The 144,179-nt window shown below is 40.1% G+C and overlaps 2 protein-coding genes and 1 long non-coding RNA gene across 4 annotated transcripts; 2 read left to right on the top strand and 1 right to left on the bottom strand.

Moving 5' to 3' along the window:
- Nucleotides 1–17,892: 17,892 nt before the first annotated feature.
- On the top strand, nt 17,893–23,200 carry CSTB (cystatin B). Its single transcript, XM_001364959.4, has 5 exons — nt 17,893–18,129; nt 18,854–19,100; nt 19,205–19,433; nt 22,093–22,194; nt 22,963–23,200. Exons 3-5 carry the CDS (start codon nt 19,368–19,370, stop codon nt 23,089–23,091), a joined length of 297 nt encoding a protein of 98 aa, XP_001364996.3. The 5' UTR covers nt 17,893–18,129; nt 18,854–19,100; nt 19,205–19,367; the 3' UTR covers nt 23,092–23,200.
- Nucleotides 23,201–32,756: 9,556 nt separating this feature from the next.
- PDXK (pyridoxal kinase) lies at nt 32,757–139,773 on the bottom strand. 2 transcript variants are annotated; one of them, XM_056797101.1, is made up of 11 exons: nt 138,757–139,773; nt 104,300–104,354; nt 75,444–75,548; nt 68,398–68,481; nt 66,393–66,439; nt 62,009–62,094; nt 61,045–61,090; nt 55,496–55,607; nt 53,448–53,584; nt 39,416–39,482; nt 32,757–36,410 (listed from the first exon to the last, which is right to left on the bottom strand). In XM_056797101.1, exons 1-11 carry the CDS (start codon nt 138,841–138,843, stop codon nt 36,298–36,300), a joined length of 939 nt encoding a protein of 312 aa, XP_056653079.1. In that variant the 5' UTR covers nt 138,844–139,773; the 3' UTR covers nt 32,757–36,297. The 2 variants fall into 2 exon arrangements, with proteins under 2 accessions (XP_056653079.1, XP_056653080.1); XM_056797102.1 differs by lacking the exon at nt 39,416–39,482 and having other exon boundaries at nt 138,757–139,608.
- LOC130454079 (uncharacterized) lies at nt 139,706–143,589 on the top strand. Its single transcript, XR_008911748.1, has 2 exons — nt 139,706–139,984; nt 142,853–143,589. It is a non-coding gene; the product is annotated as an uncharacterized LOC130454079 (long non-coding RNA).
- Nucleotides 143,590–144,179: the final 590 nt, after the last annotated feature.

The following is a 144,179-nucleotide window of genomic DNA, read 5'->3' as shown; positions in this document are numbered from 1 at the left end:
TAAGGGTTAGAAAGAGAAATGAACAAACGACTTCTCTTGACTGACATTAACTTTTGCTCATGCAACAGAACTAGTAAGGGAAAAGAAAACTTCTTTTCGACAGCTGACTTCTTTATTATTAAGAAGGTTTGCCAGAGACTCCTGAAGAGCAGATGAATGTTATGGGAAAGGTATGGTACCGGGAGCAAAATATATCTGCAATAGACATAATTTAATTTTGCCTTTGTTTTTAAATTCATTTGAGGGCATTCGAAACCCTTTTCTGAGAAATTCTTGGTGGAATTCTTAGGGGGAATGTTGTATTTTCTCTATTCTTCTCACCAAAATCCTTTTAAAAACCCATCAGACAATTCTGAAAGACTCACGATGAAAATGCTATCTATCTACCCCCAGAAGGAGAATTGGTGAACACTAAGTGCAAATTCAAGTGTAATATTTTTCACTTGATTTTTCTTTTCTTTTTGCAACATGGCTAGTATGGAAATATGTTTTGCATGGCTTCCCATGTATCATTGACATCATATTGCTTATCTTCTCCATGGATAAGGAAGGGTTTGGAGGGAGAGAGTGAATTTGGAAAAATTTTCAAAACTGAATTTTAAAAGAGCAGGTAGGTGACTCAGTGGATAGAGAGTCAGGCCTAGAAACAGGAGGTCCTGGGTTCAAATATGCCCTCAGATACTTCCTATGTGTGTAACCCTGGGCAAGTCATTTAACCCCAATTGCATAGCTTTTACCACTCATCTGCCTTGGAACTGATGCTTAGTATCAATTCTAAGACAAAAGGCAAGGCTTTACAAATAAAATGAATGCATCAAATAAATAATAAAAAGTTTAAAAAGTCAAATCTAAAAGTTTTTAGGAAGAGGGTCCTAATGACTGGTCTTTAGAAATGGGGGTGGGGTAGGAAATGCATTACTAATACATGCTTTTCAGTTACAGATATAGGGCAAACAGCGAGATACGAAGGGAGGAGATCTGGTTTGAGTTTTGAAATACTCAATTAAGACTGATATAGGCTTTATTGGATGGTGAGCCGCTAAAGAAAGAAATGTTTTCTGTTTCCTCCCAACTAAAATATGGGAGGATGAAACCATGAGCGGGACAAAACAATTTTGTTCTGTTTCCCTGGTGACTAGAACAATTGTCTGTATCTAGCCAGGTACCCTCTTCCTAGTATACTAAATCAAACTCCGACCTGTTTTTTTGCAGGATTTACCATTGCACCAGCAGCCTGCAGTATGACTACCTCTCTAAACATATATGGACCCAAGCTAGTAAAATTATGTGCTTATATTATACTCTCAATTCCATTTCAATTCAGGTTTTTCTATTCTCTCAATTATTTCTGCTCTGCACGTTATAAATCTCTTTGAAAGAATTCAAGAAGAATCTTATATGGTTCCATAGCCACAGAGTCCTTTGCATAAGAGGTGCTGCTTTATTTTCCTTTGTCTTGCAATATTTATTCATAGATGTACAGATTCTTATTTGGAGATGATTCCCTCTGAATGCTCTGCTTCTTTTCAAGGTCTTAATTTTTTTTTTAAACCCTTACTTTCCACCTTGGAGCCAAAGGCAGAAGAGTGGTAAGGGCTAGGCCATGGGGGTTAAGGGACTTGCCCAGGGTCACACAGCTGGGAAGTGTCTGAGGTCAAATTTGAACCTAGGACCTCCCATCTCTAGGCCTGGCTCTCAATCTCTTTTCAAGGTCTTAATAACTGAATTTTCTTCTTCCTGATAGCTTAGGTAATTAAAATTTTCCCTTTTGTATTCTCTCCCCTAGATCACTTTCTGAGTTTTTTCCCTTTAAGGATGACTTCCTTGGGCGATAGACCTCAAAGCTATTTTCTCTTCCCCTGTTGGACAACTCACTTTTATTGACTTCAGTCTCTGCCCCAAATGACGTCTGGGAGGACAAAACTGGCCGTAGCTGTATTCTAAGTTCTTTTCCTCAAACTTAACAAAGTACCACACAGCCACATTTGTTTGTGTCCTGCCCCTATTTTCTCTGTTCCTTAGTTCTCTGGTTGAGCTTTTCTGCAGTCCTACACGCGGCCATGATGCTCTCCTAGCCAGGGCAAGCTCTTGCCTTTTAGTTTTCCTAGGCAATGGGATGAGAGTAAAGGGAAGAAATAAGTTTTGTTGCAAGTCCATGTATCAATTTGCGTGTCACTGCCCGAGCTTGGTGCACAGCAGAGGATAGAGAACTGAGTGAGAATGCTAGATGTTACAAATTAGGGTTTTCTGTTGTCTTGGAGTTGATTTCCAGTTTTCTTGGAGTTGTTCTGTTGTTTTGGAGTTTTTTACTGATTATGGATTCTTGGCAGCTCAAATTGCTTTTACCTCTTGTGCATAGTTTCTTTTTTGCAGAGATCCGAGAGGTTGTGGGAATTGAAGAAAATGTTTAGTCATCCATCTTGTTAGTCACCTGAAACTAAAATTTCCCTATCTCCATTTTTCAAATAAAACAAAACAAAAACAGGCTGAAAACTTAAAAATCAGATAGTCTAACCTCCCTATTTTACAGATGAAAAAGTTGAGGCCCAGAGCTCTTTTAAACCTATAGCTAATATCTCGAAATTGGAAGATGAGGTGCTATTACCCGGATCCCCATGAAACTGTCCACTGAGGCTTAGAATTGTATTGTTCTAGTGAAAAATAGAAAGAATCACCTTTAGACTCCCTTTTAAAAACCAGAAATCCATAGAAAGACCCCAAAGTTCTTTGAAGGCCTTGGGATAGACAAGTCAGAGCAGGCCAAGAACAAACCACCTTTGTAATAGTCCTAGGACTCCCTGCCTGAGCCAAATGGCATAGGAGTAGGAAGAGAGCAATAGAGGAGGAGATAGGAAAGGAACTACAGCAGGGAGTTCAAGAGTCTTATGGCAAGAAAGAACGTCCAAGCAGAGCCAAATACTTGAATATCTTAGTAGTAGGTGACACAGTGGATAAAGTACTAGTCTTGTAGTCAGGAAGACCTGGGTTCAAATTCAGCCTTAGACACTTACTAGTTGTGTGACTATGGGCAAGTCACTGAAACCCATTTACCTCAATTTCCTCATATGTAAAATGAGCTGGAGAAGGAGATGGCAAACTATTCCAATATCTTTGCCTAGAAAACCTCAGATAGGGTCATAAAGAGTCAGATACAACTGAAAAAAACAACAAATCAAAGTTCTGGCCCCTTATTTTCAGGCAGACATATTTACCTCCTCACAACCAGTCCAGGTAAAAGTTTAGGGGAAAAATATCCTTGCCACAGAAACAGAGGCATATCTCCGAGGAAGAGAATGTTTTCAGTAGGGGCAAGCTACCTGTAAATAAATGGGCCAGTGGTCTGCTTCCATTATACCAAAAGCCCACAAGCAGACAGTCAGCGTTTTTACAGGGTTCTGGTGAGTAGAAAAATAAAAACAGTGCATGGTAGAGGACATCATACAAAACGATCAGTTACAGAGTTAAAGTGCAGGGAACAAGCTTGATTGGTAATTGCCGTTAACAATAGCCCTCCTTTTCCCATGAAACTAAGAAGAGCTCTAGTGTTGGGGTCCACTCGCAAGATAATGGCCCAGACTTATTGACAGCGAAGCGGACATGATTGAAGGATAGCTTGGTAACTAGTTATTGGGACCAAACCTCTCTTTTTTACCTCCTCCTCAAGGTGAACAAAATTTCTTGTGGACAGAGAGCTGGATTTAACCCATTAGAGCATAGCTGAATTCTGAACTAAGTCCAAAGATAAAGAAGCATAATAGAAGGAAGCAGTGATAGGAAAATAAAGCAGGACAGGACAAAATCAATCACCTTTAATAGGATCAATTTATAAAATGATATGAGAACAATCTTAATCTTCTCATAGTCTAGAGATACACAGAAAGCTCTGAAAGTAGGGGGAAAAAACTCTGAAGAAGAACCGTGGGATAGGTGGAAAGATCTAAAGCAGACTTGTAGCAAGTTGAGAGGGGTGACAAAAAGATTCCAGAACAGCTTGTGAGCCCAGACTCCCCCAACTGGAGCATACTTGTGGCCAGGCTAGGCATGATCCTAGAGTCTTATGGAAGGAGCCCAGGGAGGGGGTAGTCAGGGCAGCACTGGCCAGGTGGGGTGAGATAGAAAACTAAAAAACACAACACAGTCTAAGGCTAACACAATGGGAAGAGACCTTCAGCAGAGTCCAGGAATATCTCTAGAGCCTGCTGAAGGAGGGGTTTAGTCTTGGGCCAGGCAGCCAGTCAAGACCAGATCATATAATTCTGGAGTCCAGAAGTGGAAATTATCCCCAAGCATAGTGCTCCCTTGTCTCCTCACCCTAGATACTGAGGTTGCTGAAATGAGCAAACCAAGGAAAATATCAACTGCTTTAAGGAAATATTTTAGACTAAGAGATACTTAGGAAGTAAATCAAGGAAAAAAGTGAGCCTCTTCTGGACTGGGCTTAACTCAAGTCCTCCATAGTTTAGTTTACTAGAATAATCAGAGATTGTAGTTAACAAAAGAAGATTTATGTATCCAGAGTAAGAGAACCATATTCAACAAAAATAGACATTGAGTATATCTTATATTGATTGCTTAATTTGCCCTTTCTTTTGTAGCAATCAGATTTTAAAACCAATGAAATTATTTTTTATACCTGGAAAATTGGTGAAGGAGAGAACATGTAAAAATTATCAAACCATCTGAGAATCATGACAGAAAAAAAAGCCCTGATAGTATTTGCCACAAATTTTATAAGGAAACTGCCTAGAACTTTAAGAACTAAAGGCCAAAGTGAAAATAGAATTCAAGTTACTTCTGAAGTAACCCCAGAAAGACCAAAGATGGAAACATTACCCCTGTCCACATCTTTAGGGGATAGATCTGGTTTTTCCTTCCCTCCAGAAGGACAAGATGTTTGGGGCAGATAACAAAATGCTTTCTGCTCAGTTTGAGTAGCAAGAGACAAAAGAGGAATTTCAGGAACATCAAAGGGTCAGTGAACTAATATTTGACTTAGTACAGATAAACACTCCTTAGATCACAACCCCAGGATGGATTCCTTGTCTCCTACCTAAAATTCCTGCATTAAGGTCTGTTTATTGTCAGATAAGAACCTGTATGTATAACTTGTATCTGAGAAACCTACATGACCTGTTCCCTAATGCCGAACCTGGGCAGTTTTCCATTAGGGAATTCTGTCCCAGCTAGTAGTTTCTTTATTTCTCTTATTAATAAATTATGGTTCCAATAATCAATATTCTAGGTGTTTGAATTCATTTGTGAAGTGTCCCGTATCAACTTCTAGAAAGGAATGCCCAAATGGAAACTCATAAAAACCATCATAACAAAAATTCACAGAAAAGTTTAATAAATTATGATATATGATTGTGATGGCATGCTATTGTGCTATAAGAAATGACAAGTAGAATGATTTTGGAAAAACCCGGAAAGACTTACATGAACTGATGCAAAGGGAAATGAGAAGAATCAGAAGAACACTGAATTTTTTTTAACAACTATTAATGACCTAATTATTCTCAGCAATAGAGTAATCCAAATGAGAGACTCATGATAAAAAAAAATGTCATTTGTCTTCAGAGAAAGGATAGGAGTCTGAATACAAAAATATATTATATTTCACTTTTTTGTTATTGTTTGTGATCCCTTCCACAAAATGATTAATATGGGGAAATGTTTCACATGATTGCACATGTAAAATCTATATCAGATTGCTTATAGCCTCAGGGAGAGGAAGGAGGAAAGAGAGGAAGGGAAGAAGGAAGACCATTTGGAATTCAATTTTTTTTAAATGAATGCTATAAATTGTTTTTTATTGAATATTATTGAAAATTTTTTAAATAATGAAAAAAGGTATAAATATTTGGAAGTATCTCAAGAACTATGTGAACCTAAGTATAAAAATCTAAGTATAAAATGCTATTAGCAGAAATAATACAAATCTAAATAACTGGGAAAATATCTGAATTTTAAAATGTCAAAAAATAATTGTCAAAAATTGTTTATATGTATAACTGAAAAAATAAAAACTAAAAACATTTTTTAAAATATATAGAGCTAAAAATAATGAAATATATATGAAAGAACAACAGGAAGTCAAGAATACGAATGACAATAATGAAAAAATGTGATGCAAGAGAATCTATCTATACCAATTTCTCAAATTATATTACAAAGTAGTAAATATAACAGTGATTTCATTCTGCTTTAAAAATATCAATGAAACAGATTAAGTAAACAACATACAAAAGCAAATGAACAAAGTAGCATCATGTTAAAAAATCCAAAGATCCATTTTCAAGGGTAAGGACTCATTGTTTGAAAAAAGCTGCTGGGAATACTGAAAAGCAATTTGGTAGAAATTAGGGATAGAATATATCCTATACTCAGAAAAACTGAAAAGAGATACATAATTTAAGCAAAAAACTAACATCATAAGCAAACTGGAGGAGTAAGAGTTATGAAGAGGGAAGAGTTCATGACCAAACAAGTGATAGAGAAGATCATAGAATATAAAATAAAGTTTTTTATTTTATAAAAATTTAAATTTTTGAACAAGCAAATCTAATGTAGTTAAAATTAGAAGGGAAACAGGAAACTGAGAAAAAATATTTAGTGTTTCTCTGATGAGAGTTTCCAGTTTAAAGCTTAGAAATTCAAATTTATAAGCAATAGCAGTTTCCAAAGGAACAAATCTACCCTATCAACCAAAATGCTCCAAATCATTAATAATTACGGAATTGAAAATTAAAGCAACTCTGAGGTTCCATCTCATACTAGTCAGATTAGTAACAATAACAAAAAAAGGAAAATAATAAGTGTGGGAGAAGCTGTGGGAAAACTGGGACACTAATACAGGAGAGTCAAATACACATAGGAATTCCACAACACTACTGAGCGTAGCCTGAATCAGATTAAAATGTAATTAAGAAATTCCACAAAATACTTTAAATGGAAACTGTAAAAGGAGAGGGTTTGGGGGATGGATTGAATTGGGCCAGTGTCAGTAGGTGGACTGTGGGTTGAAAGGCTAACAGACACTCTGACCAGGAGAGAGCCTGGTCTGAGCACTCAGACCACTCAGTAAAATGGGAAAGTAGGTTTAATTGAAGAGAATAGGTTAGAAGATAATTTTCTAACTAATACCCCAAGGAACTAATGTCTCTTCACAGAGATTCTTCAGAGTGATTGTTCTACACTAATCCTCTCCTCACTTCCTGAAAATCTCCAGTCCCTGTTCTTGATAAGCTAAAACTAAAACCCCCCTTAGATGGTATTAAGGTACTAGTCTGTGTAAGTCTGATAGGGCCCAGGGAAGGTCCTGGATGCAAAAAAGGACCTAGACCTGGTCTCACAATCACTGCAGACAGTTGGTCAGGATCACCATGTTCTGCTCCAATGAAATGCAGCACACAAGACAGCAAGCAGGACAGGAATAAGGATAGGATCAGCCACTAAGGAAATGCAGGCACCACCTCTAGATATCTCCAGAGAGAGACCACAAGATGCAACTGTCTCTTAACAGTTTAATCCTTCCTGCAGAATTCCAGAATCTTTATTCTGCTGTCCCATGCCTCTGCCCTCTGCAAAACCTACCAAGCTTATCTCTTCCTTATAACAAAACATGACTTTAATATTAGAGATTATACTATAAAATATTATATTCCTCTTCCAGTCATATGTATATGTGTATATATATATATATATATATAATTTTTTTTAAACTTTCTGTCTTAATAACAACTAAGACAGAAGGGCAAGGGCTAGGCAGGTCCTCAGGACTATGAGCCTTGCTCTCTATCTACTGAGTCATCTAGTTGCCCTAATAGTGTATTCTTTTTTTTTTTTACACCCTTACCTTCTATTTTAGAACCATATTAAGTGTCCATTCTAAGGCAGAAAAGTGCTAAGAGTTAGGTAATGAGGGTTAAGTGATTTGTCCAGGATCACACAGCTAGGAAGTGTCTGAGGTCAGATTTGAACCCAGAAATGTAAGGGCCAGAATGTAAGGGGTAAAAATAAAAGGGTTGGACTAAATTTATAAGACTGTGGTTGCCAGGAATTATTACTCAATTCCAAATTGTAATAAAAGTATAAATTCCAAATTGAGTAATAAAAGTAATAAAATGCAAAAGGAGAAAGAGTGAAAGAAAGCAAATCAGAGAGAGTAGATATTTACTCCAGCCTAGTCTGCACCAGGCAGGGTTTCAGAGGTCCAGCAAAGGGGGCTCAGAGGTAAATCAAACAAGGGTTTGAACCAGGAGGCCTCCTCCAAGAGGTGGGGCCTCTCTGGAGGCTAGTACCTCCAGGAAAGTCAGGGAAAGGAGTCTTTTTTACTCAATTCTATGGGAAAACAGGAGAGTAGTCCAAGGTTCTCAGCCAGAGCTCCTCCAGGGTCAAGTTGAAGGCATGAGCCCCTGGTCACAGGAAGTTCTTGCCACTTTTAAAGACCATTCCTTTCCTCACTTCCTGTGCCTTCCTTCCAATTTTTTCGAGGACCAATTATAGCTATGGTTTTGCTTAGGACTGCCCAGGGGGCAGCCAGTGGGTTCTGATTTCTCACCCACTTTCACACAAGTGGGTCACAGATCTCCCCCACTTGGTGTATACACTTCTGGTGATTAAATCTAAAAATGGGCAGGGGAGAGTTAATCCCATCTTCACATAAACTACCGTCTCCAGGTCTGACTTTTTATCTACTGTGCTACCTAGCTGCCCTCCTATAATCTGTTCTTCACCAAACAAGAAATAGAGTCAAGTGCAAAAAATTTATAACTTTTGATTACTTGAAACTGAAAAAACTTCTACACAGCCAACATTAATGCATCTAGGACAAGAAGGGAAGTGGTTGAGTAGGGAAAAATATTTGTATAAATGTTTTTCTGATAAAAGTTTGTTGTATAAGATATATGAACAATTAAAAGACTAACAGCCATTTCCTGATAGATAAATGGATAGAGCACCAGGCCTGGACTTAGGAGGACCTGGGTCAGACACTTTCTAGCTGTTGTGATCCTAGTCAAGTCATTTATTCCCTAGCCCTTGTCACTCTTCTGCTTTAGAATTGATACTAATTGAAAAGGTAAGAGTTTAAAAAGAAAAGAAAAAATAACATAGGCGTGGGGAAATTTAATTACTTTTTTTGAAATGTTAAAAATTTTTATTTTCAGTTCTGAAATCGCTCCCTCTCTCTATCCCTCTGCAACCCATTAAGGCAAGAAATACCCATTATGTATATGAATTCATGCAAAGCGTGTATCTACATTAGCCATATTGTAAAAAAACAAGAACATTAAAAATAGAGAAAGTAAAAGAAAATATTCTTCAATCTGCACTGAGTTTATAATTTCTCTCTCTGGGGATAAATAACATGTTTTCTTGTAAGTCCTTTAGAATATCTTGGATCATTGAATTGATCAGAGTAGAGAAGTCTTTTGCAGCTGATAATCATTATAATATTGCTGTTACTGCAATATTGTACAAATGACCAATTGTGAAAGACTTAGCTACTCCCAGCAATACAATGATCCAGGACAATTCTGAAGGACTTAAGACAAAGAATACTCTCCACCTTCAGAGAAAGAACTGTTGGAGTTGGATGCAGATCAAAGTGTAATATTTTTCACGGTTTAGTTATGGTTTTATTTGGAGGTTTTCATTTTATCTGAGTATCCTTTTATAACAATGACCAACATGGAAGTATGTTTTGCACGATAATATATGCATAACCCAGATCAAATGAGTTACCATCTCCACGAGGGGAAAGGGAGGGTAGGGAAGGTGACAATTTATATCTTATAATTTTGTAAAACACATGTTGAAAATTATTACATGTAATTAGAAAAATACAACATCTTTGAATAAAAAAAATTGTTGTTACTAAATACAGTGTTCTCTTGGTTCTGCTCATTTCACTTTTTTCAACAGTTTATATATCTTCCCAGATTTTTCTGAAACCATCTTGCTTGTCATTTCTTATAGCACAATAGTATCCATCACAACCATACACAACTTGTCCCACAATTCCTCCATTGATGAGAAAACTCTCAACTTGCATTCTTCACAACCACAATAAGAGCTGCTATAAATTTTTTTATGCATGTGGGGTCTTTTTCTTTGATCTCCTTGGAATTGAGACCTAGTAGTGGTATTGCTGATTCAAAAATCATGTCCAGTTTCAAAGCTCTTTAACAAAGTTCCAAATTGTTCTCCAGAACACTGCATTAATATTCCATTTTTTTACATCCTCTCAGCATTTGTCATTTTCCCTTTCTGATGTGTTAATCTGATAGTTGTAAGGGGCTATCTTACAGTACTGTTTAATCTATAGCTTTGTTTAAATTTGTGTTTCTCTATTACTGATTTAGAGAATTTTTTCATGTGACCATTAATGGATTTGATTTCATCTTCTGGAAAATGTGTATTCATATCCTTTGACCACTTTATTTTTTATAAATTTGATGATGTGCAATGTATTTGAGAAATTAGATCTGTGTCAGAGAATTTTGCCATAATAATTCTCAGTTTCCTGTTTTGCTTTTAATTTTGACTGCATTGGTTTTGTTTGTGGAAAAACTTTTAAATTTTACATAAGCAAAATTATCTAATTTACCTTATGTGATCCTCTTTATCTTTTGTTCCGTAATTAATTCTTCTCATATTTATAGATCTGACAGGTATTTTTTTTCATTCTCCTCTAATTTGGTTATAGCACCTTTTATGTCTAAAAAAAAGATGTATTTGGGCCTTATCTTGGAAAATAATGTAAAGTATTGTCCTATGCCCAGTCTCTTCCTGATTTCCAGTTTTCCCAGCAATTTTTGTTGAATAGTAAGTTCTTGCCCCATTAGTTTGGACTTTTGGATTTATCAAACACTTACTGTGATCATTTACTTCTGTATATTATATGGCCAACCATTCTGTTTCTTAGCAAGTTAGGTGGCACACAGTGGATAGAGTTCTGGGCCTACAGTGAGAAAGACTGTAGTTCAAATCCATTCTAGCTGTGTGTCTCTGTACAAGTTACTTAATCCCCTTTGCCTCTATTTCCTCATTTGTAAAATGAGCTGGAGAAGGAAATGGCAAATCATTCTAGTCTTTCCCAAGAAAACCCGAAATGGGGTCACAAAAAGTTGGAAATGACTGACCAACAATGAAACCAGAGGGTTTTGATGGCTACCACGTTAGTACATTTTGAAATCTGGTTCAGCCATAAACAAGTAAGTAAGCGGGCTTACTTCACTTTTTTGCTCATTGATTCCCTTGATATTCTTTTTTTTAAACCCTTACCTTCCGTCTTGGAGTCAATACTGTGTATTGGCTCCAAGGCAGAAGAGTGGTAAGGGCTAGGCAATGGGGGTCAAGTGACTTGCCCAGGGTCACACAACTGGGAAGTGTCTGAGGCCAGATTTGAACCTAGGACCTCCCGTCTCTAGGCCTAGCTCTCAACACACTGAGCTACCCAGCTGCCCCCTTCCCTTGATATTCTTGATCGTTTGTTCTTCCAGATGGATTTGTTATGGTTTTTTTGTAGCTGTTGTTCTCTATTTTCTAATAAAATCAAAGGTTTACTCTGCTCAGGAACACCAGATGTTGGTGCTGAGAGGCTCTTTTAAGTTCAGCAAGGACAGTGAAGTGCTGTGGCCCAAGCTGTAAGCGACCAGAAACTGATTTTTGGTCAAGGCAATTAGCAGCTTAGTGATCTCCTCTTAGAGAATACGTGATGGTTTACATTGTAGACCATCTACTCAAGTGGAACTCGAGAATAACCAGAAGTATCCATCAGGTATTTCAAAGGGAGTAAAGTTTTATTCTGTCGAAGGATAAGAATGAGTCCTGATGGGATGGGGAAAGACTCTCACCCAACTCTAACCCCAAATGCCAAAAGAGAGCCTCGATACATGTAGCTGTGACAAGGCAATGGGGGTGTAACTGTAACGGTGGTAAAGTTTACTTAGTGACAAGACAGTCTGTTCAGCTACAAAGAGTTTATTCTCAAGGTCTGTCCAGCTTCGAAGAGGGAGACAGCCAGTTTTAGTTGGTGATTCATCCCACAACCATGTTGGCTGGGATGTGTTTCCTGCAGGTGCTTTTCATTACTCCAAGCTGACATGGTTGGCTGGTCTGAGTTAAGCTTAAAGACTTTGCTACTAAGTTAAGATGAAACAAATGACATCGAGCTAAATACATTTAGATGAGGCTTACTGTGAAAGTTGGAAAGATTGTAGTCCCAGGACTCTTTTTCAGGTTGAAGCATTTTCGAATCTTATGTTGCATCCCAAGCAAGGTTGATAAGACACCATCGCTGTGCTGAAATAGCAAGTCCCTAAAAACTAACAGATAACCTAAGAGATGCTTGTAATTATTCTTATAGTTCCTCTGACATTTTTAACAGCTTTCAAACAACCAAATTTGTAACCCAGCAGGCTGTAAATCATCAGAGAAGTTATTTTTCTAATAGTCTGGATGCTTTCAAGTTTCACCGTAAAAGCAGGCATTTAAAACATGAAATCAACTTGTTACCAGGGACATCCATGTTGTGGAATACATTTCCAAATGATCTTACAAAGAAAATCCCTCATTTCCTCGCTGTTGATGTTTTTTTTACTGTGAAAGACCCTGATAAATTTAGGCCTCCCTGAATTAGAATCAGATCCAGCAGTCCTCAAAGAAGTAGTTCACTCCCAGACACCTTTGCTTGATGACCTCTGTCAAAGTCTTGCAGCTGCAACCCAGGAGCACAAACTTGTTGGAACCTGTTCTGGGGTTTGGCAATTCTACTTCTGCTTACCTCCTTTTACAGGAAGACTGTCTCCAAAAATACCTTGTCTGAATTTTTGGTTTAAAAGACTCTACTTTGTTGAGATGGCAGCCCTCCCAGCTCCTTGTCATTTTCCTTTGAACCCCAACCCTATCTCTTAGAATAGATACTAAACATTGGTTCAAAGGCAGAAGAATGATGATGGCTGGAGGAGGCTGCATTGGTGGAACCCTTGCTGATGACACACCAACTGGGATTCCTGGCTTAAGAGACCACCATGACTCCATTTGGGGATGGGAACTTCAGAGCCCTTGCCAGGTGGTGAGCTGGACTTCTTCAGACAGAAATTCTAGGGTATCTAGCTAGGCAATCTTTCTACTTCCTTCCTACATTTCTCTCCTTTTCTCGATCTCTATTAAATGTGAATCTTAAAATTTCTCAGACTCTACCTTGGAACATTTGGTTAAGGCTATTCCCCATTTTAAACAATGGAGGTACTTAGTCAGGAATGTATGTGAGAACTTTACATTACTCCACCCATACTTAGGCATACTTTAGGGGAAGATAAAGTTGTAAAACTCCTTAGTGAACAATGAAGGTACTGAACTCCTACTTATAGTGAGGCAAAAGCACTTAAGCCAAGTCAGTTTTTAGATCTAATACAAAAGGGTGCTAAGTACCTATGAAGGTCAAATTAATCACTAAAAGGTCAGGCAACTTGCAAGGGACAACCTTAGCAAAGAGATATGAAGTACTCAGAAGATATAATCTACCCAGAGAAGGTGATAACAAGATGTGAATTAAGAATGGTCAGTCCTTTGGAAAACGTCGACTGTGATTGAGATATGAAAATTTAGGGGAGGTAACATAGGAGAAAATTCTCTTTAAAAGGAGGTCAGAGGCCTCTGGACTTAATTTAGCCTTGGAAGCTGAAGTGGAGGTCAGGAGTCAGAGGAGGCTGCTGGGTCTCTGAACACTAGAGTTTTGATTGGAAAGATCTTGTAGTGAGTGATTAAAGACTGACTTAGTTTTCTCTCTTAAAAGAAAGGCCTAGGGGAGGAGTCAAGATGGTGGCTTAGCAAGCAGCAAAAGTTCAGACCTCATGGAAGACCCTTCCTTACCAATACAGACTGAATGCTCCTAGGGCACCGAAATCCAAGCTGAACAACAGGACAGAAGCGGGGAACCCTCCTTCTGGACTCAAATCAAAAGGTACACCCCCCAAAAGCCGGAATCTGAGAATACTCAGGGCTAAGGGGAAGGCAGAGTGAAGGTCCCAGGACCCCTCCCCCACAACCCAGAGCCCTGAGCCCGCGGCAGCAGTGGGAACCTCTGAGCGGGCAAAGGTGCTGGTTTGGAGGGTCTACCTTGTGAGCAGCGGGGCGCCAGGCTCCGAGCATCCAGCTTGGACAGCAGGGAGGAAACCAGGGAGAAACGGGGCTGTGGCTGGGTCCCTCCATTGGGCTCCAGCCTCACCTTTGCCTCGGGGCACATCCAGACCAATCCAGTTAAACATAATCCAATCAGAACTCCTCAGAGTTTAGGGAGGTGGGCAAAAGCACTTGCAGACAGTGGAGAAGCAGCTGGAGAGAACTGGAGAGAGCCTGGGCGGCCCAGCCTTCCAGGAGTCTTCAGAGCCTCAGAGCTTCATACCACATACAGCCCAACCCACTTGAACTCAATCCAATCAAAAGCCTCCAGAGGACAGGGAAGCTAACATTCCTCCCCTAGAGTCTGTACCAAGAGATCTGACAAAGCTCCAAGAGGGGAGACTGACAGCCCCAAAACCAAAACAAAATGAGAGGAGCACAAGCACAGCCAAATACGGGGAGCAAAGAAGGGGTAAACGCGAGCAAACAACAGAAAAAGAAGAAAGAAATTACAATAGACAGCTTCTGCACAGGTAATGAGCAAAGAGCGAATGAAACAGAGGGGGAGGGATCAGCAAAGGAAAAATCAGAAATCCCAGCGAATTGGATACAGGCTTTGGAAGAACTCAAAATGAAAATCAAAACACAATTAAGAGAGGCTGAAGACAATTGGGAAAAGAACTTAAAAACTAAGATAAGTCATCTGGAAACAGAAAATAGTGTCTTGAAAGCCAAAATCAACCAGCTGGACAGGTTCTCCACCGCAACAAAAGTGTTTGGCCTGACCATTTGCCTCAGCAAAACAGAAGTGCTGTTCCAACCTGCACCAGGGAGGCCAAGGAACCAGCCGTGCATTACAATAGATGGCACGCAATTTCTAACGTCAACACCTTCAAGTGCCTGGGCAGCACCATCGCCAACAAAGGGTCCCTAGACCACGAGATCAATGCCAGGATCCAAAAGGCCAGCCAGGCACTCGGGCGGCTGCGCTGCAAAGTCCTCCAACACAGCGGTGTAAGCACTGCGACGAAGCTCAAAGTGTACAACGCAGGGTCCTCAGCTCGCTCCTGTACGGTGTGAGACATGGACACTGTACCGGAAGCACATGAAGCAGCTGGAGCAATTCCACCAATGCTCGCTCCGGTCAGTCATGAGGATCCGATGGCAGGACCGAATCACCAACCAGGAAGTCCTCGACAGAGCCAACTCCACCAGCATCGAAGTCCTGGTCCTTAAGACCCAGCTACGATGGTCTGGACACGTCATCCGCATGGACCCACATCGAATACCAAGACAGGTATTCTAGGGTGAGCTGTCAGCTGGACTCAGGAAACAAGGCCGACCAAAGAAAAGATTCAAGGATCAGCTAAAGTCCAACTTGAAGTGGGCTGGCATGACACCAAAGCAACTAGAACTCGCTGCCTCTGACAGAAGCAGCTGGTGAACCCACATTCACCATGCCGCCACCACCTTTGAAGATGAGCGACGTCGACGTCTTGCTGCTGCGCGTGAACGCCGACACCAGCCACCACCGCACCTCCCATAACTGGCGTCCCAGGCCCCGTGTGCCACAAACTGTGTGCCTCAGCCTTTGGACTCCAAAGCCACATGAGGGTACATCAATAGATGACAATGCACAAAGACAATCGTCATTCTCGGTCACTGAGAGACTACCACTACACTACTGCCCAGAATTAAACATCATTCTTCAAAAGTGGTTTGACCAGTGCTCAAGGAATCTTGGTTCAGGCCTCCCTGGGTCTATAAGGCAAACCCAGGAAGTAAGGCTAAGGTAGCTGATTAAGGCTCCGAGGCTATGGAGGATGCAGCAGCTGACTCTCAGCTGATCTGTCATGGTACCAGAGCCACAAATCATCTGAGAGTGAATCATACCATTCCCCTGCCTGCTCCGCTCCCACTACTCCCACTCTTCCTAGCCTGTGGACTTTTGTTATATAAAACAACTCATATAAGCCTTTCTGGATGGTATGCATCCCAAATATATTAAAACCCTTCCTCTTGTCTCTCATGGGTATCCCCATGCTCCAGGGCTGTGAGATCCCAGATTATAATCTTCTTGCCTTAATTAAAGACTATTTTTACTCTTTGGTAGGTTTTTTTTTATTGTTTTGGTTTTTTTTTTTCAGGTTGTTGGCAGATGGCAGTTGGAGTGAGGCCTCCCTGATTTCAAACCTCCCATAGTTTAAAATATATATATACTATTTTATTTTTCCCAGTTACATGTAAAAATAAATTTTAAAACATTTATTTAAAGGGGGCAGCTGGGTAGCTCAGTGGATTGAGATCCAGGCCTAGAGACAGGAGGTCCTAAATTTGAATGTGACCTCAGACACTTCCTAGCTATGTGACCCTGGGTAAGTCACTTAAGCCCCATTGCCTAGCCTTCACCGTTCTTCTGTCTTAGAACGATTCTAAGGCAGAAGGTAAGGGTTTAAAAAAAAATAAATAACATTTATTAAAAAAAGTTTTTGAGTACCAAATTCTCTTTCTCTTCACCTTCCCTTCTTTCCCACTGTTTCCCCTTCCATGAGATGATAAACAATCTGATATAGATTTTACACTTTTATTTTTTATAAAATTTACATTTATATTTACAATATTAAACATTTTTTCATATTAGCCATTTTGTGGAAGAGATCTTAAGCAAACAAACAAAAGGAAAGTAAGTACAGTATGTGTTTCTATCTGCATTTAGACTCCATCAGTCTTACTCCAAAAGCAGATAGCATTTTTCATCATGAATCCCTGGGGTTGTCTTGGATCACTACAAATAACTATGACGCTCATAGTTCATCAAAAAATATTGTTGTCATGTATAATGTTCTTTTGGTTCTGCTCACTTCACTTTGCTTTGATTCATGTAAGTTTTTCCAAAATCATATTGCTTGTCATTTCTTATAGCACACCAGTATTCCTTCACAATTATATATCATAACTTGTTCAGGCATCCCTCCATTGATGGACAATCCCTCAATTCCAAATTCTTTGCTACCACCAAATATTTTTGTCCAAATAGGTCATTTCCCCCTTTTTAAAGTATCTCTTTGGGATACAGACCTAGTAGCAATATTGCTGCATCCAAGGGAATTCACAGATTTAGAGTCCTTTGGGCATAGTTCCAAATTGTTTTCCAGAATGGCTGGATCATATCACAACTCTAATCATCAATCATCAAAGTGTCCAAGTACACCGATAGTCCAATTTTTCACCCCTCCTCCAATACTGATCATTTTCCTTTTCTGTCACAGATAGGTGTGAGGTAATACTTAAACAGGCAGTTTTCAGCTGAAGAAATCAAAGTCATCTGTAATCATATTAAAAAATGCTTTAAATCTCATAGCTTTTATATATAGAAGTAAACAAGTTCTATATAAGGGCAAAGAAATGCTAATTAGTTAACTGTTATGGGGACAACTAGGTGGTACAGGAAGTAGTAGTAGTCAGGAAGATCAGAGTTCAAATAGGTCCTCAGACACTTAGTTGTGTGACCCTGGGCAAGTCACTTGATCCCTATTTTGCCTCAGTTACTCATCTGCAAATTGGGGACACATTGGAGACCCTCAAACCACCCCGGGATCTTTGCTCTGAAAAGACAAGGGTGAGTCACAGGACTGAACAACAAACACTATTATGGGGAAATAGGTTTTATGCCACCTCAGCTTTTCCCTTGTCTCTCCAAATACAATTGCACAAGAGAATTTCCAGACTGATTTCCTGCAGGCTGATTGTGCACTTACTCAGAGATCGAGATAGGTTCAAGCAGTAAACCTCTGAGGCTAATTTTGCACATTAGGTACAGCAGAAATATAAATTAATCGTCCATCAGTTATTCATTGACCCCCCCTATGTTCTAGACAATGCGTTGTAAAGGAGTTACATAGTCAGATGGGCACGGAAGTAAAATTACTTTGGCGGTAAAGCAAGCTGTGGGGAGAGACTTGAAGCAGGGAGACCAATTAGAAGCGTCGTGGAATAATCCAGGTGAGATGTGATGAGACCCAGAATTAAAGTGATCGGGAAGGTACAAGGGGAGATATTTGGCGACCGATTTGATTGTGTAGGGTGAGGCGGAATCCAAGAAATGGCTAAGATTAGGCAATTAGGCTACTTAGAATGAATGAGAGTGAAGAGTAGATAATACTGCTTTGGGGCACTGTAAAAATGGCAAAAATAGGGAAGTTTGGAATTTTAGGCTCTTTAAGGAGACGCATCACTCCCTTATATCTGCGACATGACTAATTTCAAAACAGTGTCATCTTTTTTGCTGTGTTATTTGTCAAGTATTCCCTAATTACATTTTAATCTGGTTCCTCTTCCACTCTGGTGTTCTGGTGACACGGTCCCAGCACAACAATGGTTAACGCCATCATTTCGAAGGATGACAGCCAAGCTAGAGGGGGAGATGAGGTGGGGTCGGGGAAGTGCCACCGCCCCCTCACCCCCAAAAGGGCTGGTCAAGACGGATTGCCAGTGAAGGAGGCTGAGGTGTAGCGGAGGCGAGAGTGAGGCTAAGGAACCGCTCGGGGTGGAGGCAGGGAGGAGGTTGACCAAGTGACAGCCCCAGGCACAGAGATGTCGGTGTACCGCGCAGTAGTCCGGAAAAACAACTAATAAACCCGGGATCATTCATTTAGGTATTCCAGGTGACGAGGCTTTGGTATGAGCCCCGCCCATGTGGCTATTTCGACTTCCGTTTTCCTCGCAGGTAAAAGTACTAGCATTGCCAGGGAGGTCGGAAGCGCTTTGCAAGCCCCCGAATGGCTCTACAGAAATGTACGCCGTCTATCAAGAACAGTTTCCAGGAACTTTTTCCAAAGCTCTTACAAAAGGAGCAGAAAACTCAGATTTCCTAATTCTGCCTCGTGACTCCCTGGGAACGGGCGAAACCAACAGCTGAAATTTCTTAGAGGACAGGGGAGGCTCGGAGGGAAGAGATGGCGCCTCTGCTTCAGGTGGGATACACAGAACACAGCCTAGTGGATTCCTGCCGCGGGTTCTTCTCCCTCTTTTCCGCCCCCAAATCTTTTGTTCATCGGCGATTTTCTTTTGTCCGCAGCCTTCCCAGCCTCCACCCTTTGCCTCCCACTTTTGGGCAATGGATTCCGCGGGTCACATGATGGGATGGGGCTCGTGACTTCGGACCCTCCCGGGAATTCTCACTTGATCCCTTACTTGCTCCATCTCTCATTCACTCTGTGTCTTGCACTCTGCTTGCAAAGATGTTGTGCGGAGGGACTTCAGCAACCAAGCCGGCTACTGATGAAACACAGCGGATCGCTGACGCGGTAAGAGTTTAGGCCGTCTAAGGCGCCGCCAGCCCTCTATGCCTTCTCTTCTCTCCCCATCCCACTGAGGTTGTCGAGCGGGGTGGTCTCTTCCCTCTCTTACTCTGAGACTCCAGAAACCAGAAAGAGCCCAGGTCTACTCAGCATTTTTAAAGAGCCTACTGTGTGCGAGGCGAAAACGGAAACTACCCGCTTTGTCTCTTGCCACGTAGTATTTGTGAACCACAACAATGATTTAGATTTAGCTGGAAATGGCCTCGAAATTAGCGTCATCTTGTCCGGTGGTCTCCCCAAAATGTTCTCGGGACGGGGCATCCCACAAGCCTTAGGGCAGTTTAGTAACTATAGCTTCAAGGGTGTGCTTAAAACTTACAAAAAGCCTGATTTTAATCTAATAGTAACTAAGTAATTTAATCACTTACGTTTGTTTTCCACTTACGTAGTTTTGTGAATTTTGGATGATAATTTTAACAAGACAGGGCACCCTGATATCCACTGTGTGTACGACGCTTTCTGGATAGGCTTTCTCAGAACGGTGGCTGAATCACCCGAACCATCCTTGTTAGGCTTTTTCTTGTATGTTCTAATCAAAGCTTCTTTCTTTAGCTTTTTAAAAGAGTAACATGACAAATGCAACCCTTTAATGAGGATGACCAAGTTAATGAGGCGGGCAAGCTGGTTAAAGTTCTTACAAAGTTCACAAATATATATATATATATATATATATATATATATATATATATATGTACAACGTAGGCTTGTAGGATTATGCTGTATTTTTATAAGGAAAATTAATTAACCTTTCAAATGGTAGCTGAAGTTATTAAAACTTAAAACTGCATTTAATGTTTTGCAGCATACTTTATTTGTTCCTTTCAAGCTAGGGTCTTATGAAGGAATAAGGAAGGAATCCTTATAAATTTAACACTTAACTGTTGGGTATGGAAAGGTACTAATTATCTTGATTTTTTTTTTAACCCAGAAGATTACTAGTTATTTTTGGTTCTCATGGCAAGTATTATTAATGAATAGATGTTAAGATAACTGGGTTAGAGAATAGCTGTACAATCTCTGTAAAATAAAGTTTATTCAAAGTCCTTTTACCCCCCTTCTTTAACCAATAAATAACAAGAGAAAAATATTATTGGTATTAATGTTGTTTTCTTTTTAAAATATATTTCATCAATTTCTTTGGACTTTACATCACAGCCCTTTCCCACTTCTCTCTTGTAACAAAGAAAAGCAATTAAACAAAAGCATAGTGACCATGCCTAACCATGTAAACAAAGATCTGGTCTAGTAGTTCCCTTCATTTCTGTTATAAGGAGATAGCCATATTTTCTCTTTTATTTCTTTGAATTCAACTTCTTTGTAAAGATTTTTTTCATTTTATTGTTATAGTTATGTATGTTGTTCTTCTAGTTCTGCTTATTTTAGTCTGCATCAGTTCATATTAGTCTTGCTGTGGGTCTCTTAATTCTTCATGTTTCTCATCACACCTACCATCATTTTTTTCGTTCATTCCATTCGCCAGTTGAAGGACTTGTATTTGATTTCCAGATATTTGCAAAGAGTGCTGACCATTGGGTATGTCTTCCCTAGATTATGTACCCAGTATTGGGATTACTGGGTCATAGGGAATGGACAGTTAAGTTTTACCCTTTTTCTTATATAATTCCAAATTAGTACCCAAAACAAATGGATCATTTTATATCCATCAGTGCTTCCCTAACCCTGACTATTAGGTATCATCATCTTTTTAATTTATATGGTATAAAATGAAATCTGAATTGTTTTGATTTTCATTTCTCTTGTATTTGGAACAAACAGTGTCAAAGTCAAATGAAACAGGGGCCACTAACGGGTGCGTATTGTGTTTTTTTTTTTTAATTTTGTTAACTATTTCCCAATTTGTGGTCATTTATATATTTCAGTTGTGTATGACTCCATAACCTCATTTGGAATTTTCTTGGCAGAGGTACTGGCGTGGTTTGTCATTTCCTTCTCCAGCTTATTTTACAGATAAGCTACTGAGACAAAAATTAAGTCTCAGGTTTATTTAAGTGCTTTTTTTTATTTAAGTTAAATTAAGTGCTCAGGTTCACACAGCTAATAAGTGTCTGAGGCTGAAGTCAGGAAGGTGACTTCAGGCCCAACACTATCCATTGTGCCACATAGCTGCCAATACATTTTAGTAATTATTATTGCTTACTTCAGTACCTCTGGGTGTAATGGATTAGCCGCAAAGCCTTCTTTTGAAATATTTTTGTTCACAACTTTGACCATGGTGTATGGGGCATTGCTTTCAGTGTAATAAATTTTTATTTATTTTGTTTCTTTTTAATCAGGCCTTTTTAGGTGTTACTTGTGCAGAAGCTTTTTAAATTATATATACATACCTAAAGTTGTCAATTTTCTCTTTTATGATTTCTGACCCTTGTCTGATTATCCATTTCTCCCCCACTAAGCATAACTGGCCAAATCAATGTTGTTTCCTAGAATTAATTGTTTTATTTTTAAGATATATGATGGCTCCAACTACACTGGCTGCAAATCTGATCATTAAAGTAATAACTGTATACATTTACTATTGGATTAAAGTCCTATTTTTCCTTCTAATTATTCAAGCATATTTTTTGGTTTGTTCTTTATTCCTCAGGTGAAGGCAGAGCTTGAAGAGAAAGAAAATAGGAAGTTCTCAACCTTTAAGACTGTAGAATTTAAAAGTCAGATGGTTGCTGGAATAAACTACTTTATTAAGGTACCACACAGAAGTACAGTCATTCTCTAATCTGAAATGGTATTATGTGATGCATACTTTTTGGTCAGTCATTTGTGAAGAACTTTATTAAACTTTGAAGGATAGGTAGAAGTTTCTTATTTCATTACCTAGATTAAATATTCCAGACACCAGAATAATTATAAAGTAACAAAAGCACTGAGGGGAATGGGGAGTGATGGCTAGGACATGGGCTAATCCCACCCCCACTCAAAAAACCTGGGAGAGGGGACAGCTGGGTAGCTTGGTGGATTGAGAGCCAGGCCTAGAGACCTGGGTTCAAATCTGGCCTCAGACACTTCCCAGCTGTGTGACCCTGGGCAAGTCACTTGACCCCCATTGCCTAGCCCTTACCACTCTTCTGCCTTAGAGCCAATACACAGTATTGACTCCAAGACAGAAGGTATGGGTTTGAAATTAAAAAAAAAAAAAACCTGGGAGAGGGGAAAGAGTTTCTAGGCAGGGTGTGAAGATCAGTCCTTGCCTTTGGGGCCAAGAAATAAAAGGGACAGTGATAGGATTGACCCTTTCCCTTCGCTCCCTCATGCCTCCCAGAAAGCTAGGAAAAGTCATGAAGCTTTATAAATGTAAATTGAGATACCAGAACCATAACTAAACTGGAGTAAGTCACCTTTGTGCATATCCTTTGGTCCATACACTGTATCTAGAACCTTCTTGATAGTCAGTCTAAGTAGAATAAAGTGTATTGTTCAGTCTGCAACTGTTGTTTATTTTATTTTTGCTTCTTAGGTTCTTGTTGGGGAAGAGGAATTTGTACATTTGAGAGTATTCCAAAGTCTCCCTCATGAAAACAAGCCATTGCAACTATCCAGTTATCAAACCAACAAAGCCAAGACGGATGAACTGGCCTATTTTTAACGCACTATTTGGAATAGTGGCCCTTTTGTCTTTTATATGGGTATATTATATACACCATATAGTAAGGTATTAAAATTTGGGACAATAAAAGAAATCTGATCTTTAATAAGCAGCTTGTTGTCTTCCATCTCTGATACACGCCACAGATAATTCCATTGTTCCTCAGTGGTCTTCAGGTACTGAACTTCCCTAAGTACGGCCGGGCCTTCTCCAGGCCTATTTCTGCGATTCCACCTTTTCAGTTGGTAAGGGATTGTGAACATTCCTTCGAAGAACATGCTGGGCGGTCATGATAATTCGTAGATTCAGAGATGGTCTACTTAGCCCCTTCGTTTTCAAATGAGAAAGTTGAGGCCTGAAAAATCAAGCAACATTTAATTTCACACAGAGAGTAGCACCAGTAGGCTACATCTGGTTCTAAATCCTGTGCTCTTCCCACCAGGTAGTGGTGTGCTAATGTGTTAGTCCAGTGGGTGGGCACTCTGCCTATCTCTTGGAATTGTTTCTATCTATACGTTTTTCCTTTCCAGTCATCCACATTGAAATCTTCATCTGTAACAGTAAGGCATTTGTGGGCTCTTTATTGTGAACACCACACTTTCTTCCCAGCTAAGATGCGATAGAACTTTCCTTCTACCCACCACGTGGCCCAGATCTCTAGCTTTTCCTAAAAGGAAGCAAAGCTGCCCCTTGAACCTGATTGCCCTTGGCTTTGCTGATAGAAACTTACGGGCACCCAAGAGCATGAAAAGTTCTAGTCATACTGCAAAAATAAAATCCCCTGCCCCTCTTTCTTATTATTTTAGTATTAGCAGTTTTCTTAATTTAAACAATATGTGATTCTGGCATAGTTGAGCAATGTTAGCATAAGTCAAGTGAATGGACTTTTCTGAGCATTATGATTGCAGAATACTCCTAAGAATAGGTATCAATTACTACCCCTAGTGACCTGAAAAAATGACCTTTGTTGTTGACAACATTTTTTCGCCATATGAGTTCAGTTCTGCCATGACATATTTCAGTTTTGTATTTTCTTCATATCACATTTTTACATTTGCTGACATTACTTAGGCTTTACTGTTTTTGCAATCTCTGTCATTATTAGGTTATACTTTTTATATTCAGTGTCTTTTATGCCTTCTCTCATTCAGTCATCAAACTGGTAGCATCAGTTTCTGGATAAAAAGAAGCTGTTCACTATGGCTGGAGGTTTTTGGTCTTGCCGAGAGGCTGGCTTTACTGTGAGACTGGCCCTCTTGCAATAAACCTATTTCTTTTTGGCTTGGAGACTTTGTTTCTTTTATTGATGTTTCTGCTGATCTATCATTTCCCCCACAATATGTAGTTTAGGCCCCTTGGACTTGGCAGATTTCTTCTAGAGTAACTAAGTGCTGATACTGTATCCTCGTTGCCTATCCCTGCTCTATTAGGACAAAGTAAGCTTTTTTTCCAAACTGTTCAATGACTCAATTGCCTCATCTTATCTCAAACGCTAAGCTCGGGGTATTAAGGTAGGTTTTGCTGTTACGGTACTGCCAGGCAGACATAATATGCTGCTTGTGAGCAGGAACAGAGACATAAAATAAGGCTTAACATCTCGTGTACTAGTGGAAAATGTAACAGCATTCAACTTGTACCCCTGACAAGTTGTCATATTGTCTCTGTTTGAAACTCCATTTATGGGAGCTGCTGCCTCACCAGGAAGACTATTTGGTTTTTCCTTATGCAAGAGACATTTACTATCTGTCATTTATATCCATTGATAGAATGTAAGCTCTTTGAGGGCAAGTGTATAAATGGAGATTTTGAACCCTAGACTTCATTCCCAAAAGTCCTTGGTATTTCCCAGAATTCCCTATAATCTCTCCTGAGCCTCCACATTGGTGAGATCACAATTGGTATTTAACTGGCAATAACACCTCCCATACTCTCTTCCTTTGCAATGAGGTAGCAAGTATAGTGGTAAGCTAAGTGTGGGGATTTTAAATGGGCCAATCAGCCATGAGCACATGGTTTTTATTTTGTATCTTCTTTATTCCTTGACTAGTAATCCTTAATAAACCTCATAAAATATGTTTATTATATAATATATAGATATAATTTAATTTTTACACAAGTATCTCAGTTTTAGTATTTGTATCCTCACTGTTTGGGATAAAGTAGGGGCTTAATAAATCATTGACTAACCCTAGTTCCACCATTTAGGTCCCAACAAAAAAGGACGTCTTTCCCATGCCAGCCCCTAGGTAGCCTGGTGGATAGAATGCTGACTTAAGTCCTCCCTCACTTATTAGCCTTGTAGTCCTTGGGAAGTCATTTAACCTGTTTGTCTCCTCATCAATAGTACCCACTTTCCAGGGTGGTTGTGAGGACAAAGTGAGATAGATGTAAAGTGCTTTGCAAACCTATATACATATTCGGTATTATAACTTAATAATAAAGAACTCTGGACTTGGAGAAATTGGAGCTGTCTTTTTAAACTTAATAAAATAACAAAAATGTATTTTCTCCCTTCATATTTCGTTGGCAAAAGGAAAGCAAACAAGACCCTGTTATAACTTCCCACGTTGGCTGTGGTCAGATATGTCTCAATGTCTCTCTATGCACCCTGAGGCCATTACTGATGTTAGGAGGTGAGTGTCTTATTTCATCATCATTACTTCTCTGTGTTAAGCCAACATGGCCTAGACCTGTCTTAAGAGAGAGAGATCAGTCAGTCTTTTATCACTCACCATAAGATCTGTTCAAGCGAGGATTCAGGGGGACAGAGTCTCCCCAGAGGGAGTTCCAGCCATAGTCAGCCTCCCTTGAAAGACCTCCTTAGAGATTGTCTCTCAAGATTCACATCTGGAATCAGGATGGTCTGTAAGTCTTTCCACGTTATTGTATTGTTCTGGTTCTTATTTCCTGCTGTGTTGTTCATACTACTCATATTTTTTAAAATTGTCCCATTCGTCATTTAACAATATAATATATTCATATACTTTGTTCATCCATTCCCCAATTGATTAATATCTCCATGGTTTTAATTTTTTTCCAAGTTAAAAAAAAAAACTGCTATGAATATTTTTGTATATAGAGGTTCTTTTTTGCCGAGTCTAAGGTTATGCACAGTTTAGTAGTTATGCTTAAGACACATAGTTTTCTAGAATGGCTGGTTCCTAGCTTCACCACAGTAACGGTGATTTAGAGCTTTTACATGGCTGTTGATGATTTCCTTTTGTTAAAATCACCTGTTCAAAGAAAAAGAAACCCCCCTCCTCTTCATATCTTTTGACCATCTGTCATCTGGAGAATGGGTTTTTTATTTTTATAAACTTGTTTAATTCCTTATTTATCGTTGAAATTAGAGCCTTATCAGAGTCACTTGCCTATAAAGACTTTTCTCCACTTAATGGTTTTTCTCCTAATGTTAGCAGGATTGGCTTTGTTTATGCAAAAACTTAATCTTATGAAATTCAAATTATATACTTTGTAATCCAATCCTCACTTTTTTGGTCATGAACTCTTCCTTTATCCAAGGCCTGGATATTAATTTTCTTTTGAATTTATGATGTCACTCTATGACTAAAGCTTTTTTTGGCATAGAGATGAAATATTGCTGTTTTCTAGCAGTTTCTCTTTTTAATGAACTATGTTATGTCCAAATGGCCAAATTCCTTAAATTCTGAATCTGTGTCTTCTGTAAATTAAGCTAATGCATGTAGTATTATTAATGCAATCCTATTGCACAGGGTTTTTATTTGAGTAAAATGAGTGTGTGTATGTGTATACAAGCATACACATACATATATACATGTAACAATCATGTATAAATTACATAGCAGAAAATGCATCAAATCACCATTTATAATGTATAAATGTAGCAGTTATTAATTATAAATAAATATACAAGTGACTGGTTACAACTGAATCTTAGGTCACATTATGGATGAAATGCTCCACTTTGTCAATGCTATCTCTAAAATATGGTGCACAAAGCGTGACATAATCTACTGTGCTTTGTCAAGCCCTAGCCATAGTATTAACATTTTTCTTTTGCCTGGCATTTTATGCTTCTTAAAGTAGGCCATTAGTCTTTTGCTTTTAGCTGCCCTGTCTTTGTTGACTGACCTTGTGGTCCTCTAGAACCCAGGAGTTTTCTACATGAAATATGGTCAAACATGTTAAATCCTTGTAAAATTAAAAAAAATGCCTAAGTATAGGATTTGAGTTAGATGAAATTTTTTTTTTAAAACCCTTACCTTCCGTCTTGGAGTCAATACTATGTATTGGCTCCAAGGCAGAAGAGTGGTAAGGGCTAGGCAATGGGGGTCAAGTGACTTGCCCAGGGTCACACAGCTGGGAAGTGGCTGAAGCCAGATTTGAACCTAGGACCTCCCGTCTCTAGGACTGGTTCTCAATCCACTGTGCTACCCAGCTGCCCCCGACTTAGATGAAATTTAAAATTATTATTCTAGCCTGGCAAACAATTGAAGCCATTAATTAAACACTTACTATTGGGGATGTGAATAAAAAAGTCAGTTCAAACAATTATGGAAGATGGTTGACCAGATTTGATTCAGGTAGGTTCAGAACAAAATGAGACTCTTGTAGACTGCTCAGCCATACCATAGAAAGGAAATGGTATTGATTGAATAGAACACAATTTAACTTCCTAAAGTCTGCTAGCCATGATGGCAAACTGGTCAGAAACCTGAGTAGCTCTTCTTTTGTAAAGATATTTTTAGGGTTGTGACTTAAAATCTAGATTTAATTGGTCGCCAAGGGAAATCTCAAATAAAATACCCAAGTCAGTCTGGAAATTTATGGTAATTTAATTAATATAGAGGGAAGGAATTTAAGGAGAAGGGGGGAAGAGGATATAGGATTTCTCCTGCCTGGCCTGTGCCAGGGGGAGTTTAAAATCCCTGCTTATAGGTCTCTGAAGAAGATTAGAGGCTTCTAAGAGGATAAAGTTGTAAAGTAAAAGAGGAAAACTCAGCCAGAAACTCACCACCGAACTGGACAATAGCTTGTAGCCACTCTAAGATGCCGAAAGGCCCAGCATGCTGCCACTAGCCAACTCTCTGCCACCAGAAAGGTGCCCGAGAGAGTAAGTGAGCCAAATATATAGACCTTTCACTCTTGTGTCTCCTCTAAATGCCCATATCTTTTAGAGTTCTCATCTTTGATTAGATTATAGCTTTAGAGTTACTTAACACTTCTTTGTTAAGTTCACCTTTTGTGAGTTACTTAACCTTTTTTGTGATTAATTTAACCTTTATAGTTAAAAACACTTTTAAAAAAATTAATATCTTAAAATAGACTTAACTTAAAGTTCTAGCTTCATTATAAGGTAAGAGTTAAGTACCTTCATTGTTCAATCTGGTGATTACAACTTTATCTTCCCCTAAAGTATGGTCTAAGTAGGGTAGAGTAATTTAACTGTCACAATCCCCACTGATTTTGTTAGACTAAGTATCTTCATTGTTAAAATCAGGAAATAGCTAAATCCAATCTTCACACTTTATGCTTCTGTGCTGGGGTCTGCAATGGGGTTTACATTGTAGGACCTCTGCCTCCTTCCCTGAAATAAGGGAAATCCCAGAGAGTTACTTATTCAGCCATCCCCCACGATGGTTATCCCTTCACTTTCCAATTCTTTGTGGCCACAAAAAGATGCTATAAATATCTGAGGTCAAAATGTACAAACAGTTTTAATAGCTTTTTAGGTATGGTACCAAATTCCTCTTTAGGATTATAAGTGTTAAATGGTTGGAGTTTGACAAAAGTGAGGAGAGCAGTTTGATAAAACATTTAGTTTAAGTTGGGAATTACAGATAGAGAATAGAAAGGAGGAAAGAGAGATTATTATTTTAATACCCTATGACTATACCTAAATTCCTACTCCTAACTAAAATTTCTAAAAAAATCTATTCTGTCTTCAAGGTCAGGTTCTTCTGCCTGGCCAGACCAGGCCTAATCTACTCTATCTGTGAAATATTTACTAACTTCCTATCTTCCTAAGTAAACAAACTTTACTAACTACCTATCTTCCTAAGTAAACAAACATTTATCACCCATGAACTCCTTAAATCCATTTCTGTATCCCAACTGTCAGTAGTCAAAACTACCAGTCTCAGAGACAGAGACAGAGACAGAGACTGATCTCCCTCCTGGTCCAGAGGCCAAAAGACCTTCAACTGCCAACTGATTGCTTCCTTAACTCCCTCATCTCCTAGGTAATGGAATCTTCAGCTTTGGCTAACTGGCTCCTGTCAGCTCTGCTCTTACATAGAAATCCTGCCCCTTAGAAACAGAGGGAGAGATTAAGAAAATCCCTTTAACAGAATGGTTGAACTATTCACAGCTCCCCCTGTAGTGCATTAATGTATCTATTTTCTCATATCCCCTTCTGTCATAACCAACCTTTGATGAGTGAGGTGATTCCTCAAAATTGTTTTATAATTTACATTTCTCTAATTATTGGTGACAAAGTACTTTCTCATAGCCATTATTTTGATTTCTTCTAAAAACAAGTCCTGTTCAATGAATCATACAATCATGGAAAAATATCTTAAATTAATTAATTAAATTAACTAAAAAAACAAAACAAAACTTCCCGTTCATATTATTTGACCATTTATCTATTGTGGAATGGCTCTTATCCTTAATTTTGGCTCAGTTTCATACACACACACACACACACACACACACACACACACATACATATGAGATGAGACCTTAATCAGAAAAATTTGCAGCAAAGATTACAACCCCCACACCAGCCTCTTGCTTTTCTTCAGTTTGGCCTCACTGATTTTGTTTGTGCAAAACCTTTTCAGCTTCATGTAATGAATGAATCTGTTTTATTTCCAAGCAACTCATCTCTTAATTCTCAGAGGTCAAGCTTCCAATTTCATTCAACTGAAACTGATCCCTTAATTGCTCCATCTAATTTTATCTAATAGCCTTCCTTCTACCCCCTAATCTTTCAGGTAAGTTCCCCACCTTATATTCCTATCTATCTTTTCCTCCCCAACCCTCATTTCATTTGTAATTTTCATCTTTTCACCTATTTTTAAAAAACCCTTACTTTCCACCTTAGATTCAATATTATATATTGGTTCCCAGGCAGAAGAGTGGTAAGGGCTAGGCAATGGGGGTTAAGTGACTTGCCCAGGGACACACAGCTGAGGCCAGATTTAAACCTGAGACCTACCATCTCCAGACCAGTGTCTATCTCCACCGAGCCACCTCCCTGCCCCTCATCTCTCTTTTGCTTAATTTCTTCTAGCCACTCTTGTAGTCCTTATGACCAACACCTTTGTCCCCTTCCCTTACCCCTACCTCCTCTGAGGCTCTACTTCTATTATTTTGGGATTACTCTATTCTCCTGGGCTTCTTAATTTACAGCATTTCTTCCCTCACCCTCCCTTTTTGTTTAACTCAAATTTCTAACCTCTGTTCTTGATTTGGAATTTGGGGCTCAGGACTGTCCTTTCCAGAACTCTTGCTTGAATAGGTGTCCTGCAGTCCATATCAGATGTTAGTACAGCTACTCTAGATGGGATCACAGGTGTTAGACCCCAGCTTCTGCCTCATTCCCTGGCTCGTCTCTGGGGGTGCTGGCCTTAGTGATTCCCCATCAATAGTCCCATTCTTTGTAACGGCCCTTCTGGGATGCTGCTGTGAAAGTGTAATCAATGACTTGTTTAAGGTTTGCTCTTAGAACTCCTATTAGGATATAGTCAAGTATTGGCTGTAGCTAAGTTCTTGAGCTCCTGCAGAAACGAGCTGATGCACAAAGTTCCTCTTTCCAAGGAACAGCTCCTTGTCTGGCACAGAATCCCATGACACTGAGCTCACTTGTCCTCAGACAGGGCTGTTTAGTTTGATTCTAGTCACGCTCCCAACACCCCCAGGAGGTGGATATGACAAATCCCTCATTCCAGTCTTAGCTTAACCCCTTGCCAATCAGAAACCAATCAAAACACAAGATACAACTTTGAATTCCTTTCGACTGACTATAAAAATGCCACCTGTACACCCTTTTTTATCCTTGGCTCCCTTTTATTGGCCATTGCTAGTCCCTTTAAAAAAATGTTTAACCCTTACCTTCCATCTTGGAATCCATATTATGTACTGAGTCCAAGGCAGAAGAGCAGTAAGGACTAGACAAGATGTTAGGTGACTTGTCCAGGGTCACACAGCTAGGAAGAGTCCAGATTTAAACCCAAGACCTCCTGTTTCTAGGTGTGGCTCTCCATCCACTGAGCCACCCAGATGCCCCTATATTACTAGCCTTCTACTAGGAGCATCTAGGAGGATAAAGTGCTGGACTTGGAGCCAAGAAGACTCATCTTCCCGAGTTCAAATCTGGTCTTAGACACATATTAGCTATGTATCCCTGGGCAAGTCATTGCACTCTGCCTCAGTTTCCTCATCTGTAAAATGAGCTGGAGAAAGAAATGGTGAGCCAGTCCATTGCCAAGAAAATCCCAACTCATGGAAGAGGAAGACATGACTGAAAAATTGCTGGAGGTGGGCAGTAATGGACAGTGACAGAAGTGGGACCTTCCTCTCCTGAAATCTTGTATTCGTACCCTGTTTACTCGGTAAGGCTTTTCTCTCCAATTCTGCTAGTTTCAGTCTGGGCTAGAATTTCTACTAGATCCCTTAACAAACCCTCTCCCTGCTATTTCTGCCTTCTACGTTTACTGTGTTGGCTCTGATTTACTGGGTGAAAAATCATCTAATCTCTCATTTCTGGCCATATTACGGCAGTGTTCTGAACTACAAGAACTTTATCTCTTCTAAGTTGTCTATTGTTGATATTTCCTAGGTTCCTTGCAGATACTGGCTGGGGTTTATATGGGATTTGGTCAGATGTTGCCTTTAGTCAACGCTGTTGTCCAAAGGATAAGGAGAAATATTCAGAAGAATCCCTGAGGATCCAGGCCAGCAGCAGCTTTCAATGTGAACTTCAGAGGAACGACGTCATGTAGGAAATGAACTAAGAGCGAGCCGACTCCGCCGGAGATAGCCGGAAACCGAGGTGGGAGAGGGGAGGGCATTTCCAGGATGCTGGGGGGGAGGGTGGGGGTGTTTGTTTTTGGAGATGTTTGAGCTGAACATCTCTTGGTAAAAATGAACCCATGTTAAGTGGGTCGACAGAATTGAGACGATACTCGCTGGTTAACTCACTGTGGGGAGCAAACAGCCAAGAGGGACTCGATAGCGTTAGAGGAGAGACCCCCCCAATTGCTTTCAAGGCCTCCTCTAGAACACTGAGGGGGAAGCTAGAGCCAGCCAGGCTCTGAGGGAGTGACCCGGAGTATACTGACTACAGGATGGCTCCCTTTAGTAGACTGTCGGGCTTTCTAAAAGGTGCACCGCCTTAGTCTGGGTGGCTTAGACAATCCCAAATGGATAAAGTTCGTGTGTCTTACATTCTTTGTATTCAACTTCACATTCAACTGAAGTTTTCTGAGTTAAAAAAAATCAAAATAGAGATGCAGCCCAACGTTCCATTCTGTTAAGAGTCAAAATAAAAAAAAGTCTGGATCCTCAGCCCAGAAATTTGCAATCAAATGCTTTAGCACAAAGCATCAAAAGACTTTACTGGAGGGGGAATTTTTCTTTCAATAACAAATCTCCTAGAACAAACCTACACACACAAATAAATATATATATATTTATTATAATCATGTATTATTATTATTATCATTATATTACATCAGGGCACTTCTGGAATCACAATGTAGGCTTTCCCACCGCCTATTTCACCCAACACGAATAACTTTAATTAAAACTAACTCGCGTATCAGTGCAATTAAACCAATACTGGCTTCGTCTGCTGAAATTGCCAACAATGTATTTAAAAATAGGCTCTAACAATTTTGTTATGAATAGTATAATAAACACAGAATCATTTCATAAAAATCTAGCGACGTAAATTAAAGCAGACCATTACAATCACCGCAGTAGTACCAGAGAATGAATTCCAACAAGCTAATAAAAATGAACTGTAGTTTTGCATCCTTCTGTAAAGCTGTTCTTTAGTGACATCTTAACAGAGAAAAGGACTGAAAAACATCATCAGTAATAGCTGGCCTTTACATGACACTTGAAGTTCACAATGCACTGAGAAACGGTTCGGATGCACTAATATTAACAAGTCATTCTGCCCCCACACATCCCTCACAGACTGCGATCCCTTGTTACCCATCAGATGCCGATTCTCACACTGCTATGAAATCAGACCGGGGATCGCTGGTGTTTCTACTGATAGACAACTCCTTGACAGATCAGAAGTGATCAGGGACGTGCTCCACGCCTAAATGATTTAGAATTCACACAGTGACTTTTGTCATCTTCAGGATGAAAAAAATTCCTTTAAATCAATGGGGATAGTCAAGGAAGCAATGAAGATACATGAATACAAGCTTGCTTTTGATGGGAACCATAATGATATTGATGTCGTAGATCTCTGCTGTCAAACTGTACTTTTAAATTACACACACACACACACAGGTATGTATATATAGGATCTTAAAACCATATACGTAGGTATATGTACATGGCACAGGGACTACTTTTGGCACAAAGTCTTTGGCCTTGAAAACTATTTAAGGTCCTGTTTCCAAGGACAAATGAATCACAAAGTGAGGGGATTTCAGATGATTTCTGAAAACACCATAATTTCAACCCCAGGGGAATTTACAGGAGGCGCTTGGTAAAATGTTTCTGGTTGTTCTGAGACAAGACACTAAATGAGCAGAGCCTAATCCAATACTCACTTTTACCATTTAAATAATACTCAAAACCATTTAAAATGAACTGTGTTTGTTGAACCAAGATTTGCATTTTTAAAAAAGTCAAAACAGTAAACACAATTTCAAATTACAGACAGGAAAATATTCCTACCCTTTCAAATGTTACTCTATCCATCATATTTTCAGTTTTGGATCGCTATATCCTCCTTTCTACCCTAAACCCAGTCTCTAAGGTTAAAAACAATGCCTTGAATTTTCTGATGTATTCCTATCTTGCTTTGATTCCAATCTGGTGACACTTTGTAAAGGACACTTTAAAGTTCACACCGATTTTAGACATTCCTCTTCTGTTCTAATTTCTCTGGGACTTCTGTGCCAGAATGTTGGAATCTTTTCATCTTGAAGTGACATCACCATAGTTTTCTTTAGCTCTGATTTGATAAAACATCCTCAGAGTGCCAGGAAACATTGTTTATTTTCTATATATCTGTGGACTTGATGTAAAAAAAAAAATGGACTGTCAACATGATATAGGAACAGTGATAGTAATGACTTCAGTGGCCAAGAGGCCAAAGATATGATCTATAATAGTTTATATGTTTAACTGACATTCATCAGCAGATTCAGCCTTTAAAGAACTAATAGATTAAAAAACGAATGTAAAATTATAAAGTGAAATGGTATAGCTAGCTTAAGAATGAACCCCGACTTCTCTTAGTTTTAATTGTAGTTAGAAATAAAATTGTATTTTTGGAAGACAAAAGATAAAAAATGCAGTTCATAACCACAGTGAGCTACAAAGCTCTGCTTTGCTAGCATAACTTACAGTAATTTTATTTATGGGAGATGAGATGATGTGAAGGGAAAAGAATTGGCTCTCCTTTTGTCAATAGCCACATTCTGAAACATCACTTATCAGAATACTCCCACACTAACACCGAGGCTGTTGATGTTAGCTTGGTTGCACGTCCCTACTCCATTACACCCTACACAGTTTCTCTAGAAGTCAAGTGACAAGATTCAGCCATAAATTCTACCAAGATCCCTCCACGGACACGTGGAGAGATGAGTGATTTACAGTAAGTAGGGGTGAAAGCTAAGCAGATGGTATCAGTCAAAGGTGTCACGTACTCATTCTCGTCTCTGCCACTATCTTATACTCCCTTCTACACTAAGGCAAGACAAGCAGATGAGTCGTCCTTCTCAGGGGACAGGAGGAGGGAGAGCGGGGCTTCTTTCTAGGAGCTCCCTAGATAGGATCCCAACCAAGAAGGCAGGAGCTCTGGGGATGGAAGAACAAGCTGCTGAAGTTCTGCTACTGGCTTTGAGAAGAGACCTTTGCCTCAGGGAAGATGTGGCAGTTGGCTTTGAGGACTCTGGTTTTGAGATCCTTTGACAGGAATGTAGCAAGGAGGATAAAACTCATCTTCCCTCCCTCCCCATCTCCAATGGAATCACAGCAGAAAGTACAACAGAGACTTGTGGCTAAGTGCTGACATCACGGAGTACTTGACATCATACTATGAAAGATTCCTATAAGTAAAGAAGAACCAGTTTTCCAGGGAAAAACTACAAAGGAAATATTTCAATCCTCGATGTTCTTGCTACGCCCATCGGTGCCCTACGTTCTTAGATCATTAGATTCCTGATAAAGATGCTCATGATTAACAATCAGACACTACAAATTCTCTCTTGCTTAGGAAGAAGATCTGATTTCATGTCCTGACAAAGAGATGGCAATGGCATGGGTATTGTGGGTAGGCAGCTACTCGATGGGCCCTCGTCTAACTGTAGATGGCTCCTTTCCTCTTGGTCTTGGAGAACTATCTGCAGTCACCAGAAATTTCAGAGAAAGATTTGCTTTTATTCCGAAAAAGGAAAGGATGAGGGGCCATTATTAGAATAGCACAAAACTGCCACCCTAAGGCTTTGGCTTCTGCCTTTGAAAGAAACACATTTTAATCGACTATATTATCAGAACTTTTAAAAAACAGAATGGATCCACAGGACCGTTAATTGCTCAGGTCTGGAAATAGCAGGTAGCCAGCTCCATTGGCACTGCCAATGACAAAGCGATGCTATCGTACGCTGCCTTCCTTTCCCCAAGGAATTCCGGTCTCCCAGGACTCGCTCTCCAGACTAATTCCATGGACAAATCTGGACGCGGAGGATGTTTGAGGGAGGCATTCTGTGATATCGTCCAGGACAGTACACATACTGAGTGAACCGAAGGGGAAAGCCGCTCTCCCTCTGGGCGAGGAAATAAAATCCAAATAGAACTACCACGTATTTTCACAAAAAAATCTGCTGATACTTGATACTATTTTGTGAGAGAGAAAAATGAAGTTTAAGTCACATCTTTCAGGCAGACATTATTACATTTTTCACAGGATGGGAAACAAAGACATCAATAAATTGTGCGTGACTGGTGACAGGATCACATCCTCTATAACACAGTGGCTTTCACAATTATCTCCGGATTCTCTATATCCATTTTGCTTTGGACCATTTTCAGTTCCAGTTGGGCTGGACTGGGTTTCTTCTCTTTTCCAGATTGTGCTAAAAGAACAAATGGCAATGTTAACTGAAAGGAAGTGAAGCAGTAAAGAAAAATAAATTCTTATTGCTGAAGAAAGGAAGGAAGGAAGGAAACTACCTCAGGGAGAAGAGGAGGGACACCAATAGTCAGATTACTACTAAAGACTAACGTGGAGGCAGAGGCAACTGCTTTATGGAGATGCTGGAGCCCTGTAAAGGGCTGAGAGGACATTCTTAGGCTCTGGCAAGCCAGGGAAATGATGGCTTGAATGGCTGCTTTGGTCTCCCTGTTCCCGTGAGGCATAAAAGTCTAGCCTTGGAAGATTCCAGCAGAGTCTTTTAAAAACAGACCCAACGTACAGTTTTGTCTTAAGTGGGCTTACTATGTTTTACTTCATTTCACAGATAGGTTTTTACAAATCGAAGGTTAGTGGTGAACCTGCCTCGGGACATCTATCAGTACCGTTTTTCCAACAACACGTGTTCACATCATGTCTCTGGGTCACACTTTGGTAATTCTCACAACATTTAAGGTTTTTTCATTCACCTTACATTGGATTCTTAAGTATTCAAGTGAAAGGAAGTTAATTAATATAGCAAACTTCGTTATTGTCTCATTTTAAGAAACTGCCGTTGCCCCTCCAACCTTCATCAACCACCACCCTGATCATCCATCAACATGGAGGCAAGACCCTCCACCAGAAAAAATATTAGATTACAACTCACTGGGCTCAGATAATGGCATTAAAAAAACCCCAAACAAACCTCTTATCTTTTGTCTTAGAATCAATCCTGTGTATTGGTTCTAATGCAGAAGAGTGGTCAGCGCTAGGCAATGGGTGTTAAGGGACTTGCCCAGGGTCACACAGCTGGGAAGTGTCTGAGGTCAGATTTGAATCCAGGACCTCCCATCTCTGGGTTTGGCTCTCAGTCCCTTGAGCCACCCAGCTGCCCCTGATAATGGCAGCATTTTAATATTTTAGTATTTTAAAATTTAAAATTACAGGATATACTTTTTTAAAAGACATAATACTATTGCACCCCTCATTTGGGATCTAGCTTTGCTGGGAAAACTGAGATACTATTTATTGGTAAATTCACACAATATAAATAATATAAATGCTCAGTCTACCTTAATTTTAGCGGTTACATGGGGATGACTTCCTAATGTTGCCAACTGCTCTGGGGAACATGGAAACCCTGGGAAATTGTCTATGATTTGAATTTATTTTCAAAAGGATCTCTTACAGCTTGTGATCTCTAAGTGCTTCCTTGTCCTTTAACTCAGAACCTCAATCTCTGGACTTGTCTGAGCTATACATACTATCTGGCACGGTTGGCGGAGCCTGTCTGCAAAGACTACAAGGTTAGATTAATTGCTGAAGTTGGGGAATGGTGGTGTAGATGGAAGGGAGCTTGGGCGATGGGATGGCCAGAAGCACAACTCCGGTATCTGGAGAGGGGTAGATGGGAAGCCTTGTTACTGGGAGGAGGAGGAAGCCCCCATTTATCCTGCTGGTGTAGTTTGAGGTCAAGCTAGCTGCCGAGCTGCCACCCTTTGGGTGTAGCTTGTGAAACAAGGGGTGGAGGAGATGATTATCAGCCTCTGGAGGTGTTAGTAAACTTGCTTCAGGACATCCAGAACTGTGGGAATAAGGATCCTTCTCAGGCACTCAAGTCTTTGTATCCAGATTGTGGTGATTAATCTTATCATCACAGCTTTTCATTTGACCGTGACCAATAGGGTCATTTTTACATGAAAGGAAAATTACATAATTAGTTGAGATTTTCCTTATGATATATTAAATGATCTGAGACTTGATTATTTCAACAGACATGAGAAACTAGATCGGGAAAAGGAATTGTTCCAATAGTTACTTGGTTATTGTAAATACTGGACCTCCCCTATCGATTTTAATTAATTGTACAACTTAATCTGGTATGATTTTTTTTTCCTTTTTCAGTTATCTCTTGACATGTAAATCTCATTCCTCTCCATTAAGCCTGCTACAAATTTTACAAGTTTATCCTTGAAATGTAAATTTAGGGTTCCCTAGATAGCTCAGGGGACCTTAGAGACAGGAGGTCCCAGGTGCAGATGGGACTCAGACACTCCCTAGAGGTGTGATCCTGGGCAAGTCACTTAGCCCCTATTGCCTTGGCTCTTCTGCCTTGAAACCAATACTTATTATCAATTCTAAGACAGAAGGAGAAAGAAAGGAGGAAGGGAAGGAAGCTATACATGCCTTATGAAAAGCTTCATCTAGTCCTCAAAAATGAATGAAGACCTTTAATGAAGAACTCTGAGTCTGTGCTCTAAACATATAATAAAATCTGGTTTTAAAATGTCTCTCTGTGTTGATGAAGTATAATTGGCAGCAATACCTAAGAACAAACCATTGACGATTTCCCTGGCAGTGCCCTTAAGGTCAGAGGGAAGGTTCTTTTGAAATGAGGCTATTTGGCTTAGAGGACTGCCCGAGTTACTGTGACTTGGAAGGGGAGGGGTACCACCAGTCAGGGGATCTTAGGGGATCTTCACCAGGGTACCACCAGGGTACTCACCAGGGTACCACCAGGAGGGGTACCACCAGTCAGGGTATCTTAGGGGATCTTCACCAGGGTACCACCAGTCAGGGTATCTTAGGGGATCCTCACCAGGGTACCACCAGTCAGGGTATCTTAGGGGATCCTCACCAGGGTACCAACCAGGAGGGGTACCACCAGTCAGGATCTTAGGGGATCCTCACCAGGGCCATAATGGCGTCCCAGTCTCTGCTGAGGGTTTTGGTGGGGAAGGCCACTAAGGGAAGGAGTTCACTTGCTCTACGTAGAGCTGGAGGGACCTTGTGTTTGGGTCTTAGTTGTGCTGCCTCATCAGGAACAGTGTATTGAAGGCATGGATAGTATGAGTTGCTTTAATGGGGCTTGAATTCTAGGAAGCCAATGTTATACAACTATAAAGAATTGTAAATTGTTATGGGGTTATGTGAAGAAAAATTAAATTGTTCTCTAGAAGAGACTACCATTAGCACTTTTAATAGTCCTCTGAAGAACATGGTGCATGGCTGACACAGTCTTTTCACATGCTACCTGTAATAAAAAGAGAAAAAACAATTGAATTCCATACACAATTCCTTCTGTGTCCCCATAAACATTTTATATAATATTTAAAGACTAATGTGGAAAGTTTTAGTAGTTAATGAAAATAAGACACCATGGAGATGGCAATTGGGTCTAGCATAGTGTATAAAATTACATTTCTCTCACACTATAATTGAAGACGACAGATAAATAAAGAACAATATGTCTAAAAACAAGAGAGGCCATAACTTACCCCTGAACTTCTTAAAAAATTTTTGCTTTGCACATGAAAAAGTGTTCTAAATCCCTTCTGGTTAGAGAAATGCAAATTAAAACAACTCTGAGGTACCATCTCACACCTAGCAGCTTGGCTAACATGACAGCAAAGGAAAGTGATAAAAGCTGGAGGGGATGTGGCAGAGTGGGGACATTCATTCATTGCTGGTGGAGTTGTGAATTGGTCCAACCATTCTGGAGGGTAATTTGGAAATCTGAGAAAAGGCTTTAAAAGAATGCTTGTCTATTGACCCAGCCATACCACTACTGTGTTTGTACCTCAAAGAGATAAGGAAAAATACTCGTACAAAAATATTCATTGCCGTGCTCTTTGTGGTGGCAAAGAATTGGGAAATGAGGGGATGCCCTTCCATTGGGGAATGGCTGAACAAATTCTGGTATATGTTGGTGATGGAATACTATTGTGCTCAAAGGAGTAATAAAGTGAAGGAATTCCATGTGATCTGGAATGACCTCCAGGAAGTGATGCAGAGTGAGAGGAGCAGAACCAGGAGAACATTGTACACAGAGACTGATACACTGTGGTACAATCGAATGTAATGAGCAGTGATCCAGAACAACTTGGAGGGATTTACGAAAAAGAACACTATTCACATTCAGAGGAAAAACTGTGGGAGTAGAAACACAGAAGAAAAACAACTGATTGATTACATGGGTCGAGGGGGATATGATTGGGGATGTAGACTCTAAAATGACCATCCTAGTGCAAACATCAACAACATGGAAATGGGTTTTGATCAAAGACACATGTAAAACTCAGTGGAATTGTGTGGCAGCTATGGGAAGGGATGGGGGAGGGGAGGGAAAGAATATGATTCTTGTAACCAAGGAAAAATGTTCTAAATTGACTAAATAAAAATTTCAAAATGAAAAAAAAAGAAAAAGAAAAAAGGCAGAACACAAATCTATTACTATGAAATATTTAGTGGTGATAGGAATGGAGGAAATAATATTTGATGGACTTAGAACAACAGGGTATCTTTTGATGTTATGATTATTAATAACCCAGAAATCTTGAACAAACTGATAAACAGGTTTTCCATTTTTGTCTAATTTCAGTTTTTTAATAGGCAAGATAGGTGTATTGTATTCTGATTTGTAGGAGATTATTATTTTCTGTTTGATTAAAGAATTTATCACTGGGGTAATTCCCTTGATTGCTTCTTTTGATAATGGATATTGAGGAGGTGGACCACCTTTTGTTCTAATTTGAACCAGAACAGCTAATTTCATTATGTCTACATCGGTAGGAGTATGTAGCCAAGAATGATTCAGGTATATCTGTTGGTATTTTAAAGGTTGGAGTTTTATCCATCTCCTATCTAGAAAGAGTACAGAGAACAAATTTAGAGATTCTTCTGCTATTATTACCATTTTGAATACATAGTATCATGGCTCTTAATTTACACAAAAGATCTCTCCCCAATAAATTCATAGGGGAGTTAGGCATTAGAAGGAACAAATGTTCCATGGAAAAAGATCCCACAGACACCATTCATGGTGAAAGCTTTTGAACTTCCAAAGGTGTTCCAGACACCCCAACATCATTAATAGAGCCAACAGAATTACAACTGGAATCAAGTGTACTCATTAGCACAGATCTTGATGCCCCAGAATCTAGAAGACAATCATATAATGTATTTCCTATTTTCAGTGTCACATGTGGTGCATTTCTATCTGGGGGAGAATGGACTGAGATGACTGGGAAATTATATCTATGTCTGGAAAATCAAATGTTTCAATCTTTGATTCCAGAGTCCTTTCTCTCCTCTCAAATCTTCATAAAAGTTCATGTTCACTTCTCTGAGATTCCTCTCGTTGAAGAGGATTTATATTTTGGCTATTACGTGGATATGCCCCATTTTGGATATATTGTAACATATCATTTGCTTCATTTTGATTATTGGTTCTATCATTCCCATAATTGTTATTATTTCTAAAATAGTTGTTCCTAAAGTTTCCACCATTATTTCTAAAATTATTGAATATTTGATTCCAGAATCTACAATTTTTCATTAAGTGTCCCCCTTTTCCACATAAGTAATACATTGGCCTTTGGTTTGTATATTCTCACACAAAAGCCATAGCTACCTCGTAATTTGTATCTTTTTTTTCAAGTTTTCCCTTTAATATTTTTTTATCTCCCTTCTTAATGCATCCACTAAATCACTATCATCATCTTTCCTTTCATGCCCATTATACACATATCCTGCCACTCTCCTTAATTCATCAAGATCCACATTCATCCAGTTTAGGATAACTGATTTTAAACTGCCTTCTCAATTGTCATATATCCCTTTCTCTGGTCAAATTCAGGTCTATATATCTCCCCCCATTCCCCCACCCCCAAGTTCTATAAATTAGTCTATGAACTGTGAAGGATTTTCTCCTATCTTATTTTAATTTTTCAAGTATTGTCCAGGTATCTGATCTGTCAGAACATGCTCTCATTGAGTTAAGTACTTGCCAGAGGCCATCATATTCCAACCGTTGGACAAGGTCACAGTCCAAGGAAGGTCAGCAAAGCAGACCCTAGAATGAGGGCCCCCTCATGATCCCCCTTTGTGACTTCTTTCCCCAAGTTTTCCCCACTAGAGGACTTGTTATGATTATTATTCTCTCCCCAATACGAGAGAAATAACATGAGAGCAAATACTTATAGGATCAATAAATATATACCCTACTTTAAGCCCCCTAGGTTATTACCCCCAAAAGATTGCAATTACAGAATAAAAGCTCAACGACTATTGCCCATGACCCCTCCTTTCTCAAGCACAAGATATGCTCCAAGGCCCACAACATAATGAATCTTGTCCTAAATTTATTGGGACAGAAGCCAAGCTGCATCATTAGGCATCTCAAAGTAACACAAGAAAAACAGAACTTGTAAATTGAGGAAAACCCCAAAATTGGTCTGCCTAAAGTCCTCACACCTAGATACGAATATGTTTTGTTGTTCATCTCCCAAGCAATTATGATGTATACGATACTGAAAGCTGACCAAAAGCACAATGATCCTCTCAGCAGGTCAAGGGGTACGTACTAACCTACAAATGGTTTTATTCACATTAATCATATCTATCACAGAGTGTTGTAGAAATCTAGTAAATGATCACTCTTTGTTGTAGAAACATCACAAGAGTGTTGTTTAGGTGATTTGATAATATCCAATCAAACTGTAGAATGTCACATACATAGAGAATTGATTATGAGTGTGTACACCAAAAACCTATATAATAAACATATCATGATACCATGACAGAGCACTGTGTGTGATGCCTGTGTACGAGGGCTGAATGCACGGTGTACCTCACCTCATTTATCCGACAGTGACATCACATATGGGCAGACAACCCTGGGTCCTCAGAGAGGCCGCTGGATGGACCTCTGGAAGTACTGCCTCCCTAGCTTAATACAATCTAGTGTAGTCTGCCTCATCATTAAAATCCCATTAAGGGTCCTGCTGAGGCCATTCCCCAAGCCTCATTAGTAAGCCTTATATCCGTATTCTTTCTCCCTTTTGTTAACAATTCATCTAGCAAATGCTCAAAATCAGTCCAGGTTGGCATATAGTTTCCAGCTTTTTTATAACAGCTATGGGGTCCTCCTCAAAATAAGGGGTGCTCCTCTTAAATCCCTTAATATCCTGAGGGGGTAAATGGTCTTTGATATCTAATATTAACTAGCTGTTTTGGGGGATTAACAGTTGGTGCTTCTCTTAAGGGGAGTACGTTTCTATCTTCTTTCTTTTGGGGTTTTGCGTTAGCTACCTTGGTGGAAGAAGTGGAAAAAGTAGGAGAGGCAGGTTGAGTAAAATTAGGGATAGTTTCATTCTGTTGAAAAATAGTTTTGGCCATTTGAGAGATTCAATCTTCAAGGTATGCAACTCTAGTCCCCATTAAGCTATCTTTCAACTATTTCCTTGTCTAGAATTAGACTATATATTTGATAAAGTTGTTATCCTGACAATCCTGACAGAATGAATAATCCCAGAAATGGTAACAACTGGAGACAATCTAAAATTATGAGATGTAACATCTCAGTAAAGTTCCCCAGTAGTGGGAGTTGTTTGAGATAGAGTGGAACCTCCTCCTTCACTACCTGTACCATGATATCTAGCACCATGGTTACACTTCTACCCTTTTACTTATTATTGATGAGGAACAGAAAATTAATAGATTAATCAAACTCCTACCTGGATCACCAGGCTGTTAAGGGTTATTAGGGGGAAAAAAGGGTTAATTATATAAAAAGGTTGGACTGTATAATATTTAAAATAGGGTCACCAGGAATTTAATTTATTCCAAAGAGATTTATTTACAATTTATTTATAAAATATAGAAAGAGCAAAGTAAGAAAATCAGAGAGGATGGGGTAAGATATCTAGCCTAAGCACTAAGTAATTTACTCTCAGCCCCTGTAGCATTCCAAGCATATTCACATCTAAGAAATATAAATGATTGTATGGTTACTGTGTCCTCAGACACAAGGTCATACCGCTGATATCTGTGGGCGGATACTCTTGACCTAGCCATGCTGCCCTTGCGCAAGGCAGATTCATTAACATTTGGTGCGAAGTAGACACACCCAACATGCCCAAAAGGTGTCACTTTTACATTGCCATCCAATCTGAATTGTCTATGCATTGCTACGTATTTGCTTGGGAGTACCTACTAAGCCACGCTGTAATAAAAACAGAAGATAACCCGGTGATTTTTCTCTTGGAACCTTTCCTTCTCTTGGAATCTTCTCCCCTCTTGGCTTTGCATTCTCTACCTTATTTTCTTTCTCTCCCACGTGTTCCAGTGGTTCTCATATTTTCCCTCCAAGGAGAATATCATAGGGGTTTTGCCTTCCCTATCTAAATACTGACTTGTCTGTGTCTCTCATTCTTCACCCGGGTTCTCAGACTCCCTGTTCCTCCTCGGGTCCAACCCACAAAGGGAAAATCCCTTCTTGTAGCCCCTGCTGGCCAGGAGACGCTACAGCTTAACTTGGGCAGGAATAGTTAGTCCTTAGCTGGCCTCAGCAAAGCTGAGGACCTGGGAAGTCTCTCTCAAGAGGTAGGTCTCTCTTGAGGCTAGTTTTTTCAGATAATCCTGGAAAGGAGGCAGCCTTTTCAATCACCATGTGTTAGTCCAAAGGAAAAGATTTAAGAACAGCCTCACCAGGAACAGGGTCTTAGGTCCAGTCAGCAGATTCTTCACCAGCCTCAACTCCAAAGAAAGAAGAACTGTCTCTCATAGGAAGTTATAATTCCATTTAAAGACACTTTCTTTTGCATAACTTCCTGTGCCTTACTCCACTTTTTACATAGACAAATCATTGTCTAAAGCTTTTCTTAGGATTGCCCAAGAGGCAGTCAGTCAATCCTGATTCATCACCCACTATTGCATACGTGGGTCACAGACTTCTCCCACTAAATGATTAAGTGGGATGTTTTATACTTTTTGGTGATTAAATCTAAAAACGGGCAGGGTTTACAATTTAATCTTCACAATCAGGGGAGAGTTAATTAATTTCATTTCCACAATCAGGGGAGAGTTAAATTTAATCTTCATAAGGTTAATTAGGTAGGAGTTAGACAAAAGTGAGAAGAGCAGTTTGACAAAACACTTTGTTTAATTTGAGAAGTACAGATAGAAAATAGAAAGGAGGAAAAGAGAAATTAATACTTTAATACTGTTACAACTATACCTAAATTCCTAATCCTAACTAAAATTTCTAAAAAAAACCCTACTCTAACTATCTTCAAGGACAGATTCTTCTGCTTGGCAAACCAGATCTAACTTATCTACACTACTCTTACCTAGAATAAGGGTTAAAATGAATGGTTTGACTAAAATATGAGAGAAGGTGGTCGCTGAAATTATAACATGTCAAAAATGACTTTTCAGTAGCTTTATTTACAAAATGGAGGGAAAGAGTAAGGTAGAGAAATGTGAAAGACAGCAAGGTGAGAAGTCTGGCTTATTACCCTAAATATTTGTTCTGGCTACTGGCTCTACTCCAGCTGGGCTCTAGAAGTCCCAGCCAGAGGACTCAGAGGTAAATTAAGCAAGGGGTTCACCCACATGGCCTCCTCCCAGAGGGAGGCCTATCTGATGTTAATCTCTCCAGAAGACAGGAAAGGAAGGCCAGCTTTTTCCACTCACCAATCTAAAGTCCAAGGGGAGAAGATCCCAGAGTAGTCTTACCAAATGCTAGAGTCCCAGGTCTATGTTGAAGAAGATGATCCTCCATCAGCCTCCACAGTCTCGAAAGAGTTGGAAAACTGACTCATAGGAAATTGAAGCCACTTTTAAAGGCCCTTCTTTTCGTCACTTCCTGTGCCTTCCTCCACTTTACGGGACCAAATGCCGTTTATAACTTTGCTTAGGACTGCCCAGGAGGCAGTCAGTCATTTGTGAATTGTCATTCACTTTAGCACGTGGGTGACGGACCTTCCCCACTTATGAGTTAAGTAGGGTATATATGTTTCTGGTGATTAAATTTAAAAGTAGGTGAGGGGAAAGTTAATTCCATCTTCACACTAGAAATATATTCACTACCTACAGACCTAATCAATAAACATGAATCACAACCTCCTTAAATCCGTTTCTCTACCCCAACTGTCAGTAGTAAAACTGCCAGTCACTCTTCATGGAGAGACTGAGACAGAACTCCTGCTCTCCAGGAATCCAGAGACAAAAGTCCCTCAACTCTCAACTATCTCTCCTTATATATCTTCCTTGTCTCCCAGGTAACAGAATCTTCAGCACTCTCTCAAAGCAGCTTCTCAGTTCTATGGCTCTTACTTAGAAATCTTCTGCTCTTAAAGAGACAGAGGGAGAGATAAAGAAAATCCCTTTAATACACCTTACTTCCCCACCCTCTAAGTATGGTATACTCCTTCCAACTGCTCTACTACTAATAAGAATTTTTGAGAATCACAAATATCCTCTTTGCATGTAGGAATATATAGAGTTTGACCTTATTGAGACTTACATTTTCTCATTCTTATTGACCTTTTTAGGCTTCTCTTCAGTCTTGTGTTTGGACTTCATATTTTCTGTTTATGTCTGGACTTTTCCTCAGAAATGCTTGGAAATCTTCTATTTTATTGAATGACCATTTACCCCCTGGAAAGAATATACTTAGTTTTGCTGGAGCGAGGACTCTGAGTTGTAAACCAAGATCTTTCTCCTTCTGCAGTATTATATTCCATGCCTTAGAATTATTTAATGAGAAAGATGCTAAGTTCTGTGTGATCCTTATTGAAGCTCCATGGTATTTGAATTGTATCTTTCTGTTTGCTTGCAGTATTTTCTCCTTGTCTTGGGAGCTCTTAAATTTAGGTATTATATTCCTGGAAGTTGTCATTTGAGTATTTCTTTCTGGAGGTGATCCATAGATTCTTTCAATTTCTATTTTGTTCTCTTGTTCAAGAATATGTAGACAGTCTTCTTTGATAAATTCTTGTATTATGATGTCCAGTCTTTTTTTGTTTTTTGTTTGTTATCATGGCTTTCAGGTAGTCCAATAATTCATAACTCATCTCTCTTGGATCTATTTTCCAAGGCAGTTTATTTTTCCAGTGAGATGTTTTATGTTTTCTTCTGGGTTTTTTTCCCAATATTTTGATTTTATCTTATTGTTTCTTGATGTCTCATGAAGTCATTAGCTTCTAATTGCCCAATTCCAATTTTGAAGAAATGTTTTTCTTTGATCAGTCTTTGAGCCTCCTTTTTCATTTGGTCCATTTCTTCTTGCGTTATTTTCATTTCTCTTCTCTATTTTTCTTCTTCCTCTCTTAACTGATTTTTGAAATCTTTTTTGAACTCTTCCAGAATCTTAACCCAATTAATATTTTTCTTTTGGATTTTGCACATGTTTGTTTTGCTTTCACTGTCCATTCTGTGTCTGTGTCTTGTTCTTTGTCTCCACAAAAATTCTCTATGATTAGCTGTTGTTGTTTTTTTAACGTTTGCTCATTTTCCCAGCCTTTTCAAAGTTGGTGTCTGTTCTCCAGAAGTTTAGGACACCGTCTTAAACTTCAGTCATTCCTTGGTGCTACCCTTAACCTTATTTCTGGATTTCTCCAAGTTTCCACAACTGTACTTATTAAAAAATCATTTTGGAGAGACAGATAGATGGCCCAAGGGTTTGAGGGCCAGGCCTAGAGAAGAGAAGTCCTATGTTTGAATCTGACTTCACATACCTTCTGCATGACCTTAGAAAAGTCACTTAACTCCTATTGCCTAGCCATTACTGTTCTTCTACCTTGAAACTATAGGGGAAAATAATAAACTTTATTCAAAATCCCTTACTATGTGGTTGTTGTTGTTAAAAAGCAATCTGACTGTGTTTAAGTTGAGGTAAGATATGGAGCAGGTGAATTCTGGCAAATGACCAAAAAATCCTTGGAGGCAGGTTACAAAAAACAAACCTTATTTAATATATTAAAGTTTGAAGAAGGAAAGATAGTGAACAGGGTTGAGGTAGAGGGTTCCCTAAATTCTATTTGGGGTACTAAACTTTTCCCCACTCTCTTCTAAGCTACAAAATCTGTCTTCATGTCTCAAGTCCCCTCGAAACCTTCCTATTTCTCCCTTTGCTATCTTAAAATCCCAATAGCTAGCTTATCTAAACCCGTGTCCAAATCCTTATAGATAAATATATACTGCCTCCGAGGTGAAGTCAGGTAGGCGAAGAATGGCTCCTTGGCCAGCGCAGGCCAACAGTCTGTCTTCACTTTGCCAGACTCACAGAGACAAAAACGATCTTGTTTCTTCTCAGTGGGTACTAGTTCTCCAACCACAGCCAGTCACTGAACTCTGGTCCTGGTAGGCCCAAATTGACACAGGGCACACTAAGGGCTCCAGAGGTTAGCAACCTCTTTTTGCTTTGCTTGGAGGAAATTAATTTCCCAGAAGTTCCTTTGTACACTCCTATCAAGTGGGAGTCCCTTTCAAATTCTGTGCGAGTTGTCTGCTACAAAGAAGAAAAACCAGGGGATATAACCTAGGAAATTCCTCCATTTCAAAGAGATCGACTGAGCACCAAGGATTCTAAGGGAAAGGATGCTGCAGAGCAAAAGTCCACCATTAGGTGGTGGGCTGGGTGTACTACAGGCTTCTCCCAGGATTCCCTCCTCTTTTACATCCTTTCTTTCTCTTTCATGTCAGTCAGCCTCAAACATAACCTACTGGCACATTTCATTAGATTAAGAAAATGTTTTTTTCACTAAACATGAAGAGGGGAAAAAACCACAAAAAAGATAATTTTAAAAATATAGGGATACGGATCCTAAATAGCTATCACACAATCTTCCTTTTTTCAAGAGAGCTATATAAATTCAACATGCAACTTTAAAAACTCTGCTTATCTTTTTCCTTCTAAACTTCTTTCTGTTCTCTCCTCTGATTTTTTTTACTTTTTCCTTTATCCAAAATTTAAATACTAAAAAGAACATGTTCATATTCCTAACAAAACACAAAAACCTCCATTTTATGCTGTTTGCTCATAAAAACTCTTTAAATTCGACGTTATTTCCACAACTGCCTCCTTCCTCTGTGCTTACCTTCTTGTTTCCTATACATTTGAAATTGTTTCAATGGGCCACTTTTCACGGCGTCACTACTGTGAATCCTCCTTCTCTCCCCCTCCCAGCAAAAGAAAAGAAATACAATTCTCATAAGAAATAAGCACATTCAAGGAAAACACATGCATACCATTGCCATGTCCAAAAACGCACAAGCAAGGTGATGACTTCTCTGCCATGAAGGGGGTACCACGTCCCCTGGAGGGGTGGTTTCTCTGTACACTGATTAGAATTCTCAAGTCTCTCTTCCCCACCTTGCTGGATGGTTCTACTTACTTCACTCCTGCGTCATCTGCTAATGAGAACCTGCTAAGTGCCAAGGACTGTGCTGGGCTCGGGATGGCGAAAATGAACCAACCAGGGCCCGATTTTAAGGAAGGAATAGACCCGGGAGAAAGCTATCTGCACGGAAGGAATGCGCTCTATGCCTAGAGAGAAATGCAATAGAACCAGGACAAGAGGACCAGGAAGGGCCTCCCAAGGGAGGTGGCCAGCGAGAGATTCCGAGAGGCACAACTCGGGAGGAGGACAGTCCAGTGTGACTGGAAATAGGCTGGAGCCGCATTGCGCACTGAGTTGGTCCGGAATGGGTCATTGAGCAATCTGAGCCTCACCAAGAGGGCCTCCAGAGGGAAGAGGCCAGAGAGAGCTCTGAGGACCACCGCAGTGAGGAGGCCTGATAAGGAGGCTGAAAGGAAACGGAGGGCCTACAGGGCCGGCAGAGAGAGAACAGGAGGAGCACAAAAGCCGGGAGAACAGCGAGACCGTCACCATGTAGAAGGGAAGAGAACAAACAGGAAGGCTACCCAAGGCTCCAGAAGGGCGCGGTGAGCGCGTAGTAGGCCATCCTAACGCTGGGAAAGTGGTCTCAGAGGGGTGAGGATGTAGAACTGGGCCACGAGGATGGCGGCCCGAAGAGGAGGCCTGTGGGAAGGAGAGGATCACATCCGGCTTGTTCTGCTTGTGAAAGGGAGGGAAGGAAGAGCAGAGAGGCCATGGAGGGAAGGGCAGACCCACGAGTCCCGTGGCTCGTTGGTCCTCCCAGCCATCCCGGGAGCGGGGCTCTGATGACCAACATGAGCAGGGAGCTCGCCTTCATTAGAGCCTGCAGGAGGAGGAGGAAGTGGTCCTGGGAGAGGAGGGGAGCTCGGGAAAGTACCAAGCAGACCATCTGTGGAGGGGCAAGGGGCGAGGTGGCCGAGTGAGCGCTTGAGGAGGGAACAGTCACTGGGAAGTGCGAGGAGAAGGGGAGGGGGACACGCAGGCATACGGAGCCTAGTCAGCACGGCCCGCCAGAGCTCTTCACTACTGTGGGGGGGGGCAGCCAAGTCATCTCGTTACTCTTCTTTGATCCAATCTGGACGGTGCTAAAATCTTCCAGGGAGCTCCGTGGAAGGACGCGCACGAGAGAGGCAGGGTAGATTGTCACCTTACCGGGAGGCACACAGCCGCCGGCCGGATCACCACCCGCTGACGTAACGTTCGTTGAGGTGCCCGTCATGTAAGCGCCTGAGCAGATTGTGGGCGCAGGAGCAGCAGCCGGCCTGGAACGTCCCCCCTCTCCGCGAGGCCGCTCCGGGCCCTCTGGCCACTCTTCCCGCCACAGCCCTCCAAGGGCTGCTCCGGAGCACTCTTTCTTCCAGCTGCCTTTCCTTTCGAAGGGAGACGCCATGTGATTGCTGTATTTCCATTTAGACCCGACTGCTATTCAAAGCCACAAAGGCTGCTCCGGGTTGCCTGGGAGACTGAAATCATCCCTCAAGCTAAGATCCTGCCTCCAGGCTCTTAAACCAACATTGTTGGCTGTTTCTTAGAGATCCGAGTGAGGGTTATTCTAAACACTCCGAGCTCTGTGACTTCACTGAGGGGGCTTCGTCTTGCAGCCGCAGCTCCCAACACCCTCTCTAATAGGGAAGGGGCCTCCATACTAGCGAGTCACGGTGGCCGCCCCACCAGACTGGCTAACGAAAGGAAAACGGTGAATATTGGAGGGCTCGTGGAACACCTGGGAAACGTACACACTGCTGGTGGGGCCGTGGACGGAGAGCCATCTGGAGCCCTGCCGAAGGGTCATCGCTCCGGGGCGATGTCTTTGGCCCAGCCATAGAGTACCAGGCCGAGACCCCAAAGAGATTAAAGAGAGGGAAAGAAACATTTACGGCAGCTGGTTTTGTGCCGACAAAGAATCGTGACCGGAAGGGAGGGCGATCAAATGGGAGTGGCTGAACGGGGGTGCCACACACTCGTAATGGAACACGACGGCGCCCTAAGAAAGGCAGACGAGATGTCACCCAAAGGCCTCAAAGAGTTCTGTCCAAGGATGCAACCCGAGAGCCGGCACACAGATGAGCAGCTGATGATGGCGTCACTCGTGTCAAGAAGGCGCAGACCGAGAACGACTCGGAGGGGCTCGGGATGCACAAGGGAGAGCCGCTGCGGTGGGAGGCGACGGCTTGGCTGCGGCTTGAACCGTGCCATTCTCCACTTTATTTCCTGCGCGAGTTCTTGTCTCGTGCGGGCAATACGGGCTTTTGTGAGAGCGCAGGGACGAGCAGTGGCCCATTACCTGCCTTCTCGGGGAGGGGAGAGCTGCGGCACAGAGAAGAGGCTCGCCAAAGGTCAGAAAACAGACACAAGGGGAGCTTGCGCGGAGCTGGAAGGCCCTGAACATTGAAACAAAAGCTGGCGACCCAGTGAATTCACTTTACATCTTTATTCAGCGTTCTATCCCTGCGCTTCATGCATGCGACTGGAGGAGGCAGGGGACAGATAAACAGAACAGCCAAGAAATCAACCAACAAGCGTTTATGCCCCTTCTGCGTGCCTCGTGCTGGCCTGATTCTGGGCCAAAGATGATGGCGAAACAATCCCTGGCCTCAAAGAGGCGACGGAGGGAAGGGTGGGGCACCTCAGAGACAGGAGGCGGGCTGTGTCGAGGATGGAGAGGGAGCCCATGGAGGGCAGGAGAGGGGGATGGGACGAAGGCGCAACAGGCTGGGAAAGGCTTTTTAGGAAGTCTGTTCAGGAAAGCCCCGGGAAGGAGCTAGGAAGAAGTGCATCGAGGAGCATCTCTGGCAGCCAGGGACGATCTACGGAAGAGGGCAAAGCTGGAGGCAGGAAAGCGGATCAGGAGGTGAAAAGTGCCATGCACGAGCCAGGGAGAAAGGAAGGGAACATGGAAAAGGCCCGCAGGGCAGCCAACACCAGACTCAGCACCTGAATGGACAGATGAGGCGGAAGCCTGGTCAAGAAGTCAGGAAGCTTGTGGGAAGGGGACGAGTTCACTCACATTCCTTTGGCACGTTACAAAGCGAGGCCCTCATGGAGGTCAGCAGCCCCTCAATGACCTCACCAGGTTCCGAAAGAGAAAGGAGAGAGAGCAGAGGCTGGGGATACCCCCCCATGGGGGCAGAGAAAGGAGAGAGAGCAGAGGCCAGGGATAACCCCCCCATGGGGGCAGAGAAAGGAGAGAGAGCAGAGGCTGGGGATGCCCCCCCCCATGGGGCAGAGAAAGGAGAGGGAGCAGAGGCCGGGGATACCCCCCCCCCTCCATGGGGGCACAGGGTGTAGATGGTCATACAGCAAAGGCAACGGAGCAGGAAAAGAGAAAGCCCTCCAGGCCAGAGCCGGAGGAGGAGGGGTCCCAGCAAGTGGTAGAGCTCCAAAGGAAAAGAAGGGGACAAGGGCCTTGGGGTCTGGGCAGCTGGGGAGGCTTGGCAGGGCCCTTCCGACAGGGAAGAGGTCTGAAGTCAAGGACAGGTGAGGAGACACTCCAAGGAATGAAGCGGGGCCTTACGGACCAGAGGGCGGTCAAGAGAAGAACAGACAGACGTGTGGAGGTAGAAGAGGCTCAGGGCTGGCCGGCTTTGGGGCTGTGGGGACACCCAGGAGGTCCCAGCCGAAGCCGGCCTGGAGCTCCATCAAAGCAGCTCACCTGACGCCCCAGAGATGACACCAGGGGGCGGCAGATGGCCGAGGAGCTTAGCAAAGGAGGCCGAGAAGATGCGCCGGGCACTAAGGGGGAGCACCTTCCCTGCAAATTTGTGCCAGTCCTTCTTGGCAGAAAGAAAAAAGCGGGCTTCTCTGGAGCTCACCTTGAAATTATTTGGGTGCTTGTGAGTCCAAGCCAGCAGCATGGCAGCAAACAAGTCTCCTGTTCCCACAAAGACAGCATCCACCTTCCGGATTTCCATTTTGATTCTTTCCGTCGTCTTTGTGCCATCAGGTCTTTCTGTGCAGAGGAAACAAATGAGGCTAGGAGGCAGCCCCTCTGTGGAACACACACACACACACACACACACACACACACACACAGACATACACACACAGCCACACACAGACACAAACACACACACAGACACACACACAGACACACAGACACAGACAGACAGCCACACACAGACACAGACAGACACACAGACAGACACACAGACACACACAGACACAGACACACACAGACACACACACACAGCCACACACAGACACAAACACACACAGACACACACAGACACAGACAGACACACAGACAGACACAGACACACACACAGATATACACAGACAGACAGACACAGACAGACACAGACAGACACACAGACAGACACAGACACACACACAGATATACACAGACAGACACACACAGACAGACACAGAGACACAGACAGACACACAGACACAGACAGACACACAGACAGACAGACACACACACAGATATACACAGACAGACAGAGACACAGACAGACACACAGACAGACAGACACACAGACAGACACAGACACACACACAGATATACACAGACAGACACACACAGACACAGAGAGACACAGAGACACAGACACACAGACACAGACAGACACACAGACACAGACAGACACACAGACAGACACAGACACACACACAGATATACACAGACAGACACAGACAGACAGACACAGAGACACAGACAGACACACACAGACACAGACACAGACACACACAGACACACACACAGATATACACAGACAGACAGACACACAGACACACAGATATACACAGACAGACACACAGACAGACACACACACACACCCCTGAATGCCTCCATGTTGGCTCCCCACTTTTCAAAGGGGAAGGGGATTCTCGATCTAGTCCACAGGCAGCATTATTATTTCAAGAATCAAGGGTTTCGTTAGTGTGGAAGCTCCTGCTAACTACCCCTACGTCCATTGGCAAGCTAGGATCCTCGCTAGCCTTCGGTCTTCTTCTCATCAATAAAAGGATGGGGCTGGCCAGATGATCTCTAGAGTCCTTTCCAGTTGCAAATCCTGTGGTGACTTTCTGGGAAAGACTGCTTAGTGACGTTCCTTTCACATCTGTAATTTCTCTTATAATTATGGAAATCTGTTGAAAACCTTCTTGAGAAACTGTTTTCAGCAGACACTTCCTCTTGGAATAAAAGCTTCCACAAATTTAGAGCTTCTGCACAAAATGCTCTTTATTTTTGTCTGTCCGCCATGACTACTCCCCTTTTTGCCTTCTGATGCTTAATGATTACCCGAGCTACATCCTTAATGATTATTCAGAATAAACCCTACATCCTCCTCTCAACCTCTGTTTTCCTTTTCAAACGACAGTCGGAAGGCTGATCCCCTTTATAAGTTTATTTCCCTTCTTTTCAATCCCTCTCCTATATGATACTCAGCGTTGTGTTGGCCTTTCTGGCCACACTTGCATCTTCTACCTTGTGTAGGAAACAGCTTTATGGAGTATCAGACGCTGACAAATGTGCAGCATTTATACTTCAGAAAGGATTAAATCTTAAAGCGCCCTAAGTGGGGCACTTGGGTGGTTCAGGCAGAGAGCCAGAGCTGGAAACGGGAGGAGCTACATTAAAATCTGGCCCTGACACCTCCTAGCTATGTGAGCCTGGGCAAGTCACTTAACTCCCACTGCCTAGCCCGCACCACTCTTAGAGCCAATATTGATTCTGAGAGAGAAGGCAAAGATTCAAAAACAAAACAAGCAAAAGCTCTGCACTTCTGGGGCAGCCGGTAGTTGGGGTTGCACCTCCTCTATCTGCTCATTTGACACATACCCCCCTTGCATGTCCTTACCTAGACCCAGCCAGAAGAGCCATTAGATTAGAGAGCAAGGTAGGAGCATGACTTACTTTTCCTCTGGCTGCCCAGAACAATCAGGTAGTTGTTGCCTGAAGAAGCTGGCAGGTCGGAACTGGTGATGACGACGGTCCCTGGTCCCATAGAATGAAGCGTATCCATGACCTACCCAAGCACAGGGTTCAGGTTCAGTAACAATCCCTGTCATTTTATTGTGCGCAATAAGTTAAACGGCACTCCAGAAGGGCACATCCTGGTTCTCTGCCAGAACCTAGTCGCGTCCTCACCAGCTTTCACATGCCAAAAGTGAGCCAGACTCACAAGTTCTATTTCATCATGACGACACAAGTACCTGAAGGCAGGAACTGCATTTTCTTTCTAAATTAATACATTTTAATTGCTATTTTGTTAACTTTCAAATGTAGTCTTCTATTAGCCAGTCATTCCTTTCAAAAAAGGGGAAACGGGAACAGAAGGTAAGTTTCACCAAACAAATCAATCTATCATCACCCGGGACCACAAATGGGCTGCTACAAATACTTTAGAGTACATGGATGTTTCCTAACGGTTTCTACTCTCTGAGGCGTATGTGCCTAGAACGGTGTCTATGTATATATGCATGTTAGTCATTTCCTTGGCATAATTTCCATTTCCCTGTCCCCACACTATGCTGCCTCAGACCACATTGACAATCTGTTTCGAATAGCTCTGGCCAAAGAAAAAGGCAGCTTAGTGACTCCAAAGAACAACGATGCATTTCGTTTTCGTCAAAAGAAAGGCAAAAAAAGAACAATTCATTTGAAGCTTCCAACTCAATCCCTTTTCCGGAATATGGGCAAAGGGAAGCACTTTCCCACCCTCCTTAAGAGATCTCCACAGGTTGGTCAATCCAATACAGAAGGAAGTTGGATCGCTGCCAGCTCTTATCTCCTTACTAGGTGGTCAGATGGCAAAAACACCACTAAACCTTTTGGCCCATCCAAGGGATACGGAACTTGGTGAAGAGCAGCTGCCTGCCCCCTCCTTCCCATCCACCTTAAGCCCAACCTGATGCCAAACTAGATTTGTCTGCCAATTCTCGCCCCAACACCGGGCTTTCTGGAGCTCCTATTCCATAATTAACAGCCTTCTTTTCATTTTATATCATTTTTCTTCTCATGCCACTCATCTTCGTGGCTCCTTCCCAGGGACACTGACCACTGTTGACTGCACTGTATTTCCACCAGAGATATTAGGCTATTAGCACCAGCCCTGGGGCCAGGAAGACCTGAGTTCAAATACGGCCTCAGATTCTTTACTAGCTGTGTGAACCTGGGCAAGTCAACGAATGTCTGTCTCAGTTTCTTCACTAGCACCTACCACACAGGATTGTTGTGATGGTCAAATAAGATAATATTTGTAAAAATTGCTTCTCACAGTGCCTGGCCGACTATAGAAACGCTGATTCCCTTTCCCCTTCCTGTCTTGCATGATTTGAATGCTCTCCCTCCTTATGTTTCTCTGCCTCCTAGAATTCCTGGCTTTTTTCAAGATTCAACTCAATGATGGCTTCCATAACAGCATTAGAATGAATACAAAACATTCTTTTTTTTTTAATATATGTAAATGTACGTGGGGGCAGCTGGGTAGCTCAGTGGATGGAGAGCCAGGCCTAGAGATGGGAGGTCCTGGGTTCAAATCTGGCCCTGAACACTTCCTAGCTGTGTGACCCTGGGCAAGTCACTTGACCCCCATGGCCTAGCCCTGACGACTCTTCTGTCTTAGAACCAATACACAGTATTTATTCTAAGGCAGAAAGCAAGGGTTTAAAAAATAACAACAAAACAATCATGTCTGATATCAGAACAAAGGATCACAAAAGAGCCACTGCACAGTGCAAAGAAGCACAAGGCCAAGGAGAGCAACAATCCCCGTGGGACTGATGAGGATCTACACCAAGACAGGGACTTGTTTTGAGGTTCAAAGAAGCAGCTGTTTGACAAATTCAGATGCTGGACTTCCCTGTGCCAGGGTCTGTAACAAAGAAGTAAACTGATTGGAACTTATTACTTGTTCAGTGAGAGAGGATAAACTGAAGGGAACCTGTGACTTCACAATGGCTGCTGTTCTCTGGCCGGCTGTGACTAGAGAGGCTGCTTATTGGTAATGGAGGTAGAACAGAAATGCTGAGGGATGCCACCACACAGGAATACTGGCACACAGGGGACTACTGCTTATAAGGGACTGCTCTGGGATTTGCTCTGGGGTTTGCCTATTGATCCCTATTGATGATGGATGGATCAATCTATTTCCTAACCTCCTTCCTCCCTCACTCCCTCCCTTACCTCCCTCACCTCCCCAATCTTCCTTGAAGCCCTTGGCTCCTTCCCTCCCTCCTGAGTGAACTATAAAGGTACTCTAGTTGCTTTCTCAGTCAAGGGGTTTATTGGGATAACAGGATGGGAAACTGAGGTAAGAGGGATGAGGAATTTCCCTAACCTAAATGAGATAAAATTGAGGGTTTGGGGGAGTCACAAGTGTGACTCTTAGACAGTTGGAAAGATGGAGGACAACAGCAGTTCAAAATCTTCCTTTCTTCGTCTTCACAAAAATCAGTATGGGCTCTCAGCTTAACCCCAGAAAGAAACAAAGTCCAAAGTCTCTAAGATTCTCCCAACCAGTTCAAAAGCCAAATAGATCACCAACTCAAAAGCTCCTCCCCTGATCAGCGTCCACTGCTCAGAGCCAGAGCCAGAGTCCAAAAGCCAAGTCAGCCTCACAAAAGTCTCTCAGCCAGCTTCACACCTCAGAGGAGAGAGTGTGTGTCTCCCAATCAGAGACGAAGTTCAAAGCCAAGTTTGCCCCCCTCCCCACCCAAGGTCCTTTCAGCCAGCTTCAAACCTCCAAGGAAAAGAGTGGCTTCCGGTCAGAGACACAGAGACCAAAAGACCTCCCCCCTGTCAGCTCAAACTGCCACCAACCGGGGACATTGTGTTGGAAACCTGGCTTTTGCATTCTTTGCATCTGGGTCCACACGTCCTGCAAAAGCTCTCTCTTCATGTCTCTATCGCAGTTCATACAAGTATCTCTGTTTGGCTTTCATTTTGGCTCCCCTCTCCTTGAGCCTGAAGGTATAATCAGACCAGGGAATCATACTTCCCTTTTACTTCAGACTCCAGCTCCTTCTCTTTCATAGTATGGCAGTTTTCCATAGTCCTGGCTGCCAATGGGTAAGTGCAATATAAGCCACTTTAATTGGGCTTTGCTGGTGATTCAAGGACTTGTTACGGTTTTCTTTTTTACTCATCTTCTACACATAGAATTTTGACATATATTTTAATCCAGATTTAATCTTTCCTCTTCTATTTGGTGTTTGGATTTCTTTTGAGAATTGTTTCATATACCTCAGCCATGTATCCTGGGATGATTCTAGTGTTGGTCAACACCCTCCTAAGGGAGGATTGTATAATTATCTTAAAATCCAAGGCTTAAGATCTTTTAAAGCAATTTTAGGAAAAGAACTGCCAACACCCCAACCCAAGAAAGTGGATCTTTTGGAGAAGGTGACATAAGGTTGCCTACAGAAACCACACACTACATCAAGAGACCCCAAATTAACTTTGGGATATAATGAACTGGACTGAAGGGGGTTGAATCTATCATTTATTCTGAATGTAAACTCTTATGCCAAAGGGGAATGCCTTCAATTGGCTTTTTGTCAGTGTCCTTTAATCATTTTTTGTTGTTTTATTTCTCCTGTTTTCTTTCTTTTCTCTTATCCCCATATCATTGTAATTCCCTCTATGTAAAGTGCAATATTTTGCACAGCTTCAGTAAGAGCATCTTTAGAGGTATAAGCTACATATGTAGAATGTTTCATTGACATTTTAATGACATATTAATCCCCTAGAAAACCCCAATGAGGAGGCTTGCCATGCTGGTCTCCCAAAGAATCAAAGGGGGATTGTGTGAAGGGAACCCTCTCCCAGGATCACACATGGGGTCTTACCCGCATCCCTATGCTCTTAGTTACATCCTCTAGTGTGGGTGAATTTGAATTGGATGTGATTGAAGTGGACCGGGAAGGGAGAGGCAGGACAAAGGTTCAAGTGGCCTCTCTTTTTGGCAGGAATCAGCCAAGGGGAAGGTGGCTGAGGGAGCCATGTTGAGAGCACCCACACGGCTAAATAGAATAGGCTTTTCTCTCTAATTCTCTGCCTCTACCTATCCAAGTAAATACGAATAAATTGAATGGAAATTAAGGACCAGAGTTTTAATTTAACTCTTATATTAATTTATGTGGAAAACCTTTGCTTTACCAAATAATCCCCAAATTTAAAGCTATATATTCTTTTCCACGTTGGAAGGTGTCGTCTCTAGGATGACTGTTCTGGACCCAATAACCTCCTATCAGACAATAATCTCTCTAAGATTGTTGTTTCCTTTTTCTTTGCAATATCCAGCACGAATTCTGCAAATCGCCTGATGTGAAGGAAACCTGATCAGGCCTTGGTCGGAGGGCAGCGTTGTTAGCATTAACAAACTTATGCTCGTTCACCTCGGATCAGGGTTCTGAATAAATGGGCCGAGGTCAGTCCCCCGGTCTCCTTCTCGTGCTATTCTACGAGAAAGCTCCTGGACTACCAGAGTCTGCTTACACAGGGTTCAAGGACTCTCTTTTCCTGTTGGGATACTGGTTGCATCACATCTATTATGCCACATAAAGTAAACAAAGCCATTCGCCTTTTTTCCCCCAACACTTGGGCCTCTAGAGGATACTATTTGCTTGTCTCTGATTGGTCTTGAGGTGTTGCAAGGAGTGGAAGGGGGGCCTTCAGATGGCCATGAAGCCCCTTTCAGTGAAGCCCTTGAGGGCTCCCCCAGGGTAAAAGGCAGCAGAGATCATAAAATGGGATTTTGTCCTTGATGTCGTCCCACTATGGTTACAGCTGGGGTCGAGGCATCTGGACGGGCTGGATGTGGCAGGGACACTTCCTTCTACGGGTCTCTCTTTTCAACGGATTTTGTCATCATGTTGCTCTAGTCCTGCTTGGAAAAGGCAGGCAGAAAAAGGGCCCATTTAAACCCCTGATCTACGAAGGGGACACGCGGTCAGCTTTCATCCAGCAAGGGAGGAGGCTGAGGCACAGAAGTCTCTCATTTTACAGGTGACAAAATTGGGTAAAGGGAAATCTCTCTCTACCCCGTAAGATCTAAGGGTCCTTCTAGAGTGCCGTCCAACAACAAGAAGCCAAATGGGCAGAACACTTTTGATATCATTGCTTGAAATTCCTGGTGACACATGAATCATCTCTTTCCCCTCTCCTCCCCTATTGGTTCAATAAAGTCTTGAATGTAAAAGGTGCTGAAATCACTACAATCGATGCAGGATATCAGTTCTTCTGAGGTAGCATGTGACTTGACTCACATCCAAAGGGCTAGGCATTACACGAAAGCACTGGTATAACCTCTAAGAGGCCATTTACCACCTCAGGGAAGAGGGGGGAGAGGAGAGAATCTCAATGGCAAAATGTCAGAAAACAACGAGAAAAAATTGTTTCCAAAGGAAATTGAAGAAAAAATGAAAGAAACTTAAACAAAATTCAAAGGAAGTTCTGCCTACCTCTAATGCTTCTTCTTGGGAAGAAATCTTTTTTCCAGTGAGTAACCTAAAGGATAAATAAAAAGAATAGGGGAGGGGAACAGGAAGAAAGACTAATAAGGTTCACCAAGTTTCCAGAGACATGTTTCATGTACGCCACAAGCCCTAAGCTACAATAATGAATATCAGTCTACGTCCACAAAGGGGATACAGTAGGGAAATGTATACGAATAGAATATGAATTGTTGAAGACTATCAGGAAGAATTTTACTGTTAAAAATGAAAGTTTTACAAGTTTTTATACTAAAGAATTTACATACACAGCAAAACCTAGATTTTTGTATTATATAATTCCAGACTCCCACATGGCTATCTCTTAGCTATCTATTCAAATACTCTATAATCAAGACTTAGTTAATTAAAAGTCCTTTTTCCTTGTCTTCTTTTTAAACTCAGATGAATGACTCGGAGGTCTCGGACATTTTACAGTCATGACTGTTCACTGCCGAGCAGTCGATCCTCCGACAGTGACGAGCCTCCTTTTCATTAGGGTGGTTCTTGGAGAACTCGTCCTCTCCTACCTAGACCTCTCCAGGGCTGCCCAACCCACTGACCGCCTTAGAGGACCCGCGGCCACCTAGGCCACAACAGGCAGGCCGTGGCTGATGAACAATATAGACTAGGTATGCAATTCACCAACAAAAGCATGAAAGAATCGCAGGCTCTCCAATATGGCTACCCAGAACCACCCTCTTCAGCCACCGGGATGCGCATTTTACTGGATGCTCCAAACTGCTAAATTCTTCCAAGGATCAGAAGACCCAAACCCAAGGCACCGGGGCAGAGACCATTCTGAAATGGAACCTCCGCAGCCTGAAAGAATGCTTCTGTCCCGCATGGAGCCCATCAGGAGAGTCCTCCAAAGCCTCAGGACTCCCTCAGTAAACTTACACCGAGAACGGAATACTTAGAAAAGTTCATTTACTCAGCCTCAAACTGATTTGGAGTTATGATATCTGCTACAGGCACAACTTTGTCCTTGTACACTGGAAGGAGATCTGCCGGGACGTACTGTGAAAAGAAAAGAGAAGCTCCGTATCAGGCAAGAATCCACCACTAAGAAAGCAGCAGGCACTGGGCGAAGCTTCGCATATTCAGGGCACACAAGTAAGTACCATCAAATACAAATGAGGGCCATCAAAACGCTTCCCCTCGCCTAGACGAAGGGCCACCCGTGGAAGGAGACCCGCCAAATTAGGGCAGTGCAGGCTAAGGGCCGAGGGGGGTCGGATGTCAGAGAGATCACTTTGGGAGCACTTTGGACCTCACGAACAGGTCAGCCACGGGGGAAGGGCATTCCAGGCAAGGGACCTGCGTGTGAGCAGGCATTGTGGGAAGAGCCATTTTGAATCAGAGTTCTTGGACGGAAATAGTACAAAGAAGGGGAAAGCATAGGATGAGAAAAAAGGAAGGGAGAGGCTATGTGGAGATGCCTCAAGCTTTCCAGTTTTAATTATAACATACACAGCATAGAGAAAATGTGCTTACTTTTAATTTGGCTAAAGAGATTAACATGTACCCTGGTCTATTCATTGTTCTTTTCTCTTAGGGTGTCCGATTGGCAATTCAATATGACAATTTTCATTAGATTTCAGACCTCATCAGATTTCTCTAAAAAAAATCGGATCGAAACACGGAGTGTGTGAGGCTCTGACAGAAAACTCAGGAGCTTTACGGTGAACTTCAGGTTACCAAACACGTTCCCAGCTGGCTAATAATTAGCCCGGACTTCCTAGTGCTCACGTCCTCTCAGGTCACTCCTGGGATGTCGAGGCGCTGAAACATCTGACAAGGAGCCCATCCTCACTAGGCGAGCTGGCCGGGCCCCATCGGCCAGAGCCTCCGGAGGCACTAATGATGGCGTGGAATTCTTCAACAAACGCACAAAATCCAAGTTCCTGACTTGCTTGAAGTCTGACATCTTTATACCGATCTGACTTAAGCATCTCTCTAATCACAAATACGAATCATAACAGATCTCAAGATTACGCCCAACTAGCTAACGGTCTCAACTCCTTAGAATCTAATTAAACTCATCTTTGGAAAATGAGGCGTCACCATGGACGTCACAGATTTCAGCCAAGTCCGACTGGAGAGGCGGACTTCTTGTTAACCAGGGCATAAATGGAAAACAAAGGAAGAGCAAATTAGAGCCGTGAGTTTGCAAAGGCAAACGGGAAGATTATTCATTTAAAAAGCCATGGCTATGGCAGAAACGTGGTTTTCCAAAAGAAGAAAAGATGGCAAATATGAATAAATCTGTGAATTGCTTCTAATGTCCTTTGGTAGGGCAGAAGAGGGGAAAATTTAATGAGGCCAACTTTGTTCAACAATGGAGGACCCCCCCCCCCCAAAGAAGCAGCAGCCAAGGATCCAGGGACTTACCAGAGCACGAGATTGTAAGAGAGGGTGAAGTTAAGAAGGACTAGACAAATAAATGTTTTCCCTACATGCTTTTTAACTCTCCTGAAGTCCTTTTGTGAGGTTCAAGGGAAAGGCTCTGTGTTTCAGAGGGTGACTAATTTCTCATTGAGCTTAAATGGCAAGAAAATGGAGGAACAGGTCAGAAGTCTTGGAACGAATCAAACAAAATATATCTTAATTTTATTTACTGACAAAATAGAAACTGAATGAAAAGCACTGGATTTTAAGTCAAGAGATCTGGATAACAAAGTCTGACTCTGCTGTTAGGTGATTGCGGCTGAGTTATGTGCCCCCCCTCTGGTCCTAGTTTCTTCATTTGAAATATGATAGGGCTAAAGGAGATGATTTCTGAGGTTTAAATGCCATAATCCCATGATCCTAAATCAACAAGAAGCAGGGAGGCTACACAGCAACCAGAGTAGGGAACATAGTTCTTGCCATTTTCAACAGGAGAGCAACAAAACCATCCAGCTTCCCGCAGGATAGAGAGGGGGAAAAAGGGCAAAGGAGCAAAGGATCAGAGATTCAGAGCCAAAGGGGAAGCTCAGGAATCATTAAGTCCAACTCCCTTATTTTACAGACCTCTCTGCCCTAGGTGATGGTCTCAGAAGACCTAGGGTTTCTTTTATGATGCACTATATAAAGACAAATAGCAAATAAAATACTCTCTAAGCAAAATACTTCTCTCTATTATTTTTTGAAATTCATGGTGCCCTCTGTACATCACTGCAGGATCCTTTTGATAATTTGTCTTTAGGAGTCTAATGACTAGTACATTAATACAACATAGAAAGGGGGCAGCTTTCTCCATCAATTTAGATACTGCATAATCATATATGTATCTTAGATGTTAACAGACATGCATTTCAATTTTCTAGATAATAACAAATGAGAAAAGTTTTCATTTCATTATATTAGATGAAATTGATAGTTTTCGTTCAAGAAAGACAATTTAGCATTGTATGCAATCTTCTCCATTTATCTTTTGGTAAGAAAATTCTGGCTGAAAAAATGTGAGTGAGGGAGAAGAGATCAAAGGGAAGACAGAAGGAATAAAGGTTGAAGAAGTCAGAATGAATAGTTTTAATTATTGCCTAACAAAAATGGCCTCTTCTCTCACCAACCATAGACTCAGAAATGGGATTGTCTCTTAGAAAAGCCTGAAGCTCTGGCTCCCCACCAACTCAGGAATTGAAAGGCATAAGTACGAGGTGGGGAGGACCAAATATAGTTTGGGGGCTCCTATTTTAGGGTGTGACATAACTTTACTTTTACAGATCAAGCAAATGAGGAACCTGAGTAAGTTTTTTGGCAAGATTAACAAGTTAGAATATTAACGTTGATACAAACAAGGAAGAAATAGGAAGAGAATGATGAGCTACCACAAAAATGGGAAGTGAGAAGGGAAAGTGACAGCCTCTCTCAGATGCAGAAATCAGACTACAAGGTGAAGGAAATATAAAGTAGAAATCTATGGGCATCAAAAACTCATTAAAGAGGGAAGGAAAATGGGCTGCAGTAAGGTCCACAGAAAAGAAAAGGAACCTGGATTCTTTTAGCTCTTGCTTTAAAGGACCCAGAGGAATCAGAGTATGGTTATAAGAAGAGGATTCAATGAATTGGTCCCTTAGGGCTTCTGCAAGTTGGTTTGAAGGAAAAAAGGGAGTGGGAGAGTGACCATATTTTTAAGTCAAAAATTGCAACACTTCATCCGTCCAAGGAGCGTTCTGTTGCAAGTCAACCGACTTTCTTTTCCCTAAAATGAGAATCTCCCAGAAAATCCAGGTTGGTGAAGTTATAGGGAACTCCTATTTTTCTTAGGGACATCGAGGCTGTTCAGTCCACTAAGACAGAAAAGAAAAGAAATAACATGACAGAAATGATACAGTTAGTAACCCTTGGGATATGAAGCTCTATAGCTAGAAGACTAGGGAGAAGGGGAGAGGAAAATCAAGACACTAACTAACGAAATGGCTGCACAATTTTTCCTTACTCCTAGCATAACATCCTCTGCTGGGAAGCATCTGTGCACAGGAATGTTTTAGTTGGTCACTCTATATGGGAGGGGATTTTGAGCAGTTGCCTTTAAATAAGAACAGCTGTTTGTGCTGGATTCTTGGGGAGTTAAAGGTCTGACACATTTTGAGGTCAGTGCTTGTTAACGGACAAATTGTGTTTGCAGTGAAAATACTGTACTTACCGTACAACGTCTGCCGGGTTATTAAAATGAAAGTCACTCGTACATTTTTATCTGCATTAATTTTGAGGTCTGGCTCTCCAAGGGGCAAGTAGGTGGCACAGTGAATAGAGCCTGTGCCTGGATTCCGGAAGGCCCGAGTTCAGATCTGACTTCAGATACTCACCTGTATCTGACCCTGGGCAAGTTGCTTCCCCCCTCTAGCCTCGGTTTCCTCATCTATAAAATGAGTTTGACAAGGAAATGGCAAGCCTCTTCAGCATCTTTGCTAAGAAAACCTCAAATGGAGTGACAGAGTCAGACGTGCCTGCGATGACTGAGCAAATGGCTCCCCCAACTCCCAGGGTCAGGCTCATCCTTTATAATGCTACACAATATTCTTTAGGGCAGGGTTCAGAGTTCTGGGGCAACTTATGGGAATTTCCCCAGATACTTCCTTAAGTTCCTCAGCCACGTTTCCCAATGGAGAGAGTGCTAACAGCAAAGGAGTCTGGGAAACACCTTGCTTCTCATCCTGCTTCTGGTGCTTTTTGGTCATGTGACCACAGGCAAGGCACTTAACTCTCTGAGCCTCAGTTTTCTCTTCTGTAAAATGGTGATAATACCTCCAGGACCCCCCAAATTCCACAATATATTTTCGAGAGCCTCAATGAGCATGGAGCACAAACGTCACGTTATAATTACTAACCATGGAGCCCTCTCCATTCCACTTGTCACCCATCACTGGATCACACACTGTAAAAGAAAATAGCACTTTAGGGAAAAAGACCCTTTTCTAGAAGGACAGAGAGAAATACAACATGAAACATATTCTTTGATAGCATAAAAATCTTGGTTATTAAAAATAAGCAGAAAGGTACAAGAAAATAGGATACATGATCTTGCTTCTTTTCTACCATTCCTGCTGCATTTCCCTGTCAAAAAGGGCCTGGTCACTTTATTTTTAAATCTGTAGTCCGTTCTATTTCCTACGGAGATGATATGGCGATAGAGAACTAGTCTACAGACCACAATACTTTGGCCTCAAGCTCAGCCTCCGACACACACTTAATGTCGGTGTGCTCCGGGTTACTCTGTGGCACAGAAGGAACTTGATGGAGGGTTTCTTCACTTAAGAACTTTCCACCCGTGAAATCCCAGGCTCAGTCCCCGTTCCTAGACCTTCATTTTCTACAGGAGCAGCAATACTACTATTATAAAAAGAAGAGGCGGCTTCAGCTGTAGCTACGGAGGCCCTGACAGCATGGAAACACGCCCCGAGATCTTCATCAGAACAACCTGATGAGGCAGAAGCAGCCACATCTTACAGAGGAGAAAACGGGTCAGAAAGGGCGGCTGATGCCAGGCGAGTGCGGAGGTAGGCGCCTGGGTTGAAGCGGTGTGTGACCGCAGCAGGTTTCCTTCTTTTATTTTATAATGAGCAATTATCCACCCCCCGAAACATTTCACTGCAGCTCCCATGAAAAGAACTGTACAAAGACCTCAAGTTTAGTCCGTTTTAAGGTTTGGTATCTTCAGAAGTACAAATACTACACACACACACACAAACGGAAAGGTCATTTAAAAATGCTAAATATTGATTGCCTTACAGGAATCCGGTGGAACTCCAGAACCAGGGATGCCCATTTTCCAGTGGTAACCAAAAAAGTCCTCTAACCCAGCTGCTTTACATGACCATTAATAGTTATTTCCCTGTCACTTGACAGGGAAATGGAAACATTTAATGAGTAATTTTAGAATCTTTATTATAAGTCATCTACGTAATGTCACAACCCCCCCAAAATCCCATCTAATTTTGGGCTGCATCGAGAGGCATCTCGTTCTGGGTGCCACGTTTTAAGGAGACAAAGGGTGGAGCAATTTTAAACTTCACAGTATCTAGTGGAGTAAAAGCAGGATGCTGAAAGTCTCTAGTCCAGGTAATACAGGAAATGGCTAAAGAAGTAGGGAAGCTACTTTGAAGAAAATAAGTGTTGGGGACACGCTGAGTGTGTAAAATATGTGAAGGGCTGCTGCGTGGAAGAGAGGAGAGGAGTTCTAATTTCCTAACCACACCTGGAAAGTGCTGCCCTCAGAAGTGCCCTCCTTGGGAATAAAGGCCAGCTGGCCAGGTCGAGTATTCTTTCCAGACTTAGGCTGGATGAAGTGGGCTGAGCTCTCTTCTAATATTCTGCAATTCTATGGCTAGCTAGACGTGAGAGGCTTCCTGAGGCTAACTAACTAAACTAAGCCAGCTCTGCTCAACACATTGGCTGCAAAATGCCCAGCTGGCCAAATGGCAGAGAGTCCAATTCAGAAATGCCTATCAAATAAAAAGCTGAGTTCATTATGTGCCTTGATTGAAAGGAGGCAAATTATTTCCTTCCCCTTCCCCAGGTGGGTATGTCGGTTGCTCTCTCCGGCATCCCATTTTATGTTGTGAGTTAGTTAATTGTGTTTTCCAAATAAGTTCTCACATCTGTGTAACGGGATTCCTTCTCCGCTACACCATGCTGAAAAGGGACATACAAAATGGTGGTGGGCAGCCAACCTGCTTCATTTCCCACTGCTATCATTTTAAGCACTTTCGACACTTTTCATGCCTATTCTGTTATTCTTTCCAGACTCATTTGGAAGCCCCACCGAAGAAAAGCATCGATGTGGGTTTTCCCTGGAGTCTAGAAATAGTGAAAAAAAGAAGAAGAACTTCTTACCATATACCAAGTTGGGGTTCTGCTCCTTCAGCTCCTGGATGATGTCCACTACCATTACAAGGAATGATTTGTCTCTCGTATAACCTTTGGGAAGAAAATGAACACCATCCAGTTTAACTAAGAGAAAGCTGAAATATTCCTCAGGACCTTGAGAGGAAGGAGGGCAACTGCTAAGTCACAGACATTTCTGAGCGGACTATTTAGCATTGCAGAGAAGAAGCAAGAACTCATGAAATCAATCCACTAAAAAGAAAATACATGAGGGATGTCTGAAGTCAACAGTGCCCCTGAATGGTGGATTTCTAGCATTCTGTATTTTTAAAATTCTGTTGGTTTAAAAATTTTATTCCTACAGTGCATAGGCAGGCAGTCAAATCTTTAAAAGTGCTAGTAGTATGAATAGAGCAGAATAAGGCATTGCTTATTCCAAATAAGAAACATTTGATACCGGATTTTGCTATTTAAGAGATCTCCATATTTAAGGAAAAAATCCAGTTTTAATACTGGAATGTCCTACATTCTCACTTTGGATGTTTATACTCCCATGAATGAAGGTTGAATTCTACTAGCCAAAGTAATGATAGTTAAGGCGAATCCTATGAAGAAAACAGTAGTAAAATCTTAGTATAAAATAGTCCCAAAATATTAGAACGGTATCCTAATATTATTGGCATTAATAGACAACATTTGTTCGGTTAAAAACAAGATCCTTAGCGTTCGGGAATCCGTCCACGCCCCCACGTTGACAAACTGGAGTACAGATTGCTAGAAATAGAGAGCTGAGCTCCATGAGGCTATATGACAGATGTTGGACAAGGATTTCACATCGTGTCATAAACATTCCCCAATAAGCATCTTGAAGAGTTGTCTTTAGCTTGAATAAGTACTGAATGAATAGAGTTTAATGTAATACAACTAACTTATTAGCAAACGAACTCATGATTCCTAAAAAATCCCCCTCTTATTTCCAGCTGTGGGACCCTGGGCAAGTCACTTAATTCCAGCTGCCTCGCCCGTACCACTCCTCTGTCTTGAAACTAATGCTTAGTATTGATTCTAAGACAGAAGATAAAGATTTAAAAGAAGAAAAAGCAAGAAAAAAGAACATACTCATCATCTCATTTTAATCGTTCATTTCAAATTCAACCACGAGCACTCAATTATGTCGATAAAGCAGATGACTTTCTTCTCTACATTCCTTAAATCATTAGAATCCAGAAAATAATCTTCACCCCGATGCAGAAAAGAAAGGACTGAGAACACACATGGCCGACGTGGCCCACATATGCGTCTGTACATGCAAGAATGAATAAAATACTTATCACATGCTTCTTGTATTATTAGTTAACTTTTCTCCTAAAGTAGACCAGAAGCTTCCTGAAAGTATTGCCAGTCATATACCTCTGTGTCCATTACAACACATTAATTAATTCATTAGTTTAAACCCTTACTTTCTATCTTAGTAATAACTCGAAGAGATGGGCAAGGACTTGGCAAACAGGGTTAAGTGACTTGCTCAGAGTCCCAAGGTAGGAAGTGTCTGAGGCCATATTTGAAACTAGGACCTCCCCATTCTTGGCTAGGCACTCTATGCCAACTAGCTTGCCCCATGATTTAATTAATTAATTTATTTTAAACCCTTGCCTATGTATTGGTTCTAAGGCAGAAGAGTGGTAAGGGCTAGGCAATGGGGATTAAGGGACTTGCCCAGGGTCACACAGCTAGGAAGTGTCTGAGGCCAGATTTGAACCTAGGACCTCCCGTCTCTAGGTCTGGCTCTCCATTCACTGAGCTACCCAGCTGCCCCCCCTGCCCCGACTTAATTTAAATGAAGGTAACAATGAAGTACCCCAAAGACAGGCAGCAGAAGCAACATAGGTGGGGAATAGGCGTGGCATAAAAACTACAAATAGAGAAATGCCAATGAATAATAAGAACTGTTTTATTCCATAAAGTGCTACAAGGACAATGTTGGTAAGGGGGAAATAGCCTTCAGTGCTGCTGTAACTCCTGCCCATCAAGTAAAATACAGTAAAACACTTCTGAGGATTCTTACTGACGTTAATGACAGTAAGTTTAGAGTATATTTTGTGACAGGACAGTTCTTGCTGACTGGAGGAGGAAACGGTTTTCTCTGAAAAATCATTCCTGTGCTTTATGAGAAATGCCAGTATTTTGCTGAGCCCAAAACGAATTGTTACGTGTAGTTTTTGAGGCCACACTACCAAGATCTGTTATCTCCATTATAGTATTAAGGCAATTCATGGATTCTGGGGGTAAAAAAGCTAATTTTTTAAAAAGTACTTTAAAAAGTTCTTCATTATCTCTAAAGAGAAAAGACTGATTTGAAATACAAATCTACTAGGACGGGGAAAAAATATTTTCCTCCATGAATAGAAACAGTAAATCTGTGCTGGGTGCTTATAGTATATAAAATCGCAAATAAAAGGGCTGAAAGAAGTCACAAAACTGAGCTGACTAGGTCCACTACACATTTATGTTATCTAATCTTCACTGGGCCATTAGGGAAGCAAAGTCAACCTTTCTTCTTTCCTCAAGCGTCTCTCTCTACTCTCAGATGAGGAAGGTCTTGCCTAACACCTTTTTCAGTCAATTAAATGTCAAATTCCTGCTCCACAGTCAACAAATTCTCTTCATTGTGTTCCTCTTTCTTTCCTTTCATTCCAAATCCTGCCCCTCAGAGAGACCTGGCATCTCCCTGATGACAATCCATCCTTGGCCATCCTATCCACAACTGACCATTCGCTCACAGCTCCCCACACTCTCCTCCCCAACACGGTGGAGGAGTTGCAGTAGCATTTGCTGTCCACTGTTACGTCTAGACTTTCTCTTCCCCGTGATCACTCAATTCCTTGCCAATCCATTCAATTAAATGTTTATGCCCAATCTAGATCACTGGACCCCAATGCCATTCAGTCTTCTTTCTAGAGTCGTTCAGCATGAAGCTCCCTGTTTTCTGCTTCTCCCCAACTTTAATATTCATTTTCTCTTCTATTCCCTAAACCCCAATTTCCTTGATCTCATGAAATCCTATAATCGAATCCTTCACTTCAAGGAGAGAGAATTTATTCGGTACTTTCTATGTGTCGGGCATAATGAATACCAAGTGCTGAGAATATGAGCAAAAATAAGCAAGCTCCCATATTCTAATAGGGGAAGGCAGTGTACAGTCACACACTGCCTCTTGTTCCACGTAAGGGTTCTATTTCATAATAAATAATCCTCTATCTGACCACAACCATCTCTTCCTATGTCTAACCCTCTCTAAATCAATCCCTTGCTCTCGTCTCGCCCTCCAATTCCCCCAACTTCTCCGTACTTTCTCGGGCTCTCTTCCCCTGCTCTGATTTCCATTTTTTCCCTTTTCATTCATGATCTTCTCTCAAGCACAGGCTCCCACGTAGTATGGACTTACTGACATCAATACTGGCTTTTTCTCTATTCCTGTGGCCAAGAATAATCAGGAACAGCTTCCTTTCAAGTGGAAGATATTTTAGAACAGGGGGTGGATTTCAGAGACGTCAACTCCTCCCCCATTACGTCATCACAGGGGTTGGGGAAGGATTATTCTTCAGGTGGGTGAATCCCCACAGCTTCACTGAGAGAGGGAAACATGGCTGACCTGCCATTTCCAGACTCGGAAAGTCAGTTCGTTTAGGAAACCCAGTTTCTTCTAGCAATCTTTGGATAGAAAAATAGAAGTGATCTTGATCGTGTTTTTAGTGGCTCTTTCCACTATTACGGACTACCATGGATCACGACAAATCCGGATAATATGTTTAGCAAGGACCAAGAGGGCTTTTAAATGCCTTATAGACGCTATTTCTTTTTATAGATAAGGGAAGAGTAGAGGTGTCCACTCTGAAACCTGGAGTGCATTACCTCAGCTTAAGAACGGAATTCCTGACCTTCAGAGGTTGGGGCTTAAGAAAATGAATGGATTCTCCTAGAAATATTGTGAATAAATAATATAACCCAACATTAATTTTCCTAAGGGGACAAATGAAGGAAAATCAACAATCCATCTCACTGTCAAGTTTTAAGTAATGCCATAGATGATGAAAGCCCAAACACGTTCGGACACTAGTCTCCCCACAGTTCAAAAGGGAGATCCAAAGACCCGCCGGACTCTGGCTTACTTTAGTGAGTGGGCCATTGGCGCTATTTTGGAAGGACAGCTCCACCCACCAGTCCTAGGCAAGTCGGCCTCCTTTGAATGGGGACCTACTGAGCAGGCCATAGGCTCGGAAGACCTCGCGTGGCCACTCGGCGTTCTTTTCCCCGTGGCACTGATGTTGTGGGAGGGTCTGAAGCCTGGGCTAAGCTCAGGAGAGCCTTTGAACACACGGCGTGGAAGGTCCCCAACGTCACTTGCTGGACCTCTTTAGAAAGCCGTTGCTGGCCTGTTACTGGGCCCTCTCTGATGGAGGATGCGGGGTCACCTCATCACCTTTCCGTGAGGGTTGACGATATAAGCTGGACAATGCAAGGAAGTCCCTCTTAACACGATGTACGGGAAGAGGAGGCCTTTCTTGTCAACGGAAACGGTGCCTCTGAGGTGACACTGATCCAGATCTTCTGGGTGCTGGAGCCCTTCATAAGTAAGTTACGACGACCAAATGAGGAGGCCTCCAGTCCCAATCCCGCCTCCTCGACGAGCCCAACAGACCCCCCCCCCCCAAATGCTGCCCTGTCTGTGCCTTAGAGGAAAGTCCTGGATTTGGTGGCGCTGCTTTGTTAAGAGGATACGAGAGACAGGGGTTCTGCGGGATGAGCATTTGCATTCTATATGAGGGTGACATACAGCCCGGAGAAGATCTTTCGTTTGTTCCCACTAAAGAAAGACTTAGTTGCTGTGTTTTAATTGTCACGAGTATCCCACTTCATTTACACCCAACGAATGCCCTCTAAGGAAGATGATCTTGGAATATAGTTTTCCAATAGGCAAAAGATAATAGACTTACAGCCAAGAATAATTTACCCTACAAAGCTAACTGTGTCTTACAGGGAGGAACAAATAAAGCCTTAATAGAACAAAGAGCTTTCACGTATTTTTTATGAAAAGACCAGAACTTTGAAAAATAAATACAAAAATCCAAAGAAGCCTAGAAAGGTACATTTATTTGAGTCATTGGAAAGAACTATATGTTGATGACTTGCTAGTGTTCTAAAAGGAGAGAAGAAAAAAAGAAACAGTTAGAACTTTAAAGTCTTCAAAGGGCATTGAGAACTCTCTCCCTCTCTCTCTCTGTCTCTCCCTCTCTCTCTCCCCTTACCCTCCCTCTCTCTTTCTGTCTCTCTCTGTCTGTCTCTGTCTCTCTCTCTCTGTCTCTCTCTCTGTCTGTCTCTGTCTCTCTCTGTCTCTCTCTCTGTCTCTCCCTCTCTCTCTCCCCTTACCCTCCCTCTCTCTTTCTCTGTCTCTCTCTGTCTGTCTCTGTCTCTCTCTGTCTCTCTGTCTGTCTCTCTCTGTCTCTCTCTCTGTCTCTGTCTCTCTCTGTCTGTCTCTCTCTCTCTCTGTCTCTGTCTCTCTCTGTCTTTCTCCTCCTCCCACCAGTCCCTGTCCCTCTTGGGATGGGAATGGTGCACAGCAGGACGAGAATTAGAATCTAAGGGCGAAACTTTCAACTATTTTAGATAATTGGGGAACAGCTGAACAAACGGTGGCAAATGAATGCAATGAGATGTTAGTACGTCATAAGCAATGACAAAAGATGATTTTAGAGAATCCTAAGTAATATCTAGTAATATCTAGATTGACATCTACTGAAGTGAGCAGAACCGGGAAAATAATTTATACAAGGACAACCATGAAGAAAAACGACTTTGAAACGCTTAACTTTGAACGTTCTCTATGATGAAACATAACATGCCTGCCAGAGAATGATGGACATAAGATGCAAAGACAAACATTTTCAGATCTGTCCTTTTGCCTGACTTTGCTACCCACCCCCTTTATTTCTCTTAGTTAACTAGGGATAGGAGAATGGGGGATAGAGATAGCAATAATAATGCCAAAAAAGAGGGCAACTATACATTTTTTAAAACGCACAAAGACGTTAGAGCTGGCAGATTGTGTGAGCTAGGGAGCCACAGAAGGGCTAAAGTAAATTTTTAAAAATAAAATAACTATTCTAAGTCAGACACCCAAATAGGGTGAGCTCCTGGGACCGGAGGATCACCAGGCCCTAAAGTTGAGTGAACCCACCCAAGACAGAAAATGGAGCAAATACTTCTAGCCTGGGTAACATAAAGAGAGCCAGTCTTTTAAAAAATACACGGAAGAGAACAGAAGTTTGGAAGAAAAGACAACTGTGAAAGTAACATGCTGAATGTATTTGCTATTTTTCTTAAAGCATGCAATATGAAATGGAGATTTAAAAAAACCAACAGCTTGATTTTATTTTAGGGCTGAGGGCCCTCTCTTCATCAGCCTAGAATTAAACACTGGCAGGGTAGAGGCCTGCTTCTTGTTTATCTGTAAACAAGAACTCTTGGGTGGCAAAATAATCAATCCACTAAGCAGATGCCAGTTATAAACTAAGGCCACAAGTCATAGTGACTTGGTGTCTCTTGAGTTCATTTCCTATGTGGCTATTATCCAATGAAAAACCTCTTAGGATGTGCTAGGAAGGGACTGGATGATCACAGCATGAGGACATATATTGGCTTTGAGGACAGGAAGTAGAGCTTCCCCCCCTTTTTTCTCTCTCTGTTTGGTGGCTCAGCTGCTCTCTCTGGTGGGCCTTGCTCAGGTTATTTTAGCATCTGTTAGTCATTAGGAAGTCCATTGGCTAGTTTAGAAATCTTGAATGGTCTTTTAATAAAATACAATTTTATAAATAAAAATGCAGCCTCCAGAGAGTTTCATTTGTCATACTAGTAAGAATACTAATGACATAAACAGTTATAAGGTGAAAGCTACCTGGTCAACTTACTTCCTTTCCTAGTCACACACACGAACTCATAAGAGTGGTTATTCATAACTAGCCCTTTTGAGGGGACAATGAAGGGTTATAATTTCTTACCTGTGAGAACATAGTCATATTTATTTACGTTGTTCAGCTTAAGACCTTCATATAGTTCATGGAGTTCATCTGAATTTAATACCTGGCCTTTCCAGTACGAATAACCTAGAAGAAAAATAAAAAGTACTGAAGTCTTTATTTAGTCATAGATGTGACCCATATCAATTTAAAAATGTTTCCCTAAAGCAGCATTCTAGTTATAAATCATCATCTTTTTTATTACATTAAAATTTTAAAATATTTATTCTAAATGGAAATTTTAGTACTCACAAAATTCATAATGCACATGAATGAAACTATTCAATATTCAGATATCACTTTCTTAAAGAATAGGCAATATCTCCCATGAAATATTGAAATCACAAATTTGGTTCCTTAATTTGGGGGTTTTCTAAGATAATTCCTTTTTAAATTATCAGGAACCACTTTCATCCCAAAGAGTAAGGTTCAGATAATTTCCTCAGAGCAGGGTTAGATAAGGAGAAGATGGAAACATTCAAGGACAAAAATGGAAAGAGGCTAGGGGCTCTTTTTGGAAATTTTAGAGATCAGAGGAAAGAGCCAAGATGGAGGCATGATGAGAAGGAAGTGGTGGCCTCCCTTCACAAATTCCTCCAAACAGATCTAGAAAATGCATCAGAGTGAATTCTGATGGGGAAATTCAGAAAAGGTATAGTGAATTATTTATTTTGCCCTGCTAAGCACAGGGAGACAGATAGAGAGGTCTTGACACAGGGGACACACTGGGCCAGGAGCATGAAGTGGGCAAAGTGCTATAGCACCTCGAAGAAAGGTTGTGCATTAAGGAAAAGAAGAGGTCCCAAAATCAGTCTGGGCACCATGAGGTCCATACCAGGGCACTGTGATGGGGAAAGGTGAAAACTGGTAATTGTGTTACCTACTACTTAGTTTCAGATCCAGGGCAGACTAAGAAGGGAACTTAAACAGGGTAGAGTAACATTTCTGGGTACAGAGGACCTGTACAAGTGTAAGTTCAGAAGTCAGCAGCAGCAATGGTATAGCACAAACTCAATTAGAATTCTTGAAAAAAATGAAGTTAAAGAAAGTGTTAACAAACTCCCTCAAAATTAGAATGGCCCAAATAGAGGCCAATGACTCCATGACGCAACAAGAAATATTAAAACAGAGTAAAAGGGTTAAATAAAGGAGAAGAAAATATGAGATATCTCATTGCAAAAACCAATCAGGTAAATAAATCATGGAGAAAAAAGGAAGAATCATTGGACTATCTGAAAACATGACCAAAAGAGCCTAGACATCCTTCTTAAAATAAAGAAATTTTAAAAGAAAATTGCCTGGATACCTTAGAACCAGACGCCAAAGTGGAAAGAGACAGCATCTCTTAGTCACCTCCCCAAAGAAACTCCAAATAAAAACTCTCAGGAATATCAAAGTCAAAATCCAAAGCTTCCATGTCAAAAAGAATACTGCAAGAAGCCAGAAAGAAAGAATTCAAGTAGCAAGGAGGCAAACTCAAAATCACACATGATTTAACAAGCACCCCTATAAAGAAGCAGAGAATTTGGAATGGCATTCCTGAAGGCAAAGGATATATGTATGGGCTTGTAGTCAAGAATAACTTACCTAACACAACTGAGTTATCATACTATAGGGGGAAATGTATTTTTAATTAAATAGGGAACTTTAAGCATTTCTTATAAAAAGAGCAAAGCTATATGGAAGTTCAAACACAAGAGTGAACAGAAATTAAAAAAGGTAAACGTGAATGAAAAAATGATAAAGGAGTAAACAAGGATAAATTTGTCTCATTAAAATATGGTAAAGATGATGTATGTGTTCTCCCTGAATTTCATCAACATCAGGATTGACAGAGGGAATCCAATTAGACAAGACCTGGGAGTAGCTTTGTTGTTTCTTGAGGACCTTAAGAAAAGAATTGAAAAATGAGAAGAGAAAGAGATTGGAGTTGAGGATAGGGAAAGAAGGAAGATTAGGGAGAATTATCTCACAAAATCAAAGGAGCACAAGCGGACATCCAACAAATTAGGAGGAGGGGGGAAGGAAGAGCTGTTGACACTTGAATTTCATTCATCTAAACTGGCCAAATGAAATAAGAACAAACCCAGGCATACAGAATTGGTATACAGGGAAATAGGAAGAAAGGGGAGAAGGGAGCAGGGAGAATTGGAGAGATTAGTCAGTCAACAAATTTTAAATTCTAAGTACAAAAATACCTGTAGTTCTTTTTGAAGTTTCAGAGAAAGGGAATCTGCCCATAAACTGGGGAATGGATAGACAAATTATAGTATATAAGTGTGAAGGAATATAATAGGGCTGAACTCTTATCAGCATAATGACCAGCTAGGATTCTAGAGAATTGATGATGATAATTGCCTTTCTATAGAGAGGCAAAGGACTCAGAATGCAGATTGAGACAAAGGTTTTAGGTCATGGCCAAAGTGGAAATATTTTAATTGACTTTATGTATTTGTAATGAGCTATTTTTTTGCTTGTTCTCAGCTGGGGGAGAAGGGATTGGGATAGAAAGGGGGAAAGAGAGAGGTGAGGAAGGAGAGAGAGGAAGGAAGGAAGGAAGGAAAGAAGGAAGAAAGGAAGGAAAAGAAAATTTAGTAACTTTAATCAACATAATGACAGACCCCAAATCCCGAAACATGCTGCCTACTTCCTGACAGAGATAATGGACTCAGAGAGTAGATTTAAACATTTTTTTTTCTTCAGAATAACATTTCTCTACTTCTTCTTCTTTTTCACATTAAACATTATTTTATTTGGTCATTTCCAAACATTATTCATTGGAAACAAATATTATTTTCTTTTCCTCCCCCCCACCCCCTTCCCACCACCTCTCCCATAGCCAGCGCACGATTCCATTGGGTATCACATGTGTTCTTGGTTCGAACCCATTTCCATATTATTGGTATTTGCATTAGAGTGTTCGTTTAGAGTCTCTCCTCAGACATGTCCCCTCAACCCCTGTAGTCAAGCAGTTGCTTTTCCTCGGTGTTTTTACTCCCATAGTTTATCCTCTGCTTGTGGATAGTGTTTTTTAGATCCCTGCAGATTGTTCAGGGACATTGCATCGCCACTAACTGAGAAGTCCATTACCTTTGATTGTACCACAATGTATCAGTCTCTGTGTTTAATGTTTTCCTGGTTCTGCTCCTTTCGCTCTGCATCACTTCTTGGAGGTCGTTCCAGTTTCCATGGAATTCCTCCACTTTATTATTCCTTTTAGCACAATAGTATTCCATCACCAACATATACCATAATTTGTTCAGCCATTCCCCAATGGAAGGGCATCCCCTCATTTTCCAATTTTTAGCCACCACAAAGAGTGCAGCTATGAATATTCTTGTACACGTCTTTTTCCTTATTATCTCTTTGGGGGTACAAACCCAGCAGTGCTATGGCTGGATCAAAGGGCAGAGACTCTTTTATCACTCTTCGGGCATAGTTCCAAACTGCCTTCCAGAATGGTTGGATCAATTCACAACTCCACCAGCAATGCATTAATGTCCCTACTTTGCCACATCCCCTCCAGCATTCATTACTTCCCTTTGCTGTCATGTTAGCCAATCTGCTAGGTGTGAGGTGATACCTCAGGGTTGTTTTGATTTGCATCTCTCTGATTATAAGAGATGTAGAACACTTTTTCATATGCTTATTAATAGTTTTGATTTCTTTGGCTGAGAACTGCCTGTTCATGTACCTTGCCCATTTATCAATTGGAGAATGGCTTGATTTTTTGTACAACTGATGTAGCTCTTTGTAAATTTGAGTAATTAAACCTTTGTCAGAGGTTTTTATGAAGATTGTTTCCCAATTTGTTGCTTTCCTTCTGGTTTTAATTACATTCGTTTTGCTTGTACAAAAACTTTTTAATTTGATGTAGTCAAAATTATTTATTTTGCATTTTGTGACTCTTTCTAAGTCTTGCTTGGTTTTAAATCCTCTCCCTTCCCAAAGGTCTGACATGTATACTATTCTGTGTTCGCCTAATTTTCTTATAGTTTCCTTCTTTATGTTCAAGTCATTCACCCATTTTGAATTTATCTTGGTGTAGGGTGTGAGGTGTTGATCTAAACCTAATCTTTCCCACACTGTCCTCCAATTTTCCCAGCAGTTTTTATGAAATAGTGGATTTTTGTCCCAAAAGCTGGGATCTTTGGGTTTGTCATATACTGTCTTGCTGAGGTCACTTACCTCGGGTCTATTCCACTGATCCTCCTTTCTGTCTCTTAGCCAGTACCAAATTGTTTTGATGACTGCTGCTTTATAAAATAGTCTGAGATCTGGAACTGCAAGGCCCCCTTCCTTTGTATTTTTTTTTCATTATTTACCTGGATATCCTTGATCCTTTGTTCTTCCAAATGAACTTTGTTATGGTTTTTTCTAGATCAGTAAAAAAATTTTTTTGGAAGTTCCATGGGTATGGCACTAAATAGATAGATGAGTTTGGGTAGGATGTTCATTTTTATTATATTGGCTCATCCTACCCATGAGCAGTTAATGTTTTTCAATTGTTCAAGTCTAGTTTTAGTTGTGTGGAGAGTGTTTTGTAGTTGTGTTCATAAAGTTCCTGTGTTTGTCTCTGGAGATAGATTCCTAAGTATTTTATTTTGTCTAAGGTAATTTTGAATGGGATTTCTCTTTCTAGTTCTTGCTGCTGAGCTGTGTTGGAAATATATAGAAATGCTGATGACTTATGTGGGTTTATTTTGTGTCTTACAACTTTGCTAAAGTTGTTGATTATTTCGATTAGCTTTTTGGTTGAATCTCTAGGATTCTTTAAGTAGACCATCATGTCATCCGCAAAGAGTGATAACTTGGTCTCCTCATTGCTAATTTTAATGCCTTCAATTTCTTTTTCTTCTCTAATTGCTACTGCTAGTGTTTCTAGTACAATGTCAAATAATAGAGGTGATAATAGGCATCCTTGTTTCACTCCTGATCTTTAGTTGATGGTTTTAGATATATACTGTTTATTATTTTTAGGAATGACCCTTCTATTCCTATGCTTTCTAGTGTTTTTAATAGGAATGAGTGTTGTATTTTATCAAAGCCTTTTTCTGCGTCTATTGAAATAATCATGTGATTTTTGTTGGTTTGCTTGTTGATGTGGTCAATTATGTGGATGGTTTTCCTAATAGTGAACCAGCCCTGCATCCCTGGTATAAATCCTACTTGATCATGGTGAATGACTCTTCTGATCACTTGCTGGAGTCTTTTTGCTAGTATCCTATAAGATTTTTGCATCTATATTCATTAGGGAGATTGGTCTATAGTTTTCTTTCTCTGTTTTTGATCTACCCGGCTTTGTAATAAGTACCATATTTGTGTCATAAAAGGAATTTGGTAGAACTCCTTCTTTGCTTATTCTGTCAAAAAGTTTGTATAGTATTGGGGTTAGTTGTTCTTTGAATGTTTGATAGAAGTCACTGGTGAATCCATCAGGCCCTGGGGATTTTTCCTTAGGAAGTTCTTTGATGGCCTGTTGGATTTCTGTTTCTGATATGGGATTATTTAAGAAATCTATTTCTTGTTCTGTTAGTCTAGGCAATTTATATTTTCGTAGATATTCATCCATATCACCTAGGTTGGTATATTTATTGCCATATAGTTGGGCAAAGTAGTTTTTAATGATTGCCTTAATTTCCTCTTCATTGGAGGTGAGGTCCCCCTTTTCATCCTTGATGGTAATTTGCCTTTCTTCTTTTCTTTTTTAAATTAGATTGACCAGTACTTTGTCTATTTTGTCTGTTTTGTCAAAGTACCAGCTTCTAGTCTTGTTTATTAGCTCAATAGTTCTATCACTTTCGATTTTATTAATTTCTCCCTTAATTTTTAGGATCTCTAGTTTGGTTTTCTTCTGGGGGGTTTAATTTGTTCATTCTCAAGTTTTTTGATTTGCATTTCTAATTCATTGATCTGTGCCCTCCCTAATTTGTTAATATATGCACTCATGGATATGAATTTTCCTCTAAGTACTGCTTTGGCTGTATCCCATAAGGTTTGAAAGGATGTCTCACCATTGTTATTTTCCTCAATGAAATTGTTGTTTCTATGATTTCTTCTCTAACTAACCGATTTTGGAGTATCATATTATTTAATTTCCAATTAATTTTTTGATTTGGCTCTCCATGTACCCTTTCTGATCAATATTTTTATTGCTTTATGATCTGAAAAGGTTGCATTTATTATTTCTGCTTTTCTGCATTTGAGTGCCATGTTTCTGTGACCTAGTGTATGATCTATTTTTGTGAATGTGCCATGTGGTGCTGAGAAGGTGTATTCTTTTTTGTCCCTATTTATTTTTCTCCATATGTCTATTAATTCTAATTTTTCTAAGATTTCATTCACCTCTTTTACCTCTTTCTTATTTATTTTTTGGTTTGATTTATCTAAATTTGATAGTGGTTGGTTCAAGTCTCCCACTAATACGGTTTTACTGTCTATTTCCTCCTTCAATTTTCCTAGTTTCTCCAGTAAAAATTTGGACGCTATACCATTTGGTGCATACATGTTGATTAGTGATATTTCCTCACTGTCTATACTCCCTTTTAACAGAATATATTTACTTTCCCTATCCCTTTTGATCAGGTCTATTTTTGCTTTGGCTTTGTCAGATATCATGATTGCAACTCCTGCCTTCTTTCTATCAGTTGAGGCCCAAAAGGTCTTACTCCATCCTTTAATTCTAATCTTGTGAGTATCAACCCGCCTCATATGTGTTTCTTGAAGACAACAAATGGTAGGGTTTTGGGTTCTAATCCAATCTGCTATTTGTCTACGTTTTATGGGTGAGTTCATCCCATTCACATTCAAAGTTATGACTGTCCCTTGTGGATTCTCTGGCATTTTGATATCTTCCCCTAGTTCTTTCTTCTTTAGCTATATCCTTTTGAACCAGTGATTTACTTTAGGTCAGTCCCCCTAGTCCCCACCCTTGAGATGCTTCCCTTTCTAGACCCTCCCTTTTTATGCTCCCTTCCCATTCCCCCTCTCCTTCCCTCCCTTTTTATACTCCTTCCCCTCCCCCTCCTTGATTTTCCTTTCTTTCTTACCCTGTTGGATAAGATAGAATTCAAGATCCCACTGGATCTAGATGTTCTTCCTTCTCAGATTTGATTTCCCTGAGAGTAAGGTTTAAGTAATTCTACTTCACGCTCTCTTCCTCTCCTTCTCATATGAGAGTTCTTCCCCTCCCCTTCCCATCTGTATCTTTGTATGGGAAAGATTATTCTATTTAGTCCCCCCCCCATTTCTTGAAGTAAATGTTAGTATTATCGACGCTTCCCCCCTCCCTTTTTCTTTCTTTGCCCCCCCCTTTCACCAAATCTTCTTGATGCCCCAATCTTTCCCTATGTATGATTCTTCTAACTACTCTTATGATGCATGTAATTTTTGAGAGTTACACAATACATTTTCCCCACATATTAATATATATAATTTGATATAAATGTCCTTATAGAAGAGAGTTTGACTTAAAGAAAAAGATAAGATTTATCTCCTTATCCCTTTCTTTCATATTTACCTTTTCATGTTTCTCTTGCTTTCTGTGCTTGGATGTCAAATTTTCCACTAAGTTCTGGTATTTTCTTAGCAAATGCTTGGAAACCTTCTATTTTGTTGAATGCCCATACTTTCCCCTGGAAGTATATAGTCAGTTTTGCTGGGTAGTTGATTCTTGGTTGGAAACCCAGCTCTCTTGCCTTTCTAAATATCGTGTTCCATGCTTTGCGGTCTCTTAGTGTGTTAGCTGCTAAGTCCTGTGTGATCCTTATGGGAGCCCCCCTATATCTGAAGCTCCTCTTCTTGGCTTCTTGTAGGATTTTCTCCTTTTCTTGGAAGCTCTTGAATTTGGCGATTACATTCCTGGGGGTTGTCTTTTGGGGATTTAGTATAGGGGGTGTTCTATGAACCCTTTCTATTTCTATTTTGCCCCCTTGCTCCAGAACATGTGGGCAATTTTACAATTTTCTTCTATAATCTCCTGTAGAATAGCATCGAGGTTTTTCTTTATCTCTGGTTTTTCGGGGAGACCAATAATTCTGAGGTTGTCTCTTCTTCCTCTGTTTTCCAAGTCTGTGACTTTTTCAGTGAGATATTTCATGTTTTCTTCTAATTCATTAATTTTTTGGCTTTGCTTTATTGATACTTGCTGTTTTGTAATCTCGCTGTCTTCCAGCTGCTTAATCCTGGTCGTTAGGGACTGGTTTTGCTTTTCAGCTTTGTCTGCCCTTCTATTAGATGCTTCCAGCTCCTTCTCCAATTGTGAAGTCTTGTCTATCAGACTGCTGATCTTTCTCCCATTTTTCTTTCCAAAAGGTTTCCATCTTTTGGGCATGCTCGCTGTCTTCCAGCTGCTTAATTCTGGTCATTAGGGACTGGTTTTTGCTTTTCAGCTTTGTCTGCCCTTCTATTAGATGCTTCCAGCTCCTTCTCCAATTGTGAAGTCTTGTCTATCAGACTGCTGATCTCTTTCTCCCATTTTTTTTCCCAAATGGTTTCCATCTTTTGGGTAAGCCCCAGTTTGAGATCTTCCAGAGCTTGTGGATAGTTTCCATTTTGGGAGGCATGTTCTGATTTTGTTTGGATTTCATCCTCATTTTCTTCTTTTCCTTGGATACTCCCTCCATAAAAGTTTTCAATAGTCACTTTTCCCCCCCACTTCTTCTTGGAGGCTTGATTTTGTGACATGTGAGCCATCTCTTTAGTGGTTTTATAACACTTTCTTTTTTTGGTCTGGGGTCTGGGTGATATGGGTGGGTTTTCTGTGAATTTAGGTTGCCTCAGACTAGTTCTTCCCAGCCTCCGAAGTTTCTTAGAGCTCAGGTCCCTTTGTTCAGCCCAACTGCCCAGGCAATCAGAGCAGCCCGCCCAGGTGTTTAGCTTCACCCAGATGTTCAGCGCAACCACCCTGAGTTCAGCTCCGCATCCCCCTGTGATCAGCACAGGATTCTCCCGTGAAACCGCCCTGAGAGGTCGTTTCCTTGCAATCTTTAGATCCCAAGGACCCTGGTGTGCGCCCCCCCCCCCCCCCGCCCCAGACAGAGACGCTCCTCAATCACTCGCTGTCCCAGTGAGTGCTCTGATAGCTTACTCTGGTTTGGTTGGGGGTGGGGGGAGGGGCGGCTCAGTTCATGTTTTTGTGCGAGCTTTTCCTCCTCCTTATAGTGTGGGAATGTTCAAACCCCATGTACCTTCGTTTCTGTGGGGTTCTGGAGAGTCCCTCTGTTCGTCCAAAGATGATTTTTATGCTCTTTTGAGGTAGTCTATTTCGTTTGGTGCCGGGGAGGGGAAGCGAGTCGCGTCTAGATTACAGCCATGTTTACCCGGAAGTCTAAACATTTTTTTTTTTAGACATGGCCAATGAGAAATTTGTTTTTTTTTATTCCATAGTCAGTTCTTTTTTTAAAAAAATTATTTAATTAGTCAATTTAGAATATTTTTCCATAGTTACAAGAATAGTGTTCTTTCCCTAACCCTCCTTTCACCCCCTCCCATAGCTGACGCACAATTCCACTGGGTTTTACATGTGTCATTGATTAAGACCTATTTCCATATTACTGATATTTGCACTTGCAGGATCATTTAGAGTCTACATTCCCAATCATATCCCCATCAATCCTTGTGATCAAGCTGTTGTTTTTCTTCAGTGTTTCTACTCTCAGTTTTTCCTCTAAATGTGGACAGTGTTCTTTCTCATAGATCCCTCCAAGGATCACTGCATTGCCACTAATGGAGAAGTCAGTTACATTTGATTGTACCACAGTGTATCAGTCTCTGTGTACAATGTTGTCCTGGTTCTACTCCTCTCACTCTGCATCAGTTCCTGGAAGTCATTCTCTGCTATAACTAGACATATGCATTCCTCAAAAATTCCATGTTGTGTGAAATCATGCAATAAAAATCACAGAGTTTATGAGGAAAATGGAATTATGGTACTACATTTAAAAAATATTATTAGTGACACATAAAAAGGAATAGGATCCAAATAAAAATGGTAGCAGTTTTACACATGATAAACGATTAAGAAATACATAATACGGTGGTAAGCTACTGCTTGGCCAAGGTCCCTGGCTATTGTATTAGATTATTTCAAAAGAAGGAGATGATAATTTCAAGATCAGATTTGTCAATCTCCTCCCTCCCCCCAGTTGATTCTTCTGTTGGTAGCACTGAAGTCAGCTCAAAGTGAGTATCTTGGTATAGCAAACAAAGCACTCTCTCTCTTTTCTAAGTAAGGGAGTTTATTTGGGAGAAGGGGAAGGTAAAGAAGTTGAGGGGAGAGAGAGGGTTTGGGGTTTCCCTAATCCTAAAACAATTCCTAAATTGGAGGATGGTGGAACAGAGTTCAGATTTGGGAAAATGGCCAACAGGTTTGAAGATTCAGTCACTGGAGTATAGTAGAGAGAAACCAGAGAGCAGGACTTTTGTGTTTCCTCCTTTCTGTCCCAAGAGCAAGAGACCAACTTCCTCAGATTGTTTGTTCCTTTTTAAAGGGTCCTTCCTGGTCGCCATTCCAATTAGAATGTCCTCCTTGATCGACAGTTCAGCAGTCCTGGCTTATCCAGCTCTGCTGCAGATTTTTCCTATTTTTTCTCCTCCACAACATTACACCATGTGACCAACTTTGGCGCTACAATACTGAGGCCATGGCAGAAGAGGATGGAGATAGGATCATGAAGACTAGCTCTTCCTGAACACAGCTCCTTCTGAACCAAAAGATATGCAATAAATATGGCACTTAACTCTGCAAATCATCTAGAGTTTGCTTGTGGAAATGAACTTTGAAATGGCTGCAGCTTGTCAGTTATTGTGAAGTGTTAAGCTTTCTGCATAAGACATCATACATAAAGCAATTAGGAATTCACATTATGCTGTGTCAATAATGTTCAGCAGAACTGATTGCATGTTTTATTTTTCTTGCTGAGGAATGGTGGTGGTGAGATGGTGAAAATGCTGATACTTGCAGGAAAATAAAATAACATTTAATTTTCACCAAATTCTAGAGATTTGCCTCACTTGTTATAGGCTGTTTCTGCTCATATTCTGACACAGAGCAATGAAATCCAAAAGCAAGTACAGAATTCCTTTTATCCATTCTTCACAAAAAGCTATGAAGTTGCTACAAAAATGACCCCCACTGGTGGGGGTGGTAACTTTAAAGCTGGCAGAAAAGCAGGACAAAGTCATCGTTCCTACAATGAGGTGAACTGTACAGATCAAGGACAAACTGAAAGGAATTTCTCATTCTAATTCAAATAATAGAGTGAATTCAAAGAGTAATGATTGAGGCAGAAGGAAATCAGATTAAAAGGCAGAATTAAGATCATGAGCTTTAGCTTACTGGCCCACTGGTTTGGCAGCCTGAATTGCAAATAGCTGAGAAAGCTCTTAAGGATAATAGCTAAAAGAGCAGAGACCCCATCACTGCAGAGAAAAAGGCGCATCTATCAGTTTCAATCAGTTTCAGTAAAGAACCAGCAGATGGTGGCAAAAGAGCGGTTCAACAGAGACCCAAGTAAAACACACTAGACCACCAAAGAATACTGGTCCTTTACAGTAATGGAGAGAGCAGCTGTTAGCCTAATGACTTTACCAGAGTAGTAGACATCTGTGGAGAAGCAAGCAACAGAAGGCACACAAGGAGGCAATTCTAGGACTTGTCTTGGCTACGCACATAATCCCAGTCATATGTATTCTCTGCCTGTGTCTTCTCCATACAAATTTAACATTATATGATACTATATATTACATATACATTATATGACCTGTCTATATATGCTCTCAGCCAGTATTTGCTCTCACTCAAATGTCTTGCAAATCTATGATCATTTCCAAGACACGCACTACTTAGGGCATTATTTCTACTTCTCACTGAAGCCTCAGATTCTGCCCTGATCTGCTGAGAACTCTGCTTCATATTTCACTGTTCTCTCCTCATCTCAGAAAATAATAGCAAGCATTTTAAGCACCTAAAGGTCTCATGGAAAGAGGTGGCCTTTATTACAAATGTAAACTCCTCTGCAGGCACAGGTTATTCTATTCCATCTCATTTTCTCCAGTAGATTGTCCTCTCTATTATCCCCATTCTCTCATTTATCCCCAATCTTCCCCTATGTACTAGATGCTTCCCCATTGCCTACAAATGGCATGTCCATTTCTTCCCATCTTAAAAATAAACTCTTGATCTATCTATCCTTACTAGTTATCCTATAGTTCCTTTTCCTTTAATGTCTAAACTATTTGAGAAGGCTGTGTATAATCTCTGCTTCCACTTCTCTCTCTCTCTCATTCTCTTCATCATTTTCTGCAGTTTAACTTCTGACATCTATCAGATGAAACTGCCCTCTCCAAAATTACTAATGATCTATTAATTACCAAATCTAATAGCGTTTTCTCAATCCTTACCCTTTTTGACCTCCCTGCAGACTTTGACGCACAAGTGTCTTTGTGCACACTCATCTACATCATAGATGAAAGCGCACAAAAACAATCATCATCCTCGGTTACCGAGAGACTACTACTACTACTACTACTACTACTACTACTACTACTACTACTACTACTACTACTACTACTACTGCAGCCTTTGACACTATCGATCACCCTCTTCTCCCCAGGCTTTCATAATACTACTCTATTGAAAAAATGAAATTGCATTTAATTCTTTTTATAGCCTTAACCATAAACAAGTGATCACATATAATCCTTTAGGTAGTAAATATAACAACTGTGTATAAACATAATGGTATATAAGGAAAGAGTTGGTTCAAGAGCTTCTGTTATCACCCTTAGAATGTTAAGTGCACAGCTTGACTGAATCCTGACTTCTGATATAGATAACAGAAACAATCATTGAATCAGTTGTATTACTAGTATTATTTGCCCTTATAAGGATAAGATCCTCAGACTTTATGGCCAAGAGAGTGGATTCTGGCTTATCTTTAAGTCTAGGAGTAGTTGTACTAGGTTGAGTCTGAGGGTAAATGCTTGAACTTTGTACTAGAATATATTAACTCTTAACTAATATACTCTGAACATGTGGTCCTGTTAATCACTTATGTTAACTGTCAAACTGTGAACACCTGTACAAGGGCTTTGCTATAGGCTAGGTGTCGTGAGATCTCCAACTTTACCCCTAAAATAAAATTGGAATATCAACTCAGAATTCTGGTCCACATTTCTTTATTTCTCATACTACCCTGATTCCCCTACCACCTTTGATCACTCCTTTTTAGTCCTCTGATGGATTTTCATCCAAGTCAGACCCATTGACTCCTGGGCTCTCTTTTCTCTTCCTTTCATGCTATTTCACCTGGTGATCTAATTAGCTCCCATTGATTTAACTTCTATTTCTCTACAGATGATTTTTCAGATTTATTTGTCCACCTTCACTTCTCTTCTGACCTCCAGTTTTGCATCTCCAACTGCCTACTAGACATTTTGAACTGGATGTTTCACAGATATCTTAAATTCAACATAGCCAAATCTGAATTTATTGTCTTTTCCCCAATCCCTTACTGTTGAGGGAACTAAAATCTTCCTGGTCAACCAGAACTGCCACCTAGATATCATCCTCAATCTCTCTCATTCCCTATACCAAACACATCATATTTGTAAATCCAAATTGTGTTAATCCTATTCCTCCACTCCATATCCCCCACCTTCACTCCTGTTTGGCTTTTAAAGTCTCCAATAACTTGGTCCCCTTTTCTCTTTCTAGTATTCTTATATTTTACATCTCATAGCCAACTCCCCACCTCTTGTACACTTCAATTCAGTGACATTGGTTGGGCTGTTTCTCAGGGAAGACATTCCATCTCCTGATTCTGAGCATCTTCACTGGCTACCTCCTATGCCTGGAATGGTCTTCCCTCCTCACTACTGCTTTCTGGTTTTCCTGGCTTCCTTCAACTCTGAAGTAAAGTCCTGGAAGAAGCCTTTCCCAGACTTTCTCATTCTTTGTGTTTTCCTTTGAGATGAGACTACCTTCAAACAATTATATGAGTATTTATCTTGTTTGTGTTTAATTGTTTGAATGTTGTAATACTGTAAGCTCTTTAACAATAGAAGTTGTCTTTTGCTTTTCTTTGTATCCAACGCTTAGCAGACTGCTTCTAATTAAAGCAAGATGACTGACTGACTGACTGACTGACAGGCCTGAATCACCTTGGGCTTCATCAAGACAGCTTTGGCCTTATTTTGACTGGATCTAAACCTCCTATATTTCTAGGCCATTTCTATGTCATACTGCCTTATGTGTACCTTGTGGTATGCTGGTAAATGTTAAAGAAAAAAAAATGCACATAGCGCTTTTAAGCTTGATCTGCATTAAATTAATATTTGCCCCATCACTTCTTAAGTCCAGAAAATCAATAAAACAATAAATCAAGTTTTTATCTGTAATTTTTTTTTGCTGGTTTCTGAGGTATAAATGCACACACTGAATATTTAACAAGATTGGTCTCAGTCCAGCATACTGAATGAGTTGAAACGTCCCACAAATCTGCCAAGTAGCTAGAACATGGGAACAATAACTAGTTGATTGATATGGGGCTACTTTTCAGATAAGACAAATAAACTGCTTAGATTTACAATTATAAGAAAACTCCTCATATCACATAATCTAAGGCCTTGCTTAAGGGAGTTCAGAGTCCCTGCCACACAGGATTAGTTTCAAACAAAGCTCAATTTCCTTCCTTTTATTGCCTTCCTTACAGTCTGCACAGAAAAGATCAAAATTTTGACAGAAAGTTGCCCTGAGGTGTTTAACATTTTATTAAGCACCCCATTTACATTTCATTTGCTCCCCACCCACCATGGGCAAACAGAGGTTAAGTCAGGCAGACCAAGGTGAACTATGGGTCGTGATATCAGTTCCTTGTGCGACCGAGGCTGGTACTAGAGAAAAAGTGCCAGGCTGAAGAGTATGTGAAATTGATCACCTGAATGGGGGAGGGGCCCCAGGAGTGGAATCTTGAGGAGAGGGGTCTCTGGCTGGGAGAGCAGTGAGGGTCTCTTGGTCTTGAGAAGCTGAAGAAAGAAGTTGGGAAAAGACTTTCTCTTGAGGGTTACCCATTTTTCCTGCTGGTGACTGGAAATCTTCCCCCCCCAACACTTCCCAATTGAAGGGACTTTCTGAAGAGAAACCTGAGCAGACTTTACCCCAGCTCCTGTTGCCCAGGGGTGAGTTAACCTGACTTTCTCTCAGGGGGCTCACGCTGCCAAGGCCTGAGTTCCCCCCAAACTTGAGGAGGGAGGGGAAAGGGTTTAGAGACAGGGACCCCTTTTTCCCACATTCCTTTTCCCATTCTTCCCTGCCTGTAATTTCCTTTTGTATTACCTGATTTAGTTGACATTAAAAGTTATCTGTTCCCCAAGCTGAGTGTGAGTGAACAGATCAAGGGAAGACTGTTTGCTCTCGAGTAGTGGAGAGGGGACAAGAGGGACAAGAGTGAATCTAGAGGGCGGCTTTAGCTAAGGAGGGAAGGCAGAAGTGGGCAAATCTTCAAACCCCCTCTCCTCTCTTTGAGCCAACTCGTTACATCTGCTGTCTCCCCCGAACCCTTTGAGAAGGGGTTCTCCTCTCTTTCCCCCTCTTCATATCGAAAGTCTAAACTTCCCACGGGGTACAAACTTCCCTCTTTTATCTTTCTTTAATACACAGGAAATCTGCACTGTGTTAGCTTTGATCCATATACCCCTCTTTTATCTTTCTTTAATACACTTGGGAACAGCAGGGCAACAATTGCCCAAACAAAGACCCCTTCCTTAGTAACTAATCAAGGTAAAAAGCATTCCTTACCCACCTCCTTACACTTACCTTTTTTCTCCTTCCCCTCCCCTCCTTAACTTATTTTCCTTCCTTTTTTCTTTGCTACTCTATGACTATAGTCTCTTATAACAAGCTTGTTCCCTCAGCATGGAGTCAGTCTGAACTGAAAATTCTTTGGATGAGACCCTAATTCCACCATGCCCACATCAGTACTACTGTTTGTCCTCCCCTCTTCTAGATCCTCTTTTATGTGTTGCTTTCTGCCCATTAGAATATAAGGGGAGAAGGGGAAGGAAAAAGCATTTATATAGAGCTTATTATATAGTGTAAAATACCATGCTAATATTATCTCATTTGTTCTACACAAGAACCCTAGGAGGCAGGTGTTATAATAATCCCCATTTTACAGTGGAGGAAACTGAGACAAAGGTTTTGATCAGAGCAAGTGGTTAGCCCACTTACAGTTAGTAAATGACTGCAGTCACACTTGAACTCAGATCTTCCTGACTATAGCCCCAGTCCTCTATAGACTCTGCCTCCAACTGACTTTTTTTTTTGTGGGTAGGGACTGTCTTGCTTTCTTACATTTGCATTTTCAGACTTAGCAGTATCTAGTGTTTAAAAAATGCTCTACCTTCATACCTATTAGCAAAAATTGTGAAAGGAGTGGGACTAGAATTTCCTTGTCACTCGTTCTGCTGCAATGTCTTTGCTTTGAATTAAAATATCCTCATTGGTCTGGTAACAAATAATAATGGGAATTCATGAGCTAGTTTTGAGGGAATGCTAAATCAAAGTATACCTTGAACACTGGGTAGCTTTCAGAGTGTCCACAATTAATGAGAAGGGTGCAGACTACATGTGTATTAATCCTCTGCTTAATCCTTCTCTGATCCCTCCCTAAGAGAATTCCAACATCAGATCTTGCAATAGGGGTATTATTTCATAAATTCCTTGAGCTATTTTAAAGAAAGTAGTTACATTAAAGGCTTTGATTTCTTCCCAAAAGAAAGAATTCAATACAAAATTGAGTTGTTATTGGATGTCATACAGAACACTCCCAACCTATGGTTGAATTATTTCTTTTGGAAGGAAATAAAGATTCCCCAGATATTCTGAACTGGAGAACAAAAAATAATATTTCCATAAGAGGTGAGAAGACCTGGTTAGGGCTTCAATTCTGCCGTCACTAATTTTTATGTATGGCTTATCTGTGTATGTGAATTGTTTCTAAACAGACTCTTAAAAGTAGGTTTGTAATTCAATTTTCATTGAGAAATGCTGAGGATGCTTTTTTCAGAATATTTATTCAGAATATAATGGAAAGAATGGAAAAAACAACAACAACAACAACTGAATACCCAATTATATGTTGACTGCTATGCCATCTGACATAGGGGAGAGCATGAAGGGGCAAATAGGGAAAGAACAAGGGGCATGATGAATGCATGGAATTAAGAGTGGGTCCAAGTTAGCTGATCTGTGGAGCAGACAAGAATTACTATGGATACAGGAAAGGTGGGAGTCTATCAGGAGTCTGACTATCCGTCATACTTAGCAATATTGTAAGTAACTGATACCTAATTAAATCCAGTCAACAAGCATTTATTAAGTACTTACTGTGTGCCAGGCACTGTACTAAGTACTAGAAATACAAATACAAGTCAAAAGACAGTCCCTGCCCACAAAGAACTTTTATTCTAATGGAGAAGACAAGACATAAAAGGAAAATGAAAAGGAGAGGAAAAAAGGAATAGGTAGGAGCATGATAGAGGAAATTGTGCATGGAGCCCAGAGAGAAATGAAATCATGAACATTCAAGGCAGTTTCCTTAAATATGGAGATTCCGGGAGGAGCCAGTCAGCTAGAGAAAAGAAGCCCCAGCAGGGCACAGTAAACTTCCAAGGTGAAGAAGCTTCTGTGGCATGGTAGAAAAAGTCTAGAGAATCAGGAGATAAGTTTGGAGAGGAATGGAGACTCATCTTGTTTTCTGGAATGGAGAAGAAAATATTCATTTATTCATTCAACAAATGTTTATTAAGCACCTAACATATGCCAAGCACTATGTTAAGTGTTGGAGATATAAAAAGAGGCAAAAGGCAGTCTAGCACTTAGCATCGTGCTTGGCACTTGGCACCCAGAGAGGCTTACATTCTAAAGGGATAGACAACATTCAAACAAATCAAGCAGCTCTCTATATATAAGATAAATAGGAAATAATTAAAAGAGAAAAGGCACTGGAATGAAGAGGGTTAGGAAAGACTTTCTGTAGAAACTAGGATTTTAGCTGGGACTAAAAGGAAGCCAAGGGGTTGAGCAATTGGCGCAAAGGAGGGAGAACATTCCAGGCATGGGGGACAACAAGAGAAAATGCCCAGAGCCAAAAGCCAGAGTGCCTTGTTCGAGGAGTTGCCAGGAGGCCAGAGTCACTGGACTGAAGAATATGTGATGGGGAGTAAGGTAGAAGAAGACTAGAAAGGTAGGAGGGGGTTGGGTTATGAAGGCTTTGAAAGCCAAAAGGAGCATTTTGTATTTGTTCCTGGAGGCAACAGGAAGTGATAGCACTGTTAGGAGAGAAGGAGGAATATCTGAGAGTTGTCACAAAGGTGAAATCAACAGGCCTTGGCAGCCACTTAGATATGGAGGGAGAGAGATCAGAATTTAGGAGGACTCCTAGGTTATGAGCCTGGTATGGTACTGCCCTTTACAATAAGAGGGGAGGCAGGTATTGGGATGGGTTTAGCGGAAAATAAGTCCATTTTGGACATAGTAGTGAATTTAATTGGCTACTGGACATCCAGTTAGAGATGTCTTAAAGGCAGTTGGAGTTGCGAGCCTGGAGGTCAGCAGAGGCAATGGAGCAAGAAAGGTGGCCTGGAGAATCATCATCGATGGGAGGGTAATTAAATCCAGGGGAGCTGATGGGATCACCAAATGAAACAGTATAGAGGGGGAAAAGAGGAAGGCCCAGGACAGGTCCCTCCTTCAGTTTTAGTCAGAGAAGTCGGCCACAAAGAATTGTGCTGCTTGGATCCGAGAGGCAGCAATAAAGTCAGGAAATCCTGATTCAAAACAGATTTCTCCTCCTAGTTCTCATATCTTTCTCTAGCAAAACTGTGTCGTTATTCAGTGGGATTGACCTCAGCAGGTGCTCTACTGACCTAGGCCCAGAAAATCCCAAGAATATTGGTCTGCAACAGACTTGAGGTCCAGTAGACACTTGGTGATTAAGCCCCATGTAGGGCTCAAATGCCAGGATCAGAAGTTTCTACTTCATTTTTCAAGCCCAGAACTGATCACTCAGAAAGAACATTTACCAAAATGAGATCTACTTAATAATACATGGAAAGGACAGCCAACAAAGGCGCAACACTGGCTTACTTGGGTCAGCATTAGCTAAGGTGGGTGGAACTTCTCAAACCACAAATGTTCCTCACCTTGGCATGCTTGATTAGAAGAATGTATCAAGCCTAAGGAGCCCTCGACTCCCTGCCTTAGGTGACAGCAAAGTGAAATCAATAGTTAAAGCCTCACTCCTCAGATGAATTAAGTCTTGATGACAGCATTTTTAGACTAAAAAAAAAAGTTCGGCCAGCCTGAATGGCAGGGACCTGAGCAGAGATTACTCCTATTACCTTCATTAATGGAAAATCCTGAACTTGTAGAAGTCAGAGGCCTGGCATAGGCGGACTAAAGAGTAGTTTAGTAAAAGTCAAACAAAAAAGAAAGAAAATAAAGAGGACAACTGGAAAATGACGCACCCCTGAGGGACTAAATATGATGTTTTGGAAGGAGGAAGTCCTGGTCTAACACCCTGGATTTTTTGGTGGAACATGCCTAATCTTTGCAGGTTACAGTGGCTTTTTTTGGATATAAAATGGTGATCATGAGTAGAGGTAGCACCCAAAAAATACCAGGGTAAAAGCACAGATGATGATGCTGTCATACTCAATGATACTCATCAGGGTCAGGGGTTATCTATAGTAACATAGCTCAAAAGTTCAATGACTTCTGTGCATGGTTCTAGTCTCAGTCCCAAAACTTGACCTATCTCACTACCCCATCAGCTGGGATCTTCCCTTCCCATCGGAGGAAGAAAACTAAATCTTTGTCCCTTTAGAGGGTTCAAATAAGTGGCTACTATTTTCTTCAATAGGTACTGGGTAAAGAATGCTGAGAACTCACCCATATCCAGTCTCAAGTTTTTCACCAAATTGGCTAAAGGATCCTTTTTCTTTCAGGTAAATTCCCAGTTATCATAGATATGCAGAAAACTTTTCAATTTTCCCCATGTCATTTGTTGGCACCGCACCTCCCAACAATTATATTTCTTGTTCCTCAAAGCCTTCCTTTGGAAGGAGTTTTTCAAAATTCCGTAGGAGAGAAGGAGAACTGCTTCCTGAGAAGCATTTGAATCACTTCTCAGGTTTATAGAGCCCTCTAAAAAGGCAAGGACTCTATAGGGGGTAGAAGAAAGAGGGCCCTATCTCCAAGTAAACCCAGGGAGAATGCCTCCTTTAAGTAATGAGGGTGGTGGCTGGTGGTGGTGGTGCCTGGACAAAGCGCTCTTGACTGATCCACCTAAGAGAAGTTGCCTCTGTCTGATGGCATTTTTTTGTGTCCTAGACCTCAACCTGGTGAAGTCCAAGCTCCCCTTCTTGGAATAATGTTTTTAAATGCACAAAATAAAAATAATTACAAAGAAAAACAATAACATTTAACTATAATTAACAAAAAAATTAATAATCAGACTAAGAGATCTAAATTGATCTTTGAAGGTCAAAGAGATTGAATCAAGCTCTTTGTCTATCAATCAGCAACTTTTAAGTTAATCAATCAAAAACTTAAGTACTTCTACTTAGTACCTTACCAGTCACTAAGTAAGAGAGTTCACAAGTCACTTGTTAGAGTAGGTGATAACTCCAGAGGTCACTGCCCCACCCCTGGGGAAATGCTAGGAAAATTGAAAGACTGCAATTGGTTCCCATAAAGTGGGGAAGAGAAAGGAAATGACGTGGAAAAAGGACTATAAAAAGTCCTGAACTTCCTGTCCAAGGGATTTCTCCTTTGAACTTCTCCTTTGGAGTTCATCTCTGGAGACTCTACATTGGTGAGCTGGATTGAAGGAGGAGACTCTTTTCCTGGATCCTGCTTCAGCTGTGGCCTTCTTTTCCTGGCTTTTGGAGAGACTGGTTCCAGAAATTCCTGCCTTGGCTTTGGAGGAGGCTGCATTGGTAGAACCCTGGCTGAAGACACTGCTGGAACTTCTGGCTGAGGAGAACCAGGAAAATCCACATGGAGACAGAGTTTTGGGGAGGCCCTACTGGGGCTAAGCCTAGCTTCTTAGAAGAAGGTCTGGTAGGCTTATTAGAATCCGTCTCCTTATCTACATTTTCCCACTTTCGTTCTTTCTACCTCTTTATAAATAAAGCTGCTAAATGTCATTTTGACTTAAGATTTAATTTTTTAAATCGGTGGCCACAATATTACTTTATAAATTTCAAATTTATCATAAAACCTAAATTTTAAATTCTTACACTGTTGTGCTATTTGAAGCAAACTGTTGCTAACTGAAGTGTTACTTAAACTCTGGACTCTTGTCTGGTCTTGGATAAAATATTTCTTCACAAATTCTATAAATTAATCATTCAAAAATGACTTCAGTTGCAGACATGTGTGAGATTATGAGAAGTACTCAATTTGAATACTTCTTTCTCTAATCAGAACAATGAATGGATTTTTAATCATCACAAATTAACAACTATTTCTGGAAAGCTTATACCTATTCTGCAGAATAAAGTGTCACTATTTTTCAACAGTATACATGTATGGTTATGTATGTAGAAATATTCTCACAGGAAATAAAAAATTTGGGACTAGACACTCAGGAGAGAAATCAGGAGAAAATAGAACTAATGTGAGAATCATCTAAGTAAAAGGTGATAATTGAAGCCCTGACAGTGGATAAGATTACCAAAGACAATACATAGAAAGAAAAACAAAGATGGAACCTTGAGAGGCAACCAAATTCAAGAGATAAAAGAATTACAAATATAAGGCTGGAAAGGATCCTTTAATATATAAAAGAAAAGAAAAAAAATTCAAAGATTTTTAAAAAAGGAGCCAGCAAAAAATACAAAAAGCAATGGTCACAGAAAGAATCATGAGAGTACAGTGCCCTGGAAGCCATGAACTGGTGGTTCCAAGACTTCTCAGAACCCTGAGTGTTAACACTGAACAAAAATACATAGAGAAAGAAATTGTGCATACTCAAAACTCAACTTTAACAAACTATATTACTAATTTATTATATATTGAGCCAAACTCAAGTAAGAATATCAAGAAAAGCTATGGAGTAAGGCAAGATGAAGGGGGGGGGGCATCAGGAGGAATAATTTGGAACAAGGTAATGAGGACCAACAGATTCATCTTAGGCAGAAGCGAGAATGCAAATATCAGCTCATGTTGGCAAATTACGAATCTAGGCAACTTATTTATATTCTACGCAGTCTCTATTGAGGAAGGGCATAGAGACAAAAAGGACAAATGTATTTTTATGGGAACACAAAGCAAACAATCTTTTTTTACTTTGATTCTCTGACCATTCACCCAACTGTGCAATATTTTAATTAAATTAAATACTAGCTAAGACTATTGTTACTTCTTGAATATATACCAGATCTAAGGTAAATTAAGACAGGGACTTCATTTAATTCCATTTAGAGAACTACTGGAGCATACCTACTTATGCTCCCCACTAACATGATTAGGCAAAATGAACATAATCACTTGAGTTTACACAGTTACTAAAGATATAGATTCTTGTTTAAACCGATTTCCCCACTGCTATATATACACACCAAGCCTCATTCTATTTACCAAAATGTCCTATCTTCCCTTTTTCACTTTTTCACTCCAAATCCTACTCATCCTTCAAAATATAGTTCAAGTTCATGGATTACCAACTTCCAGCTGGGTCATATTCTAGCCCTGCCTGTTTGCTGTACCTCCAAAGACATCATTCTGGAGGCAAAATTTGGAAAGTGTTAGATCTTGGGAGTAGAAGTGGAGGAGGTGAGCTAAAAGAAATTAAAGTCAAAGGTGATTTGACTGTTTAGGGCCCAGGTGACTGGGAAGATGTTGGTGGCATAACAGAAATGGGGACAATGGGAAAAACATGTTTCTTTAAAATGAAAATTTAAATGTTTGAAGTATGTTGAGTTTGATGTCACCTACATATCACTAAAATCATTAGAAATACAAGACTGGTGTTCTAAGAAGAGGTTGGGAAGATATAGGCTGGTAATCATCTGGTGAGATTCTTGGCAGTCTTAGCCTTGTTTGCACTGAAGACTCTCAGAGGTTTTTTCAGCGTCTTCTGGCTCTTCGGATTTTGGTTTCCTAATTAGGACTTTGAATTCTGGTGGGACTCACTTTCATTCATGGTCTAGGATTTAGGGTATTTGTCGCCAAGTGATTTTTTTCCTATCTCTTTCCTATATTTCATATCTCTACCTAGTTGTAAATTAAAGCTTCTTACAGTCATTTTGACTTAAGTTAATTATTTTTATACATGGTGACCACAATTCAATTATTTTAATTCATATATTGTAGTAGAGGCATGCAAAGGACAGAAGCTGGAGATTGATCATCTGTCAGTCACATTTGGAATGTGACTGGGAAACAGTTGGAGGCAAGAGCCAACTTTTGGATTGGACTTGGCTGAAGGTCTTGGGGCTGATGGTGTTGATCCTGAAGGAAGAAGCTGGTTTTATTTCTGGGACTTGGGATAATCAAGTTGGAGGTTACCTGGATGATTTGAAGGCAAAAGAAAAGGAGGACAATAGTCTTCATATATCTCTCTGACTGGCTCTGTTTCATGCTAGTGACTGAATTGCCATTTCTCTCAATATCCTCCAACATAAGACTCACTGTAGACAATAGGGAAACCTCCAACCCTCTTACCTTATCCTCCACCTTTCCTGTTTTCCTCAATAAACCCTTACTTGACAAAGAAGATTAAGAACTATTTCATTGAAATCTCACAGCTCACTTCTTGAGTGACTTGAGGGAGACTGAAGAAGAAGGGGGGAGTGGAGGCTGAAAGGCTTCTGAAGAGGGAGGTACAAAAGGGAAGAGGTTAGGCAAAAAGAAGATAACTGCTTGATCCATTAGTTATCTAGTATCCATCAATATACACCCTCAAAATATCATCTATTACAATATTTAGTCAAACCAATTCTAAATCTTACAGTCTGTATCCCAAAGAGATCAGAGATAGGAGAAAAAGACCTATTTGTTCAAAAATATTTTAATAGTTCTTTTTGGAGTGGCAAAGAATTAGAAACAGAGGGGCTGTCCATCAACTAGGGAATAGCTGAACAAGTTGTGGTATATGGTTGCAATGGAAAACTATTGCACCTATAAGGATGATATTAGAAAATGAGTATTGTTTTATTAGTTTATAGATAAGAAGTAGAGTGGCTGGCTTGAGAAAGAATTGGAGTTTGAAGCAGAGCATGTCAATTTCAAATGTTGACAGTTATAACCGTTTTTCTGTGTCAATTACTCTCTCTGGCAGTTGGGAATTGGTTGGCAGAGACACACAATCAGAGACTCTCTTTCAGAGAATTCCATGTGAACTGGAATGACTTCTAAGAATTGATGTAGAGTGAAAGGAACAGAACCAGGGGAACATTGTATACAGAGACTGATACACTGTGATACAATCAAATGTAATGGACTTCTCTACTAGTAGCAATTCAATGATCCAGAACTATTCAGAGGGACTTATGGGAAAGAACGCTATCCACATTCGGAGGAAGAACTGTGAGAGTAGAAACAGAAGAAAAACAACTGCTTGATCACATGGGTTGATGGGGATATGATTGGGGATATAGACTCTAAATGATCACCCTAGTACAAATATCAATAATACGGAAATAGGTCTTGAACAATGACACATGTAAAACCCAGTGAAATTGCACATTGGCTATGGGAGGGGCTTGGGGGGAGGGGAGGGAAAGAACATGATTCTTGTAACCATGGAAAAATATTCTAAATTAACTAATTAAATAAAAATTTCCAATAAGATAAAATAAAAATGAACAAATGGAAAAAAAAATAAAACTAGAAACAAAGACTCTCTCTTAGGGCTGGAGGAAGTAACATCTTTGCCTCTCTCTCTGTCTGGAAAAAAGACCTGAAGGAGCTTAGTTTTCTTTTTCCAACTTGGGAAACACTATTGACTATCTATTTCTGGCTTTATAAACTGGTTTATATCTGAGAAGACCAAAGAAAGATCTAGTCTGTGCTAGCCTTTGTTATTTTATAACTTTAAGGTGAAGTTAAGAATTATAAGGACAATAGTGGTAGTTTTATTTAGAATAGTATAAATTTGGGTTAGTCAGATCAGGGAGGATTAGTGTAGCCTGTGAAACACAGGAGAAGTGGTTCCTTGTTGAACCAGGGAGTTTATCTGGATGGATTTAGAATCCCTTAGAATTAGAAATTCTTCTTGTCATTATAAAGTTCAATAAATATTTTATTTTTATAATAAGATTCTCTTTAGTGTCCTTGAGCCTGGCCCTGAAGGGAAGTTCACATTTGAGCTTCACTTCATCACTAAAGATACTTTTGATTACATCTCTCAAAAGTATATGAACAGTTTTGAATTTGTATTGGCATAGTTTTCCCATCCATTTTTATAACTTGCCAATTATTATTTTTACACACCATAAGAAATGATTAACAGAATGAGTTCAAAAAAATCTTTAAAGACTTTTATGGGAAATGGAAAAATGGGACACTAATACATTAGTGAGGCTGTGAACTAATTTCAACCATTTTGGAGAGTATTGTGAATCTTGAAATTTCTCAGACTTGTGAATGTTAAAAATTCCCCATTGGGGAATTTTTTATTGGGACAATTCCCTATTGGAACTATTCCCCATTTTAAACAGTGAAGCTACTTAGATCTAAAATGTGAGAACTCTACTTGGATCAGAAATGGGAGGACCTCTACTCCAACTGTACTTAGGACTGCTTTAGGGGAGAAAACTCCTTGATGAACAATGAGAAATGCTCACACCCATACTTAAGCCATGCCTATTTTTAGAATTAATATAATGGGGTGCTAAGTACCTATTAAAGGTCAGGCAATTTGTAAACCTACCAGGACAAAAAGGTGAGAAACTTGCTCAAAGATTCTAACCTACTCAGGTGTGGATTGCTAAAAGGATTAATCTACTCAGCTGTGAATTCAGAATGGCTGTCCTTTGGAAAACGTCTACTGTGATTGGTAGATGGAAGAACTTAGGGGAGGTGACATAGGAGAAAACCCCCTATATAAGAAAAAGGAATCTCTTGAGAAGAGATCTCTTGAGAGACAATCTCTAAGGAGGTCTTTCAAGGGAGGCTGACTCTGGCTGGAACTCCCTCTGGGGAGACTCTGTCCCCCTGAATCCTCGCTTGAACAGATCTTATGGTGAGTGATAAAAGACTGACTGATCTCTCTCTCTTAAGACAGGTCTAGGCCATGTTGGCTCAAGGCCCTTCATACTTATTCCTTTCTTACTCTTTCTCTCTTTCTTTAATTCCTCATTGTATTATTAATTAAATTCTCTATAAACCCAGTTGAGTTGGGTATATTCATAATTGGGAATATTTCCCTGGCGACCACCTTATATTTGATTTAAAACAAGACACTGTAGTGAAAATATATTTTCTCACCCACTCTTATATCTACTACAATTTAAGTCTTCCACTATTTTAATCACTATAGTTTACAACCTCAACCATTTTAACTCTTACAGTATTTGGAATTACACCCAGACAGTTATAAAACTGTTTATCCATAGACCCAGCAATACCATTGCTAGGTCTGATTACCAAGGAGATCAGAGAAAAGGGAAAAGAACCTGTATGTTCCAAAACATTTATAGCAGCTCTCTCTTTTAAAGAACAAAAATAAAACAAACAACCCCCCCCCCACACACACACCTTCTGTTTAGAATCAATACAGTGTATTGGTTCCAAGGCAGAAGAGGGTTAAGGGCCAGGCAATGGGGGTCAAGTGACTTGCCCAGGGTCACACAGCTAAGAAGTGCCTGTGGCCAGATATGAACCTAAGTCATCCTGTCTCTAGGTCTGACTCTCAATCCACTGAGCCACCCAGCTGCCCCCTAGTTCTTTGTGATGGCAAAGAACTACAAGTTGAAGGAATGTCCATCAATTAGGGAATAGGTAAACAAATTATGTTATATGATTGTGATGAAATACTACTGTGCCATAAGAAACAATGAGCAGGCTAATTTTTTTAAAACCAGGGAAGAACCACACAAGATAATGAAAAGAGAAATGAGTAGAACCAAGAGAACTTCACATACTGCTATAGAATTAAATACTTAAGAATAAATTGTGAATGTTACCTCCATAGAATGAACTGAAAAATGGAAACATAAAAGACATAATTTATATATGTATATATATATTTTTAAAGACTCATATAAATTAATGCAAAGTGAAGCTAGTAAAACCAGGATAATGCTGTGTGCAGTAATAAAAATATTATATGATAATCAACTGTGAAGGAATAAATTATTATCAGCAAAGTATAATTTCAGGATAACACCAATGGACTCATGATGAAAAATGCTATCCATAGTCAAAGAAGGAACTGTTGGAGTGTGATTGTAGACCAAAGCCTTCCATTTTTCACTTTATTTCCTTCATGACTTTTTTATCGTATGTATGATATGTGTCTTCTTTCATGGCATGAAGAAGAAGGAAATGGGTTTTGCCTGATAGCACTGTTATAACTGGTATCAGATTATTTACTACCTCTGGGAAAAAGGGAAGGAAAGAATCTGAATCATAAAATGTCAGATAACAATGCCAAAAATTATTTCTACATGTAATCAAAAACCATTTAAAAACTCAAAGAAAAAGAAAATCAATCCACTGGGAAAAAAAATGCTTCTTTATTGACTAATTGTATGGTCTCTTCCATTTTCAAAATGGTGTTAACTCTAGGTGAAATTCCAAAAGTCAAGGAAGGGTAAAAAGAAAATAAATATAAAAATTATTCCATATAAACCAAAGCATTTTTTCTTTGATCATGTTCTTATTTGGGCTAAATAATAAGGATCTTTGTATGAACAGCTCTATTTATAAAGTTTATTATTATCACATACTGTTTCCTAAGTCTTCCAATAAAAAGCATCACACAGGGATTTAACTATGTTCCACTACACCTGGCTGGAAAAAACACTATTTTTTATCCTGTCTACATAGGAGTTCACTTGTCTCTGGTTTCAGGAATAGTCCGTACTTTTCCATGTCACTTTACTCTAGGTTCAAAGTAATGGCTAAATATGCAATTTGGACTGGTAAAATACCTAATTATGCCTTTCAATTTTACATAAGTATTGTAGTATGAATTTACATATGAAATTATTTCCAGCCTTTATTCATCTATAACAGTCACACGGGACAGAAATCTCAAAACATATATTATTTCAGCTCAAAGACAAATAAATATGAGTCACCAGTAATGATGATTATGAGACCTCCCACAATCAAGGTCTAAAATATGGTTCTTCAGGGATAATCCCCTCAAAACAATCTGATGACTTTGAAGTATTGGTGATTCGGATGCCATCATTTTTCTTCCTTCCATACAATAAAATGAAAATAAAAAATAATAGAGTTTTAAAATATTTACAGAAAATAAAAAGATCTAAAATATATAATGCATTGTTAAAAGATGAGAGTGGTGGTATAGCAGAGCTATAGACAGACATATAGACAGAAAGCTAATTTCAAATTCAAAAAGACCTGAGTCCATGTTGGAAAACAATTAGTAAAAGTTGTTATCAACATGTAAAAAAAAAGACCCAAGTTCATTTTCTGCCTGTGATGATATGTTATGGCAGTGTGACTCGGGGCAAGTAACTTCTCAATGCCCCAGATACTTGCCACTTAATAGAAGTTACTCCTGAGGAATGAAACACTCAAGTAACCAACATGGCATCTTTTTTGAAGTCTATTTCCAAATAAAATAAATTACCTGTATGATTTGAAAATTGGACAGAATTCACTGTATCAATTTCGAATCCCAAAACCTGAAATAGAAAGAGAACAAAATTTAATGACCTAAAATGAGTTCCTAAAGTCTAGAATATTCCTAAAAATAAAGGAAATGATAAAAATTAGGATATATTTCGATAATTGCATACCTACTTCAAAGCTTAGAATTTTGTTTAACATATAGAAAATGCTATGGAAATCTAGTTTAGAATTTATAATCAGTTAATAGAATAGAGCATACTAAGACAAGAGGCCCAAAATAGAAGCACAGGCTAAAGGTAGGGTACAATTACTATCATGATACACACAGGAAATACCTAATTTAAAACACATTTTCATGACCTGTATGCCTCTGTGTATATAAAGGATCAAAAGCCATTTTCCCCAAAATGAACAAACTTCTCAAAAGAATTGCAAACTATTAGCAACAATTTGAAAGGATGTTCCAAATCACTAATAACAAGAGAAATGTAAATAAAATCAATCCTGAGGTTTCACTTTACCCCCAGTAAATTGGCAAAGAAGACAAAAGATGGGAAGCATTCATGTTTGAAGAGCTATGGGAAGATAAGCAAAGGAGTGCATTGTTGTTGATGGAACCACATAAAGCACTAAAAAAAGTTTGGAAAGCAATCTGGAATTACACAAATAAAATAACTAAAATAGTCATACAATTTGACTCAGAGATTTGATTACTTGACATATATCCCAACAGGAAATTGACAAGAAAGTATCAAAATATAAAAATATTAAGCTGGATACAAATGGATACCTGCTGGCATCATGGTACATGAATGAAATGTACCATTACTGTGCTATAGGGAAACAATTTGCATGGACAAGGAGAAACAAGGGAAGATTTTTATTATTTGATATAGAGTCAAGTAAGGCTATGAGAACAATAAACATAATGAAAGAATAACAATTATTCATGGTAGTACTGTAGGCAGCTTTGTCTAGAATTCATCCTCACTTCTTCCTTCCTTCTTTTTTTTTTTAAATAACTCCAACATTCCATCTTAAAATCAATACTGTGTCTTGGTTCCACAGTAAGGGCTAAACAATGGGGGTTAAGTGATTTTCTCAGGGTCACACAGCTAAGAAGTATCTAAGGTCACATTTGAACTCAGAACCTCCTACCTCACATAAAGGGTGGAATATACAATCAGCAGAGTGGTGTAGAAATGGCATGGAAGAAGTGGCATGAAGCCCTGATTCTTGGCAAGATAGGGTGAAAGTTCATTTATCAAAGTCTAGGATGAGCCCATGGTAGTAGAGTCCAAAAGTTCCTGTAAGGGAGCAGAAATGATAACCAAAATGGAGGGAGTATGGTCTGTAGATGGACAGGAATTGAGTCCAACTTACCAACCTCACCTATAGTTTGAAGAATCTATTCTCTTCTATTTTTTAAAAATGGGGATATTTTCCTTTGCATAATCCTCAACATCTCCACCTTTCCTAATCTCCAAAATCTTTCAAAGGACATTAAGGTAGCTAAGCAATCAATCATATCTACTAGTTTTTTGGTACTTCAGGATAAGGTGTGCCTGGATCAGATGATTAGAACTCATCAAGAGAAACTAGGTATTATCTTATTTCTCTTGGCAACGAACTCCACATTAGCTATTTTTGTTCTGTACTGTTCTGGTCTCAGCAGCAACATATCAACACCCCTATACCACTACTAGAAATGAGAATATCATATTTTGCATTTTCCCCACACTTTGAAAAATATTTTTTTCTCTGCTTTGAGGGTTTGGATATTTTTTTTCATTTTTGTCTTTACATATTTCTCAGCACTACTATTATAAGCATTAGAAATTTTATTTGATATTGTTTCATATTTCAATTTTCCATTGATGTGCTTGAGTTGCAGATTATATTTAGCCCAACTTTCTTGCTATTTTGGCAAAGATTATTAGTTGTTAAATTACATAATTATGATAAGCATTTAAAGACTTTCTTCTATTCCTACTGAAAGTATATACGTAATCGATTTTTAAAGTTGTTTCTATTTTAAGTTTCCTTTCATTTTTATTATATTTCATTTTTCTAGTTCCCATGAGTATTTTTATCCTATGCTGAATTTAAATATGAAAGACTATTATTGAATAATGCTATTTATAGAATAAAGAATGATTCAGTGCCAGTGTCACTGATGGTGTACACACAGAATGCTGTTACTGTCACACTGCTACTCATGTGCATCAATCATGTGCTTCAATTTTATTTGCTTCTAAATTTGCTTTATTGTATCATTATGATTTAATACTGCGTGTAAGGTTGTAATTTGCCTATTGCCATTATGGATCAATCCACTGACCAGAAAGGTTACAAGTTTTACACACACACACACACAATACTTGGAAATCTACCTGTCAGGAATTGTAAAAACACTTTATACAAATAAAATACACCTAAATAATTGGAGAAACATTAATTGTTCATGGGTAGGCTGATAAAACAATAAAAATGGCAATACTATCTAAAATACTTTGTTTATTCATTGCCAAACTAATTAAATTATCAGAGAATTACTTTATAGAACTAGAAAAACAAAAAATAAAATTCTTCTGGAAGGAGAGAGAGCTAATTCAAATTTATAGAAATAAAAGCTATTCCTAAATTGATAAGTAGTAAACAGGTAGTTTTCTTTTTTTCCATTTTTATTGTCCATATTGGTCATTGTTGTAAGAGCAGTTATACATACCCCAACCCCCCAAATAAAACCAAAGATACCCTGATGTGAAAGACAACTCCAACAGTTCTTTCTCTGGAGGTGGATAGCATTCCTCATCATAAGTTTTTTAGGATTTTCCCAAATCATTACATTTTCACAGATAATCATCATCCAATATTGCTGTTATTGTGTACAATGTATTCCAAGTTCTGCTTATTCCACTCTGCATCAGTTCCTGCAGATTCAGCTTTTTCTGAAATCATCTTGCTTACCATTTCTTATAGCTATTATACTATTATAATTAGGCTATTATATATTTTATATATATATATAATAGTATATATAGCTATATATACTATTCTTATAGGAATAGTATTCCATCACCAATATGTACCACAATTTGTTCGGTCATTCCTCAATTAATGGATATTCCATAAATTTCCAATTCTTTGCCACCACAAAAAGAGCTGCTATAAATATTTTTGTACAAGTAGATCCTTTCCCCTTTTTTATTATTTCTTTGGGATACTTTAGGCCTAGTAGTGGTATTACTGGATCAAAGAATATGTGCAGTTCTATAGCCCTTTGGGCATAGTTCCAAATTGCACTCCAGAATGGTTGGATCAATTCACAACTTCACCAACAATGTACTAGTATCCCAATTTTGCCACATCCCCTCCAACATTTACCACTTTCCTTTAATGCCTTATTGGCCAATCTGATAGGTGTAAGGTGGTACCTCAGCATTATTTTAATTTGCATTTTTCTAATCAAGAGTGATATAGAACATTTTCCTATATGATTATTGATGGCTTTGATTTCTTCATCTGAAAATTGCTTGTTCAAATCCTTTGACCATTTATCAGTTGGAGAATGGCTTGTATTCTTATGAATTTGAATTAGTTCTTTATAAATTTGAGAAATCAGACCTTTATCAGAGACATTTGTTATGAAATTTCCCCCCAGTTCCTTGTTTCCCTTCTAATCTTGGTAAGATTAGTTTTGTTTGTACAAAAGCTTTTTATTTTAATATAATCAAAATTATCCATTTTACATCTTATAGTACCTCTTTATCTCTTGTTTGGTCATAAATTCTTCCCTTCTCCAAAGATCTACTAGGTAAACTATTGTGTTCATCCAATTTAGTTCACTCTAGATCTAAATCATATGTCCATTTTGACTTTATGTTGGTATAGAGCATGCAATATTAGTTTATATCTAGCTTCTGCCATACTATTTTCCAATTTTCCCAGCAGGTGGTTTTTAAAAAAATTATTATTAAAGAGTGAGTTCTTATTCTAAAAGCTGGGATCTTTGGGTTTATCAAACAATAGGTTGCTAAGGTCATTTACCCCTGTATATTGTGTATTGTCATCTACTCCACTGATCTGCCTTTCTATACCAGTACCAGATTGTTTTGATGACTGCTGCTTTATAGTACAGTTTTAGATCTGGTACTGCCAAACTGATAATTTTCAAAAGAAAAGTTTAATCAGCTCAGCAAGGGGTGTGGGGGAGAGAATTTACAAGGAATGCAAAGGACAAGAAGCTGGAGATGGATCATCTGTCAGTCAAATGAAGATTCCACTTGGAATGTGACTGGGAAAAATTGGAGGCAAGAGCCAACTGCTAAATTATTTTTTCTGGTCTTTGGGAGCTGATAGTAGTGACCTGAAGAAAAGGCTTTTGCTTCTGGCTGACCTGAAGGAAGAAGCTGGTTCTATCTCTGGGACTTGTGATAATCAAGTTGGAGGTGACCTGGCTCATTTGAAGGAAGAAGAAGAGAAGAACAGTAGTCCTTATATATCTCTCTGACTGGTTCTGTTCTATGCTAGTGACTGAATTGCCATTTCTCTCAATATCCTCCAACATAAGACTCACTGTAGAGAATAGGGATAGCCTACCCCTCTTACCTTATCCTCCATCCTTGTCCTGTCTTCCCCAAATAAACCCCTTGTTTGACAAATAGGATTAAGAACTATTTCATTGGAACCTCATAGCTCACTCTGAGTGACTTGAAGGAGACTGAAGAAGGGGGGAGGGAAGGCTGAAAGGCTTCTGAAGAGGGAGGTAAAGGGAGGAGGTTAGGCAAAAAGGAGATAACTATCTGATCCATTAGATATCAGTATCCATCAAATTACACCCTCAAAATATCATCTATTACAGGGGTCAAGAGGAGAAAAGGAGAGCATAATTAGTTGCTGCAGTGATAACCTGGGAAAGAATTGAGGGTGTCAAGGGATTACAGATTATGGTGAAGATAAAGAATGTGTTTTGGGGCTACAAGGAAAAAGGGAAGGATGGAATGATAATAGATTATGATCAGAGAAGTGAATTTCTCAGTTAACAAACCTGGAAGTTGTGCATTAGTGAGGGATGGCAAAATCAAGAGTATGACTGGAAGAACAGCATGGAGGAATAGGTCATGGGAAAATGATTAAGTTGAAGAACCGAGAGGCAGAAGTGTTTAAAGGAGTATCAATATTTATGTTGAAATCCCCTAGTTTAAGGGAAAAAATTGGGAAAGCGAGATTGTAAGCCAAGGATTGAACTCATTAAAGGAAGAAAGAGAGTATCCTAGAGTCGACAGCAGCATTTTTTTTTCTGACTTACTAAAGAGATTAATCTACTCAGCTGTGAATTCAAAATGGGCTGTCTTTTGGAAAACATCTACAGTGATTGGTAGATGGAAGAACTTAGGGGAGGTGACATAGGAGATTTTGCCCTTAAAAATAACAGCTCAGAGAAGAGCTGGAAGTCATTCTGAAACATTCAAATTGAGGAGAGGTCATTCTGAAACATTCAGATTGAGGAAGGACTGATTCTGAAATATTCAGATGGAGGAGGGAGCTGGTGAAAGCAGTTGAGATGAAGCTGGCCTGGTGTCACTAGAATTCTTGTTTAGACAGACCTTGTGGTGAGTGTTAAAAGACTGACTGACTGATCTCTCTCTCTTAAGACTCAGGTCTAGGCCATGTTGGCTTAAGGCCCTTCATACTTATTTCCTTTTCCTCTCTTTCTCTCTTTTCTTTAATTCCACATTTGTATTAATTAAAATCTCTATAAAACCCAGTTGACTTGGGTATTTGAATAATTGGGAATATTTCCCTGGCGACCACCTTATACTTGATTTAAAAACCAAGACACTGTAGTGAAACATATTTTCTGCGGTCAAATTTACTCACCCTCTCTTATATCTATCACAATTTATATCTTCCACCATTTTAACTCACTACAGTTTATGGGCTTCACTATTTTATATCTCACAAACCCAGCTGACTTGGGTATATTTAATAATTGGGAATTTTTCCCTGGTGACCACCTTATATTTTATTTAAAAACAAGGCACTGTCTTGAAACCATATTTTCTGCGGTCACAATTTTAGCCAACCACTCTTTTATCTGCCACAATTTATATCTTCCACTATTTTAATTATTACAGGAGCAAGGAATATTATATCTCCCCTACCTGGAATGGGGAGTTGAGGCAAATGATAAGTATAGCCAGAGTGTTATCAGAAACTAGGTCTCCATGAGAACCAGAATATGGAAGGTATGGGAAAGAAATTTTTTTTTAAAATTAAAGCAAGTTTGTTGCCTATGAAACAATATTCCAGGGAGGAACAATGGAAAAAAAACAAAGGTAGCTAAAGAGTAAGATAGTAGGAGTTGGATTGAAGGGAAAAAGAATAAAGAAGTGAGTAGTTGGGGATGAGAATTAGGTTTAAAAAATGGTTTCAGAGGTGAAGTATGACTGGGCAGGAGTTTGTTAATCATGCAGGAAAGAATTAAAGTGGCTAGGTTATCCATATCCCTATGGTTTAGCTGCCAGGTGAAGTCCTCTCAGGGTCTTAAGCATCTCCGGTGAGGGTATTGGTGAAAAGGAACATATGAAAAGGCATAAAAAGGAGTTAAGTAAAGATGTCCACTGTAACCACTATTGTTTCATTTGGTTCTAAAAATACCACTGACAGAAATAAAGAAAAATAAATGGAAGGAATAAGCATAATCGAAGAGAAAATATTTTTTTGTTGATAATAAACTGGTTTAGTGAAGAAACTCTAAAGATTCAACTTAAAAATTAAAAATAACTAATAACTTAAGAGTTACTGAACAGTGGCATAGATTGCCTCTATAGATAATGATTTCCTCCTCATCTGTCTTCTAATAAAGACTGGATGAATATCTGTCAGGGAATTGTAGAAAAGATTCTTGTTCAGATGTTCAGATATGGGTTTGACTACATGATCTTTGAAGCCCCTTCCAACTCTGGAATTCTGTGTACTTTCTGACACTTTCCAAATATATGTCTTTGCTCGTGTTATTTCCTATGTCTTGTTGTGGTGAAAATTCACCTTTAAAGATTGTTATAATATTAATTTGTGGTCGCCAAGGAATTTACTTATGAAATTCCTAAAATGAAACACTCAAGTCAGAATGGAGTTTATGGTGGTTTAATCACATTGGGAGTAAGGAAACAGGACAGGGAGTGAAGGAGAGAGGAGGAAAAGGAAAAAGGTTAACTCAACCTTCTGGTTGAGCCAGAGGGAGATTAGGCACTAAGGCCAAGGTAGAAGGGAGAATCAGTCCTTGACTCACGTGACCGATCTGAAGGGAAGCTGTCTGTGGGCCTCCACCTTGCTCAAGCTTCTAGCACAAACTGGCGTCTAGCTCTGTCCACAGGAAGTGAGCAAATTCCAGAGGCTGTTCTCTACCTCACTTCCTGTGCCTCACACGTGCCAATGGTGGCTCAAGCTTGGCTTAGGACAGCCCAGGTGGGCAGTTAGTTATTTCTGATTTGTCATTGACTAGCACATGCCCGTGTAGTGTGGGTGTGCACGATCCGGGGTGCTAGACCAAGCAAGATGGAGATTTTAAAATTCACAATCTGAAATGCTGCATTACTCTTCCCACATTCTATCGCAGCTCAGGCCACTTCCTCCAGAAAGTAATGTTTGATCTGTTGGTAGTAATATTTCATAGCATATACCAAAATAAGCTCCAAATGATTATGACCTAAACACAAAAGGTCATTTAGTACAACAAATTAGAGAATAGAGTGCCCTCCCACAATTACATATAGGGTAATGGTTCTTAAACAAAGACTAAAAAGGATAAGAAATAAAATGGACAATTTGATTTCCAAAAAACTTCAAAACAATAAGAAGGTGATATAGTCTGCCTTTGTAGATAGTGATTTCTTCTTCATTTGGAGTCTTAAAATGACAGCTGGAACAGTTGCCAGGCACATTGTAGAGGGTATTCCTATTTAGATATAGGTTTGATTAGATGATCTTTAAGGTTTCCCCTTGCAAATCTGGAATCTAAGGGTTTACACAGCTTGAGGGTAATCAGGAGTGTGATCAAAGTCTTCATTTTAACAGATCTAACACTCTTCTATCTATGCCTTTCTTTACTCATGTTATTTCTCTATACGTGGATTATTACATGTTGAAATCCTACTCCTAGGGGCAACTAGGTGGCTCAGTGGATAGAGAACCAGGTGTGGAAACAGGAAGTCTGAGGTTCAAATGTGGCCTCAGATACTTTTTAGCTTTGTGACCCTGAGCAAGTCACTTATTCTCCTCCCCCACCCTCATCCCCCCAATTCTCTAGCCCTTACTGTTCTTCTGCCTAGGACTGATACTTAGTATTGATTCTAAGTCAGAAGAGTTTTTAAAAAATTGTACCCATGCTCAGTTCATGTGCTACTTTCTCCAGGAAGCCTTTCTTGATCTCATTTGATAGTTAATATCTTCCCTGCTTCTCAATTTTATTTGTACCCCTCCTGCATTTATTTACATTTTCCTTACAACTCTATTCTTTGTTGAGAACTTAATCAACAAATATAGAACATTTCAAAATATAAAGAACAAAGAAGAGGGTTGAGTTATATAAGAAACAAAACTGCTACACAGGTTTTTGAAAATATATTGTTTAGAAATATAGTAACAAAATTGCAATGATCTACACATTAAAAACATTTCTTTCATGATCTTTTTTCTTTATGCCTATCACTACCCATTAACTCACCTCACACTCATCTTAATTAGAAGCTCTGTGATATGTATGGTCAAGCAAAACAATATAACACATTGTCTATGTCGGAGGACATGTCTGATTCTATATCTCTAATCCAATGATGGTGAACCTTTTAGGGACCCCATGCAGGGCCGCACTCAGCCCCCATACTGAATATAGTGCAGGGGAGGAGTCAGACTCCCAACCCGAGATGGGGCAGAGCCAGGAGGCTGCTGCTTCAGAAGTATGGGAGGAAGCTCCAGTGCCCCACTCCCCAGAGTTTAGGGGGGGAAGGGCAGGCCAGCTCCCAGTTGGCTCCTGCCCTCTGGGGGATAAGTCTCCTCATGCATCCTCCCTCCCTGGGGGTAGGTGAAGCAGGAGGGTAGGAGGAGCAGCAGCACCACCTCCACCAGACTAGTGGCCAGGAAGGAAGGAAGTAGAGATCTTCTAGGGGGTGGGGCCCTGCCAGTGTGGGGAGGGGAGAGGAGACCTCATATCTCCTTGTCCCAGACAGGAGAGAGAAAAAGAGAGGGGTATGGCCTGAGTGCTCTACTCAGGGGAGGGACTAAGTGCAAAGGGGTAGTGGAGAGGAGGAAGGAAGCAACTGCAGGGAGGGGCATGGGTGTGCCCACAGAAACATCTTTGCCCAGCAGTCTTGGACATGTGTGCTACAGGCTCACCCTCACTGGCTCTAGTCCATCACTTCTTATACATTTATCATATTTCACTGGGTAGGATAGTTACTTGTGCACATTTTGTATCTCCTTAACCACAGAAACTATGTTTTATGTTTTATCTGTAAGATAGTAGGCATGGTGTTGTATGCTCAACCATCTGCCCACAAGAAGTTCCATTTAGCTTAGACATACATGGCAATGAAATGGGAACAACAAAATCAAATATAGCTGATGAAGTTCTGTGTGTGAAAACATAACATGGTGGAAATGGGGCTATAAATATGATCCTACCCTTTGATCCAAAAATATCACTTCTACTTCTGTATCCCAAAGAGACTTTTTTTTTAAAGGAAAGGAAAATGACCTATATGTACAAAAAAAATTTATAGCAGATCTTTTTATGGTGACAAATGACTGGAAATTGAGGAGATATCCATCAATTGGGGAATGGCTGAACAAGTGATGGTTTATGATTGTGATGAAATATTACTGTGCTATAAGAAATGATAAGCAGGTGGGTTTGTACCCCAAAGAGATAATAAGGAAAAAGACTTATACAAGAATATTCAAAGGGGGCAGCTGGATGGCTCAGTGGATTGAGAGTCAGGTCTAGAGATGGGAGGTCCTAGGTTCAAATCTGGCCTCAGACACTTCCCAGCTGTGTGACCCTGGGCAAGTCACTTGACCCCCATTGCCTAGCCCTTACCACTCTTCTGCCTTGGAGCCAATACACAGTATTGACTCCAAGATGGAAGGTAAGGGTTTAAAAAAAAAAAGAATATTCATAGCTGCGCTCTTTGTGGTGGCTAAAACTTGGAAAATGAGGGGATGCCCTTCAATTGGGGAATGGCTGAACACATTGTGGTACATGTTGGTGATGGAATACTATTGTGCTCAAAGGAATAATAAGGTGGAGGAATTCCATGGGGACTGGAACAACCTCCAGGAAGTGATGCAGAGTGAGAGGAGCAGAACCAGGAAAACATTGTACATAGACTGATACACTGTGGTACAACTGAATGTAATGGACTTCTCTATTAGTGTCGATGCAATGTCCCTAAACAATCTGCTGGGATCCAGGAGAAAAAACACTTTCCACAAGCAGAGGACAAATTGTGGGAGTAAAAACACCGAGGAAAAGCAACTGCTTGACTACAGGGGTTGAGGGGACATGTCTGAGGAGAGACTCTAAACGAATACTCTAATGCAAATACCAACAACATGGAAATGGGTTCGAACCAAGAACACATGTGACACCCAGTGAAATCGCGCGTAGGCTATGGAAGAGGTGAGGGGGGGGTGGTGAGGAAAAGAAAATGATCTTTGTCTCCAATGAATAATGTTCGGAAATGACCAAATAAAATAATGTTTAAGACTGAAAAAAAAAGAAAAAATGATAAGCAGGATGAATTCAGAAAAATCTGTTGATTTAAATGAATTGATGGCAAAGTGAAGTGAGCAGTAACAAGAGAACATTTTACACAGTAATGGCAATAATGTACAATGATCAATTGTGAATGGCTTGGGTGTTCTCAGCAATACAAAGATCCAAGACAATTTAAGAACTTATGATAAAAAATATTATTCAACTCCACAGAAAGAATCTAAATAAACTGAAGAATACTTTTCTTACTTTATTTTTCTTGGTTTGTTTTTTTTTTAATTTTGATCTATATTTTCTTTCACAACATAACTAAAATGGAAACATACTTTACATGACTGAACATGTAAAACATATCAAACTGCTTGCCTTTCCAGTGGGGGGTAGGGGATAGAGAAAGGGATGGAGAGAATTTGGAACTTATTTTTTAAAAGAATTTTTAAAATTATTTAAACATGTAATTGTATAAAATATTTTTTAGAAGGTTAACTCAGGGAAAAAAAGTGTAACTATGAGAGCATGGGAGAAGCAACAGTAGAACGAGATTAGGAAACTAAAAGATCTCTATCCTGAGGATAGGAGAATCCTGCTAAATATTGCCATGGGATTGAAGGACACTGTGGAGATATGGAGATGTACACCTGTGGTTGGAGAAGGGGACCTTGTGATGTGTTTGGTATGGAAAGATTTTATACACCAGCAGGCTACTTTGTCAAGGAGAATACTGTGCCTCCATGGGCAACATCTCACTCAAAGAGAAGGGATATACATTCTTAAAGGCACTTGGAATCCAGAAGAATGGGTAAAAGACACAAAGAAAAAGAAGAGGTAGAATGACTTTCAAGAAAGAGACCAACTGATCCTATTGAGGACAAGGGGAGAAGTCTGGGATGCACAAATAGACTATGAGCTCTTTAAGGGCAGAGTCTATGTTTTGGTCTTGTTATCCCCATAGTCCCTGGCATCTAGTATGTGATGGGAAAATGATAGATGACTGACAATTTTAGATACAGGTAACTTTTAGGATTCCATATTACGGATGTATGACAATGCTTTTAACAACAACAACAAAAAGTTAAACAGAGGAATTTGGGTTTGATCCTAAAGGAATTTAGAAGTTATTAGAATTTATTGGGGAGGGTATTGACATATGTGAATTTTAAAACTACTCCACCCTACTCAGACCATACTTTAGAAGATTTGATTTAGATATTTCCTGATTTTTAACAATGGAGATTCTTGGTCTAATGTGAGAATCAGGTCTTGGGAACTCTACATTGCTCCACCCTACTTAGTTTAAAGAGGAAAGGAATGTCTGCACCCATACTCAAGGATTAAGTACCTATGAAGATGGCCTTCAACAGACATGTGCAGAAACAGCTGACAGACCCCTGGGCTGTCCTAAGTCAAGCTAAGCTAACATTGGTACAGATGAGATGCAGGAAAGTGACGTAAAACTGTCTATATAGGGCATGTCACTTCCTCTCTTTGGCCTCTTTCCCTGCAGATGTGGCTCTGGCTGGCAGCAGGCTAAGCATTCCGACATCTTGGCATGGTGGCAGCTATTTGTCTGGGTTTTGGCAGTGAGTTTGCCCTTGGGCTAATTCAGGTTCAAGCATCTTGGCTGAGCCCTCTTGGAGTTCAGGCTGATTCCTTCCTCCTTTATTCTCTAAAACCTTATCTTCCTAGAGTCTCTAATCTTCCCCCTGGCACTAGCCAGGTGGGAGAAATCCTAATCCCTTTCCTTCTCCCTTCTTCTTAATTTCTTTCCACTATATTAATTAAATCACCATAAATTTCCAGCTAACTTGGGTATTTTTTTATTTGGAATATCCATGGCGACCAAATAATTAATATAGTTTAGGTCACAATGCTAAAATTATCCTTTACACATACAGTCAGACTTGTGCTTCAGAAAAATCACTTTGGTTGTTGTGTCTAAGATGATTTGGAAAGAAACTAGAGGCAAAAACACTATTTAGGAAGAAACTGAAAAATAGATCAGACATAAGGTAATAAGGACCTGACCTAGCCTAACCATGTGAGTAATGAAAAAGAAACAAGAAATATTATGGAAATAAAAATTATAAAAATTTAGAACTGACTGGATATGGTGAAGAAAAAGTAGTTGAAGATACCAGGTGGCAAATCTGGATGACCTGAAGGATGGTGGTACCCTAGCCAGAAATAAGAAAGTTTGGAAGGGAGGTGGATTTGGGTTTTAAGGTTTAGCAGCAGAACCATTCCTGAATGATATGAAGCCTTTTTCAGTAATCTTATTTCTTAATGTTCTCCTATCACCTTCAAATTGCTTTGTAACTACCTATTCATATACATATATCTTTTCTGGTATAAATTAACTTCCATGTGGGCAAGGATTGTTTTGTTTTGATGTATCTTGAGGTTTAGCATAATGCTTTGTAAACTACAACTATCAGTTCATTTCTGTAGGGAACTCTTAATGAGGAAGACCTTCTACCAATGTAAACTGGCAATTTATAATCTTAAAGAGTTTTCCTAGAAGAACCCTGAGAGGTTAAATGACTTGCCAGCTCTCCATCTGCTATACCACACTGACTATAGAGTTGGTTAATAAATATATTTGGTGGACTAAGGTAAACTAAGATCTTTTAGGTTTTAATTACTTATATTTTGTCTCCTCCAAAACTGATTGAGGTTCAGTTCTATAAACAAGAAAATCCTAATTTAAGCCAACTATATATAACAATTCCTATCAGAACAATTCTAATTGAACATCTGGATTCTTGCCCAACTAGCCTTTTGGCAAATGTAAGTGGCAACCTTTGAAAACATGAATCTCCTTTCCCCACTATTTTATTAGCAACCTATTTAGCATGATAGAATATTATTAGGGCTAGAAGGAACTTCAGACATGTAATTTAATCTTAAAGGTGAAGATACTGAGGCTTGACAGATGGAAAGGCAAAGATGCCTACCTCGGGACTTTTTCTTCTACACCACAAAAGTTGGTCTACTAACTTTCCTCAAACTTGACATCCCATTTCCTATCTCCATGACTTCATACAGCTTTTCCCTTTCTCTTTCTTCCTGAGTGTTCTTCAGACATATCCAAACATGCAAATTGAGACTACAGAAAAATAAAATAAAATAAAAATGGAAGCATCCACCAACAATGGCTTTTTACTTCTATAACCTGTTTCTGTCTTCTATACACTTTCTCTCCTACATAACAATGAGAAGGAACAGAGCCAAATTTCTGGTGACCCAAAGATTAAGGAAAAAAAATCTGTCTTTGAGGGTGTTCAGATTTTTTCCCCTTCTACTTTAAATTCCTATGGTTTTAGTCCATCTTCTTTTGTCTTGTTCCACTTCCTTGCACACTTAGTTGATCCTTCTTCCTTTGTTATTTTTCTACCTAGCTTTATCATTTGACTTCCTCCAGATGAATGGGTACATGAGAATGGTTTGTTCCAACGGCCATAAAGGTGACGGAAGCAGATGCTGTGGAGCACTTCGAGCATGATCAACATGGTCAAGTCAAGGTCAACTATTGTATCCCAAGTAACTGCCAGTCATCCTGACTTTTGTCTCACTACTGGACTTTGTCAAATAAAAAGGTGAAAGACAATGAGATCAAAGAAATAAAAGCAATAGCAGCATTGAGATCAGTGCAGCCTAAAAATCAACATAGTCATAGGGAAAGGAGTTAGCTCCTCAGTGTTTTTTTTGTGTAATCGTGTAGGCCACATTGTAAGGGATTGTCACTACAGGAGGCAATTTTCGAGACAATTGAATAGAGAAAATAGTTTTAATAATGGATATAATAATGAATGAAGACAGAATTCAAAAGGATGGAATAATAATAACAATTTTAATAATATTAAGAGATATCAAGGACAGGTTAATGCAAATGGGTGTCCTAATGCTTGTTGTTAAGGGGTTCAAGCACCTAATCTGAATACTTGCAGGATTGGGTAAAGTCTGGAGCTAGACCAAAGTATAGCAAGGTAGTCCAGAAGGGAGATCAGAACAAAGGTGCATGTTCATTATGAATGTGTACCCAGAGTTCTCAAGTGTTGGGTGAATCAATGCAAAATGGATTTAAGGTTAATGGCATTGGAAGTAATGAGGATAATGTTAATGAACCTGTAAATAATGTAACTGAAACAAAAGGAGGTATGATTAATGTTAATGAATGTGGGGAAAAAGAAAATTGTGATGTAAAAATAGTTGAAAATTCTAATAATTGTGTAATAATGGAAAATAATGGAGAATATAAAATGGATAAAGATGATGTGATTGTAAATGTGAACAATGGAACTGTAGAAATTAAGCGAACTAATGAGAGTAGTGTTAAATCTCATGAAGGTGATGTAAAATCCTGGTAAAATCATGCAATTCAAGCAGATGTGTGTTTGGATGGACAGGAGATGGCTTAGCTTTGCACTGATGTCACTGTGTTTGCTCCTGTGTTGGAAACATTCAAAGCACCAAATAGAACAGAACTACATGTGTCTGTGACTATTGGAGACCAGATCTATGATCTTCTGGTTAATACTGGTGCAAGCAAGTCAGTGTTACAAAATCCTCCTGAAAATTGTAGAGCTGTTGGTACAATGGAAGTAGTGGAAACCACAGGAAGATCACAAAGAGTAGCCAAATTGCAACCAAAGATGGTTTCTTTGGGTTCATTAAGTGTAGAACATGCTTTTTTTGTGTATGCCGGGTTGCTCAATGAATCTCTTAGGAAGGGATTTGTTGTGTAAACTAAGGGCAACAATCCACTATACTCCTACTGGAGAAATTTCATTACAGCTTCCAGAAGAATCTTTGAAAGCCTTTCCATTGCTTTTCTTAGATTCAGTGAGTACAGAGGGTGAATCAGGTTCAGTTTATTCAATACCTGATAACATCCCTAAGGATCTTTGGTCAAAGTGTTCTACAGATGTGGGATTTTAAAAATATGCTATTCCAGTCAGGGTGAGGATTAAGGGAGGACCAGTTCCTTGTGTACCTCAATATCCCTTGACTAAAAGAAGCAATTGAGGGAATAAGACAAATTACAGAATCCCTAATCCAACAAGGGATCATAATACCTTGCTTCTCAGAATTTAATACACCCATTCTTCCTATTAAAAAGCCAAAGCTAGATGAGAGAAACCTGTGTATTGTTTTATCCAGGATTTAAGGGCTGTTAATGATTATATGATCAAAACTCATTCTGTTGTACCAAGTCCAGCTGCTATAATTTCTTCCATTCCAAATCAGGCAAGATATTTCACTCTGGTAGACTTATACTCAGCTTTTTTCTCAATTCCTATTCATGAGATTCCCAAAAGATCTTTGATTTTACTTGGGAAAAGACAACGTAGACCTGGACTAGTTTGCCTCAAGGGTTCTCAGATTCACATAGCCAATTTTCACAAATTTTAAATAGAGACCTTAAGAGTATAACATTCAAAGAGAGCAAACTGATGCATTTTGTGGATGATATCCCCCTTGTGTCCCCAAATGCAAAAGTGTGTCTTAGGGAGAGCAGGATTCTTTTGTTGGAATTGTATAAGCATGGGCATAAGATCTCCATGGAGAAATTACAGTGGGTTTTGCCTAGAGGGCAATATCTAGGTTTTGTGTTATCAGAAGGTTCAAGGAGTACCAGCTGATACACTGAAGGTGACTGCTCCAAAAACTAAGAAGCAGTTCAGAGCTGTTCTTGGAACAACTGGGTTCTGTAGACAATGGATACCTGGTTACAGCCAAATAACCGAGTGTCTAACTGATTTGACCAGGAACACAGAACCTGAACTTCTGAAATTTAAACCTGAACATCTGTAAGCCTTAGCTAAGCTTAAGGAAGTCATTTTATCTGCTCCGGCTTTGGGTATCCCAGACTATGCAAAACCATTCCAATTATTTGTTAATGAGATCAAGGGAATTGCTTCTGGAGTATTAACATAGACTCTGGGACAAAGTTATCATCCTATTGGGTATTATAGCTGTCAGCTAGATCCCATAGCTGCTGGTACCTGTACATTGTCTAAGGGGGGTAGTTGCTGCTGCTGTGTTAGTCCAGAAGTCAGACAATTTAGTTTTAGGATGTCCATTGACTATGTACTGTTCACATCAAATAGAAGCACAAATGAGAAAATTTTGTACTCAAGCTTAATTCAGATCAAAGAATTTCTAAGTATGAAATTATTCTCCTAGGTAGTAAGAACATCCAGTTGAAGAGATGTAGTATATTAAGTCCAGCTACACTTCTTCCTGATCTACCAAAACATGGTTAGCCATTATATGAGTACGTGGAAGTAGTTGATTTAATGAACATGGATTTGAAAAACACTCCTATTGAAAATCCAGATTTGTTTTTGTTCACTGATAGTTCTTTCTATTTGTGTAATGGTATTCATTGCAGAGCTAGTAGATTTGAAGCAAATCTGTCTTCTAGCTGATGATAAAAGTGCAAATATCTATATGGATTCTCGGTATGCTTTTTTCTGTGTGTCTTGCAACAGGGAAAATCTGGAAACAGTGTGGTTTTATTACTGCATTAGGAAAACCAATTGCACATGCAGAAATAATAACTGAGTTGCTAGATGCTATCCAGAAGCCAAAACAGCTGGCTATAATCCATTGCAGAAGTCTTACTTTTGGTAAAGACTCAGTGTCTAAAGGAAATCATAGAGCTGATGTAACTGCAAAGTATGCAGCCCCAAATGCTTTAATGGTATGTAATGAATCTTTCCACTACTGAGTCTGCTGATTTACAAGCTTATGTAGACTCAGGGATTCAAACATGGAAGAAGTTTGGAGCTAGGAAAGAACATGGTATATGGGTTTCAGACACTGGGAAACCACTCTTACCAAAAGACTTTTACACCTACTTCTGTCAAGCCATACATAAAAAAGGTCATTTTGGTACACAAGCTGTTGTGGATTCTATCAAGAAGCAGTGGGTAGTGCCAAGAATAAGTACTCTTGCAAATAGGATATGTAGTAGCTGTTCTGTATGCCAAAAATTCAATCAAGATGCATTCAGAAAGGTTTAAGTGGTAGACCTTTAGCATACTGCCTATTCAAGAGTTTGCAAATAGACTATATTTCAGCCAAAAGCTGGAAGATACAAGTTTTGTCTTGTAGATTGGTTAACAAAATTGCCTGAAGCATTTCCATCTAATACAAATACAGCTAGTTTTGTGGTAAAAGTGTTGTTTAGGGAAATTGTTCCTAGATTTGATATTCCAATTACCATAGATGCAGACAGAGGATCTCATTTTACTCAAGATATTCTGAAAAGAGTCCATGAGTATATAGGAATAACACCCAAGTATCATGTTCCTTATCATCCACAAAGTTCAGGTCAAGTGGAGCATTTTAACAGGGAACTCAAGACTATGGCGGGGATGATATGTGCTGAAACTCATCTAAAATGGCCAGATATTCTTCCCATAGCTTTGTTTTTCCTACGTACATGACCTAGAGCAAATCTGCATGTGTCATCCTATGAAATGTTATTTGGTCATGCAAGCAAAAATTTGTAAGGCTATTTATATATCTCTCTTGGATGGAGATCGTCCAGTTGCTTCATATTTAATTGCTTTACAACAAAGGTTTAGAAAATTGCATGACATGGGAGTACTGATCCAATCTGGTCCATTGGATTATTCTCTCCATAATTTTCAACCAGGTGATCAAGTATATGTGAAAATTTTTGCCAAAACATCAGCTACACAAGAAAGTTGGGTTGGTCCTCATACTATTGTATTAATTTCACCTACATTAGTGAAAGTAATAGAAAGAGATTCGTGGTTCCATTGTTCTCATGTAAAATTAGCTCATAGAATTGATGATGAAAGTGCAGAAACAACAGGGGTAGAAGCAGGAGAAATTGAAGGAGAAGAAGAATTGGTGGAAAGCTGAGATTTCATTAGTCAAATTGAGTCTGCAGTCAGAAAGATCAGTAAGGAGAGGACCATTCCAGTGGAAGAGGAGGATCCAGAGACAACAGAGGACATTGTGCAGAAACTGGATGATTCACAGAGGACAATAACATAGAGACTTTTAAAGAGAAATTTTCAATGAAGAGGATCAGGTGATTAATGGACAATTAATTGGTAGTGAGATTTTGTGTTAGGTAATATGTGGGAAAAAAAGACCCCTACCCCCTTATACTTGATTGGATTTTAGTGATAATGATAGGTTTAAGATAATCAGTATTGTGATTCTAAAGTGATTAGTATAAATTCCATTATAATCTTAATACAATCAGTAAAATTCATAATTTTTACAAGAATTTCTAACTAAAGCATAAAAACTGCTTCTAACGGGATATCTAACCCCTCCCTAAGTTTGTACTTCCCTTTATCATAAGATGCTGACTATCCCAATATCATGTCCCAATATGACACAAACACCATGCACCCTTTCCTGTTTGGAAATAGTCATCTCTTCCCCCAAATCAGATGAGCGAGAGGTAACGGTCATTTGATTTGACTAAGTCATTAGTCTAATGACTAATATGGGCTTTCTGAAATGAACTAACCAATCAGCTTTGTAATTAGGTAAGGTCTATATGATGTTATATCTTGTGATCTTGTACGGAAGTACTCATTTTGTTATATAAACCAGGTCTCAGCCTCTGGGCATTGTCTCTTGCCGGGGTCCGACAATGTACTACATGCAAGAGAACGTTTTTATTGGAAGACTTAGCCCTCTTCCAATAAAATCTAACTTTCTACCTTGACTTGGAGAAATTTGGCTTTTTGACTTGTGATTTTTAAATTTCCTCCATCTTGCTTGGTTTAGCACCCAGGAATGTGCACACCCACACTACACGGGCATGTGCTAGTCAATGGCAAATCAGAAATAACTAACTGCCCCACTGGACTGTCCTAAGCCAAGCTTGAGCCACCATTGGCACATGTGAGATGCAGGAAGTGAGGTAGAGATCAGCCTCTGGAGTTCGCTCACTTCCTGTGGAGAGGGCTAGACGCCAGTTCTCTCTTGGAGCTCAAGCTTGGAGGAGCCCCTCAGACAGCTTTCCTTCAATCGGTCACATGGGTGAGTGATAAGGATTGACCCTGCTTTTTCCTTTTGACTCCCAGGCCAAACCCTTGAGCTCCTGCCTCCAGCTCAGCCTGGGCCGAAGCAGTTGAGCTAACTCCTTTTCCTTCTCTCCTCTCTCTCTCCCTCTTTTAGTTTCTTCCCCCTGTTGTAATTACATCACCATAAAACTCCATTCTGACTTGAGTGTTTCCTTTTAGGATTTATGAGTAGAATCCTTGGCGAGCTATAATTAATATAATCAGCCTATAACCATAAATTTAAATCTAACAGTTTTTATGTATCTAAATTGCTTATATGGAGTCTGTGGGTTTCTATTTCACAAAACATAGGAGGTGAGTATGCAGGGAGATGCAAATACAGAGAAAAGATTCTAGAATGTGAGGGGAAAGTGTGAGACAGTTTACTGGGCTTTTCAGCTGAGTCTTTTTCTGGTTTTGATCTGGAGAGACTGGCTACTTGCCCTTGGCTGTTTCTACCTTATCTTTCCCATCTTACCTGCGTCTCTGTTGGCTGGTTGATAATATAGAGAGCTTCCTGGTGTGATCCTGAACCATCTGTCTGTAGGATTATGTCTGAGGTCCATCTGGATCCAGGGCCTCTCCTGGGCCCCGTCCCACCTAACTGCCAAAACCCACTACCTCTATTACCATCAAAAGGAGGGTTTGGGGGTTAGTGTAGGTTTATTTATATTAGGGTCTGGAGTCTTTAGACAGATAGGTAAGAATCAGTGTAGTTCAAATCTGTGAAGATTCCTGGTGACAGGACATTTGGATCTGGGGGTTTAGGTAGCTGACATTAGCTTAGACTTATCCATATCCCCTTTCCACCTTCCCTAGTTTAATAAATCCAACATCTGTCCCTGTTATACAGTGGTCTGTGTTTGTTACCTCAGGATAGGCTCTGCCTGGACTGGACCTGTTAGTCTGTCAGCCCATAGTTGGCCTTCCCAAAACAGTTATCCTTCTGATACTGGCCTATAATTAACCATCTAATCCCACCCCCAAACCACCCTCCATTACAACTTTGATGATTCTGGAAGAGAGAGGCTAATGACTATGTACATCTCTGCCTTACTTAAATCCAATTTATTCCCAAGTCACGACATCACTCTACGGTGTCATTGGTCCTCTTCAAAATGAGGGATGAACAACATAAGTTGGCTAAAATTTATTCCCATAATTAGAAGGTGGCGATTAAGTGTTAAGAACAATACTAGGGGCAACTAGGTAGCACAGTGGATAGAAGACCAGGCCTGGAGTTGGGAAGACCTGGGTTCAAATCTGCTTAGATACCTCCCAGCTGAATGGCCCTGGACAAATCACTTACCCCAACTGCCTAACCATTCTTCTGTCTTAGAATTGGTTCTAAGACAGAGGAAAAGGGGCTTTTTTTTTTCTTTTGAGAGAGAGAAAGAACAAACAATACTAATAACAACATGAAAAGCACTATATAAATGAAGTATGCTAAAGTCCAACTCTGGATGGTCATATCAAGTTGGAAAAGCTTCAAATATAGGCTGATAATAAACAATTGTCACCAAGATGACAGCAATGATGAATTTTTCAACTACAGTAACTTTTTTTTTGGTAATTTTTTTTTCATTTTACCAGTTATATGTAATAATAAATTTCCAAGTAAGCTTTCCAAAGTTATATGATCCAAATTGTCTCCCTTCCTCCTGCCCTCCCTCACCCCCTCCCAGAACTGTCAAGCAATTCGATCAGGGTTACACAAGTATAATCATGCAAGACATATTCCATGTTGTTCATTGTTTAAAGTGAATAGTCCTATAAAACCAAAACCCGCAAATAAAAACTCAAATAAACAAATGAAAAATTGTATGTTTTTATCTGCAATTCCCTACTCCAACAGTTCTTTCTCTGGAGGTGAAGAGCATTCTTTGTCATAAATCCCTTAGAATTGTCCTGGATCATACCCATAGCACTGCTGGGTTTGTACCCCAAAGAGATAATAAGGAAAAAGACATGTACAAGAATATTCATAGCTGCACTCTTTGTGGTGGCCAAAAATTGGAAATGAGGGGATGCCCTTCAATTGGGGAATGGCTGAACAAATTGTGGTATATGTTGGTGATGGAATACTATTGTGCTCAAAGGAATAATAAAGTGGAGGAATTCCAAGGAGACTGGAACTACCTCCAGGAAGTGATGCAGAGCGAGAGGAGCAGAACCAGGAAAACATTGTACACAGAGGCTGATACACTGTGGTACAATCGAATGTAATGGACTTCTCCATTTGTGGCAATGCAGTGATCCTGAACAACTCGGAGAGATCTATGAGAAAGAACACTGTCCACATTCAGAAGAAAAACTGTGGGAGTAGAAACACAGAAGAAAAACAACTGCTTGATCACATGGGTCAAGGGGACATGGCTGGGGATGTAGACTCTAAATGAACATTCTAGTGTAAACAACAACATGGAAATAGGTTCTGATCAAGGACACATGTAAAACCCAATGAAATTGTGCATCGGCTGCAGGAAGGGTGGGTGGAGGGGAGGGAGGGAAATAATATGATTATTGTAACCAAGGAATAATGTTCTAAATTGACTAAATAAATTAATATTAAAAAAAGAAAAGAATTGTACTGGATCATAATACTGTTGAGAGTGGCTAAGTCTATCACAGCTGATCATTTCACTGCTGTTCCTGTGTACAATGTTCTCCTGGTTCTGTTTACTTCATTCTGCATCAGTTCATGTAGGTCTTTCTAGCTCTTTCTGAAATCATCCTGACAGTTCCATATCACTATCATATACCACAATTTATTCAGCCATTCTCCAACTGATCAGTTTCCAATTCTTTGCCACCACAAAAAAAGCAGCTATAAATATTTTTGTACAAGTAGGTCCTTTCTCCTTTTTTTTTAATGTCTTTGGGATACAGACCTAGTAGTAACAATAAATCTTAAAGATGACCAAATAATGTATGGGATAAATCTAATTTTCAAGGGGAGAGGACTATACATGTGAAAAAAAGCAGGTTCTTAAAATACTAAAACAGATGTAAATATAAGCTTTTAAAATATTTTACTTTTAAAAAATATTAGTTGATGCCTTTTATTGTTATGTAACATTTTCTTTAATGGCCTGCTTATTTAGCAAGCCAACCTTTGTAACAAAGGCTAAAAAATACTTCACCAAAACTAATATACCAATCATCTCTGACAGTTAACAAACATTTATTAAGCATTGCTACGTACCAGGGGCTGTGCTAAGTGCTCAAAATACAAAGAAAGGCAAAAATAAAAAGTTCATGCTCTCAAGGAGTCCACAGTCTAATTAGGGAAATATCCAAACAATCACATATACAGGATAAACTGGAGAAATCAATAATAGATGTAAGGCACAGGAATTAGAGGGGGATTGGAGAAAACTTATAATTGGTCATATTTTATCTGAGACTTGGAGGAAGCCAGAGTAGGTCAGAAGGCAAAAAATTCTAGCCATGGGAGAGAGCCAATGAAAATGGCCAGAACCTAGAATATCTTCTGCTAGGAATAGCAAGGAGGCCAGTGTCACTGGTCATCTGACCAGCATCACATAGAAAACATCAGAAGGAAAAACATAGGAAGGTAGGAGGGGAGTCAGGTAATGAAAGGCTTTGAAAGCCAAACAAAGGATTTTATGTTTGATTCTGGAAGTGATAGGGAGACAACAGAAGTTTACTGAACAGGGTCAGTGTGACTTGAACTGACCTATACTTCAGGAAGTGTAATTTGATAGCTAAGTGGAACACATAGTGTAACAGGGAAAGAAAAGGCAAGGAGATCAACCAGACGACTACTACAATAGTGCAAGTGTATGTAAGGGTTAAAATTAATGGTTTGACTAAAATGTGAGGGAATGTGGTCATCGAAATTATAATTCAAGTCAAAACTGACTTTTCAGCATCTTTATTTACAAAATGGAGGGAAAGAGTAAGGTAAAGAAATGTGAAAGAGGGGAAAGTGAGAAGTCTGGCTTATCACCCTAAATATTTGCTCTGGCCCCTGGCTCTACTCTGGAAGGGCTCCAAAAGCCCCAGAGGTAAATTAAGCAAGGGTTTCACCCATGCAGCCTCCTCCCAGAGAAAGGCCTATCTGGTATTAATCTCTCCAGAAGTCAGGAAAGGAAGTTCAGCTTTTTCCACTCAGCAATCCAAAGTCCAAGGGGACATGGTCCCAGAGCAGTCTTACCAAATGTTAGAGTCCCAGGTTCACATTGAAGAAGATGATCCTCCACCAGCCTCCATAGCCTTGAAAAGGCTTAAAGACTGCCCTCACAGGAAGTTACAGCCACTTTTAAAGAGAAATCCTGGATTAAAATCTGACCTCAGACACTTCTTAGCTGTGTGACTAGGCAAGTTACTTAACCCTAACTGCTTAGCCCTTTCCACTCTTCTGCCTTAAAACTGACACTTAGTATTAATTCTAAGACAGATGATGAAGGTTAAAAAAAAGGGACAAGGAAAGGGCTACTAAATGAGTACTAGATCTCAAACTGAACTAAAAAGCAGTTATTAAATTGATTTGGTATTGGACAGATTAAATAGCAAACAGAAAACATAAACACAGCAGAGTAGTTTTAACCTCCAAAGACTCCACTCACAGTGTGGGGAAGAACTCAGTAATATGAGAAAAAAGGCTGAGAAAACTAAAAAGCAATCTAGCAGCAATCAAGGTTAGATCAGTACCTCACACCAAATACCAAATTAAGATACAATCGAATGCATGGCATAAACAATCATATAAACAAATTAGAGAAATGAAAAAAAAAATTTAACTTTTAAGTTTACTGATAACAAAGGAATTCATGAATTAAAGCAATAAGGAATTATACAACATAAAATGTACAATTCTGATTCTGTAAAATTAAATTTTTTTTTAACAAAAATCTAATGTTAAAAATAAGGGAACTAGGTAAGTGGGAAAAAACCTTTTCACTAAGTTTTTCTCATAAAGGTTTCTTGTCTAAGATACACAAGAAACTGATTCAAAGTAATAGGTCTGAGATCCCTGATAAACATTTGACAAAATAGAACAGGAAATTTTCTTTCTTTCTTTCTTTTTTAAAATTTTTACCTTACATCTTAGAATTAATACTGTGTATTGGTTCCAAGGTAGAAGAGTGGTAAGGGCTAGGCAATGGGGTTTAAGTAATCTGCCCATTGTCACACAGAGAGGAAGTGTATGAGACCAGATTTGAACCCAGGACCTCCCATCTCCAGGCCTCTATTTACTGAGCCCTCTAATTACCACTTGAACAGGTAGTTTTCAAAGCAAGAAATCCAAGCTCCCAATAATCATGTGAAACAGTGCTCTAAATCACTACTGAATAAATGTAAATTCTGTCAGCCTTGAGGTTCTTCTTCACATCCAAAGGATAGCAAAGAAGACAAAAGAGAAAAATGAGAAGTGCTGGAGAGACTAAGAGAAAACAGGAACACTAGTGGAGTTGTAAATTGATTACTTATTCTGGAAAGCAATTTGGAACTCTCCAGAGTTACTAAATCATACATGCCCTTTTGACTCATCAATACAATTACCAGATCTATATCACAAAGAACTTTAAAAAATGTACAAAAATATTTACAGTAGCTCTTTTGTAGTAGCAGCCAAAAGTTAGAAACTGTCCTCCTTTATGCCTAAATCTTATACCCAAATGGAGTTTCTCTGGCTATAACATGTGAAATTTTGGCCTAAAACTAATTTCAGCCAGACTTCTTTCCAGTTTTACCAGTTTATGATAGTGAGCTCTTACCCCAACAGCCTAGATCTTTCAGCTTAACAGATAGGAGGCTACTGTTTGTTTCTGTCTATTGTATACCTAATCTGACCCACTGATCAACCTCTATTTCTTAACCAGCAACAAGTAATTTTAATGATTATTACTGTTTTGGAGCATCATTTGAGATTTGTTACTGCTAGATTCTTTTCCTTCTTACTCCCCCCCCCTCCCCATTGTTTTTCTTCGGATTCTTGACCTTTAGTTCCTCCAAATGCAATTTTATTATTGTCATTTTTATGATGCTAGCTGGGGTTATCCTAAATATTTCTCTAATTATGTTGGTTTGACTTCTGTAAATAGTATTTTGTAAGTGTATTCATATAATTCCTTTGGCAGATCGACTACCAAATATTTTATACATTCTATGGTTAATTTAAATTGAATTCCACATTCTAACTCTTCCTGCTGGGTATTCTTGGCACCATACAGAAATGCTGATAATTTATGTGGACTTACTTTATATCTAGTAATTTGCTTTAATTGTTTAGGTGACTTTCTAGAGCCATGACGGAGAACCTATGGCTGAATGTCCAATCCATTCATTGATCTGGTCTCTTTTGTAATCTGGCTTCTCTTTTGTTTTTCCCAAAAATGTGCTTTGATTACATCCCATAAATTTTGGTATGCTGTCTCACTGTTGACATTTTAAATAAAATCATGAATTATTTTTATGTCTTATTTTTTGGCCCCAATTATTTAGGACTAAGTTATTTAATCTCCAACTAATTTTTAGGGAGGCAGAAGTACTATTTGATGATTTGTAGAGTAAGGAGTTTTTTCATTCTGAATCACAGGCATGGAGAAACTGGTCAAGGATTCTCAAATTTAGACCTTGAGTCACAAGCCTAGGAGACTGCTTGTCCTAATTGTGAATGGAGTGGCCTGGAGTGGGGAAGAAGATAGGAATTAGTAGGAATTTCAAGTTCTCTAGTGGGATTTCATAAAGTTTTCCCCTCCTTCAGTGTTGTTATCTTCTTTGTATTAATTCTGTGTTTTTTTAAAAGTTAACAGTACATATAATTACCATATATTTGGAACTTTTTTTCTTTTTGAGGTGTTTTTGGGAGCTGTAGTAATTTGCAAACTAAAAGTTCCTTCATATAATCTTTTCTTATAACAATCCTATTGTATATGGGATTCTATGTGGGATTCTATATAGTGGGAATCTATGGTTTGTATAGGTGACTTCTAGAGCTGAAATTTCCTCTAGAGAAACAGGTTATTATGCAATTTAAAGTCTTCTTCTGTGATCAATATACTTACAGCTCATCTTGTCCTCCTCTCCCAGTGATTCTGAGCCACTACTTCTTACCACTGTTCAAATGTCATTCTCCATTAATTACCAACCATTCCATTATTCCCATTATCCTCCTCCTCAATCCAACCTCCAACCACTCTAAATCTATCCACTGCTTCCATTGTTCTTTCAGGTGGCATACAAAAGAGATAACAAACTAGCTTTCATTTTAAACCATTTCCTTCTTTTGCTCTCTCCATCTTGTTGTACTCACTAAGACCTGGCTCATTCCTGGGCTAAGCTTAGTAACATGTTTCATTCCTGCTCCCAACTCACTAGTCAAGGTAGGGGAACATCACTACTCTGCTCCTTATCACCACTTCTAGGCACATTCATTACCACCATCATTCAGTAATCTCTTCTCCTTTGAGGGTCACTCAATCCTTATTTATCACCCAACTGAGATTACTGTCCATCCACTTTCCTTCTTTCCTCAAAGAATTCAGCACCTATTTAAGAATCTAACACTCTCCCTCCTACCCCACAAACCACTGCCAATTTCTGTATATACACTGATACACCCCCAAACCTAAATTCCCAATTTCTCAACTTACTCATTTCCCCATAACCATCAGAAAGCATGTGTTGGTCTTTTAACTGGAAACACCATGTTAATTCAGTTATCCTGCCTTCATTGAAAAGCATTCCAGTTCTATGATTGTGAATTCTGAAGCTGCTTTATCTGCTCACAATATTTGTATTATCCCATCTCTCTCTCTACCTTGATTTCCCTAAAGCTATCTTTGTCTTCAACAATCCCTCTTCCCCTCAATTCTCTCCCAGCCATAACTCCTGGATTTTCCTCCTGTGACTGAAAAAAACTGAGACCATCTGCTTCTTTTCCTTTCTTCCTCATCTCTCATTTACTCAGGTGTCATCTGCTACTGTCTCTTGAACCCATCTATCATGAAGAAGTGGTCCTTGGCCATCTGTACAAGTGATTCTATTCTATCCCATGTTCTCCAGCAGATTCCTCCTATATCATCCTTGTTCACTCACTTATCTTCAGTCTCTCCTAGTCTACTATCTGCTTCCCTAATGCCTACAAACAAGCCAGTATATCCCCCATTCTCAAAACACCTTCACTTGATCCATCTATCACTACTAATTATCATCCTATTATCATTCTCTTTCCTGGCTAAACCCCTTGAAAAGACAATTAGTGCTGCTACTTGTTTTCCTCCCATTTTCTTTTTAATTCTCTGTAGTCTGCCTTCTGATCTCATCATTCAAAAGAAACTGCTTTCTTCAAAGCTACCAAGGACCTTTTTATTGTCAAATGGTGTCTTTTCTCAATCTTCACTCTTCTTGATAATCTCTTCTTTCTGTTTTGATAGTAGTGTTCTCTCCTGGTTCTCCCACCTGTTTATTAGGGAGCAGGTATTTCCCAAGGTTCTGTCCTGGGCCCTTTTCTCTTTCCCCTCTCTTATTTTACTAAGTGATCATATGCATCCATTTAACATCTTTATGCAGATGATTTTCAAATCTATTTGTCCAGCTCTTACCTCTCTGCCAACTTCCAGGCTCAGGCTCACTGCTACTAGACTAGACCTCCTCACTTCTGTTTCTGGCTTCCTTCAAGCCAAAACTAAAGTGTCATCCGGTGGCAAAAGCTTTCCTGATTCTTAATCTTAGTGCCTCCCCCTGAGATTATCTCCAGTTTATCCAATATATTTTTTGTTTATCCATAGTTATTTGCATGTTGTCTGCTTGTTGGCTGTATATTTGACTTAGAAACCCACAAATTAACATGACCTGTGTTGTATTCTATTGTAATTCTTAAAAAATAAAACTTATCTTCTGGCTTAAAATCACTACTAAGTCTTGGTTCTAAGGCAGGAGGGGCAAGGGGCGGCAACTGAATTTAAGGGACTTGCTGGAGCAGTCCAGGCATATATTAATTGTGATACTATTTTAAGGGTGCTCAAAAAGCTGCCTCATAATATTTCTTGTGACCGATTTCTGTAACCTTGAGTTAAATTGAACCTTAACCTCGTCAAATTCCTGGCCCTTCCCTGAGCCTACACTCCGGAAGGAAGACGGACCAGATATCTCAGTACATTTGTTCTTAGGGCCATATGAACTCCAGATTTGGGTATGAGCTATTTCTATTGTCTTGGGATCTGGCAGTTTATATCCTGTGACGATGCCTCATAATGTTAATGTATCAGACCCCCTTCCTTTTTATAACCCCAATAAAAAGAGTATGGCCCCACATGAGGAAGCTCTTCACAACATGCGCTCAGAGCTGTTCCATCTAGAGCCTACTCATTGTAAGGTCTACCCTTTTGCTATTATTCTCTTGTGTCTGAGTCTTTCTTTATTATGTTTCTCTCTCTTCCACCACACCATCAGAGGAGCATGCATGCTGGAGTCCAGGTTATTGAACTCTCTCTCCGAGTCTTGTTTTCTTTCTCTCTCTGTCTCTCTCTCTCTCTCTCTGTCTCTCTCTCTGTGTCTCTGTCTCTGTCTCTCTCTCTGGCTCTCTCTCTCTCTCTCTCTCTGGCTCTCTCTCTGGCTCTGTCCCCTTCACTCATTTTCCCTCGGTTTCAAACTTTCTTTCTCAGGTGTCCACCCACAAATATATTAATTGGTGGTTTCAGGCAGCCAACCGTGAAGATAGCATTAACTCCACCCTACTTATTCTTTAGATTCCGTATACACCCCCAATTAAGAATTTGGGGGGGGAGGTGGAAGGTCTATGACCCACATGACAAATCAGAAAAAACTGACTGCCCCCTGGGCAGTCCAAAGCCAAGTTTAAGCCACCATTAATACATGTAAATGGTGGATCACAGTTACAGGAAGTGAGGCAAAGAACTACCTTTAAATTTGGTGGTCACTTCCCATGAGTTTTCTTTACCTTGGAGGAGCTCAGGCTTGAGACTTCAGACTGCTTCCCTTTGTACTGACACGAGGTCTCGTGAGTGAAAAGGGCTGACTCTCCTTCCTTGGCTTCTCTGGAGACTCTAGCCTTTGTTGAGCTCTCTCTCTCTCTGTCTCTCTGTCTGTCTGTCTGTCTTCCCCCCCCTCTCATTTTCCTTCCTTCCTTTCTCTCTGTTTATAAATAAACTACCATAAAAGCCATTCTGACTTGAGTAATTCATTGGAATTTTAGTAATTAAATTCCTGGTGACCATTCTCTTAAATATTCAGTCCAACCATAATTTTTACCCCTTACACAAAACACTTGCCCAGGGTCACACAGTTGGGATCTTTTTGAGGTCATATTTGAACTCAGGACTTCCCATCTCTAGGTCTGGTTCTCTATCCATTGAGCCAACTGCCTGCCTCTATATTGTATTTAATTAAGCATGTCCCTGTCACATTTTATTCTGATGCAGGAGTCAGATGTTCAAGTAATTTCAGCCTAATTCATAAAATCTTTTTTCTTTTCTTTTAAATCAGTGCTCTGTGTTTGACATAGTTACTAATCAGAAGAACTTTAGCATGGGACGAGGCTTTTTATTCCAGGCCTTTGTCGTCCAGGATGTGTTTTCTACCTCAGCAAATCACATGGCCAGTGGAGGACCATGAGACACACAGGACCACCCACGTCAGGGAATAAATGCATTCTACCTCTACCATCTAGATTTTAGTGCTCTGAGCAAGGGAAGGAATGTACTGGCCAAGACCCAAACTATCATCTCCCAAGGGTCCAGATACTTTCTCCTACTGCTACAATGGCACAATTGTACTTGGTCTCTGAACTGTCTGATGTGGAGATCCATACCACAAGGAATGCTCATCGTCCTGACAAGGATGGTGGCATATATTGACTTGGAGTGTCCCAGGATCTCTTTCTGCCTCCTGTTTTCCTCCCTATCTGAATTTGCTTCAAGTGCCAGAATTCTCAATGAAAACACAACTAACAAAAAATGAAGCACTAATTCCTATACAAAACGAAGATTATTTTGACAATGGATGGAGAGAGGAAGTATAAAAGAGGCTATGGAAATAACTTTTCTAACCATTGTATCACAAACATCTCACTGGAAATTATGCCAAAATAAGCTACTTCAGCTCTGGTTTTAGCCCTTGTTTTATATAAATCAAACCACTAAGACTCAGAGTCCTTTTTTTTACCTCTTTTTATCTTCAGTGCTGTTTTATCATCATGATGAAAAATATTCTTTTGTGAGTATGAAGCCCCTACCCCCTTTTATGATTATAATAGCATTAGCCTTTACAATTATAACACAAATAATATGGTTTGTTTTATATAAATCATAAGCATTAGCTAAGAAAAATACAGCTTAGGATGGTATCAAATCTTTCTGAAAGGCATTTTGACCTTAAGCCTGGAACCTAAAAGTTTCTACCAAGCCCACCACACCCTGCTGCATGTAAACATAAGATAGTCAGCTGATAGAGGGCTGCCTTTGGGTATATGACAAAAGAGTCAGAAGGGAGATGGCGGGTTGCTCTTGGGTACAAATGTCAGCCATCTAACTGCTGACTCCTAGAATTCAATCATAATTGTCAGCAAAAAACAATTAGACCCTGACTTCACTGTAGAGGTCTTGGAAAGGTCAGCCATAATAATAATGAACATAAAGTTACCACCCAGAATGATTATTTTTGTACTTTCCCACTTATTAAGCACTTGCATTATTCAAGACGTGCCCATGTAAAAACTTTTGTATTATTCTATTTTAAATTTTGATTGAATTTTTTGTCTTTTTTATGACACTATATCAGATCTCTGTGCTTAAAAAAGGCTATCTCCTAAGGCTTGGGTTCTTTGGTCTTGATCTTGTCCAGAATCCAGCTTTATTATGAGACTGGCCCCCTCTCAGTAAACCTATTGATAGCTTAGAGACTGTATTGGTGTGATAATTTTTCACCATCTTTTCAAATACTTTCTGAATACAAACCATTAGTTATCCATGGTTGTGAAGGGCTCTCACAACATGTTATACCCTAGCAATCGAGCAATTTAAAAGTATAAAACAAGATTGAAAATAATTAGCTGCTCTTTCTGTGGTGGCAAAGAACTGGAAATTGAGGGGACGTCCATCAATTGGGGAATGGTTAAATAAATTGTGGTATGCTGGTAATGGAATACTATTGTGCTATAAGAAATGATAAGCAAGATAATTTCAGAAGAGGCTGGAAAGATCTACAAGAACTAATGCAGCATGAAATAAACAGAACTGGGAATACACTGTACACAATAATAGCAATATTGGACGATGATTATCTATGAAAATTTGGCTACTTTCAGCAATGCAATGATCTGGGATAATCTGATGATGGGGAATGCTATCCACCGTGTCCAGAGAAAGAACTGCTGGAGTCATCTTTCACATCAGTTTATCTTTGGTTTTCTTTGGGGGGTTTTAGTTGTCTTTGAGTGTGCTCTTACAACAGTGACCAATATGGAAGTGTGTTTTGCATGACAACAAAAAAATGAGCAAACCTATGAAAATACTTTGAAATCATCAACAGAATAAAAAATAAGCCCTCTGGAGATATATAGACATGTTGATTTAATATGTTGACTTTGGCACCATCTATGCAATAGACCCAAAGTGAAATTTCTGAAACAAACCAAATACAAATCTAGAATTGTCCTTTGACTCTTCTGTTTCAAAGATTTTTAAAAATCCATGAATTGCTTTTGTACGAAACCTAGAACAACAAACTATACCTTTTAGTTCCGTCTATTCCTTTTAATCTGTAGAATAAAATCTTAATTTTTTTTTTTTGCATAGGCCACTAGGATAAATACCAAGATAGTGTTCCAGCTATCAGCACTCTCGTCATCTATCCCAGCTTGACTTTATGCTGATATTTCTCTTTTTCATGAAAGGACAGAAAACAAAAACCAAATCTTAAGAGACTTCAAGATTTAATTTTCTTCAAAATCCCTAGATTATATAGCAGCTTCACAGAGAGACTGACTCTTTAGAAGGAATAGGCTACAGTAAGGCCTATGTGTCCACTTTTTAACATTTACTTCTGATTGATCCTATGGAAAATTCAAACAAGCCAAGGCACATTTTTTGTTTTGTTTCAGGTTATACTTTTTAATAACTAAGCCCTTTTTTTTTGGTATTTCACATAAGGAGGAGGAATCATGATTGTTCTATAAAATCAGTAAAGAAAACCTCCATTTAACAATATCTGCTTAGCATCTCTAAATACCTGAGGCAAATGATGACAACTACTCCTTCAAGAAAAGGAACCCTTTTCACATAGGTAAAAGAAGTCGTCATCTCTCTTTTCAAAGGTTTTCTCTCTGCAGGAACCTTGGAAACACGTCCTAATTCAATCAACACTTCGTGGGTTAAAAAAAATACTTAAATTCTACCTTGTCTCTTTACCCTCCAAAAAGTGTTTATAAGTTGTCTAGCAGCACTTTTACTCTAGCTTTATTGCTCTCCCAACAAAACAAAAAAGCCCCAAACCCAATTCTTTCTCCACAAGTCTGGTCTGCAAGCAGGACCATGAAGGATTCCTGATAAAGAGATATTGTGTAACATGTATTACAATGTCTAATTTACACTATCTGTGCAACCAGCTTTTTGTTCCCCTCACATCTAGTCCCGTTCCTACCCTTAATCTATTTTGGCACGTTTGTATAAGAACTAAGGCTGGGGGAGATACCGTCAGTCTTGCCCTGGTCCAGTCTCCTAGATGTATGTGCTCATATTTATGTGCATGTATAGTCATACATGTATCTCCACATATACATACGTGTAACAGGAGTCTCCTAAGTGTCTACTGAAGGACTAAGGATAGAGAAGCCTTGTCTAATCCCCTATAATCTACATCTATGATTACATTTAGTGTAGATATACACACATGCAGATGCATACAGGTATATGTGCACACATACACATGTAACATGGGTATACATGTATGTGTAACCTATAAAATAAGTCAATTATTGCCTCGTCCCAACTTCCCACACATCTACATAGAGGTATGAATGTATGTACAACGTAGAAGTTTATGTGTCAAGCCTAGCCTCGCTCCAACCTCCTAGGCATCTACATATATGCATGCCAGTGGATATATGTTTATATGTATATATAATGCATATCTATATCCATAGGAGCTCCCAAGCGTCAAACCGTGCCCTGCTCCAACCTACATATTTACGTATGTGTCTACATGTCTAAGGTAGGCGTACATGTATGTGTATGTATATACGAATGTCCATGGGAGTCTCCCAAGTGTCAAGCCCTGTCCAGTTCCAGCCACCCAGACATGCACACGTATGTGTAGACACAACGCAGACATACATGTGTCTGGATCTAAGCGCACGGAACGAGTCTCCCAAGTGTCATTCGCCATCCTGACGCGGATCCCAGACAAAAGAGTTAGTTACATAAACTCCCCAAGAGCCGAGGCGGAGGGCGGGAGGCCCGAGAGAGCGACGGGGGATCCCGATCGGGCTCCAGCTGGCTCCCCAGCAGCGCCCCCTAAACCTCTCGGAACCTCCCGACGGCTTTCAGACAAACCAAGCGGAGCGCCTCTCCCCATTCCCAGGCAAAGCTCGCCCTCCGCTTCCGCGCCCGCCCACCCACGCCTTACCTGCAGCGGGAAAGTCGCCGCTCGGTTGCCCACATAGCCTCGGACAACGTGACTCTGGATGGACAGGACCCTGCACTCCTCCTCCATGCTGGTCTCCTCTGCCCGGCAGCGGGAGCGAGGGCAGCGGCGAGCCCGAGGCTTACGGTCGTAAGGCTGAATGAGAAAGGAGGAGAAGGAGCCGGGGCGTCAGGAGAAAGAACGCGGCCAGCCTACCTGGCCAGAGCCCCGGCAGAGTCGGACGCGGATTGGTCCGGGGTATTGGACAGAGGCGATCCCTTTCGGGATAGAACCAAGCCAACGAACAACCGCGCTGTGAGCGCAGCAGCTGCAACCAAGGCAGAAGAGGCTGGGGGCGGGCCGGGCGGGGGGCGGAGCGCAGAGACCGGAAGTCAGGGGCCGAGCCGAGCTGTGCGGAGCTTGTCGCTGCGCGGCGGGCTGGCGCGTGTCGGGGATGTTACAGACCCGCGTGACTTAGGTCGGAGCCAAGGTCAAAGTGTTGGCGCCTCTGGCGCCGGCCGCTTCTGCTTCTAGGGTTGGTCGTGGCACGCTCGGCTGGCCTCTCTCCGGAGCTCGTCTCAGGCGATCCGCGCAGACACCTAAGTCCTCGTTTTTATATCGTTAACTCGGAGGCAGCTTCAGAACCTTGGGGAGCCTGCGGGGGAGGGAGTGGGGGTGACAGTTGTCATGCATCCTGGCCCGCGCTCACGCATTACGCAGCTGCTCACTCCCATCTCCCGGGTGCTCCCTTCCCCCAAAGCAATAAACAGCCCCCACACGTTCCATCCAGAAAACACAAAACCACCCCCTCCCCCGAAGCCAGCGTTTTTACATCATTATCTCTCAGCTAGCTTTGGAACAAGGCAATCTAAGGACAAGGAGGGGAGGAGATGATCGTGAGCCTTCCCTGAAATGGCTGGTCCTCCTCCCACCCTGCAGATGCTAACATCTGCTCGTACGCTCTGGTTTGCAGATTTCAGGGACTCCCTCCTCGACCAAACCCATTCACAGGAAAAGTACGTAGTTGATGAATAAGTAAAGGAAGTCAAAAGGAGAGCAGCATCACCTTATGTCGTCGTGTCGGGTTATTTTAGTGTGAGCTGCTTTCTGTCGTGAGTTACTGATCGCCACTTTGCCTCGACTTTTCACATCCTCAGACAAAATTATTCGTGCCCTTTTAGCTTTCATTTATCATGTCCTTCTCTATCTGCCACTGGAGACGTTATTCCAGGTAGGTCCAAGGAAACCAATGTGATCTGTATATGAAGTGTGGTTTAGATCTCTGTGTCTGTAAAAATTAAAATAAGGTCCACCAGGTTTCAAGGACCTTGAAAAATTATGTGTTAACATTGTCGAAGCACAATCTTGCTATTTCCTTTGTCCTTGGCTTTAGGGCTTTGCTAAAATAGTTTATAATACATGTATCATGCATATAGCATGTATGCATACATGCATACATATATTTGGTCTGGGTTAAACTTGTAAATCTCCTTGTTTGCTTTTGTTTGTCCTTTTCTCCCACCTTGACCTAGAAGTTCCAAGAAGGGCTCCTGGCTGACTCCATAACTGGTATTGGATGAGTCTACCACATTATTCCAGATTTAATGGTTCTCAATTTCTGTCACCCACATAACACACAAACAAATGTTAGCAAACATGATTCTATTTCATGTGAGACTAAAATAAATAGTGGCAAAAATGGGGAAAAGAGAATCATTGTGGGTGTATGCTGACTGGGTACAAGCCAGCTGCCACAGGAAAGAGGACTTCCCTGGAGTGACTATTCACATGGAATAAGTGAAACACAAATTCTAGAAGAGTGTTTCAACTAAGGGAGATAGCCTTTTTCCCAGATAGGAGCCATGACACAAAGAATTTATCTTTAGGGAAATAAAAGTCAGTCATCTTAGTACACCACCTTAGTACACCAGGCTCAGCATTCACGGATCAGTCAGTCGATTTTGCCTTAGCTACAGGGTTAATTGAGGTGGCTTCCACTTCACTAGCAATAGCCATTACTTTTGAAATCTGAAGAAGAAAGGATAGAAACACAAGTACCATGCAAAATGTTGAATTTTGCAGAGCCTGCATGGCCTCAATAAGGAGACTTGTGCCTTTCTACCCCTAGGTTGCAGCTTCTGCCTTCATTCAGTAGTCAAATCCTTGTAAATATTTAAATCTCCATGGTTACACTAACTGAGAGCCAGATTCTGACACAAGATTATACCCGGATCCAAGAAATGTATCATTTGGACTGCCATGAGTTTGAGTAGCAGTGGATTTATTATTTGCAAGAAGATTTATGAAAGCCACTGGATTTAAAATCCTTAAATTCAAATCAGTGAAAGATAAGTAGTCATTTGAAAGGAAGCTTTTAAGTAAATCAGTGAATCTATATAAGCAGTGCATAACATCTACCCACCAAACTGCCAAGGAAGGAGGCTGAGAAGATGCATCAGATAGATTTCAGAATCAAAAATCACCAAATATTGGAGTTATAAGGAATTTCAGAGGTCATCCAATCTAATTTATATCTAAAAAACAGTCCTCTGTCCTCTGCTTGAAGACATCCAGGAAGGGAGAAATCACTATGTCCCAAAGCAGCCCACCCCACTTTTGGATAACTTTAATTCCTAGCATAGCATCCTGTTATAATAATTGGCTCATTTTGAGCTTATGGACAATACAATGCTTCCTAAGTTCCACACAATCCCCTCTTCTGCAGCTTTAGGGAGTTTGTTTTAATAGGAAAAGCTATGAGTTAAATCATAACGTCTCTAAGCCTTAACTAGGAAAATTCACTTACTTAGAGTTTAGACTTTGTCTAAAAATCTCTACGCCTAGTTAACCCTTGGCCTCTTTGTAGTTGAGCAAAATTCAGGTTGCTGCAAACATTTGGGTAATGAAACAACAGGTTATATTATAGTGTTGGAAAGTTAAAGAGATAGCTTTTTGGGAGGATTTCCCCCAATTCTTGAGGAGGCAACCTACTCGAGGCAGGGGTAGTATCAGCAAGAATCTCCTCTGAAATGACTGCAGGGTCACTATAGTAAGTTCATCCCCAAACTCAACTCAAGGAAGCACCATGTCAACTAACCTCACTCTATATCTGGTGTAGCCCATGACTCCCAGACTCTTTCTGGACTTTCCCCCTACTATGTGCTTATGAAGTGTTGTTGACTTGATCAACTGGACCAGTATTGCTAGATTGTAGGCTATGTGGAGGTAAAATGTAATAACAATGGAAAGATGGTATTATAGGACCAATATGTGTCAGGGTTTCTCTGTTTCCTCCAAACAAGGTATGCAAAGTCAACTTTGTGCTGAGTTGGTCTGAGTAAGTGACATCACTTTATACCTTATTTGTACTTACAACTGGGCAGGCATGGGTACTAATACCATGTTCCTGTGATACAATAATGAGAGAGGAACTGAGGTATCACTAATCCTACCTCCTCATAATTATGTGTACCAATCCAAATACTTTTACCCTTAAATTAAAGTTATTTACTCCCATCTATAAAAAGTAGAGCAAAGTTTGAATGGGGAAGTTGGGGGAGGGGGCAGCCAAATCCAATTGCAAGCTGCCCCCCACAAAGTTACATGATTCATGTTTTCTCCCTCCCCTTCCCAGTTGACAAGCAATTCCACTGCATTATTCATAAATATATTTTCATTTGAACCCATTTCCATAGTATTCATTTTTGTAAAAGAGCAAGACTTTAAAACCAAAACTTCAAATCATATACTCATGAATCACATGTTTTCTACTGGATTTCTACTCCAGTTCTTTCTCTAGATGTGGATAACATTCTTTCTCATAAGTCCCATAGAATTGTCCCAGATCACTGTATGGCTATTTTAGCAAAGTTAATCCCATTTGATTGTCCCACAATGTTACAGTCTCTGTAGATAATGTTCTTCCAGTTCTTTTTACTTCACTACACTTCAGTTCATGTAGGTCTTTCCATTTCTTATGGAAATCTATCAATTCATCAGTGCAGCTGTGGGTGGTGGAAAAAATTGGAGAATAAGGGGCTGACCTTCAATTGGGGGATGGCTGAACAAATTGTGTGATGGAATTCTATTGTGCTCACAGGAATAATGAACTGGAGGAATTCCATGTGAACTGGAACGACCTCCTGGAATTGATGCAGAGTGAAAGGAGCAGAAGAACTAAGACAACATTATACACAGAGACTGATACACTATGGTACAATCGAACGTAATGGACTTCTCTATTAGCAGCAATGCAGTGATCCAGGATAATTAGGGATTTGTGAGAAAGAACACTATCAACATTCAAAGCAAGAACTGTGGAAGTAGAAACAGAACAAAAACAACTGCTTGATCACATGGGTTGATGGGGATATGATTGGGGATGTAGACTCTAAACCATCACCTTAGTGCAAATATCAATAATATGGAAATAGGTCTTGAACAATGACACATAGAAAACCCAGTGGAATTGTGCATCAGATACAGGAAGGGGTTGGGGGAGGGAAGGGAAAGAGCATGAATCTTGTAACCATGGAAAAATATTCTAAATTAATTAAATAAAATTTTCCAAATTAAAAAAATAAAAAATTTTAAAAGTGCAACTATAAATATTTTTGTACAAATAGGTCCTTGCCCAGTTTTTTAATGTCTTTTTGGAATATAAACCTAGCAGTGGTATTGCTGGATCAAAGGGCATGCATTCTTTTAAAACCCTTTGGGCATGATTCCAAATTGCCCTCCAGAATGGTTGTATCAATTCACAACTCCAGCAGCAAAGCATTAACCTCCCAACTTGCAAGCTGTCTTGATGTCCTAAATAAAATCCTTTTCACTTTCTTTTCCTGAGTTTGTTTTATTGACCAAGATTTTCTTTTAACAATTGATCACTTTCCACTAAAAGGTGACAAAATTGTCTCTGGGTCCCGATTGGTCTCTGCCTCTTCTGACAAAAGTCACAAAAAGTCCAACTCACATGGAGTTTGAACTCTTCTGATATCTGAAAACCATACTCTGTCCAGTTGACTAAATGCTTTTCATATAGAAACAAAGTGGGCTGCATCTACAGAAGCTAAGTGCCATTGCATCCTTTTTTGCATATTCTGGCTATGTAAGGGCAAAATCAACTTCCTTTCCTTAACTTTACTTAACTAGTGTTGCATTTCATCTAAGAACTGAACCTGAACAAAAGGGTGCTGGCGTCATGTCCACCACTAACATAAAGGAAGGGGCAGCGTTATAAAGAGCTTTAAAATCCAAATGGGATATTTGATATTTTTATTTTAGAGAGAATCAGAAGCCATGAAGTTTTCTAGAAGGAGGGTGACATAGCGAGATCAAGGCCACTGAAAAAGTCCAGGCATGAGATGATAAGAGCCTGTTTCAAATTGAATGGAATATCGTGAAATAGATTTTTTTTATTTTATAAA

This window comes from Monodelphis domestica, chromosome 4, assembly GCF_027887165.1.
Source record: "Monodelphis domestica isolate mMonDom1 chromosome 4, mMonDom1.pri, whole genome shotgun sequence".
Lineage (NCBI taxonomy): Eukaryota > Metazoa > Chordata > Mammalia > Didelphimorphia > Didelphidae > Monodelphis > Monodelphis domestica.
Note: the sequence above shows the minus strand (reverse complement) of the source record. Positions and strands in the feature narration are given on the sequence as shown.

Coding starts and splice junctions, on each gene's coding strand:
- CSTB (XM_001364959.4), top strand. CDS start 19,368: ATGTTGTGCGGAGGGACTTCAGCAACCAAGCCGGCTACTGATGAAACA. Junction 19,434..22,092: donor CACAGCGGATCGCTGACGCG/GTAAGAGTTTAG, acceptor TTTATTCCTCAG/GTGAAGGCAGAGCTTGAAGA. Junction 22,195..22,962: donor GAATAAACTACTTTATTAAG/GTACCACACAGA, acceptor TTTGCTTCTTAG/GTTCTTGTTGGGGAAGAGGA.
- PDXK (XM_056797101.1), bottom strand. CDS start 138,843: ATGGAGGAGGAGTGCAGGGTCCTGTCCATCCAGAGTCACGTTGTCCGA. Junction 55,608..61,044: donor CCCAAGAAGAAGCATTAGAG/GTAGGCAGAACT, acceptor GTGCTTGGGTAG/GTCATGGATACGCTTCATTC. Junction 53,585..55,495: donor TCTGGGCAGCCAGAGGAAAA/GTAAGTCATGCT, acceptor TCCTCTGCACAG/AAAGACCTGATGGCACAAAG.